Source organism: Salvelinus namaycush, chromosome 27, assembly GCF_016432855.1.
Source record: "Salvelinus namaycush isolate Seneca chromosome 27, SaNama_1.0, whole genome shotgun sequence".
NCBI classification, from domain to species: domain Eukaryota; kingdom Metazoa; phylum Chordata; class Actinopteri; order Salmoniformes; family Salmonidae; genus Salvelinus; species Salvelinus namaycush.
This window is the reverse complement of record NC_052333.1, coordinates 23479144-23623322: the sequence shown is the minus strand read 5'-3', so window position 1 is coordinate 23623322 and position 144179 is coordinate 23479144. Positions and strand designations below refer to the sequence as shown.

Genomic DNA, 144179 nt, shown 5'->3' with positions numbered 1-144179 from the left:
ATGAATGTGTAACTCAGTAACCTATTCATTGACATCAGCACCGGATACACAAATGTCTGCTTGGCAGCACTTCATTTTATGATAAAGAAATTACCTGGTATTTTTTTTATTCACGGAAATAACCAGGTACTGTAGTTACTAGTGCAGACTTTAAAAAATTAAATAGTACCCTTCGTTACCACATTTTTCTAGCAAAAATCAGTACAGTTAAATAAAATTGTATTGTGTGTTTGTGTTGAGTTGTGAATTTCATGCCAGTGTACCACCAGCATTCAGCCAGTTGCGCTCTAGCATCTTAAACAGGTCTCCCTCTGTTTTTTCTCTTACCGTCTCTCTGTCTTGTGCTATCTTTAGAATACTTTATAAGTGCCCATAAACTTTGTTGTGGCTCAGAAACGGTCCAAAGCAGAGAGCAACCTAGGCCCAAATTGGCTACCCATTTTTCTGAGGAGATAAACATGAACATCATTTTATTATGCTGAAAGAGTATGACAGAGGAAAACATGCAAAACATTGCTGGTTACTAGTTTTGATTGAATATAGGGACCCTAATTTATGCTCTGCAGCTTGCGTTGATCTTGTCTCTCTGACACGTATATAATAATAATAATAATAATAACAACAATTGATTAACCTTATATCTCAAAGTGCTTCAAGAGCAAAAATCAAACAAGCAATATGCAGTATCATGACAAGTCAACCAATAGAGGCCAAGTCTTTGCTGCATCCTCTGAAGATAGAGAGGGTCAGTTCATGGGTTGAGTGTAGGGAGCTGGTCAGAGGAAGGTAAATGATGGCGATGGAGTCTGCTGATGATCTTGTAGAGGGCAAGTCTGGAGTCTTATAGCCACTGGACTTCTCTTCCACTCTGTGATGCCGCAGCAGTGATGCCTCGGCAGCTCTGGGCGCCAAAAAGCTCACCACACAAAGTTCAGAATAGAAGCCAGTCGTCCTCACTACAAGCTCTCTGCTTTAGCACTGCTGTATTCCTCTACGTAATACTGGCACCCAGATGGAACAAAAAGCTGGTAATGTGTCCAGGTGCATTTTTCAAACAAAAACATTAGCCGGGTAGCCATAGCTAGCTACCTATGTCTACGCTGACAAAGAGAGTTCATTCTTACATAAAGGGGAAAACCATCTATGATTAGCCTCCTCCATCCCACACCTCCCGCTTCACTACCCTTGAGCTTTGTGTGTGTAGGTGTGTACGTGTGTGTGTGTGACTTTTGGAAGAGATTACAGCCTCGAGTCTTCTTGTGTATGACGCTACAAGCTTGGCACACCTGTATTTGGGGAGTTTCTCCCATTGTTCTTTGCAGATCATCCCAAGCTTTGTCAGGTTGGATGGGGAGCATTGCTGCACAGCTATTTTCAGGTCTCTCCAGAGATGTTTGATCGGGTTCAAGTCCAAACTCTGGCTGGGTCACTCAAGGACATTCAGAGACTTATCCGGAAGCCACTCCTGCATTGTCTTGGCTGTGTGCTTAGGGATTGTTGTCCTGTTGGAAGGTGAACCTTTCCCCAGTCTGAGGTCCTAAGTGCTCTGGAGCAGGTTTTCATCAATTATCTCTCTGTACTTTGTTCCGTTCATCTTTCCCTCGATCCTGACTAGTCTCCCAGTCCCTGAAAAACATCCCCACAGCATGATGCTGCCACCACCATGCTTCACCATAGGGATGGTGCCAGGTTCCTCCAGACATGACACTTGGAATTCAGGCCAAATAGTTCAATTTTGGTTTCATCAGAGTATCTTGTTTCTCATGGTCTGAGAGTCTTTAGGTGCCTTTTGGCAAACTCCAAGCGGGCTGTCATGTCCCTTCACTGAGGAGTGGCTTCCGTCTGGCCACTCCACCATAAAGGCTCCAGAGATGGTAGTCCTTCTGGAAGGTTCTCCCATCTCCACAGAGGAATTCTGGTGCTCTGTCAGAGTGACCATCAGGTTCTTGGTGGTCCAAACCTCTTCCATTTAATAATGATGGAGGCGACTGTGTTATTGGGGACCTTCAATGCTGCAGAAATGTTTTGGTACCCATCCCCAGATCTGTGCTTCGACACAATCCTGTCTCGGAGCTATACAGACAATTCCTTCAACCTCATCGCTTGGTTTTTGCTCTGACATGCACTGTCAACTATGAGACCTTATATAGACAGGTGTGTGCCTTTCCAAATCTTGTCCAATCATTTGAATTGACTAAAGGTGCACTCCAATGAAGTTGTAGAAACATCTCAAGGATGATCAATGGGAAACAGGATGCACCTGAGCTCAATTTCAAGTCTCATAGCAATCGGTCTGAATACTTATGTAAACAAGTTTTTTTTGTTTTTGTTTATTGTAAGAAACCAATAAGATTAGCATTCCTGGCATGTTATTTTGTGGAAATATACAGTAATTCCATCTCTGATTGCACCCAAATTGGCCATTGTAATTTATAGGATTCATATAATATAAAGTTTTGACAATTTCTTTGGATTCCTCATGTCTAACTTTTTTTTAAAGTTTGGTTCAAATGAATGTTAGGTATTATATTTATTAAATGTTATATGAATCCTATAAATCCTATAAATGGCCAGTCCTATAAATTAAAATGGTCAATATTTAAAAACATAAACTATTTCAGAACGATCTGAGATGGTGGGTGTCGAAATCATCTTTCTTGTGCCACATGTTGTGCCGAAGGGTAACAAATAAAGCAGCAATATGTACAGGTATGAAACATGTAACTCTCTCATTTTCTCTTTCTGTCCTCTGCAGGTCTGATAGTTTATCTGGGAATGATGGTCGGTGCATTCGTGTGGGGTGGGCTCGCTGATCGGATAGGCCGACGGCAGTCCCTTCTCATCTGTCTCTCCATCAACAGCGTCTTCTCCTTCTTCTCCTCCTTTGTCCAGGGTTACAGCACCTTTCTCTTCTGCCGACTACTTTCTGGTGTTGGGTAAGATTCTGAAAACCGATGGATGGTGAATGATAGATAGAGACAGAGTTACACGCAGACGCAGGTGGGCTTAATAGCTTTTTTATAGTTATATAGCAGAGATATATATGTTTTTTTGCTTTAATGCTATGAAGGACATGTCATCCAAAGAGCACCCTCACAGAAGCTAAGTAACACCCCTACCACCAAGTATTCTCCCCAAGTTTGATTTCATTTACAGATTCTCCAAAAAGACTAAACATGAACAGGATTAGAAAGTCCAGCTCAACTTCCAGTGGTTTGTTTCTCTGTGCTAATCCTTACAGGATCGGTGGTTCCATCCCCATTGTGTTCTCCTACTACTCAGAGTTTCTGGCCCAGGAGAAACGTGGGGAGCACCTCAGTTGGCTCTGCATGTTCTGGATGATTGGTGGCATCTATGCCTCAGCTATGGCATGGGCCATCATCCCACACTATGGTGAGTAGCCTATGGCGGGTAGGCTACTCACGGATATTGTCCCAAAAGCGCACAAAATGCCTTACCACAAAGTTGTATCTAGGGATTACGCAGGTTTACAGTTTGTGCTTCGTCCCATTTCTCTCTCTTTGCTCCTCTCCTCCCAGGCTGGAGTTTCCAGATGGGGTCAGCGTACCAGTTCCACAGCTGGCGTGTGTTCGTCCTGGTGTGTGCATTTCCCTCTGTTGCGGCTATTGCTTCTCTCACCACCATGCCAGAAAGCCCGCGCTTCTTCTTAGAGGTAAGCAGGGATCACTTTCTCAAGTCCATATAGTCCATATAAGTCCATATAGAAGCAGTTTACCCAATTCCAATTCTAACCTCAATCACTTGAAGCCATATACAGTTGAAGTTGGAAGTTTACATACACCTTAGCCAAATACATTTAAACTCAGTTTTTCACAATTCCTGACGTTTAATCCTAGTACAAATTCCCTGTTTTAGGTCACTTAGGATCACCACTTTATTTTAAGAATGTGAAATGTCAGAATAATAGTAGAGAGAATGATTTATCTCAACTTTTATGTCTTTCATCACATTCCCAGTGGGTCAGAAGTTTACATACACTCAATTAGTATTTGGTAGCATTGCCTTTAAATTGTTTAACTTGGATCAAACGTGTCGGGTAGCCTTCCACAAGCTTCCCACAATAATTTGGGTGAATTTTGGCCCATTCCTCCTGACACAGCTGGTGTAACTGAGTCAAGTTTGTAGGCCTCCTTGCTCGCACACACCATTCAGTTCTGCCCACAGATTGTCTATAGGATTGAAGTCAGGGCTTTGTGATGGCCACTCCAATACCTTGACTTTGTTGTCCTTAAGCCATTTTGCCACAACTTTGGAAGTATGCTTGGGGTCATTGTCCATTTGGAAGACCCATTTGCGACCAACTTTAACTTCCTGACTGATGTCTTGAGATGTTGCTTCAATATATCCACATAATTGTCCTTCCTCATGATGCCATCTATTTTGTGAAGTGCACCAGTCTCTTCTGCAGCAAAGCACCCCCACAACATGATGCTGCCACCCCCGTGCTTCACGGTTGGGATGGTGTTCTTCGGCTTGCAAGCCTCCCCCTTTTTCCTCCAAACATAACGATGGTCATTATGGCCAAACAGTTCTATTTTTGTTTCATCAGATCAGAGGACATTTCTCCAAAAAGTACGATCTTCGTCCCCATGTGCAGTTGCAAACCGTAGTCTGGCTTTTTTTATGGCAGTTTTGGAGCAGTGGTTTCTTCCTTGCTGAGCGGCCTTTCAGGTTATGTCGACATAGGACTCGTTTTACTGTGCATATAGATAGTTTTGTACCTGTTTCCTCCAGCATTCACAAGGTCCTTTGCTGTTGTTCTGGGATTGATTTGCACTTTTCCTACAAAGTACATTCATCTCTAGGAGACAGAATGCCTCTCCTTCCTGAGCAGTATGACGGCTGCGGGGTCCCATGGTGTTTATACTTGCGTACTATTGTTTGTACAGGTGAACGTGGTACTTTCAGGCGTTTGGAAATTGCTCCCAAGGATGAACCAGATTTTGTTTCTGAGGTCTTGGCTGATTTCTTTTGATTTTCCCATAGTGTCAAGCAAAGAGGCACTGAGTTTGAAGGTGTTAAAGGAATTTAATTCCTATGTTTATCAACCAATTCAATTAAAACACTCTGTCCATACATAAGAATTTGTAAGATACTTATCAGCATAAAATGGACAGAAACCAGTCTCAAAATCAATCAATCAATAGCGTTTATTCTCGAGAGTACTGATCATAATACATTTTACATCAGGTTATATAATAAAGATGATGTCATAGGTTTTAATGTCCATCCTCCTCTCGGATACAATGGCAGTATAGTTCACAGCTTCATTACGTTGTCTGCCACCTGTTAAACAATCTACAACCAGCCCAAGGTCTCTCCCCTCCCTGGGTAGAGACAGAATGTCCTGTAAGGAACACAGCATTCCAGCCTGTCTGAAGATAACTCCATTCTTTCTAATAAGGAACACATTATATTCAGCATTATGATTATAATAAGTTTCATTCATACAGTAACATCTAAGTCAAATGTATACATATTTTAGTCATTAAACACAAAAATCCCGTAACAGAAGGTAGGCCTTGAAATACATCCACAGGTACATCTCCAATTGACTCAAATTATGTCAATTAGCCTATCAGAAGCTTCTAAAGCCATGACATCATTTTCTGGAATTTTCCACGCTGTTTAAAGGTACAGTCAACTTAGTGTATGTAAACTTCTGACCCACTGGAATTGTAATACAGTTAATTATAAGTGAAATAATCTGTCTATAAACAATTGTTGGAAAAATTACTTAGATGTCCTAACCGACTTGCCAAAACTATAGTTTCTTAACAAGAAATTTGTGGTGTGGTTGAAAAACAAGTTTTAATGACTCCAACCTAAGTGTATGTAAACTTCCGACTTCAACTGTAAAGTGCCTTCAGAATGTATTCACAGCCCCTTGACTTTATTTTGTTGTGTTACAAGGTGGGATTAAAATGGATTTAATTGTAATTTTTTGTAAATGAGCTACACAAAATATTCTGTAATGTCAGTGGAAGAAAAATACTAACATTTATAAAAACTTAATGAAAATGAAAACGATAATATATCTTGATTACATAAGTATTCAACCCCCTAAGGCAATACATTTAGCAGCAATACCTTTGGCAGAGATTACAGGTGCAAATATTTCTGGGTAAGTCTCTAAGAGCTTTGCACACCTGGATTGTACAATATTTGCACATTTATCTTTAAAAAAAATTTGGTTGTTGATTTGTCAAGTTGGTTGTTGATCACTGCTAGACGGCCATTTTCAAGTCTTGCCATAGATGCCGGGGCGGCAGGTAGCGTAGTGGTTAGGGCGTTGGGCTAGTAACCGAAAGGTTGCAAGATCGAATCTCCAAGCTGACAAGGTAAAAATCTGTCATTCTGCCCATGAATAAGGCCGTCATTGAAAATAAGAATTTGTTCTTAAGGGACTTCCCTAGTAAAATTAAATATATTTTCAAGACGATTTAAGTCAAAACTGTAACTAGGCCACTCAGGAACAATGTAATCTTGGTAAGGAACTACAGTGTATATTTGGCCGTTTGTTTTAGGTTATTGTCCTGTTGAAAGGTGAATTTGTCTCCCAGTGTTTGTTGGAAAGCAGACTGAAAACAGGTCTTCCTCTAGGATTTTGCCTGTTTCTGTTTATTCTAATAAAAAAAAACTCCCTAGTCCTTGCCAATGACAAGCATACCTGTAACATGATGCAGCCACCACAATGCTTGAAAAATATGACGCTTTGTATTCAGGACAAGAAGTTAATTGCTTTGCCACATTTTTTTGCAATATTATTTTAGTGCCTTGTTACAAACATTCTGTACAGGCTTCCTTCTTTTCACTCTGTCAATTAGGTTAGTATTGTGGAGTAACTACAATTGTAAGGATCTATGTGTAGCTGGTGCAGAGGAGTCAGGCGCAGGACAGCAGAGATGAGTAAATAAAAGTAACTTTACTCAAAGTCATCAAAATACAAGAGAATTACCAAGCCCACAAATACGGACCACAATACAACAAACAATCACTCACAACCAAACATGGGGAACAGAGGGTTAAATAATAAACAGGTAATTGGGTGAGTGAAACCAGGTGTGTAAGACATAGACAAAACAAATGGAAAATGAAAAGTGGATCGGCGGTGGCTAGAAGGCCGGTGACGTCGACCGCCGAACACCGCCCGAACAAGGAGAGTGACCGACTTCGGTGGAAGTCGTGACAGTACCGTTCCGGGTCGAGAGCCAGACCCGATACCGGGGCCTCACTGCGGTGACGGTCGGCGCTCGCCTTCTGCCGCCTCACGGCCCGTTGCAGGTGCACATGGGCGGCCCAGGTCCCAGGTCTCCTCCGAGCCTTTAAACTATTCGTCCATCGCAAGAGCTTCGATCTGGCTCTGATGCCACGGTGCCAGAACCGGCTGATACCCCAGTACGCACTGGAAAGGAGAGAGGTTAGTGGAGGAGTGGCGGAGTGAGTTTTGGGCCATCTCTGCCCAGGGGATGAACGCCGCCCACTCCCCCGGCCGGTCCTGGCAATAAGACCGCAGAAACCTAGACACATCCTGGTTTACTCTCTCCACCTGCCCGTTACTCCATAACAATGGAGTTGAATACTTATTGACTCAAGACATTTCAGCTTTACATTTTTTATTAATTTGTAAAAATTTCGAAAAATATAATTCCACCTCGACATTATGAGGTATTGTGTGTAGGCCAGTGAACAGAAATCTCAATATAATCCATTTTAAATTCAGGCTGTAACTAGGGATGCGATATGAAATATTTGGCCGAAACCAATATCAAATATTTTCCTTGACAAAAAAAACCCGATACCGATAACCGATATTTAAAATTTTAGCTGCCTGTTAATCATTCTAGTACAGTTAAATAGTTGAAACACACACACACACACACACACACACACACACACACACACACACACACTGACCAAAAAGTAATTTTGTTGGCTTTTACGAATGTTTCCATTACCAATAAAACTTAATCAAAACCTATTTCTTTAACTAACTGGCTATGCTGTTTCGTTGTTCATTTGTTCAGTCTCAATCAGGATTTCATCATACATGTCAAGCAGTGAAGTTTCAGCTCTGTCTGTCCGTGACCTCTCTTCCTCGGTCACTGGGTCCGTTTCCATCTTGTCCAGCTGTGTCTGTAACATTTCACATAAACCCTGTTTCTTGTCTGCATTGAGGTAGCGGTCCTTGTACATAGCATCGAGCATGGTGGCGACACAGTAGAGGCTCAGAGAGAATTCCACCGAATCGCTTGTTCACAGCCTCTAGTAGAGTACTTTTCCAAGTTAACCCGACGGTCTTTGTTGGCATTTTTGTTGAGCAGGCATTTCAATGCCATGACAGGGTATCACGTCTGCTGCATGTTCTCAAATGCCATTGAAATGGCAGCAGTGGTATGAGAACCAGCACATTCTTGAGCATGCAATACGGCTTTCCTCAGTACGAAATCGTCGTCGACCCACTGTGCTGTCAGATGCTCATGGGGCTGACATCGCTGGTCCAAATATCTTGAAGCTAATAGCAGTTACGCCTATAACAAGTAGCTTGTGGATGCGAGTTTCAACAAGATTGTGTAACTTTGGTAGGGCAACATCTAAACAATAGTGCCTACTTGGTAGTGTGTACCGGTGCTCGACCAGTCGGCGAAAGCCAACATCATCCACGACTGAGAACGGTTGATTGTCAAGGGCAATGAATTTTTAGTTAATATCGTTCGATTCCGATATCCTTACCGATATATCGTGTGTCACTAGCTGTAGCACAACAAAATATGGAAAAAGTCAAGGGGTGTTAATACTTTCTGAAGGCGCTGTATGTCATTACCTTGACTGAACAGCAGTAAATATTGCAGATTATACCTTTAAAGGTACAATCTGGGATCTTGTGAATTTAGTCTTTTCAATTCTTCAGATTCTTCAGATTGATTGTTGAGTTTAGCACAACTGTCTTACTCTAGTAGCATAAACCTAAATATAAGGCTTTATTACAAATTCATGGAAATTAAGGCACATTACAGTATACCCTTAGACACTTACTTCACACAGACATAATGTTTCGCAATACTCGTAATGTGTTTCAACTGTAAGTATTTTTTATGAAGTATGCAATCATTTCCCAACAGAACGGCAAACACGACGAAGGCTGGATGATTCTGAAACAAGTTCACGACACCAACATGAGAGCAAAGGGACACCCAGAGAAGGTGTTTTCCGTGAGTATTTCTGAGACAAACGTGTAAAGTTTTTGAATCAAAGGGTTCTTCTGCAAAAAGTGTTTATGAAGTTGTATTCTCCTGTCCTAGCTGTTTGTTATTGTGTAACCACGTCCCCAGGCTGGAAGAGTCTGATGTTGTCTACTGCGTAGCCTAGACCCGCTATTTTTTTGTTTTTTACCACTCCAAACAAGAAGTTCCCTCACAGGAAAATCTCATTTCATCTAATCTAATCTAATGTATACATGTACTGCACACAAATGAGTTGAAAATGGAAGGTCTTATTTTTCCCAGGTCACCACCATCAAGACTGTAAAGCAGATGGACGAGCTGGTGGACATGGGAGGAGACATATCAACTTTGCGATGCTATAAATTGAAGCTGACCAGCCTATTCCACCAGGTAAGAGTCATGTTAAGATCCCTATAAAGGTATGAGGTTATGATTATTTTCTGTGTATATCTTTTATATTTCATACAGAATATGTTAATTTGCGACTGCATACACCGTTTAGCAGACGCTTTTATACAAAATGACCAAAGCCCAATTTATGCTTAGGTAAAAAAAAAGTTTTGTGCAATGTGTTTTATAGTGGGTTTTTATGTTTTTAAACCGTGTCAGCAGTAAAACCTAGATGCATATTTGAGTTCTTTTCTGTGGGTTGCTATAGGTGCGGAGTAACTTCTTGGCCATCTTCAATCCAGAATACAGAAGGACCACCTTCATGATGATGGCTGTCTGGTTTACCATGTCGTTCAGGTAGCAGGACCAGGGCCGTGACCATAGTGGTTATCAGCGGCCTGTGCACAAACTGGTTATTTTTTTGATCAATCAAAAAGCTCAAGAAATGTTTTGTCATATCAAATCTAAAAAGATTCCCCAAAGAAATGGTGGCTCCTGCCGTCTTAACTTACTGGGCATTGATATTATTAAGGTTCATGCTTATCTCAACTGATTTCAACATAGTGAAAAATGAAGAAACATAATCATGTTTGTTTGGTTGAACCACATTTGTCTTTTGCTTCTCCCCCAGCTACTATGGGCTGACAGTGTGGTTCCCTGACATGATCAAGTACATCCAGAAGCAGGAATATGCCTCGCGCACCAAGTTCTTCACCAAGGAGCGAGTGGAGCATGTGACTTTCAACTTCACCTTGGAGAACCAGGTGCACCACCAAGGACAGTACTTCAACGACAAGTCAGTCCTCATGATATTACACAGAACTTTCTGAATTTGCAACATTTTCTTCTTAATCGGGAGTGGTAAACTGTGCTAGTCTTAATTTTGCAACTATGCAATGGACACTAATTGTTAGTCGACTCTAATGCAACTGGGCCGCTAAATACGTATTTCTTACTTTTACATTGTCCACAAGGTTCATCAACCTTAAGATGAAGTCCATGGTGTTTGAGGACTCATTGTTTGAGGAGTGCTACTTTGAGGACATCACCTCTAGCAGAAGCTTCTTCAGAAACTGCACGTTCATCTCAACCCTCTTTTACAATACAGGTAAAGTGTCTCCCAAAACAAGAAGCATAAACAATATAAAGTGGAGCTTACAATAGTTATGAGCTCAGTCCATGCCTAGATGTTCTGTATTATGTAATTCTGTATTATGTTTCATGTTTCGTGTGGACCCCAGGAAGAGTAGCTGCTGCTTTTGTAACAGCTAATGGGGATCCTAATAAAATACCTAATACCATTGAACTGGGCAGTATCCTACTCTTGGACCCTTCTTGACACCTCTCTTACTTTCTTTTCTCTTGACAGACTTGTTCCAGAACAGAATCATCAACAGCAAACTGGTAAACAGCACCTTCCTCCACAACAAGGAAGGCTGTCTGCTGGACTTCACTGATGACAACAACGCCTACATGATCTACTTTGTCAGCTTCCTGGGCACATTGGCCGTGTTACCCGGCAACATTGTCTCAGCCCTGCTGATGGACAAAATTGGACGTCTGAGGATGTTGGGTATGTCACGCCTTCATTCATGTGTTTTTAATGCTTTATACAACATTTAAAGAATATGTGCATATTTTGAGATTATACATCTGATGATACATTAATCATGCACCCCTTCCTATACCACAGTATTTCATGATTAGCCTACTACAGAAAGATCCCTTATCTTTGTCTGATCTTTTTCACCCTCTTTCTCTTGCCCCTCAACCTCTTTTCCTACACAGCGGGATCAAGTGTCATATCTTGTGTCAGCTGTTTCTTCCTGTCATTCGGCAGTACCGAGTCGGGAATGATCGCCCTTTTATGTCTCTTTGGCGGCATCAGCATAGCTTCCTGGAATGCCCTGGATGTGTTGACTGTAGAACTGTACCCCTCGGATAAAAGGCAAGTGCAGCTACCTCACATTTTGCAAGTGTTACAGCTCCTTAATTCTTGCACAGTGAATAAAGGTGTATTTGATGCAAACATATTTATTGAAAAGATTTTTAAGTTTTCATGTTAAGTTTTAAGAAGTGACCTTGTCAGAAGTGCTGACAATTTCCATTCTTTTCTCTTTTTTAGGACCACTGCATTTGGCTTCTTAAATGCCCTTTGCAAGTTGGCTGCTGTCCTGGGCATAAGCATCTTCCAGTCCTTCGTAGGCATCACCAAGGCTGTGCCCATCTTGTTCGCTGCGGGAGCACTCGCTGCCGGCAGTTTCCTAGCACTAAAGCTGCCTGAAACACGGGGCCAGGTGCTGCAGTAGCACAATTCACCACCAGAAGGCAGCGGAGTGTAGCTCCCGACCAACCGTACAATCTCAGCCTTTAGCAATCCAACGTTGCTCATTAAACACTAAAAAACAGACTGTTATCAACAGTGTCACAACAGTCCCAGATTACTGAGAAAATATGAAGATAGCATCATACTTAAAATGCAGATGTGACCCATATAGCCAGCACAGACTAGCTGGCATCTTCACCACAGCATAAAATAGCACATTGGGTTTGCTTCTCAGAGACCCTACAGATTAGACAGAATGAAATCCTGCCAACAAAGATATAAGCTTATAAACCACTACCAAAGGATACAAAGATACTGCTTGATAGCTACAATGCCTAATGGGGATACTTCCCAACAAAAGAGATCAAACATCTATACACCCTCAATTCATCCTAGCACCCATATCTGACCCTAATACCAAATAATATGAGGTTAAAGATGCCCTCCAACAGATTTCCACCTGAAAATAGCTTTCACTGTAACTTAGCTTTCCACTGAATTTACATATCTTATTGGCTTCCTCTGAAAGAGAATATTGCAGACAATATTTCCCTTACCAGGTGACATGCACCAAGCTCCCTGCATCAAAATAATTATATAGATTATGTGTTCAAACTTGGCATTGATACTAGTTATTTTATCATATATAAAATGGACTGTACATGTGTGTTGAAGATACATTGCAAAGAAAATAAATAATGACAGGACAAATAACAGTTTATTTATTGATGGTAATTCGAAGGGATCGGTTTTGTTGATATGCACACAAAAAAATTACTTTGTATGTTTGTCCACATCAAATTTACATCAAGCAGTGAAATATATGTCTAAATAGTTATATGTTGTGTGCGTATTAGGGAGAAAGATGGAGAAAGTGTTGCATCCTTCTGTATGTTTTTGTAATTGGTTCAATGAGACTTCTGATGAACTTATTCATGTACATTGATCTACATTGATAAAGTGCATCATTATGGTTCTGTAAAGATATTGGAAAAACAGACAAAGATGAGTAAATAAGATGAGAACCTATTTAACACATCAGTGGAGATATCCTTTCATTTTGAAAGGCTAGAATATTGTTACTTTAGAATAACTTTTAATGCATCAATGAGTCCAGCATTACAGCTCATGTTTCCTGCGTCTCACATCGTGGTCTTATGCTCACTCTTCATCAGCATGTTTAACATTCCAGTTAGCTAAGGCCAACATGTGCCCTCTGCTGTCTATTAAGACCTAAAGAACATTATACCTAGGAGGACCAAAGTCAGTCGGTTCAGTCGTTAAACGATGCAGTATTAATGAAGCACAAATTATTCCATATACACTGTTACTAAGCACATTGTCCTTCAGTCATGCAGCTCATGGGAAAAGAACCATAGCAACTAGTCGCTCACAGATTCATTTGAAGCGCTCAATTAAATCCAAACTGTGTTGTGTTTTTCCACAGTAGTATAAAACACAATTTTCTCTGTGATAAGAAATGTTCAAGTTATTGTGTTCCCCGTCCCTCCCCCTCCCTCTCGAAAAATCCCCTCAAAGGTAGATGCCTACAGTTATCAGAATAACATGTGTACAAGGGTATGTACATTGGCAAGGCAGGCTTGGTTGAATCTAGCCCTATGTCTTTATTGATTACTATGTGCTTACCTGTCACCGTGTCCACGCCATCCCTTCTAATATTTGTGTCACAAGTGTGGTGACAATCAGTGAGAGAGCTGATCTCGCCCTTGCTCAACTGTAGTGTGAGTGTGATATCTGACTGCAGGGCAATTGGGCTTGTTGAATGTGTAGCCTGCGGAATTTCTCTGTTGCTGTGTGCTTGGTACAAGTGAGTGTCTGATGTGGTGCTGGATTTATTTATTAGAATCAGATCTCTTTAGTGTTGCATATGTCTGTATATGACATCTATTGTTATTTGTGTTTGCACATAACTGACAGATTTGTGTGTTTGAGTGAGTTTGCAAAAGATAATTGTAAAATAATGTGTTCATGTTTGAGAGTGTAGATTGAATTTGTAATCTCTGTTGTGCTCTCTCTCTCTCTCTCTCTCTCTCTCTCTCTCTCTCTCTCTCTCTCTCTCTCTCTCTCTCTCTCTCTCTCTCTCTCTCTCTCTCTCTCTCTCTCTCTCTCTCTCTCTCTCTCTCTCTCTCTCTCTCTCTCTCTCTCTCTCTCTCTCTCTCTCTCTCTCTCTCTCTCTCTCTCTCTCTCTCTGTGTGTGTGAGTGTGAGTGTGAGTGAGTGTATGTGTGTGTGCGAGTGCCAAATATTTTTTTACTTCTGTTCTGGTGTTTTAATCCCAAGAACGAGCACAGATCAATAGGGGCCAATATAACATATCTATGAACTAAAAGACTAATACAATAGATATCTAGATCAATGTGATGTTCTTTATAGTGTCAGCCTTGCTGATTAGGTCTCCACCAAACAAATGTTTGCCCCTGAAAACATTTTGTCTCTGTGATTGCCTGACAGGTTGCATGGTAATCATAACATTTGTTCAAAGTAAATTCAAATTAAATGTGTTAGCAATTGTAGCGTGGTTTTGGGGAGTGTCAAAATCCCAGGCATTCTCCCTTTAGATAGATGCTTGTTGTTTCCAGCATAAGAATCTGGACCCAAGTTTTAGACCCATCAACCTTTAAACTTTTCTCTGTTCATATCTCTCTAAGATCAAAGGTCCGTGTGGCAGGCTGGTGAAAGTAGCCCTCACAGTAAACAGGATGCTAAGCATGCTTGTGGTGTCTCTCTGGCTGCCCTGTATCCCTGGTCTGTTTGTCCAAAGCAGGAGCTGCTTTTGTATTGCTGTCTTATGGTGACACTTTGGGTCTTTGTGTAACAGTGTCAGCTCTATGATTGCTTTTTGATCAGAGTGGGATGACTTGGTGCAAGTTTAGTCTGTGTTTTTTTTAAGTAAAACATTTTTGGTGATCCTATTACTTTCGTTGGAATTGTTGTACTTCTCTCTGCTTTCAGTGGGGGGGGTTAAAGTTCCAAGGAGAAAAGAAATCAAAGCAATAAAAGGGACATATTTCTTAGGGAATAGGCACAAGTAAGTAGGAATTTCAAAAGGACCACCATGTTTACGTCAAAAGAGCGTCTTTAGTCTATTAAAGCTCATGTCCACTTGAGATGAAACTGCCGTTATTGAAATGTGACTTAAACATCAACGCGCTATCATTGTACTGTGTGTAGAAACTGTAGATGTTTGTACGTATGAGTATAAAATATGTGGACAAAAAAAGATCAAGGAAAACACTTTGACAATACTATCAACATGACAGAACACTATTGTATGTTGTTTTTGTTTTGTAAATTACATATATTGAAAAAATATGTGAATATATTCTTCAGTAATCACTCCCATGGGATGTTGAGAATATTTTACAATGATGCTGACCAGGTGCTGTATGTATTTATTTTATGTGAGAATTGTTACTTATGCTGGGATTCACACTTGTGGGCCATTTGTCTATCCAGTTCTATGAAGAAAATAAATAACTACTATGGATATAAAACAAAGTCCTTTCCCCGTATTGTATGGTTTTTGATAAGGATGTATTTTGTGTGTGTGTGCGCGTGACCATAGGAATCAACCATGTTGAATGCTGCTCTAAGATTTGTAACAAACACAAGGCCTCATACACATCACTGTACCTTCTATCAGTTAGCAGGAAGGACATCCTTAACCGTAAGGCAACAGAGTCACTATTACATGCTTGTCTCTAAGGCCATTTTAGGGCAGCTACCAATATATTGAAGTGCTTTACCTTCCCCCATGGTCATTACCGTCTGAGATCACAGAACTGTATTTTATATAACGTTCCCAACACAAGAACTGAGTTTGGTAAGAGTGCTTTTTGATTTGCTGCTCCATCATCTTGGAACACTTTGCAGAAGGGCTTATAACTAGATCATTTTATCCTGATTGGTGATTTTAGATCCTGTTTGGATGGCTGCTGACCACAGATTGCACATGTTTATAATCTCTTATGCACTTTGTACTGTTTTATCTTCCATTCATTATTGTGTTTATGTTGTGTTGTGTCTCATGTGTAACTAACTATATGCATGTTGCATTCCTGGCCAGGGTTCAGTTGAAAAAGAGATGTAAATCTCAATGTGACTAAATAAAAGAGGTTGGCATGGGTCCCATCAAAGAGGTCGAAGAGGTGGGCTTGGGTCCCATCAAAGAGGTCGAAGAGGTGGGCATGGGTCCCATCAAAGAGGTCGAAGAGGTGGGCATGGGCCCCATCAAAGAGGTCGAAGAGGTGGGCATGGGTCCCATCAAAGAGGTCGAAGAGGTGGGCATGGGTCCCATCAAAGAGGTCAAAGAGGTGGGCATGGGCCCCATCATAGAGGTCGAAGAGGTGGGCATGGGCCCCATCAAAGGGGTGGGCATGGGCCCCATCATAGAGGTCGAAGAGGTGGGCATGGGCCCCATCAAAGAGGTCGAAGAGGTGGGCATGGGCCCCATCATAGAGGTCGAAGAGGTGGGCATGGGCCCCATCAAAGAGGTCGAAGAGGTGGGCATGGGCCCCGTCAAAGATGTGGACATCAGAGAGCGGGAGGCAGACGGCAGGGAACTGTTATGTCTAATAAAGTCCTGGCCATCGTCGTTGACCATGTGGTAAACAGCGGCTTTACCATGGTAGAGGCGGACACATTAGTTCACCCCAATCTGAAAAGATCAACTGTCAATTCCATCATGAGAACATTTCGCCAAGTAAAATGGTAAGTCTGCAGGATATGCGCTGTGCTTTACCATTACATTTACAATAAATGACATATTGTAATGCAAGTAAATTCACAAAACATGTTACAGTATACTGATACTCTGTTCTACCATCAGAATTGACAGAAGACCAACAACAATCGCCCACCTTTTGAAGGGGCACCAGGTGTCTATGAAAAGTATTTACCTGGTGCCTTTTGAGAGAAACAACGACCGGGTGAAACAACTGCGGGCCGAGTATGTTCCGGTACAGCACTATATACTGTATTACTGTTACTATTTGATACACATGCTACTTCACAATATCATATTGGAACTGTACTGTAAAAAAGAACTAACCAAAATATATTTTTAAAGGGTGATGTTGCTTGATGCTGCTGTGAACCATAACAAGTATATCTTTTTAGATGAAGCGGGCTTCAACCTGGCCAAAACTTGGCACCGTAGGCGGAACCTCATCGGCTAATGGGCGACCATCCAAGTGCCTGGAAAACGTGGGGGAAACATCTCCATGTGCACAGCTATCTCTGAAGATGGGGTGGTAGGACGTAGGCCATTACTTGGATCATACAACGCTGCACACATTGTGTTTCTCATTTAACTTGAGCAGGCTTGTCAAGGTAAAGGGGTCACCTATGTCATTGTGTGGGACAATGTCAGGTTCCACCATGCAAAGGTGGTTCAGGCATGGTTTCGGGCCCATCACTGATTCGTGACCCTGTACCTGCCCCCATACTCTCCTTTCCTCAACCCTATTGAGGAAAGGAGGGAAAGGGAAAGGACCCTTTTTTTCAGCATGGAGGTGTACAATCACCATCCCCATGAGCATGACACTCTCCTTTTGGCCATGGATGAGGCATGCAACAACATCAATGCAGACCAATGTCAAGCTTGGATTCGCCAGGCCGAAAGGTTTTTCCCACGGTGCATGAAAAATGAGGACATTCACTGTGATGTGGATGAGAATTTATGGGCAAATGCTCAAGACAGGCTTGATGCAAATTAATGCGTGCTAAACGTTGTTTTATTTTCACTCTGTAATGCCCGGGGTGTCGTGGATGAAAGGAGTCAAACGCAGGAGACAGAGAGTTCAGAGTAGCGTTCCAAATTTAATTCCCCACACGGGTGAAAACACGACGCTACTCTAAAACAAATGCTTCACCACAAACAAAGTGAGAAACACGAATAAACACAAACCAACGAACACGTACCCTGACACACAAGAATGTACAGACTGTACACACAACAATCCCGCACACCCAGCAGGCCGGGCTGCTGGGTAATAAAGCCCCACAAATCACCCTAACCACAAACAGGTGTCCATAATCAACAAAAAGGGAGGGGGAGGAAAAGTCAGTAGCAGCTAGTAGGCCGGTGACGACGACCGCCGAGCGCCACCCGAACAGGAAGGGGAGCCACCTTCGGTGGGAGTCGTTACAGTACCCCCCCCTGACGCGCGGCTCCCGCAGTGCGCCGACACCGGCCTCGAGGACGACCCGGAGGGCGAGGCGCAGGGCGATCCGGATGGAGGCGATGGAAATCCCTCAACATCGATGGATCCAGAATGTCCCCCACCGGTACCCAGCACCTCTCCTCCGGACCGTACCCCTCCCAGTCCACGAGGTACTGCAGGCCCCTCACCCGGCGTCTTGAGTCCAGAATGGCTCGTATCCTATACGCCGGGGACCCCTCGATGTCGAGAGGGGGAGGAGGGACCTCCGGTACCTCACCGTCCTGCAGGGGACCAGCTACCACCGGCCTGAGGAGAGACACATGAAACGAGGGGTTAATATGATAATAGGAAGGGAGTTGTAATCGATAACACACCTCGTTTATTCTCCTCAGGACTTTGAAGGGCCCTACACACTGCGGACCCAGCTTCCGGCAGGGCAAGCGGAGGGGCAGGTTTCGGGTCGAGAGCCAGACCCTGTCCCCCGGTACAAACACGGGGGCCTCACTGCGGTGGCGGTCAGCACTCCTCTTCTGCCGTCCACTAGCTTGTTGAAGTGATTCCTGGACGGCCCTCCATGTCTCCTTGGAGCGCTGCACCCATTCCTCCACTGCAGGAGCCTCGGTCTGGCTCGGATGCCATGGTGCCAGGACCGGCTGGTACCCCAATACACACTGAAAGGGGGACATGTTAGTAGAGGAGTGGCGTAGAGAGTTCTGGGCCATTTCGGCCCAAGGGATGTATCTCGCCCACTCCCCTGGCCGGTCCTGGCAATACGACCGCAGAAACCTACCCACCTCCTGGTTCACTCTCTCCACCTGCCCATTACTCTCAGGGTGATAACGGGAGGTAAGGCTGACCGAGACCCCCAAACGCTCCATAAACGCCCTCCATACTCTGGACGTGAACTGGGGGCCCCGATCAGAAACGATGTCCTCCGGCACCCCGTAGTGCCGGAAGACGTGGGTGAATAATGCCTCCGCAGTCTGCAGGGCTGTAGGGATACCGGGCAACGGGAGGAGACGGCAGGACTTAGAAAACCGATCCACAATCACCAGCACCGTAGTATTCCCTTGAGACGGGGGAAGGTCGGTCAGGAAATCTACGGATAGATGTGACCAAGGCCGTTGTGGAACGGGGAGGGGTTGTAACTTCCCTCTAGGAAGGTGCCTAGGAGTCTTACTCTGAGCGCATACCGAACAGGAGGAGACGGAAAACCCAACGTCCTTAGCCAAAGTAGGCCACCAATACCTCCCCCGAAGGCTCCCCACTGTCCTCTTCACCCCAGGGTGACCCGAGGAGGGTAGGACGTGAGCCCACCGAATCAATTTGTCCCGAACACCAAGCGGCACGTACTTCCGCCCCGCCGGACACTGAGGAGGAGCGGGTTCCGCCCTTAATGCCCGCTCGATGTCCGAGTCCACTTCCCACACCACTGGTGCTATAAGCCTTGAGGCGGGAAGGATGTGGGTAGGTTCGGTGGGCCGATCCTCCGTGTCAAAACAACGGGACAGTGCATCCGCCTTTATGTTTTGGGAGCCCGGTCTGTACGATAGAGTAAACTGGAATCGGGTGAAGAACATGGCCCACCTTGCCTGACGTGGGTTCAGTCTCCTAGCTGCCCGAATATACTTCAGATTCTGGTGGTCGGTCCAGATGAGAAAAGGGTGCTTAGCCCCCTCAAGCCAGTGTCTCCACACCTTCAGAGCACTGACCACCGCTAACAACTCCCGGTCCCCCACATCATAGTTACGCTCCGCTGGGCTGAGCTTCTTAGAGAAAAAAGCGCAGGGGTGGAGTTTTGGTGGCGTACCCGAGCGCTGTGATAGCACGGCACCTACCCCAGCCTCGGACGCGTCCACCTCCACTATGAATGCTAGAGAGGGATCCGGATGCGCCAGCACGGGCGCATCCGTGAACAGCGCCTTCAACCTGTTGAAAGCTCCGTCCGCTTTTGCTGACCACTGCAAACGCACCGGACCCCCCTTCAGCAGTGAGGTAATGGGAGCTGCTACCTGGCCAAAACCCCGGATAAACCTCCGGTAGTAGTTGGCAAAACCCAAAAACCGCTGCACCTCTTTTACCGTGGTCGGAGTCGGCCAATTACGCACGGCCTTAATGCGTTCATCCTCCATCACCACCCCCGAGGTGGAAATGCGATAACCCAGAAAGGAGACGGCTCGTTTGGAGAACACACACTTCTCAGCCTTGACATATAGGTCATGCTCCAGCAGTCTACCAAGCACTTTGCGTACTAGAGACACATGCGCGGCGTGAGTGGCTGAGTAGATCAGAATGTCATCGATATAAACAACCACTCCCTGCCCGTGCAGGTCCCTGAGAATATCGTCTACAAAGGATTGGAAAACGGCGGGAGCATTCTTTAACCCATATGGCATGACGCAGTACTCATAATGGCCCGATGTGGTACTAAATGCGGTTTTCCACTCGTCTCCCTTCCGAATACGCACCAGACTGTACGCGCTCCTGAGATCCAGTTTTGTGAAGAACTGCGCTCCGTGAAATGATTCCATTGCCGTAGCAATTAGAGGTAGTGGGTAACTAAACCCCACTGTGATGGCATTTAGACCTCTATAATCAATACACGGACGCAAACCTCCCTCCTTTTTCTTCACAAAAAAGAAACTCGAGGAGACGGGTGAGATGGAGGACCGAATGTACCCCTGTCCCAGAGACTCAGTGACATATGTCTCCATAGCCACCGTTTCCTCTTGGGACAAAGGGTACACGTGACTCTTGGGAAGCGCAGCGTTTACCTGGAGATCTATCGCACAATCCCTACCCGGTCGATAAGGTGGTAATTTAGTCGCTTTCTTTTTACTAAAAGCGATTGCCAAATCGGCATACTCGGGGGGAATGCGAACCGTGGACACCTGGTCTGGACTCTCCACCGACGTGGCACCGATGGAAACTCCCAGACACCTTCCAGAACACTCCTCTGACCACCCCTGGAGAACCCCCTGTTTCCACGAAATAGTAGGATTGTGACTAGCCAGCCAGGGAATCCCCAGTACCACTGGAAACGCAGGCGAATCGATAATGTAAAAACTTATACGTTCCTTATGATCTCCCTGCGTCACCATGTCCAGTGGAACCGTGGCCTCCCGGACCAAACCTGACCCTAATGGCCGGCTATCTAGGGAGTGCACGGGAAAAGGAGAATCTATCGGCACAAGCGGAACACCTAGCTTGATGGCGAGTCCGCGATCCATAAAGTTCCCAGCTGCACCTGAATCGACTAGTGCCTTATGCTGGGAAGAGGGAAAAAACGTAAGAAAAAAAATTAAGACAAACATATGACAAACAGGGGGTTCTGGGTGAGTCTGGTGCTTACTCACCTGAGGTGACCGAGAAATGTTCCGCCTGCCATCTCGACCCCCAGATGGACCCCCCCAGCACCGATCGGCCGTGTGTCCTCTCCGACCACAGCTGGTGCAGGGGGAGCCTCCTCCTCCGGTACCCCTCGGCACGGCTCCTCCCAACTCCATGGGAATGGGTGCAGGGGTGCTGGGTGGTGGAACGCACAGGACCCTCTCCGAACGGCCGCGGGAAGCCAGCAGATTGTCCAGCCGGATGGACATATCAATAAGCTCATCCAGGGAGAGAGCTTCGTCCCGGCACGCTAGCTCCCTGCGGACATCCTCCCGGAGACTACATCTGTAGTGATCTATAAGGGCCCTGTCGTTCCACCCAGACCCCGCGGCCAAGGTCCGAACCTCCAACGCGTAATCCTGGGCGCTCCTCTTCTCCTGCCTGAGATGAACCAGTCGCTCTCCCGCCGCTCGGCCCTCAGGTGGATGGTCGAACACCGCACGAAAGCGGCGGGAAAATTCGGGGTAGTGCTCCTTCGCTGAATCTGGGCCATTCCAGACAGCGTTAGCCCACTCCAGAGCACGACCCATTAGGCAGGAGATGAGGACACTCACCCTCTCCGCTCCCGAGGGAGTGGGTCTCACGGTTGCCAGGTACAGTTCTAGTTGTAACAAGAACCCCTGACATCCCACTGCCGCTCCATCATACTCCCTCGGGAGCGCAAGACGGAGAGCGCTGGAGCCGGAGGATGGTGAGAGAGGAGAGGAGGAATCCTGAGCTGGAGAGACTGCAGGTGGAGAGAGGAGACCACTCCTCTCCCATCGGTCCATTCTCTCCATCATTTGATCCATGGCGGAACCGATGCGATGGAGTACGGTAGTGTGATGTAGCACCCGTTCCTCCATAGATGGGAGTGGGTTTGCCGCTGCTCCTGCTGACTCCATTCCGATAACAGGTGCGGGATTCTGTAATGCCCGGGGTGTCGTGGATGAAAGGAGTCAAACGCAGGAGACAGAGAGTTCAGAGTAGCGTTCCAAATTTAATTCCCCACACGGGTGAAAACACGACGCTACTCTAAAACAAATGCTTCACCACAAACAAAGTGAGAAACACGAATAAACACAAACCAACGAACACGTACCCTGACACACAAGAATGTACAGACTGTACACACAACAATCCCGCACACCCAGCAGGCCGGGCTGCTGGGTAATAAAGCCCCACAAATCACCCTAACCACAAACAGGTGTCCATAATCAACAAAAAGGGAGGGGGAGGAAAAGTCAGTAGCAGCTAGTAGGCCGGTGACGACGACCGCCGAGCGCCACCCGAACAGGAAGGGGAGCCACCTTCGGTGGGAGTCGTTACACACTCATTTAATTTGTTTCATTTAATTTCTTACATTTGATTACAGACAGTACACCTATGTTGCAATTATATCTGAAAAATAAAATGTTTTTTGGGGCATTAAAGATTGTCTAGGATGTCTTCATTGATCACACCTTTTTAATTTCACATTGGATAAATATTATGTTAATGATAGATTTTCCGTTAATTTTGTTGGGTAATGTAAGTATATTGCCTAATGTGAAAACTGTGTAATCTACTGTAATTTACAGTACTCTAGCATATTACTTTCAGCACTTCTAAGGGCTATTTGAAACATTTAGCTTGCATTGTTTGCTATTGGATTGGCAGTTAAAAATACTCAATTGAAAAGATATCATTATTTAGTTTTTTGTTGATTAAACCAATGTTCTCATTACATTTCACAATAAACTTCTATTTTTAATCAATAATTGTGTGGTGAGAGATGTTTACAATCCAAAGTAATGCATAATGACAGGTTTTGAAGGAAAGACAGGCTGCGTTACAAGTGTGACCAGTTTGAAGTTTTATACTAAGAGTTGTGAAAATGTATCACATACTTGTGAAAATAGTAACAAAGCAATTTTAAAAACTATATGCCCTGACTTTTCACTGTAGTTTTTACATTTTGTATCATGTTAAATATTAGCCACTATTGGTAGCCACCGTCAGTTATACCCACATACTATACATTTATAACTGTCACTTTAATGTTAGTTTCCTTACATTTTGCATCATTCCATTACATCTTTAGTTTACATTTCTTTCCTCTGTCATGTTCATGTGGTTGTTCCTGAGGATTGCTAGCAATAGTCAGGGTCGGATTACCGAACCAGGGGGCCCCCAATCCAAAAACATATTTGGAAATTGGGGTGCCCCCAGATAGAATATGATTACAAAATGTGTAGAATTGCAGGAAATTAGCTTTAAAACTGCATAAATGTCCCTCGGCCTCATGGCAAAATGTGAACAAAAGCATGAGATGAGCTATAACCCCCCTCCTCTCTCTCCCGAGCTTTCGCTCGCCTCCAGCACACATGCACTGTTGGGGTGAGTGACTCTGAACTTACAATGGCTAGCCCCAAGTCATTATATATATTTTTTTAGATATTGTGCATTTTGCTATTTTGCTATTTGCATCATGACACCTGCATGCTTTGTTGACCACAAACTTTCTTTACCCAACCGTGGGACAAACTATGTTTGTTCCCACACTCGGGACTCTGACTCTCTATTGGTTACACAGACTCCCATCCCATTCTAAGCACCTCTAGCCGGCTTTGTATTCATGTTACCTGATGAAATTGCTGTATAATATGATCTTGTTGCCATCTGATGCACATTCAGATGTCATACATCAGCACTGCAGAGCTCTCCCTGTACTATGCCGTGCCTTGATTGTATTACTGTTGATGATATCTGGAAATGTGCATGTGCACCCTGGCACATCTACTGTTGCTAGCCCAAATTCTGACTTGTGCTCTGATATCTGCTGCACTGATTTCTGCTCCCGTAAAAGCCTGGGTTTTCTGCACGTTAACACTAGAAGCTTTACCTAAAATGGAGCAATTGAAAGTGTGGGTTCACAGCTCCAATCCAGATGTGTTGGTCATTACTGAGACGTGGTTAAGGAAGAGTGTTTTGAATACTGATGTTAACCTTTCTGGTTATAACCTTTTTCGGCAAGACAGATCTTCCAAAGGTGGGGGAGTGGCAATCTTTACCAAGGATCACCTTCAGTGCTCGGTTGTCTCCACCAAGTCCGTGCCCAAACAATTTGATTTGCTGGTTTTAAGTATTAAAATTTCAAATAGCTCTTTGTTGACCGTTGCTGGGTGCTATCGTCCTCTATCAGCACCGGCCTGTACCCTACCTGCCCTAAGCTCTCTCCTGGCCCTTTACACCAAGTCTGAATTTGTCCTGCTAGGTGACCTAAACTGGGACATGCTTAAACCACCTGACCAAGTCCTAAAACAATGGGACTCCCTTAATCTTTCTCAGATTATTACCAATCCCACAAGGTATGACTCCCAACACCCAGAAAAGGCTACTCTTCTTGATGTTATCCTCACAAATAATCCTGATAGGTATCAGTCTGGTGTTTTCTGTAATGACCTTAGTGATCACTGTTTTACAGCCTGTGTTCGTAATGGCTGCTCAGTGAAACGACCTGTCCTGATTTGTCATAGATGCTTGCTAAAAAACTTTAATTAGCAAGCCTTCCGTCATGAACTGTCCTCTTTAAAATGGTATAGAATCAGCTTGATCCCCTCTGTCGAAAGGCGCTTGGACCTTCTTTTTTGATATTTTCCGTGGTATTGTTAACAAACACTCCCCACTAAGAAAATTAGAATTAAAAACAGGTTCAGCCCTTGGTTCGACCATGATCTTGCAGAGTTACTCCACCTCAAGAATTGCATTTGGCGAAAGGCTAGGCACACGCATACTCAGGCTAACTGGCTCTCGTTCAGGCAAATAAGAAACAAGTGCACTCAGGCTATCCGGAAGGCCAAAGTTAATTACTTTAAGAAGCAGTTCTCTCAATGTGGGTCTAACGCCAAGAAGTTCTGGAAAATGGTTAAAGACCTGGAGAATAAACCCTCGTCCTCACAGCTGCCAATGTCCCTTCAAGTTGATGATGTGGTTGTTACTGACAAGAAGCACATGGCTGAGCTCTTTAATCACCACTTCATTAAGTCAGGATTCCTGTTTGACTCAGCCATGCCTTCTTGCCCGTCCAACATTTCCTCATCTCCCACCCCTTCTAATGTGACTATCCCCGATGCTTCTCCCTCTTTTTCCCCTGCCCCGCTACAAAGTTTCTCCCTGCAGGCAGTCACTGAGTTCGAAGTGCTAGAAGAAATCCTGAAACTTGACCCCAAAAATACGAAGAGAGACGAAGCAGGTACGGGGAGAAAAACATTTAATAAAGACGGACATAGAACGAGACAGGAACAGCGTCAGCAAACTAATACTAAAGACAAAAACAATATAATGCAGCAGCAGGGAACAGAGCTGGGGAACTGACAAATATAGGGGAGGAAATTAACAGGTGATAAGTGAGTCCAGGTGAGTCCAATAACGCTGATGCGCGTGACGAGGGAAGGCAGGTGTGCGTGATGGATGCCAGGAGTGCGTGACGCCCTCAAGCGCCAGGGGGAGGGAAGAGCGGGAGCAGACGTGACAGATGGTTTAGACCCTTTCTTCTTTAAAGTTGCTGCCCCTATCATCGCCAAGCCTATCTCCGACCTTTTTAACCTGTCTCTCCTTTCTGGGGAGGTTCCCATTGCTTGGACGGTAGCCACGGTTCGTCCTTTATTTAAAGGGGAGATCAAGCTGATCCTAAATGTTATAGGCCTATTTCTATTTTGCCCTGTTTATCAAAAGTGTTGGAAAAACTTGTCAATAATCAACTGATTGGCTTTCTTGATGTCTATAGTATTCTCTCTGGTATGCAATCTGGTTTCCGCTCAGGTTATGGATGTGTCACTGCAACCTTAAAGGTTCTCAATGATGTCATCATTGCCCTTGATTCTAAGCAATGTTGTGCTGCTATTTTTATTGACTTGGCCAAAGCTTTTGATACGGTAGACCGTTCCATTCTTGTGGGCCGGCTAAGGAGTATTGGTGTCTCTGAGGGGTCTTTGGCCCGGTTTGCTAACTACCTCTCTCAAAGAGTGCAGTGTATAAAGTCAGAAAATCTGCTGTCTCAGCTATTGCCTGTACCCCAAGGCTCAATCCTAGGCCCCACCTCTCAATTTACATCCACAACATAGCTCAGGCAGTAGGTAGCTCAGGCTCTCTCATCCATTTATATGCAGATGATACAGTCTTATACTCAGCTGGCCCCTCCCCGGATGTTGTGTTAAATGCTCTACAATAAAGCTTTCTTTGTGTCCAACAAGCTTTCACTACCCTTAACCTTGTTCTGAACACCTCCAAAACAAAGGTCATGTGGTTTGGTAAGAAGAATGCACCTCCCCCCACAGGTGTTATTACTACCTCTGAGGGTTTAGAGCTTGAGGTAGTCACCTCATACAAGTACTTGGGAGTATGGCTAGACAGTACACTGTCTTTCTCTCAGCACATATCAAAGCTGCAGGCTAAAGTTAAATCTAGACTTGGCTCGAGCGGTTCAATGTTCTTTACCATTCGGCCATCAGATTTGCCACCAATGCTCCTTATAGGACACATCATTGCACTCTATACTCCTCTGTAAACTGGTCATCTCTGTATACCCGCCGCAAGACCCCCTGGTTGATGCTTATTTATAAAACCCTCTTAGGCCTCACTCCCCCCTATCTGAGATATCTACTGCAGCCCTCATCCTCCACATACAACACCCGTTCTGCCAGTCACATTCTGTTAAAAGTCCCCAAAGCACACACATCCCTGGGTCGCTCGTCTTTTCAGTTCGCTGCAGCTAGCGACTGGAACGAGCTGCAACAAACACTCAAACTGGACAGCTTTATCTCAATCTCTTCATTCAAAGACTCAATCATGGACACTCTTACTGACAGTTGTGGCTGCTTAGCGTGATGTACTGTTGTCTCTACCTTCTTGCCCTTTGTGCTGTTGTCTGTGCCCAATAATGTTTGTACCATGTTTTGTGTTGCTACCATGTTGTGTTTCTACCATGTTGTTGTCATGTTGTGTTGCTACCATGCTGTGTTGTCATGTGTTGCTGCCTTGCTATGTTGTTGTCTTAGGTCTCTCTTTATGTAGTGTTGTGTTGCTTCTCTTGTCGTGATGTGTGTTTTGTCTTATATTTCTATGTTATTTTAATTTTTTATTATAATTTTTAATCCCTTTTGGTAGGCCGTCATTGTAAATAACAATTTGTTCTTAAAACCTTTTCTCAATAGGGGATGCTGTTGGCACTTTGTAATAATTTCGTTCCCAAATTAAACTGCCTCGTACTCAATTCTTGCTCGTACAATATGCATATTATTATTACTATTGGATAGAAAACACTCTCTAGTTTCTCAAACTGTTTGAATTATATCTGTGAGTAAAACAGAACTGGAGCTAGAGCAATTTTCCTATGAGGATGTGAGAATGCTGAATTCTGCTGGCTGTTCTGAGATCCGTTTATAAATCTGCCTGTCTTCTATTGGTTGAGATGCACTGCATACGCCTTCCCCTGGATGTCAGCGAATAGTGAGAATTGAAATGGTGTTTCTAGGCAGATCTGAGAGCTTATAAATGGGCTGGCAACGTGGGGTCCTTCCTTTCTTCTCTTCGCTCTGACGCAGAAAGGACCTCTGGCTGTCGTGATAGAAAGCTCCCTTTATAGCCCTTAGATATATCCGGCTCTGTTTTTATTCGATATAGGTGTTAAAGACATCATAATGTTGTTATATTAAACCGAGTTATATCAGTTTATATCATTATATTGCGATTTTCGGATATTTATTTATGCTGCGTTTTACTGAGTTGGGCACGTCTTTGCCACATGGCTAATGTTTACTGCTAATTCCAACGTTGAAGGCGACAATCTACAACCGAGCAACGATTCTTTTGGACAAAGGACACCTTGCCCAAGATTCTGATGGGAGCTCATCAAAAAGTAAGAACTATATATGATGTTAATTCGTTGTTCTGTTGAAAAATGTCAAACTCATATTCCGCCATGAATCTCAGTGCGGTCTCGCTTTAACGCACGCTGTATGTCGTAGTAACGTTAATTTAAAAAATCTAACACAGCGATTGCATTAAGAACTAATGTATCTTTCATTTGCTGTCCAACCTGTATTTTTTAGTCAAGTTTAGGATTAGTTACTGATTAGACTAGGTGCCTCTCCCAAGATTTCTCCCGACATATTTTTGGCAGTTTGGCTACTTTTCTCATTGTATAACCACGATTTGTGCCGCTAAATATGCACATTTTCGAACAAACTCTATATGTATTGTGTAATATGATGTTATAGGACCTTCATCTGAAGAAGTTTTGAGAAGGTTAGTGAAAAAATTAATATCTTCTGCTGGTTTATTCGTTATCGCTATTGTTGGCTTGAATCAATGCTGTTGTGTGGTTGGCTATTGTAGTAAGCTAATATAATGCTATATTGTGTTTTCGCTGTAAAACACTTAAAAAATCTGAAATATTGGCTGGATTCACAAGATCTTTGTCTTTCATTTGCTGTACGCTGTGTATTTTTCAGAAATGTTTTATGATGAGTATTTAGGTAATACACGATGGTCTCTGTAGTTATTCTAGTTGCTTTGGTGAGAGTTGTGATGGTGGCTGCAATGGTAAACTATGATTTATACCTGAAATATGCACATTTTTCTAACAAAACATATCCTATACAATAAATGTTATCAGACTGTCATCTGATTAAGTTGTTTCTTGGTTAGTGGCTATTTATATCTTTATTTGGTCGAAATTGTGATAGCTACCTATGCAGGAAAAAAATGGTGGGGAAAAAAAGTTGTGTCTTTTGCTATCGTGGTTAGCTAATAGATTTACATATTGTGTCTTCCCTGTAAAACATTTTAAAAATCAGAAATGATGGCTGGATTCACAAGATGTGTATCTTTCATCTGGTGTCTTGGACTTGTGATTTAATGATATTTAGATGCTAGTATTTACTTGTGACGCTATGCTAGGCTATGCTAGTCAGCTTTTTTACTGATGGGGGTGCTCCCGGATCCGGGATTGTGATGAAGTAGAAGTTAACTGACTTGCCTAGTTAAATAAAGGTTAAATAATTTAAAAAAATTAAGAATCAATAAATCATCAACAACAACATAAAATCTCTGCACCATGGCAAAATTTGTTGAAATGCAGGAAGTTGGCTGATCACGCTTGCAGAGCCCGTTATGCACCTGCATAAGGTACAGTACCAATCAAAAGTTTGGACACACCTTCACCTACATTCCAGGTTTTTAATTAAAAAAAAACTATTTTCTATAATGTAGAATAATAGCGAATACATCAAAACTATGAAATAATACATATGGAATCATGTAGTAACCAAAAAAGTGTTAAACAAATCAAAATATATTTGATATTTGATATTTTTCAAAGTAGCCACCCTTTGCCTTGATGAAAGCTTTGCACACTCTTAGCATTCTCTCAACCAGCTTCATGAAGTAGTCACCTGGAATGCATTTCAATTAACAGGTGCGCCTTGTTAAAAGTTAATTTGTCGAATTTCTTTCCTTCTTAATGCATTTGAGCCAATCAGTTGTTTTGTGACAAGATATGGGTGGTATACAGAAGATAGCCCTACTTGGTAAAAGACAAAGTCCATATTATGGCAAGAACAGCTCAAATAAGCAAAGAGAAACGACAGTCCATTATTACTTTAAGACATGAATGTCAGTCAATCTGGAAAATCTGTTTCTTCAAGTGCAGTCGCAAAAACCATCAAGCGCTATGATGAAACTGGCTCTCATGAGGACCACCACAGGAAAGGAAGACCCAGAGTTACCTCTGCTGCAGAGGATAAGTTCATTAGAGTTACCAGCCTCAGAAATTGCAGCCCAAATAAATGCTTCACAGAGTTCAAGAAACAGACACATCTCAACATCAACTGTTCAGAGGAGACTGCATGAATTAGGCCTTCATGGTCGAATTGTAGCAAAGAAACCACTACTAAAGGACACCAATAAGAAGAAGAGACTTGCTTGGGCAAAAGAAACAGAAGCAATGGACATTAGACCGGTGGAAATCTGCCCTATGGCCTGATGAGTCAAAATCTGAGATCTTTGGTTCCAACCGCTGTGTCTTCGTGAGACACAGAGTAGGTGAACGGATGATCTCTGCATGTGTAGTTCGCACCATGAAGCATGGAGGAGGAGGTGTGATGGTGTGTGGGTGCTTTGCTGGTGACACTGTCAGGGATTTATTTAGAATTCAAAGCACTTTTAACCAGCATGACTACCACAGCATTCTGCAGCGATACGCCATCCCTTCTGGTTTGCGCTTAGTGGGACTATCATTTGTTATTCAACAGGACAACGACCAAGAAGGGGAGTGATGGAGTGCTGCATCAGATGACCTGGCCTCCACAATCACCCGATCTCAACCCAATTGAGATGGTTTCGGAGTGAAGCAGCCAACATGTGCTCAGCATATGTGGGAACTCCTTTAAGACTGTTGAAAGCATTCCAGGTGAAGCTGGTTGAGAGCATGCCAAGAATGTGCAAAGCTGTCATCAAGGAAAAGGGTGGCAACTTTGAAGAATCTAATATCTAAAATATATTTTTTGGGTTACTACATGATTCCATATGTGTTATTTCATTGTTTTAATAGCTTCACTATTATTCTACAACGTAGAATATAGTAACAATAAAGAAAAACCCTTGAATGAGTAGGTGTGTCCAAACGTTTGACTGGTACTGTAAGTCTGAATACCAACTACTGAGAAGTGAGTAGGAAATGCGTGCACAGGAAAGGCGTATGTTTCCTAAATCTGAATTGGGCCCTAATAGAAGAGGGAGGAGTGAAGAAGAAGGGCTGATTTTTGTTATGATGTTCAGCCTTATTGAATTTGGATTATTGTCCAGCCAGATGTAAATGATAACAACACATCATATTAGAGGTTATCTTACTCCTCCTCTCTCTGTTTTACACATGCACAAACGCACACACTCACACTTTTTGCCTCTCTTTGCTTCTCCCGGCTCCTATCGGAGCTCTATGACTGTGGCTAATGGTACATTCCCAGCTCTTAGCCATGTGATTGGTACATTCCTAGCTCTTAGCCATGCGATTGGTACATTCCCAGCTCTTAGCCATGTGATTGGTACATTCCCAGCTATTAGCCGTGTGATTGGTACATTCCCAGCTCTTAGCCATGTAGTTGGTACATTCCCAGCTCTTAGACATGTAGTTGGTACATTCTCAGCTCTTAGCTGTGTGATTGGTACATTCACAGCTCTTAGCTGAGTGACTGGTACATTCCCAGCTCCTAGCCGTGTGATTGGTCCACTCCCAACTCCTAGCCGTGTGATTGGTCCATTCCCAACTCCTAGCCGTGAGATTGGTCCATCCCCAGCTCCTAGCCGTGCTCTGTCTCCACAGCCAGATCATTCAGCCTGCCAGCAGCAGCTCGACACTTTCAGACAGCCAGTGTGGGGGAGAACGTTGCTGCCGTACTTCTGTGTGTGAGAGTGTGTGTGTATAATACTGTATATGTGCATGACTGTGTGTGTGAGATAGTGGTTTAAGCAGCCTCTTAGGATGAGCGGCAGAGGGAGACAGACGGTGCTGTGATTGAGAGTTGGTAACATCGCCTCTCTTTGCCGCCTCACCCTGTCCTCAGCCCATCCTACCCTTCTCTCCCTTTCCTCTGGCTCTGATCTACAACACCGCTGGGATGTCTTCTTCTCCAGGATCCATGGATGGAAGACAGAGGAATAACTGTAGGTACCCACCATAGATATACGTACAGTATCTATGTATATAATACAGCGCTCTAATTATATGTCTATGGTACTGACACCCGCTTGCATTGGTTTATTTCTTTATTGTTTTTTGTTTGTGTCATAATGTCTACATGCTAATGTATGGTGGACTAGCAGATGTTGATCCATGCATGATTATTAGATAGTTGTAATATTTGTAGGAATGCTTCTTCTTTTTCCTGGTAGCCTTTTTTAAAATCTGGTTTTCTTTTCAATTTTTTTATCTGAACTTTGATAATGGTCACAGTTGTCACAAAAATGTAGTAATTTTTTGGTGGAGGTAGATCTCTAAATGGGTTGGATTTCGTTTCAAACGTGTATGGAATTCATATCAACATTATTTGATGTCAAACATTTTGAGTGAAGTGGATAAGATGCAAGCCTTCAACCACAACTGAACACATACAGTAATACTAAGATACGTATGTTATTAATGAATAACAAAACGTCTGGGATGGAAATTATTGGTGCTGTAGCTACCAGTGATTGATGGGTGATGTGACTTATTGTGACAGCTCAGTGTGGGCTCGCTCACTCACTCACACACACACACACACACACACACACACACACACACACACACACACAAACACACACACACACACACACACACACACACACACACACACACACACACACACACACACACACACACACACACACACACACACACACACACACACGATGAGAGAATGAAAGCTTTTTATTGCTTTCATTATTATTGAACCCCCCACTTCCCTTCTCCTTCTGCCCTTCCATCTATCCATCCATCCATCCATCCATCCCCCTCCTCCACCGCATCTCCTTCCATACATCCACCCCCCTCCTCCACCACTCCCTCCTCCACCGTGTTCAACTCCCTCCTCCCTATCCCCTTCAATCCATCCATCCACGACCCATCGATCCATCCCCTTTGTATGTCTCAGGACATTCATGTTCCATGGTCTGTTAACACAGCCACACATCTTGAAAGCAGAATATTGGATGGTTTCGATGGGATGGTTTGACAGTGTTTAGGAAAGAGATGTGACAAGACAAGAAAGAGATGGGACAGGACAGAGTTAAGAAAGGACAGGACAGGAAAAAGATGGGACAGGACGGAGGTAGGACAGGACAGGAAAAATATGGGACAGGACAGAGATAGGACTGGGCAGTATAGAACAGGACAGGAAGAAAGGACAGGACATTGAACATTGGTCTCTGTAATCTATTGAAAAGCTTCACAATAACAGTGCTGTAGAGGAGAGGGAACATTAGCTGGTGGCTCTGAATAGCCCTCTATAATGAAAGCCAGAGGGAAGCAACAACATTAGCAAAGCCAAAGAGAGAAAATGAAAGAAGAAGCAACTGTATATTGAAGTAATTAAAGGTTGCCCCCAAAGCATTGTTTACAGTGTGGTTGTGTGTGCGTGTTGCATGCGCTCTTGTGTGTATGTGTGTGTGTGTGGTTTGGTTTTTACTATCCTTGTTGGTATCGGAAGTCCTAACAAGGCTAGTAAAACGAGGAAATGTTATGTAATGAGTTACTGCAGTCTGGAGTATTTTAGCCTATTTGACAGATGTTGGCACACCTGGCGAATAGCATGATGTCTATACTGGGTTGGCACGATGTCTACACTGGGTTAGGGTTAGAGATGTATACTGTACACTGGGTTAGTCTTGGTTAACCCAGAAATAAAGTCCCACGTAATTGGTCAGCTGCTTGATTAAGTTCTGGGTCCATACGTGTGAAGAGAAGAGATGAAAAGATGCTAGAATGAGGAGCGGAACCAGAAAACAAGCAGCTCCACCCTCTCTCTTTGCAAGTTAATGTCCCCTCCCCTTACGAAATTCGAAAGATACCAACACCTGCAAAATCGTGATTTTTCCAAATAACCAGTGACAACCAAAAAAAGGACAAAACTACTGCTTCTCGTTATCTCACGCATCCCATTTCTTCCCAATAGATTCTATGGTACCAGTTATGCACACATACAGTTGAAGTCAGAAGTTTACATACACTTAGGATGGAGTCATTAAAACTCGTTTTTCAACCACTCCACAAATTTCTTGTTAACAAACTATAGTATTGGCAAGTCAGTTAGGACATCTACTTTGTGCATGACACAAGTAATGATGGGTGATGTGACAATTGTTTACAGACAGATTATTTCACTTAATCACAATTCCAGTGGGTCAGAAGTTTACATACACTAAGTTGACTGTGCCTTTAAACAGCTTGGAAAATTCCAGAAAATGATGTCATGGCTTTAGAAGCTTCTGATAGGCTAATTGACATCATTTGAGTCAATTGGAGGTGTACCTGTGGATGTATTTAAAGGCCTACCTTCAAACTCAGTGCCTCTTTGCTTGACATCATGGGAAAATCAAAAGAAATCAGCCAAGACCTCGAAAAAAATAATTGTAGACCTCCACAAGTCTGCTTCATCCTTGAGAGCAATTTCCAAACGCCTGAAGGTACCACGTTCATCTGTGCAAACAATAGTATGCAAGTATAGACACCATGGGACCACGCAGCCGTCATACCACTCAGGAAGGAGACGTGTTCTGTCTCCTAGAGATGAACATACTTTGGTGCGAAAAGTGCAAATCAATCCCAGAACAACAGTAAAGGTCCTTGTGAAGATGCTGGAGGAAACCGGTACAAAACTATCTATACCCACAGTAAAACGAGTCCTATATCGACATAACCTGAAAGGCCGCTCAGCAAGGAAGAAGCCACTGCTCCAAAACCGCCATAAAAAAGCCAGACTACGGTTTACAACTGCACATGGGGACAAAGATCGTACTTTTTGTAGAAATCTCCTCTGGTCTGATGAACAAAATTAGAACTGTTTGACCATAATGACCATTGTTATGTTTGGAGGAAAAAGGGGGAGGCTTGCAAGCCGAAGAACACCATCTCAACCTTGAAGCACGGGGGTGGCAGCATCATGTTTTGGGGGTTCTTTGCTGCAGGAGGGACTGGTGCACTTCACAAAATAGATGGCATCATGAGGTAGGAACATGATGTGGATATAATGAAGCAACATCTCAAGACATCAGTCAGGACGTTAAAGCTTGGTCGCAAATGGGTCTTCCAAATAGACAATGACCCCAAGCATTCTTCCAAAGTTGTGGCAAAATTCTTAAGGACAACAAAGTCAAGGTATTGGAGTGGCCATCACAAAGCCCTGACCTCAATCCCATAGAAAATCTGTGGGCAGAACTGAAAAATCGTGTGCGAGCAAGGAGGCCTACAAACCTGACTCAGTTACACCAGCTCTGTCAGGAGGAATGGGCCAAAATTCACCCAACTTATTGTGGGAAGCTTGTGGAAGGCTACCCGACACGTTTGACCCAAGTTAAACAATTTAAAGGCAATGCTACCAAATACTAATTGAGTGTATGTAAACTTCTGACCCACTGGAAATGTGATGAAAGAAATAAAAGCTGAAATAAATCATTCTCTCTACTATTATTCTGACATCTCACATTCTTAAAATTAAGTGCTGATCCTAACTGACCAAAAATAAGGAATTTTTACTCTGATTAAATGTCAGGAATTGTGAAAAACAGAGTTTAAATGTATTTGGCTAAGGTGTATGTAAACTTCCGACTTCAACTGTATATCTGTACACGAGAGACATGACATCATCTGATCTATCATTGATAATCTTCTAAAAGACTGTTGTAGAACCATATTGCCTCTTGCTTCAACAGGGCTCTCCAGAGATGATATAGCATAACTTGTGAGCTTTTCCCCCAGTGAAACTAAGTAAAGTACCATCTGAAAAACCATGTGCAAGGTTTTGGAATATTCATACACAGAGAAGCTCTAATCTACTGTCTGCTTGGTTAGGGAGGAGACTCACACAGAGGCTGAGGCTTGACACACTGCTCGCTTAACCAGCCGCGGCAATGAAAACTGGTGACCGTGTCAGCATGCATGCACCCAGCCTGCCACAGGAGTCGCTAGAGCAAGGACATCACGGCCGGCCAAACCCTCCCCTAACCTGGACAATTGTGCACTGCCACATGGGTCTCCTGGTCACAGCCGGCAGCAACACAGCCCAGGATCGAACCCGGGTCTGTAGTGACACCTCAAGCACTGTGATGCAGTGCCTTAGGCCGCTGCGCCACTAGGGAGGCCCTTCCAAGCAGCCCAATTCTGATATTTTTTCACTAATTGGTCTTTTGACCAATCAGTTTAGCTTTGGAAAAGATCTGATGTAAAATGTTCTTACTGGGCAAAAATATCAGAATTGGGCTGCCTGTGTAAACGCAGCCAGAGAGGTATTGGGTCAGTAAGGAAAGATCAAGTCAAATCAAATTTGTCACATGCTTCGTAAACAACAGGCATAAACTAACAGTGAAATGCTTACTTAGGAGAAGGTGACACATTGGAATGTGTTGCAGTGCAAGGAGTTTTAACAGGCTAAGAAGTTGGAAACAGTGGAATATTACCAGTGGTGTACTGTGTGGTACTACTTTGTACTGGTTGCTTGGTTACTTGCTGATTTGGCAGTGATGTTCCCTACTCATGGTTCTCTCTCCCACTCAGGGTTAGTGCTGATTGTCCATCGGACTTGAGAATGCTGCAAGAAGGAGGAGGAGGAGAAGAAGGAGGAGGAAGAGGTCCATCTTGCACAATCTGTTCATGTCCATAAATGTGTTTAAAATAGGAGTTACTATGAGATAAACCATCACTGGAGGCTATGAAAATACATGTGTTGGTCACAGGAATAAGCCACAATTGGTTAACAGTTGCCTCATTGGTTTAAATTAGTGTGCTGACATAGAACACTGACAGTTCCAGCATTGAAGTGAGTAAGCGGTTCAAAATGAACATTAGATAGTTTAATGGCAGTGAATGCTTAGTGCTCTAATAGGTATAGTGCTTGGTAGATATAATGCTTAGTGCTCTAATAGATATAGTTATTGGTAGATATAATGCTTAGTGCTCTAATAGATATAGTTCTTGGTAGATATAATGGTTAGTGCTCTAATAGATATAGTTATTGGTAGATATAATGCTTAGTGCTCTAATAGATATAGTTCTTGGTAGATATAATGCTTAGTGCTCTAATAGATATAGTTCTTGGTAGATATAATGCTTAGTGCTCTAATAGATATAGTGCTTGGTAGATATAATGCTTAGTGCTCTAATAGGTATAGTTCTTGGTAGATATAATGCTTAGTGCTCTAATAGGTATAGTTCTTGGTAGATATAATGCTTAGTGCTCTAATAGATATAGTTCTTGGTAGATATAATGCTTAGTGCTCTAATAGATATAGTGCTTGGTAGATATAATGCTTAGTGCTCTAATAGGTATAGTTCTTGGTAGATATAATGCTTAGTGCTCTAATAGGTATAGTTCTTGGTAGATATAATGCTTAGTGCTCTAATAGATATAGTGCTTGGTAGATATAATGCTTAGTGCTCTAATAGATATAGTTCTTGGTAGATATAATGGTTAGTGCTCTAATAGATATAGTTCTTGGTAGATATAACGGTTAGTGCTCTAATAGATATAGTTATTGGTAGATATAATGGTTAGTGCTCTAATAGATATAGTTATTGGTAGATATAACGGTTAGTGCTCTAATATATATAGTGTTTGGTAGATATAATGCTTAATGCTCTAATATAGTGTTGTTGTTTGACTCTGCCAGCTCTCTCTCTAGGATGTTGAGTGGGCCTGACAGCAGTAGAGTGACTCAGTTTGCCCCCAGGTTCCCACTCCTACGCTTTTCTTGTCTGCACAAACCAAAGTAGAATGCAGATAGCCTGGGCACTGTGTTCCCGTGAGTACTGTAATGGAAACTCCTCTGTGTATGTGTGTGTGTGTGTGTGTTTGCTTTGCCATAATCATTATAGCACATGTTCGCTGGATGCAAATGAAGCTATTAAACAAAGAAAACAAAGACAGAGTGGTCTTGTCGTTCTGGCGCCCCCCTCACTGTCATTAATCAGTTCACTTTGTCATGAGGCGCTCGATACATGAATGTAATTAATCCTGTGTGCCTGTGTGCTTAATCCTAATTAACCCTAGCTTCATGTCCACATCCCCGTTCAACCCTAACCCTTGTCTCAACCACAACCCTTACCCTAGCTTCATGTCCACATCCCCGTTCAACCCTAACCCTAGTCTCAACCACAACCCTTAACCCTAGCTTCATGTCCACATCCCCGTTCAACCCTAACCCTTGTCTCAACCACAACCCTTACCCTAGCTTCATGTCCACATCCCCGTTCAACCCTAACCCTTGTCTCAACCACAACCCTTAACCCTAGCTTCATGTCCACATCCCGGTTCAACCCTAACCCTTGTCTCAACCACAACCCTTAACCCTAGCTTCATGTCCACATCCCCGTTCAACCCTAACCCTTGTCTCAACCACAACCCTTAACCCTAGCTTCATGTCCACATCCCCGTTCAACCCTAACCCTTGTCTCAACCACAACCCTTAACCCTAGCTTCATGTCCACATCCCCGTTCAACCCTAACCCTTGTCTCAACCACAACCCTTACCCTAGCTTCATGTCCACATCCCCGTTCAACCCTAACTCTAGTCTCAACCACAACCCTTAACCCTAGCTTCATGTCCACATCCCGGTTCAACCCTAACCCTTGTCTCAACCACAACCCTTAACCCTAGCTTCATGTCCACATCCCCGTTCAACCCTAACCCTAGTCTCAACCACAACCCTTAACCCTAGCTTCATGCCCACATCCCAGTTTAACCCTAACGCTTGTCTCAACCACAACCCTAACCCTAGTTTCATGCCCACATCCCCGTTCAACCCTAACCCTTGTCTCAACCACAACCCTTAACCCTAGCTTCATGTCCACATCCCGGTTCAACCCTAACCCTTGTCTCAACCACAACCCTTAACCCTAGCTTCATGTCCACATCCCCGTTCAATCCTAACCCTTGTCTCAACCACAACCCTTAACCCTAGCTTCATGTCCACATCCCCGTTCAACCCTAACTCTAGTCTCAACCACAACCCTTAACCCTAGCTTCATGCCCACATCCCGGTTCAACCCTAACCCTTGTCTCAACCACAACCCTTAACCCTAGCTTCATGTCCACATCCCCGTTCAACCCTAACCCTAGTCTCAACCACAACCCTTAACCCTAGCTTCATGCCCACATCCCAGTTTAACCCTAACGCTTGTCTCAACCACAACCCTAACCCTAGTTTCATGCCCACATCCCAGTTTAACTCTAACGCTTGTCTCAACCACAACCCTAACCCTAGTTTCATGTCCACATCCCAGTTCAACTCTAGCCTCAATCACTAACCCTAACCCATACGAACTCTCCACTACTACTTACTGATCTTTTACTTCTAACTCTCCACTACTGCTTACTGATCCTTTACTTCTAACTCTCCACTACTGCTTACTGATCCTTTACTTCTAACTCTCCACTACTGCTTACTGATCTTTTACTTCTAACTCTCCACTACTGCTTACTGATCCTTTACTTCTAACTCTCCACTACTACTTACTGATCTTTTACTTCTAACTCTCCACTACTGCTTACTGATCCTTTACTTCTAACTCTCCACTACTGCTTACTGATCCTTTACTTCTAACTCTCCACTACTGCTTACTGATCCTTTACTATTAACAGCGTAAGTTATTTTCATGTTGGCTACTGCCTTGCTGGAAATCTGAACACTTGTGAGAAAGATACCTGCAATCTAAAAGTAACATTGCATAAATGCACTGCTACAACTGTCAAGAATGTGAGGTTCATCAGGCCGCTAGTACATCTTATTTTTAACCATGCATAAACAAATTCATTTCAGAGTAGACAATCCTTTAAGATGATGAGTTTACAAGAACCAAATTATATGCATTATTTATATGCATTTTTAAAACTCTAATAATAGACAATAATTTGAGCTGATGCGTTTCAGATGAATAAGGGAGGGAAATTGACAGCATTGTTCTGTATTGTGAGTAATGTGTCCTCGTGAATGGTGTTTATTGCTAATCTGTTGTCTCTGTGGTGGGATGTGCTTGCATTAGCCTACTTTCCACTATTGGGCTGGACGAGACAGCTCGATTGTGTAGTCTGGCAACACTCTAAATGGAGACCTGCAATCAGATAATGATGTCCAGTTTCATAGAGGCCCAGCCAAAACCTTCTCACAGAATACTAATATAATTTTACTGCCTATACAGTGCCTTCGGAAAGTATTCAGACCCATTGGCTTTTCCATATTTTGTTACATTACAGCCTTATTCTAAAATTGATTAAATCAAGGTTTTCACTCAATCTACACACAATACCCCATCATGACAAAGCGAAAACAGGTTTTTAGAGATGTTTGCAAATGTATCATTGATCATCCTTGTTTCTACAATTACATTTAATTGATTGGACATGATTTGGAAAAGCACACACCTGTCTATATAAGGTCCCACAGTTGACAGTGCAAGTCAGAGCAAAAACCAAGCCATGAGGTCAAAGGAATTTCCTGTAGAGCTCTGAGACCGGATTGTGTTGAGGCACAGATCTGGGGAAGGGTACTCAAAAATGTCTGCTGCATTGAAGGTCCCCAAGAACACAGTGGCCTCCATCATTCTTAAATTGAAGAAATTTGGAACCACCAAGACTCTTCCTAGAGTTAGCCTCCCGGCCAAACTGAGCAATTGGGAAGAAAGGCCTTGGTCAGGGAAGTGACCAAGAACCCGATGGTCACTCTGACAGAGCTCCAGAGTTCCTCTGTGGAGATGGAAGAACCCAGAAGTACAAACATCTCCGCAGCACTCCACCAATCAGGTCTTTATGTTCGAGTGGCTAGACGGAAGCCAGTCCTCAGTAAAAGGCACATGACAGCCCGCTTGGAGTTTTCCAAAAGGTACCTAAAGACTCTCAGACCATGAGAAACAAAATTATCTGGTCTGATGAAACCAAAATTTAACTCATTGGCCAGAATGCCAAGCGTCACATCTGGGGGAAACCTGGCACCATCCCTACGGTGAAGCATGGTGGTGGCAGCATCATGCTGTGGGATGTTTTTCAGCGGCAGGGACTGGGAGACTAGTCAGGATCAAAGGAAAGATAAATGACGCAAAGTACAATGAGATCATTGATGAAAATCTGCTCCAGAGCCCCCAGGACCTCAGACTGGGGCGAAGGTTCACCTTCCAACAGGACAGCGACCCTAAGCACACAGCCAAGACAACGCAGGAGTGGCTTCGGGACAAGTCTCTGACTGTCTTTGAGTGGCCCAGCCAGAGCCCGGACATGAACCTGATCGAACATCTCTGGAGAGACCTGAAAATAGCTGTGCTGCGGCGCTCCCCATCCAACCTGACAGAGCTTGAGAAGATCTGCAGAGAAGAATGGAAGAAACTCTCCAAATAAAGGTGTGCCAAGCTTGTAGCGTCACACCTAAGACTCGAGGCTGTAATCTCTGCCAAAGGTGCCTCAACAAAGTACTGAGTAATATTCCCATTTCTTTTTTCTTTATTTGCAAACCTTTCTAAAAACCTGTTTTTTCTGTGTCATTATGGGGTATTGTGTGTAGACTGATGAGGGGAAAAAACAATTTAATAAATTTTAGAATAAGGCTTTAACGTAACAAAATGTGTAAAAATTCAAGGGGTCTAAATACTTTCCGAATGCACTGTGTGCTTTGTAAGTGAACCTTGGTCATCCATTCTGATTACAACCCATTAAGAGTTGTTATGTAGTAACAACTAATGTCTATAAATACAGATTTCTTCATCAGTTAACATACAAATATTTTATTTGATAGCACATACATGAGCAATCAATCAAAAGTATTTATTAAGCCCTTTTTTCATCAGCAGATTCTCACAAAGTGCTTATACAGAAACTCAGGCGAAAACCCCAAAACAGCAAGCAAGCAATGCAGATATAGAAGAAAGGAACCTAGAAAAAAACCTAAAGAGGAGCCAGGCTCTGAAGGGTGGCCAATCCTGTTCTGGCTGTGCCGGGGGGAGATTATAAGAGTACATGGCCATTAAGGCCAGATCGTTCTTCAAGATGTTCAAATGTTCATAGATAATAATCACAGTGGTTGTAGAGGGTGCAACAGGTCACTACCTCAGGAGTAAATATCAGTTGGCTTTCATAGTCGAGCATTCAGAGGTCGAGAGAGGTCGGGAGAGGTCGAGAGGTCGAGAGGTCGAGAGGTCGAGAGAGAGAGAGAGAGAGAGAGAGAGAGAGAGAGAGAGAGAGAGAGAGAGAGAGAGAGAGAGAGAGAGAGAGAGAGAGAGAGTCGAAAACAGCAGGTCCGGGACATGATTCAATCATCTTGGCACAGTATATATGACTCATTTCATTTTTACAACATGCGCAATTTTACTATGTCAAGTCGAGTGGAGACACATTCTACAAGGGCAGAATATCTTTATTTCTCAGGGTTAACAAAGTCGAAGCCAACTAACCACAGCAATGAAACACACTGGAGTCCCTTAGGAACCCCATTACCTTTAATTCATCCTCAAACAAAGCACAACACACACACACATATGCACGTACACAGGCACACAAACACACTCGCAAATAAAAAAAATCACAGACACTCAAATACTGTACACACACACACCAACCACACTCAGCAGCACACATACAAAGATAAAGAGTGGAAGGGCAACAGTGAGTGATGGAGATAAAGAGTGGAAGGGCAACAGTGAGTGATGGAGATAAAGAGTGGAAGGGCAACAGTGAGTGATGGAGATAAAGAGTGGAAGGGCAACAGTGAGTGATGGAGAGAAAGAGTGGAAGGGCAACAGTGAGTGATGGAGATAAAGAGTGGAAGGGCAACAGTGAGTGATGGAGATAAAGAGTGGAAGGGCAACAGTGAGTGATGGAGATAAAGAGTGGAAGGGCAACAGTGAGTGATGGAGATAAAGAGTGGAAGGGCAACAGTGAGTGATGGAGATAAAGAGTGGAAGGGCAACAGTGAGTGATGGAGATAAAGAGTGGAAGGGCAACAGTGAGTGATGGAGATAAAGAGTGGAAGGGAAACAGTGAGTGATGGAGATAAAGAGTGGAAGGGCAACAGTGAGTGATGGAGATAAAGAGTGGAAGGGCAACAGTGAGTGATGGAGAGAAAGAGTGGAAGGGCAACAGTGAGTGATGGAGAGAAAGAGTGGAAGGGCAACAGTGAGTGATGGAGATAAAGAGTGGAAGGGCAACAGTGAGTGATGGAGAGAAAGAGTGGAAGGGCAACAGTGAGTGATGGAGATAAAGAGAGGAAGGGCAACAGTGAGTGATGGAGATAAAGAGTGGAAGGGCAACAGTGAGTGATGGAGATAAAGAGTGGAAGGGCAACAGTGAGTGATGGAGAGAAAGAGTGGAAGGGCAACAGTGAGTGATGGAGATAAAGAGTGGAAGGGCAACAGTGAGTGATGGAGAGAAAGAGTGGAAGGGCAACAGTGAGTGATGGAGATAAAGAGTGGAAGGGCAACAGTGAGTGATGGAGAGAAAGAGTGGAAGGGCAACAGTGAGTGATGGAGATAAAGAGTGGAAGGGCAACAGTGAGTGATGGAGAGAAAGAGTGGAAGGGCAACAGTGAGTGATGGAGAGAAAGAGTGGAAGGGCAACAGTGAGTGATGGAGAGAAAGAGTGGAAGGGCAACAGTGAGTGATGGAGAGAAAGAGGGGAAGCTAAAGAAAGAAAGGGGGAGAGACTGGGGACAGCTGCTGATATTGGGGACGTCAACTGTACCTGCTCTCTTTCTTTCTCTTTCTCCCACTCTATCTATCCCAGTCTCTCTCCCTTTCGTGACTTAGATCGTTCTTATATAACGGACTCTCCCCGTCTGAGAGAAACAGTTAGCTGAAGTGACACTGTGTCGTCTAAATCTCCAGGCTCTGTCATCATCCAGACAGACAGAGATGGTCAGTAGGCTCTGTCATCATCCAGACAGACAGAGATGGTCAGTAGGCTCTGTCATCATCCAGACAGACAGAGATGGTCAGTAGGCTCTGTCATCATCCAGACAGACAGAGATGGTCAGTAGGCTCTGTCATCATCCAGACAGACAGAGATGGTCAGTAGGCTCTGTCATCATCCAGACAGACAGAGATGGTCAGTAGGCTCTGACATCATCCAGACAGACAGAGATGGTCAGTAGGCTCTGACATCATCCAGACAGACAGAGATGGTCAGTAGGCTCTGTCATCATCCAGACACAGTCAGTTGGTTTTCAAAGGCTCAAGCTCTAGGGCAACTGATATCACAGCATTTTGTATCATGCAACAGAGCTACAATAATGTATATGGGATGCTGTACACACCTGTAATCCACGCTAGTAACCACCTGTAATCAATGCCGGTAATCATTCATTGTTATTTGAGTTTAGCTGTTAAAAGCTCAGTGCAGGCAAAAACTTGATTTTCTTGTGTTTTATATATATATTTCCATAATATGAGGTTGGAATAACACTGTGAAATTGAGAAAATTATGATAATGCCCTTTCAATGTATGAGCTGTTTGAAAAGACCGCCTGAAATGTTTGCCTGTTTTGGTGGGATGGAGTTTTGGCCTGCCTGGTGACTAGACCAATACAAATCAGTTCCAAACCTCTCTGCCAATAACAGCTAGCTTTCAGTTTTCCCCTCCCCACTCAGACCACTCCTGGAAAGTCCTAGCAAAATTCTTGTTTGAGAAATTGTTCGAGAAATTGTTTTTTGCTAAGAAGCTATTTTTGTTTATTTTTGACAATTTTTATTGAAAATAAAATCACAGAAGGGTACTTCATTTTTACCCAGAAATGATTTGCTAGTGAGATAAAAAATGGCTGCATTGGACATTTAAATGAAAAATGTAAATATCTCGGCCCTGTGTAGCGGATAAGGTGCCACCCCAGGTGAACGAGGCGGAGCCTCCTCAGGTGAAGCCAAAGGAGGTGGAGCCTGCCCTGGTGAATCTGAAGGAGAGGCAGAAGTTCTTTGAAGAGGCATTCCAGCAAGACATGGATCAGTACCTGTCCACCGGCTACCTGCAGATCGCTGAGAGGAGAGGTGAGAGACCCACCTTAACGCCTTATCATCTTCAATGGAGAAGTATGGTCACAGTGACAGATGGTGTGTGTGTGTGTGTGTGTACTGGTACATTTCCAATAAGGATTTACCCCAGTGTTTTACCCAAAAGGTTCAGATTTTTTTGTTTCGATCTACATGGGCCGGAATCTGTTTTACACTGGGCCATGGCTCCGGAGGACCTGCACCTTCTCACAAAACAACAGATTTGAATGATGCAGACATTGTTGATTTTGCTCACCACAAGTCTTTAGTGTCACACTTGATGGAAAAACAACAGCTTACATTAAGATAAAACACTGGCGACCCACTGGTGTGGGAGTAAGTCTCATTGGAAAAACACCATGTGTGTGCGTGCATGTGTGTGCGTGGCTGGCTAATAACAGTTCCCTCTCTCTTTACTCTGCCCCAACCTGCTGTCCTGCCCTGCTCTCCTCGTATCCTTGAGGTATGCCGCCTCAGCTGTCAATCATCCTTCACAGTGCACTGTGTGTTTGTAATGCATGCACCACGTGATCTTAACACAGTTATTACAACAGGTACTGTTCCTGCAAGGTGATGAATCCAGGACATTGATTGAACAGACACCACCTGGAATAATTTAAAACAGGATAGAACCATAGACACCTCCTGGAATAATTTAAAACAGGATTGAACCACAGACACCAGGCTGGAATCAATTTAGACATGATAGAACCCTACAGACATCAACCTAGAACAATTTCAGGGTTTCTGGTAAGTCAGTGAGGATTGATTAAAACAATTATTCAGATGAAGATCAGCTCTTTTGATGGAACATGATTTCTTGAAGGTTGTGTTTGAATAATCTGAAGGTTTGGGTGGGGGGGGGGGTTGTGGTGAGTAGGCGCTGAATCTGCGGTTTCTGTTCATTCAGATTTAGCCACTTTCACACCCAGAAGAATAGTCAGTTAGCTAGCATGCAAGATTTTGTGGGTTCAAATATAAATATATTTGCCAAAAGCAGTAAATGATTTTGGCTTTTTATTTCTTTGAGTTTTAAAACAAAAAGGCTTTAAGGCTCTTCCTGGACTCAGCCCCTTGCCGTTGCATTCTTGGTGAAGTTCTGTATGCGTTGGTGACTAACACCTGTGTCTTGCTGATCAGGGCCAATAGGCAGCTTTTCATCCATGGAGGTGAACGTAGACATGCTGGAGCAGATGGACCTGATGAACATGGCCGACCATGAGAGCCTTGACGTCTTCCTCCACTCTGGGGGAGAGGACAACAGCGTTGCCTCGCCCATGCTGGGTATGACACAGACACACATACATTTGTAAACAAACATGCACAGTAAACAGCAACTTCATACTTTGATTAGTTCTTGGGCACTGCACAAAACTTCCCTCTGTCTCTCAGGTCCAGACGTGGAGTCAATAACCACAGAGATCACACTGCAGGTTCCCACCCAGGCTGAGCTAAGACACAAGCTGTCCTCCCTCTCCTCCACTGACAGCCAGGACACTAAGGCCAGGGAGGATGAAGGGGGTAGGGAGGACCGCATCCACTGTCCTGTCGGGGTGCAATCATACGAGATAGAGGTTCCCCCCAACACAGGCCTAGCAGGGAGGCCACTGCTCCAGCCACTGCCCCCACCCAGAAACCAGACACTTAAACACTGAGGACAGCAGCTCACAGGCCACGTAAGGGCCAGGGTAGAAGTGAAGACACTGAACAGCCCAAACCCCTGCGAGGACTGGTTGCTATGCACTGGATGCATGGAAGAGATGCATCATTTATGTTCACTGTATTTTCATCCGTTTTGTAAAGAAATAATTCCACGTTGGACATTGTGTGGTTACAGTATTATTCCCCCCCAAATCTCTTGAATTGGTAATAAACATTTCACCCCCTTGTACTGCCATTTCTCATACTGATCCCTTAGTGCTATTTCAGAATGAAATGAAACTGGAATAGAACAACCGTTTCATAGTACCGCTCCACTAGTCTGTTGATTTATAACCCAGCCTGAACCCTTTGAACACAGGGACAGCCGACCGGCGCCACCGCAGACGAGCGCTACGTACATTCACGGTTTATTTTCTTTACTAGAGGCCATTGCACACACCTGCATATGTTTTCATAACATGGTTATATAGAATCATATCATACAGTTGCTTGACGCGCCAGCACGGCCTGCTAATGGAGTAATCGCTCACAGGTGTGGGTGATTGGCAGGTTATTGCAGAGTGAGAGGTAAACTAAGTAGCCTCTCGGTCTGGTGGGGTCTTACAGTGTTGGTTTGACACCTTTTTGTTATTACACCTTTGAGATATTTCCATTTTTGTTTTGTTTTGACCATTTGAACTTAAATGGTCTGGTAGGGCTGGCCGTCTAGAGAGTCAGGACAGAACTCGCCCTGGACAGTACGTCGTTTCCTGGGTACATTACAGACATCTGTCCACTTACCCTTGTTTCACACATTTATATCAGGTTATGGACCAGTTAGTCAGGCTTGGACCCCTAGACATGGAGAGTATACTTATTTGTAATGGCTAGTTAGTTTTTTTAACATCACATCTTCAGAACACCACAACGACAGACACGCAGGTTCAAAAGAAAAGACAGTGAATTGTCTGTACGTTTTTATTAAACCTTTAGTACAAACTGCAAAAGTAAAAAACTGGCAATATAACCAACATGAACTCTTTCCAAGTGGAAGGAAAGATGGAGATGCAGTGCTAATAAATTAACTTGCCAGACCGTGAGCAATAGTTTATACTGTAGAAAAAGAAAATTGCAAAGAAATCTGAATAAAATACATTGCAAGCCATGACAACCACTTTTTTGTTGAAAACGACCGACTTGGTTTTCATTAAATATTCCTAAAACAGTTCAGTCTTCTGTAAAGGACAACAACAACCAACAAACTGGATAATAGGATCACCTTGTCAGCCACCACTGGCAAGCTCAGTGCAACATGAGGAGCTACTACATTGTTGAATTTTCAGTACATTTTTGTGAACATATTTTCCCTTTTCTTTAAAAAAGTAAAGCTGAAAAAAAAAAAAAAATACAAATAGGGGGCCATAGCTACTCCATATCTTTGTCTTAGTGATGTAAGCAGCACTTAAAATGTATACACGTAACCAGAGCAACCCTGTAAGCATCAAACTCACACAGATGAAGAAACTGAAACGTAAGGCTTTTCTTCATCAAGCACTTCCTCCCTTGCTTCCTGTAATACCTTTAGAGGTATCATTTTCCTTCCTTCACCCCAGAAAAGGCTTGAGTATTTAAAGACATTTACAGGATTATGTACAAAAATGTATGTTGTGTTGGACCTTCTGCTAAAATAATTCATAATACATCTGAAAAAGGGAGAAACCTAAAATACACACCAAAAAACAAACAAACTTGGATTTCCATATTTCACATTTCACACCCTTTGACTAGTGACTCTACTCGCACATCAGAACAAAAACACAATCAAAATAGAAAATAAAATTATTAATGTTTACTGGTACAGATGAAACAGTAGGACTGGAAGAATGGAATGTTAACATGATTGCACATCGAGAAGAGGAGAGCCTAGAACCCTAACCCTATGGGAGAGGAGAGCCTAGAACCCTAACCCTATGGGAGAGGAGAGCCTAGAACCCTAACCCTATGGGAGAGGAAGGGGGCTAGCAGTTAGCCAGCACCCCACCTTTCTTTTGTATTGTTATACAGTAATAATAACCAACAGCACCAAAAACAATGTATCTCTTTGTTGAGTATCAGGCACAGTTTTCACTTGCTAGCGAAGGAGGCCTCCCTCCTACTACAGAGACAGAGACCAGCGGCACCTAGGTCTGTATTTCTGACATACAGCCATGGCACCGTGGTCCGTTTGACATACAGCCACGGCACCCCAGGCTGTGTTTCTGACATACAGCCATGGCACCACTAGTTCCACAAGTAACAAAGAAAAAGGAAACAACGACGACAAAATAAACACAGAAGACTTTCTCAAAATCTAAAATCAAAGCTAAAATCCCAAATAAAACAAGCCAGCCAAAACACATCTGCCTTTCAAGTTTTACCTGGTGTGGGTTAGGGAGCAACAGGCCCTGAACAACAGGAGCTTCTGCAGGCAGAGGAGGAGAATAAAAACAACTCATCTTCAAAAACTAAAGATGAGAGAAAACTTTGGGTTCTACTTGTGTCATTTCAATAAAATGAAAAAAGGAGCACCTTCTCCATTCGTCCCTTTGTTCACAGTTGAGTGACAGATGGCGATGGGTCTGACTGCACACATGGGGTGGGGGGGCAGTGAAAGGGGCACAACATTTACCTGTGAACGTTTCAATTAATGCTAACACCCCGCCCCCAAAGAAGAAACTGAAAAAACATTTTCCGTGCTAGTGCAAAAAAAGACTGCTTGTTTTCACAAGTTTGCCATACTAAGGGGGTGGGTGGGGTAGTTCGTCATAGTAAGGTTGCGTGGGAGATTTGGGGCATTATATTTTTTCTTTCTTTAAAAAAAGGACAACAGTGATTCTCCAAACTAAGATGGAGGGGCAGTGGGCGGTGTTAACTTCCTCATGTGACGGCTGCGGGAGACAGGTGGGAGGAGGAGAGGCGGGACAGGGACACCTCCACGGTCTCTCTCTTCCGGGGTCCGCGTTTAGGTGGTGGTTTGATGGGGCTTGCACCGTTACATTTCTCAGTCGTCTTCCCCAGGACCTTGCCACACACCTGCTTCACCAAGCTGTTGATCTGCTCCTGGGGGGGCGAAGGCACGAGGGATCAGACAGAACATATGCGTTATAATGAACACTACACTAGAAATTAACAAATATCATATGTATCCAAACATTGCATGTTACACCACTCCGCTGTTGAAGGTTCTGATCAATTCTACTCAGATAAGAGCGGGTCATCCCAGCAAACCAAAATTGTTCCAAAAAAGTTCGAATAACACAAAAACAGTCCAGTTGTGCTGATGATGATACAATTTTTGTATAAAACATTCACCTGATTGCAAGACCATTCCCAGAACACATGTAGTTATTACATTACCTGAAAACGTAAGAAACTTAGGGGATTGTTCTGTGCGGGTTGTTACAGATGTTGTGCACAACATTTTTGTGAATGTTAGGAAGACATTCCAAGCATATTTCATTTAAAACATTAAAAACATTTTATCTAAAACATTAAGAATGTTTTCATCATAATGTTCGATAGAAACCGAATCAGAACTTAAGCCTCTATTCAATCCGTATCCTGGAAGTTCAGCCTTAAAGCCCAATTTAAAGGCAATGTTCCCACGGTGGCAGAGACAGTATTCACGTTAAATGCTGCATACGATGGCTCAATCAGAAATGTTATGATCATTTTCCATCGCGCAATCTGTAACGCTTCAGCGATAAATTGAATAGAGCCCTTAATGGGAATTTTAGCTAATGTCCTGGGAATGTTCCAGGTTTGCTGGGATGGAATCTTACCTCATCGTAACGATACATCATCTTGAGGCCTCTGCAGGACTTGTGATTCTCCACGTATCTCAAAGCACACTCCAAACAGAAGACTACGTTTTCATTCTCCTGGACCACCTGGGATGGACATCATAACTCAGAATTCAACACATCTTTTCATGGAATGGTAAACTAAATTCATCTTTACATTTAAACCATTTAGCTGACGCTCTTATCCAGAGCGACGCACAGGAGCAATTAGGGTTAAGTGCCTTGCTCAAGAGCACATGGACAGATTTGTCACCTAGTCAGCTTATGGATTCGAACCAGCAACCTTTTGGTTACTGGCCCAACGCTCTTATCCGCTAGGTTACTTGCCGCCCCGTACATGGAGTGGTTAACTACATTCACCCTTGCCCAGCACCAGCTCTAGTCCCAACCCAAATTAACACTATTCTCCATAACCCAGCCCTAACCCTAGCACTATTCCCCATGGGCCAGCTCTCACCATGGACAGGTAGCAGAGGTGTTGGCAAGTCTGGCAGCGTCTCTCTGACGACTCCAGCGCCAGCCACTTCCTGGGTTTCTTGCGTCCATCACCGGGCACCAGGCTGTTATCATGTGTTCCGTAGCGGGCAGAGGACAGAAGCCCTGCCTCGTACAGTTCCTGCCGTTGTCTCATCTCTATGTTCCTATTAGAGCGGAGCAACACAACTCAGTGATTCAGAACACGACAATTCACAACGTTGTGATTAAAGCTCAGTATTAACGGTTTGCTGTATTATCTAAAGGTCTTTCCGCCCTGATGTAGACACTAAGCCCATCCATTAAATCATGGAGTGTATTTGAAACAGAAGATTTTGGGGTATTTTCAACATGGCTTTGACCACAGTTAGACTGAGCTATGTCTTTGATCATACTGGCAGGCAACAGAGGATGAAGAATGAGGCCGTAACAGCATCCATGTTTTGATGTGCCCGGTTTCCATGGCTACCGACCTGAGGTCTTTGAGAAGAGCGGAGATCGTAGTCAGAATGTGCCCGTTCTCGCGTTTGGATTCGGCCGTGGCGATCTGATAGAGTAACTTCTCCATGGAGAAGGGTTTGGCTATGTGCCGGCATTTCAGGTCCTACAGTGGGAAGGCAGAGAGACACTGCGTTAACACAGAACTTTGACAGAATATCCTACAGCCTTTTGTATCAACCAGATTACATATGACACTACACTAATCAACAGGGGAAAAAACCTGCATAGACTGTAGCGCAGTGCTGCCCAACCCTGTTCCTGGAAAGCTACAATAACCTCCTGTAGGTTTCCGCTCCAACCCCAGTTGTAACTAACCGGATTAATCTTATTAACCACCTATTAGAATCAGGTGTGCTAAATTACATTTGAAGCCAAAACCTACAGGACGCAGTAGCTCTCCAGGAACAGGGTTAGGCTAGTGCTCCCGAGTGGCGCAGCGGTCTAAGGCACTGCATCTCAAGTGCTAGAGGCGTTAATACAGACCCTGGTTCGATCCCGGGCTATATCACAACCGGCTGTGATCTGGAGTCCCATAGGGCGGCACACAATTGGCCCAGCGTTGTCTGGGTTAGGCCGTGGTAGGCCGTCATTGTAAAATAAGAATTTGTTCTTAACTGACTTGCCTGGTTAACTTCTCTAGGGTAGGGGGCAGCATTCGGAATTTTGGATTAAAAGCATGTCCAAATTAAACTGCCAGCTACTCATCCCCAGAAGATAAGATATGCATAGTATAAGTAGATTTGGATAGAAAACACTCGGAAGTTTCTAAAACTGTTTGAATCATGTCTGTGAGTATAACAGAACTTATTTAGCAGGCGAAACCCCGAGGACAAACCATTCAGATTTTTTTTTTTTAGGTCACTCTTTTCAATGCGTTTTCATTGGGAAAACAGATTTCTAAGGGACCTGCTTGCAGTTCCTACCGCTTCCACTGGATGTCAACAGTCTTGAGAAATTGGTTGAGGTTATTCCTTTGTGTAATGAAGAAGTACGGCCATCTTGAACGAGAGTCACTTGAAGTGTCCTGTTAGATAGAAGCGCGTGACCAGAAAGCTAGCTATAGTTGGTTTTAATCCTGTATTGAACACAGATCATCCTGTCTTCAATTTGATCGATTATTACCGTTAAAAAAATACCTAAAGTTGTATTACAAAAGTAGTTTGAATTTTTTTTGCAAAGTTTACAGGTAACCTTTGAGATATTTTGTAGTCACGTTTGAGCAAGTTGGAACCGGTGTTTTTCTGGATCAAACGCGCCAAATAAATGGACATTTTGGATATATATCGACGGAATTAATCGAACAAAAGGACCATTTGTGATGTTTATGGGACATATTGGAGTGCCAACAGAAGCTCGTCAAAGGTAAGGCATGAATTATATTTTTATTTTATTTCTGCGTTTTGTGTCGCGCCTGCAGGGTTGAAATATGCTTCTCTGTCTTTGTTTACTATTATGCTATCCTCAGATAATAGCATCGTTTGCTTTCGCCGAAAAGCCTATTTGAATTCTGACATGTTGGCTGGATTCACAACCAGTGTAGCTTTAATTTGGTATCTTTCATGTGTGATTTAATGAAAGTTCGATTTTTATAGTAATTTTCATAGTAATTAATTTGAATTTGGCGCTCTGCATTTTATCTGGCTTTTTGCCAAGTGAGACAGTAGCGTCCCGCCTAAACTCAGATTTTTCGATATAAATATGAACTTTACCGAACAAAACATACATGTATTGTGTAACATGAAGTCCTATGAGTGTCATCTGATGAAGATCATCAAAGGTTAGTGATTCATTTTATCTCTATTTCTGCTTTTTGTTACTCCTCTCTTTGGCTGGAAAAATGGCTGTCTTTTTCTGTGACTTGGCTCATACCTAACATAATCGTTTGGTGTGCTTTCGTCGTAAAACCTTTTTGAAATCGGACACTGTGGCTGGATTTACAACAAGTGTATCTTTAAAATGATGTAAAATACTTGTATGTTTGAGGAATTTAAATTATGGGCTTTCTGTTGTTTTGAATTTGGCGCCCTGCAGTTTCACTGGCTGTTGACGAGGTGGGACGCTACCATCCCACATACCCTAGAGAGGTTAAATCTAAATAAATAGATATACTGTGGTAGACAATGAGCTATGTCTCTAAATGGCCACAGGGTGGCAGCTCCGGCTTCAGACTCACCTTAGCAGCCTCATATCCCAGGTTCATCCACTGGGGGGTGGCAAAATGCACGGTTTCCGACACACTGTAGCCACAGCAGACCTTGGACACAAAGGTCCCGGGGAAGCAGACCACAAACTGACCGCTCTGCTGGACGGTGCGGTGGACCTTGATACCCTCTCGACAAAGCACCTCTGGAGAGATCATGATGTTCTTCTCCAGCATCTCCAGCCCGGGGGTCCCGTTGGCCTGCAGCAGTGTGTGAACCACCTTGTCAAGCTTCACCTTCTCCTCAGCAGGAACAGAATACCTGGTAGGGCGAGAAAGAACCAATCAAGCTCATGCAAGAGTGTGTGTGTGTTATGCTGGACATCAGCTGTGCTGTGTAACCCCTCAGCTTTGAACAGTCAGAGTTAAGTCTGTGCTTATGCTCTGCCTCAAAAGGTTAGAGAGAAGATTGAGAACGAGAATGAGATCCTAAAGAGGTGGCTTTCCTGTGGAGATCATAGCCTGTAGAGTTCTGTCCGTCTGTGGTTTCATCTGTCAAATGGAGGACCTTGAATGCATAATAGAATGAGACCTCTTTTTAAACAGACTCACTGGACAACTAAGTCCAATAGTGTAACAGACTTATGCTTGTCCTAGTGCATCCCAAATTAGCACTTCCTGTATCTTTAGGACATGCCGTTAGACTGTCTAGCCCTTCCTGTAACTCTAGGACATGCAAACACAATGAAAAGATGAGTGGAACATTCATACTTCAAGATAGCAGGCAGTCAATTATGATGATTATGACTTGCCTTCATCTCAGGAACCTCCTAGCACATTTCTACTCACCTGTGTCACCACCAATGGGCAGGTAGCACACATGGGGAGGGAGGGTTGGGCTGGTGGATGTCTACAGCCACTGCCCTTTCTCAAACCCTTCATTACCATTACATTCAAGTTGGGCTAATGCAAAGAGATTAAACATTGCCTTCATAACAGGTCAATACACAACACAGCCTGTGGCTCTACATATTTTCAAAAGACTGGCGTGTGTTCAATGAAGGTGGAATTTGATCAGCTAATTACAAGTCTGATCCGAGTTATCAATGGCATTATGCTTTATATCACATATTCCATGTCACCTTAGGAAAAACCACACATCTTTGTAATGTCCTTGTACAGTACACATGTACCTGTGAGGAGAAAGAGAAACCCAGAGGTGGTCATGTTGGGATACTTACCAAATGCAGTCAGCACCAGTGTGTAAGTAATCAATGTATGGAAGGCGGTTTTGGTCTCGAGACCAGCATGAGGTAGAAAAGACCATGCCAATGTTCAGCCAAGGAATGGTGACCCCTACGGGGAGAGAGAGAAAAGTCCATTTTAACATAGCAGACACCACAACAGGCATCACATTGTCTCAGAAAGACGTGTGCCTCAGGGGTGAGGATGACGGGTTAGAAATCTCACCGGGCACAGCTCCAAGATGCCGCAGAATGGATCCAGAATTATTAGGGAGGACAGTGAGGTTCCATCCATGTCTGAAACAGAGAGAACAGTCATTAACACAGTGGCCAGTCAAGAGATATATTTTTAACTCTATGGTTATTACGCCACGTATTACTGTGTTTAGGGTGTGATGACATTGGGTTTTCTTACTTAGAAAATGGCTCTGACTTTCCCACGGGGAAGCCACTTCCGTGTGTGTTGGTGTCCACTTTCCCATAATGCACTGCCACATGGCAGTGCCTCTGCTCCACTATCCTCCAGTATTCCTGCTGTAAAGGAAGACAAATAGGAGAAGTGATAGATACATCTGCGTACTGAACAAAACAAAATGTACAGTGACTAATAAATGGAGGTCAATGGCATGCTACAGTAGTGAGCTGACCTCTACATGAAGCCAGTAGGGATTGAGACTAGTTCCATTCTTACCTCGACCTCAGCAGCCCCAGGCTCTTTGTTAAAGCACATGATCATGGTGTTCCTGGCTATCCTGAAGAAGTTGGTGAGAGATACAGATTTCCCCTGCAACAAGAGAAGCCACATCAGGATAGTACAGCTAGCATCAAACAAAGTCAGGTACCCAGTAAACGCAAACGCCATCCTATAGACGAGCCTTGAAGAGAAACATATACATACCACCAGGGCATAATTCTGCAATGAAAAATGAAAGGAAAGACTAGATGACCTCAGTGTACTGTATTGCAAGTCTCTGCAGCTGCATGTCTGTCCTGAAAGTTTCCGAGCTTGACTGTAGTTAATATGAACCTTCACCGGGACACCTCCTCAGAATGGAGGGGTGTTGAGTCTATAAATCTGCCTGTACCGTCCCTGGATTTAATACCCCGCTGAAAGACACCCTCTCCTCACCCCTCTTCTATGTGAGAGCTAGGTTACTGTACTGAACTCACATCTCATGGGTCTGCTTGTGTTGGGGATTTGGTTACAAGAAAAAGAGGGAAAAGATTGAAATGGAATCCAGAGTAGAACAGTGTTTGAGATGTCATGATCAGACATGCAGCAGGTTCAGAGGAAGGAGACAGTTAGAAACAACATGCACAACATCACACTCAGGCTCTTCCATGAGAAGAGCAGCAGGGGCAACATCTGGTTCACGAAGCTGTGGTGTGTGTGTGTGTGTGTGTGTGTGTGTGTGTGTGTGTGTGTGTGTGTGTGTGTGTGTGTGTGTGTGTGTGTGTGTGTGTGTGTGTGTGTGTGTGTGTCTCTCTCTCAATGTTTGGGCAGGGGTAACAGAGGCAGAGCAGAACGATGTTGAGTAGAGAGGCAGTGGCCTGCTGTCTGTGGGTCCATTTCACCCAGCTCAGCACTGACCTACATTCCATCAGCTAGAACAACAGAGCTGGCAGACAAACAGGAAGACTGGAGCTACACTACCAGGTTTCCCTTCCTCTTGTAGCATGAGCAGAGCATGAGAGTAATGAACAAAAACACTCATTTAAAAAGGATGTGCAAAGTTGTTGCCCTTGCATCACCTTGTAAATACACTTGTGCTGGTCACTGAGAACCCCCTTCTCCTCATCCTCATCTTCCTCCTGCTGTGTCATTTCCCCATTCCTCTTTTCCTGAGAGAACAGCCTCCGGCGTCCCACCTTGAGCTGCTGACTGTCCAGCTCCTTCAGCCGGCTGCACAGCTGACCGTTGCTGTGCTGCACCAGACTGCCGGCCAGCCCGTTCTTGGGCTCGTAGCGTGGCAGGGTCAGGCTCCTGTCTGTGTGGCCCTCCAGGGGCCCCCTGCGACGCTCCAGGCCCTCCTTCTCCTGCAGCACCTCCCTCTCCAGGCGTCGGTGCTCCTCTAGGGACAGAGAGTCATAGGACAGCAGGTACTGGAGGTAGGACTCCTGCAGCTTGGCTAGACGGTCCTGCGCTGACTTGGGGATCCGCAGCAGATCAGCCAGTTTACTCCACTTCTTCAGGTCCATAACCTGCTGCATGCCGCCCATGTCATTAATCAGCTGGAAGAACCGAGCCAGGTCCACCTCGCAGCCACCTGGGGGGAAAGAGACAGATCTATGGGGTCAGATAGAGTTAACCCTAAACCCACAGCCGACTGGGGAGAGAGAGATGGGTTAGGGTCTATGGCCGTGAGTTTAACACTCCTACAGTAATGATCTAATCAAATTGGTCACATACAAATATTTAGCAGATGTTATTGCGGGTGTAGCGAAATTCTTGTGTTCCTAGCTCCAACAGTGCAGTAGTATGATAGCACTACATCGGCCGTATTCTCAAACCGATTCAGTAAACATTTATTTCAGCCATATAGACTGACTGGGCTAGAGGCTGTTTAAAACACATCAAGCTGCTGAGTGAGAGATCTAAAGTGACAGACAAGCTGCTGGGTATAGTTTTATTGTCTCAGACATACAGGCCACATCTGAACATTCATATTGACCTCACAGTATAAATACCAGATACGGTTGGTGGAATGCAACAAACATTTTATTGGATTGTCAATACTGTTGATACCCAATTTTTGTGATGTTTGCTAAAGAGGTCCGTTTTGCGACAGTCGTCCAGCCTACGTGAGTGTGTCTGACTAACTGATGACCAGTGTTAGGGTTGTGTTGCTGGTAAAGTAGGGACAGTCTGAGTTAGACTCACCGATGAGTGGTGGGTCTTCCATGGTGATGCCCTGAGATTTGAGGTGCTTCTTGATGCAGGCTAGCCTCTGTACGTTAGGGCCCCAGCGACGGCCTAGCTTGTGGATGCGCTGCACCTGGGTCACAAAGCGCATCTCATCGTTCAGTTTGCACTCTGGGCGCCAGTCAGCCGGGGGAACCACCCGACACAGTCCGCAGGGCTCCGCCCCCTCCCGCACAGAGTCCAGGTACACCAGGGGGTCCTGGAACTCCCGCTGGGTGGGACTGAACTCTGGTGCCTCACCCAACGCTGCCCAGCTCGCCCTGCTCCTCTCCGCCCTCTCCTTCTCCCTTTCCCACTCCCTGTCAGGTCGGGGCTCTGCTGGTTTGTGAGGGGTATGCCCGGGGGTGTGGCCAGGGGACTCTGAGGTAGTTGAGCGGTTAAGGGTGTGGTTAGGGTTAGAGGCAGCCTGCGCCCGGTGCTGTGCTTGTCTGATGAACATCAACTTGCCGGCTGACGCTCGCTTGGGCCGCTGACGCCCTGGCTCTGGATTGGCTAGTGGTGTGGAGGGAGGGGGTGGGGCTAGCAGGGAGGGGGGAGGGGTGGTTTCCATGACGATGTGTCCGTTAGGGACCGAGGCCTTGCCCTGACATGCTTTCTTACTGCGTGTCTCCAGAGGGCTGCTATGGTTCTGTTTGGTCTTCTTACGGTTGCGGTTAGTCTCCAGGACGACCAACTTACCCTGGGAGTCAGCCACCGCCCCGATGGCAGCCACCGCCACCTCCAGCCTCCGCTTGGAGTTCCTCAGTCCCTCACGCCCCTGCCTGCCCACCTCCTGCTTGGCACAGAGGTGCCCGTTGAGGCGCACTCCGCCCCCGTTGGTCACCTTGTGCACCCCATTGGATAATAGCACCTGTTTGCTTGTTTTTGCTTTGCTATTCTGGGCTTTTCCTGAGTTGGAGAGGGGGAGTCGCTGGTGGCGCTGGAGGTGGTTGTGGTGGCGATTGTTGCTATGGGCTCTATGGGTAGCAGCAGTGCTGTGTTTGCGCTTGTTCAGTTTGGTTTTCTTCACCAGTTCTCGTTTTCCTTTGGTGTATGTGACGAGGCCATTCACAGTTTTGGACGGCAGTCTGAAGTCTTTCGTTTTTTTGGCACCGGCCGTGTGCATGCCTGTCTGGGACGCCCGTGTGACTCCGTTCACTTTAGAGACCTGAGAGTGGGAGGCAAGAGAGAGAGACCAGAAACATGGAGTTGTTTATTCACATACTGTAGTGCAGCAACATAGAACACAGAATCCCTGCACTAACACACACTCTCAGGAGCTGGAGCTTCACATTGAAGTAAAAACTCCAAGCAAACATTAACACGCTGAAACATCTATAAAAAAGTAAAGAGTTAGGGTTAGAACTAAATGCTATGCAGAAATTGCTGCCATTCATTAAAGCCTATACAGGGTTGCTGTACTTTCAAATCAGCTAGTTATAAACAAACACTCTTCTCACAGGGCAAAAAACAGATCAATCAGCTTCAACAACAGATGAAAAAGCCATCCCGGCCCTAACATGAAGAGTGAGGTTCACTTCAGAGCCAACTGCTGTATGTACAAAACACTACATAAAATGGGTTACTACTTGAAACCCCATCCCAGCAGAAAGACAGTTTTATTTGGTATGGTTTCTTTAAGCTCTTTAAAATGGCGAAAATACGTTTTTTTTTGTTGCAGATCTGAGAACCCCTGCTGAACATGTGAGCTCTAATGTAGGTAGTTTGGGTTACGCCGGGGACCTCACTGGCCAATGGCCGCTGGGGGAATGAAGCCACCCAGACCCACCAGCGGAAGAAGCAGAGTCGACTCCTTCTCTCAGTTCCCTCTCTCCCGTCATGTTGTTTACTTGCCCTAGTTTTAGTGCTGCCCCTAAACCACCCTCCCCAGAACATGATACAGACTAGCATCAACATGAACAGGAACAAACTTCATTCATGTTAATATACATGTGTGTGTGTAGTAAAATGGAAACGGTGTGTGTAGTCAAAACAGAGGGGATGTCTGGACTGAGACTCTGGGACGGATACATTGGGGTTTCTGGCAGCTGGACACCAGCTTTCTGCTTAGACCCCACTAGCTGCTCTGCTGTTCTTCCCACTGCATCCCTCAGTTTAAGTAGCACCCTGTTGTAAGTGAACCTAGTAGCCCTACTGAAGCATCCTGCTGTAAGCGAACTATGCAGAGGAGATGAGAGGATGGCGTTATCGAACCAGCGAGGTGCCAGAGGGAGGTGACAGCAGGCTTGACGGCTGCGTTTGAAGCAGGGCCGCAGCTGTATTGTATTCCTATCAGGTGCAGCCAACACAAAGAGAGGCTATTAAAAGATAAGGGGAGTGAAATGTGACCCCCTTCATCAATCCTGTCCACTTCCACTCCAACAGTGGAAAAATACAGAGAAGGAAGGATGGAGAGCGAGAGGGGGGAGAAGGGAGGGGAGAGAGAGAGGGGAGTTGACAGCGAGAGAGGCAACAGAGAGAGACACACAGAATGCCTACACATTCCAACACAAAGCCCTCACCTACAGAGAGATCCACCTAGAAAAGAGGCCCCTCAGCCAGCTGGTTCTGGGGCTGTTCACAAAGACCCCACAGAGCCCCAGGACAGCAACACAATTTGACCCAACCAAATGATGAAAAGGCAAAAATATAACTAATTGACACTGGAAAGAATCAACCAACAAAAACAGAGCATATTTGAGCACAGTGACTGACCCAAAATTAAGAAAATCCATTGCTATTGAGAGAGGCCGCCATAGGCAGACCTGGCTCTCAAGAGAAGACAGGCTTCGTGCACACTGCCCACAAAATGAGGTGGAAACTGAGCTGCACTTCCTAGCCGCCTGCCAAATGTATGACCACCTTAGGAGGTACACATTTCCCACAGATCCTATGGACCCACAACGAATATATATATATAAAAAAAAAAAATCTAACATTGATCAACTCCCATATCTGTTAGGCGAAATACCGTAGTGTGCAATCACAGCAGCAAGATGTGTCCCGTTGCCATGAGAAAAAGGGCAACCAGTGAAGCAAACAAACAAACATTGTAACTATCACCAATTATTGATTTGTTTATTTATCTTCGCCTACTATTCGTACTACAACTATTTGCACATTGCTAACACACTGTACATAGCGGATAATATAACACTTGAAATGTCTATCATTTTCAAACCTTAGAGAGTGCAATGTTACTGATCGGTTTTGAGTTATAACTTTTATTTATTTCACTTGCTTAGGCAATGTAAACACGTTTCGCATGCCAATAAAGCCCCTTTGTATTTTAGAGAGAGAACGGCGTCGCCCCGGCAGGCCTGAGTGATGATGTCTAAACGTAGCGTGACGTCTGCCAGGGGCTCCAAACGTAACGCCAAGAACCAACGAACACATCAGATTCTAGAACTCTAGAAGGTTAGGGTCATAACCAAAGATTAAATAAGATTCTTAAGACTTCTGTCTGCAGAATTTAAACAACACCTTCCTTTAGGGTCAAACTCATCCGTTTGGCTTCGAAGACCAAAGTAATAGAAACAGAAAGCCAGTCAGCCAACTGTGACTGAACAGATATGCTGACAAAAAGGCACAGCGGGCTGGGTGGCGGTCTACTTTAGTTTCACCACTAGAGAGCTCACTGGCACTGCGCTGCTGCACAAGCCTTGAGGGTTGGTGTGCACGTGAGCCCTGGCCTTGCACTGTAATAGTCTGGTCTGAGACAGAGGAGAGGGAGAGAGAAGACAGGCTACATCCCAGCCCCATGGAGCAGGAGAAGGATCCATGCTACTGTAGAAAGCACCAAAAGACTGGTGAGAACGAAGGAGAAAAATCAGTGCCGGAAACAGAGGTGAGAGGTGGAGAGAGAGAACGAGAACAGAACCACAGCCAACCCTCTGAAGTGGATTTTGGTCACACGTGAGTGGGAAGAGGGGGGTGGCGGGGGATGGGCCAGGATGACATCATGTGTTGCTATAGCCAATCTGCAGGATGGCAAGAAGATTCACATGGAACATCTGCAACTCAGCTGTTTATAGGAACAGACTGGATCCATCTCAACAAAACAATAGAAACAGACTGGATCAGGAAGCGGCGCTGGAAACGTAACCCTTCCAGTGCTTAGAGAAACACACACACAAACAAACCAACCAATGTGATAGCTGAAAAGATGTGGCCTTAGTCTTCATGAATAGCCTTCAGAATATTGACTTTTAAACTGAGACAGAAAGGTCAACAGGAGACCGGAGCAGCAGCCCAATATTCCTGCGCCATTAACATTCCTCAGTTCGGATCTCATAGAACATCATGACTCTGGCTTACTCTAACTGCTGTACAACAGGGCCATTGGGTTCTTGTATGATAACCTTTAACCTATGGCTGATTCCCTTCCACAGATAAGGATCCTGATCGCGATGCTTTCGGCCATGGGATTGGACATCAGCCTACTGCTGCACTCACAGTTAATATCAGAAAACACAAAATGCTAATCCCTCAAAATGATTGGAGCTCTGTTGCCAAGGATGGTAAATCTGCCAGCATAACATATGAACAGAGGTAAAGAGTGAGAGGAGAAGAGAGGGGGGGGGATTAATCAGAAGGAGAGAGCGAAAGGAGAGAGAAAGCAGAGAGAGAGGAGGACAGAGGGAGGGGGGATAGAACAAAGGCCAATAACTTGAGCGTAGTTTGTCTTGGCTCTCCCCTGCTCATTGAGATTCATTGTTCCTTAATTAGTCAGTTGGCAGCACTTAAAACCGACAGGCCCGGCATCAACATGAGACAGCATGGCTCGGCCCCGTCTGCTGGCCGTCTGGGAGAGCTGCTCGTCTTGATGCTACCCTCTCTACGAGGCAAAGCCCCCAGCACTCCATTCTGATTAGTTCACGCAATTGTCAGAAGCACAATGTGCTTTTTGAGCCGAGTCAAAGTTACTCTCCATCCTCCTCCCGACCTCTCCTCCTTAGTAGAGCTATTTTAAACCAACGGAACGTCTTGGACAGGAAGGCAGCTTTCACAACCCAGCCTCAGTACTAAATATAGTAGCAGACTGAAATACAATCATTACACAGAGACAAAGGGAGGAGAGGAGCTCAGGGATTTCACACAACACTGAGCATGCTGCTATTATGTTACTATTAATGTATAATCTTTTTTTATCATAACACATTACTGCTCTTCTAATGACAATAATGTCTGCTCTTTAATCACGTGCCTGGTGGCTACTGAGCCATGCTGGTCAGCCATCTTTATGACCATTATAGAGAGTTACATATTAGCCAAATCAACGAAGCTTACTGTTCAGGTATAAATGAAGTATGATACAGTACCTGCTTGCAGAGCTCCTCCGCGGCCCTCCTGTGGGGCAGTCCGTTGGTAGTGTGGCCCCTGGGTAGGGTGTGGCCCCTGGCTGTAGCCTCTAGCTGGCTGAGGGCATGCTCCCTCCGGGCCTCGGCCCTCTCACTGCGCTCTCTCACCTGCACCCACTCCTTCCCTCTGGGCTTGGGGCTGTCTCGGGGCGCCTTGCTGGGGCCGTTCAACACTGAACCAACAGGAAAGAAAGATGATCTTAGATCAGCTTAGGAGATTGAACACCGGACCAACAGAGAAAATATGATTTCAGGGCAGTGTAGAAGGGCTGCTGCTGGCTTACAGTGCCTTCAGAAAGTATTCATATCCCGTGACTTATTCCACATTCTGTTGTGTTAGACAGAATTCAAAATTGATTAAATACAAACCATTTACACACAATACCCCATAATGACAAAGTGAAAACATGTTTATCAAAATGTATTGAAAATGAAATATATACATCTAATTTACATAAGTAAATAGAAGCACCTTTGGCAGAGAATACAGCTGTGAGTCTTTCTGGGTAAGTCTAAGAGCTTTCCACACCTGGATTGTGCAACATTTGCCCATTATTGTTTTCAAAATGCTTTAAGTCCTGTCAAATTGGTTGTTTATCATTGCTAGGCAACCATTTTCAGGTCATGCCATAGATTTTCAAGCATATTTATAGTCAGAACTTTAACTCTGCCACTCAGGAGCATTCAATGTCTTCTTGGTAAACAACTCCAGTGTAGATTTGGCCTTGTGTTTTAGGTTATTGTCCTGCTGAAAGGTGAATTCATCTCCCAGTTGTCACGATCATCGTAAGAAGCGGACCAAAACGCAGCGTGGTTTGAATACATTCTTCTATATTTAATGGAGAACACTTAAACAAAAACAACAAAACGAATAAGACGAACGTGACCGCTATATAAACACTGTGCTAACATGCAACATAACATAGACAATCACCCACAACGACAAAACAGGCTACCTAAATATGGTTCCCAATCAGAGACAACGACTAACACCTGCCTCTGATTGAGAACCATATCAGGCCAAACACAGAAACAGACAAACTACACATACAACATAGAATGCCCACTCAGATCACACCCTGACCAAACAAAACATAGAAACATACAAAGCAAACTATGGTCAGGGCGTGACACCAGTGTCTGGTGGAAAGCAGACAACCAGGTTTTCCTCTAGGATTTTACCTGTGCTGAGCTCCATTCCGTTTCTTTTATATCCTGAAAAACTCCCGTCTTTAATGATTACAAGCATACCCATAACATGATGCAGCCACCACTATGCTTGAAAATATGGAGAATGATACTCTGTAATGTGTTGTATTCAGGACAAAAAAGTGAATTGCTTTGCCACAATTTTTTGCAGTATTATTTTAGTGCCTTGTTGCAAACAGGATGCATGTTTTGGAATGTTTTTATTCTGTACAGGCCTCCTCCTTTTCACTCTGTCAATTAGGTTAGTGTTGTGGAGTAACTACAATGTTGTTCATCCATCCTCAGTTTTCCTCCATCACAGCCATTCAACTCTAAATTGTTTTTAAAGTTACCATTGGCCTCAGTGAATTCCTAAGCGGTTCCTTCCTCTCTGGCAACAGAGTTTGGAAGGACACCTGTATCTTTGTAGTGACTGGGTGTATTGATACACCATCTAAAGTGTAATTAATAACTTCAACATGCTCAAAGGTATATTCAGTGTCTGCTTTTATATGTTTACCCTACCAATAGGTGCCCATCTTTATGAGGCATTGGAAAACCTCCCTGGTCTTTGTGGTAGAATCTGTTTGAAATTCACTGCTCGACTGAGGGACCTTAGAGACAATTATATGTGTGGGGTACAGAGATGAGGAAGTTATTCAAAAATCATGTTAAACACTATTATTGCACACAATGCGAGTACATGCAACTTATGGGACTTAAGCAATGTTTTACTCCTGAAAGTGTTTAGGCTTGCCATAAAGGGGTTGAATACTTATTGACTTAAGACATTTCATCTTTTCTTTAGTAATTCATTTGTAAAAAAATAAATAAACAATTCCACTGACATTAGTGTATTGTGTGTAGGCCAGTGAGCAAAAAAAAATACATTTAATCCATTCCAAATTCAGGCTGTAACAAAATGTGGAAAAAGTCAAGGGTTGTGAATACTTTCTGAAAGCATCTGTATATTAAAACTTTAAGAATTGATCATTTCAATGAAATATTTCCTCCAGTCTTGTACAGTGACTTGTGGTGAACATTATATTGGTCAAACACCAGACTCCAGCCCTGCTAACCTCAGACGAGAGCAGAAGCATTGACATCAGCCGGCTGAACCATTCCAATTAACACATTCAATAGCTCTCTTTATATTTTATGGAGGTTCACTATTTTAATATCAACAGTCGCTGGCGTTTATAAAACGACACGGTTCGTTCTCTCCCCCCGTCTGTCTAAGTCCCTTCAGCGTTTTGAAAAGCTACTGGAAAACTGAACTCAATAAAAAGGTGTTTAATTTAGAAAATGTAAACATGGTTGGGGTTAGCAAGGTGCAGGGTAATGAAAGCAGAGCTCTATGATTTCTCGCTCTGTGCATAGCAGCTCAAATAAACTACTGAAGTCCTGCCCACGCTACATGTTAAAAGTGTCACATCTGACACACGGCCTTATAGTGTACTGTACTGGCCAGGTATAATACTGTACTGGGATACAGGCTTCTATGGTACTTACAGACCAGGCCTAACACTGTACTGGGAGCAGTGGCGACCAGTCTTTTTTGTGTGCCTGTTTTGCATGTTAATTTGGCATTAATACGTCACATATCAGTTTGCAAACAATGTAAAAGTAATAACCATTGAGTTAATAAAGCTGCATACAAACTTGGTCTCTTTTTTACTTTGAAGAAAGGCAGCTCGAAAATGCAGGTGTTTCAGCCTAACTCAGTGCCTTCCGTGGTGGGGCAGCCAGAGTAAAATACGTAGCGTTGGGGTTGGTAATGTTCTTTAGTTGCACCGTGATTGGCTCAGTGTTCAGTCATTCATGTGGAAACTACGTCACTGCGACATCTACGGGTAATGCTCAAAAATTCAAGCCCCTTGGGTGCTGCCATAGAGTTACATTAGAAGAACCCAACCAAAGCGGCTCAAGGTCATTGGCCACAAATAAAATGATGTCAAATCACATATGTACAGTAGCTTTGATTGGACTGATACTTTCAGAATCTTAGCTAGCAAACAAGCAGTCATTAATCAAGTCGACAATCTACTGGCAAATCCTTTTCAATCCTTGTCATATGAAGAGAAATTATAGATAAAATGTATCGGTGCTCATCGGCCATTGAACATACACATTACAACAAGTTGGAAATCGCAAATTCAACAATCAGTGGCTAACTGCAAGCATTGCAAAGCAATCATTAGCCTGCTATACAGTGGAGTGGCTGTGTGGTTCAAGTCTGGGTTTAAGGGTCTCTTTTCCAAGCTTAAAATGATAAACATTCAACATTGGCCATGCTGTCAATCCAGCATGACTTCTGCCCCACTCAGAACAACTGGAAACCTGGAAATCACCAACTTCAGTGAATTCAAGACAACTGGGAACTCGGAAGAAAACAAGCTCAGACTAGGAAAATACATTTTGAACATTAATCCAAATCGGAATTGCAAGGGCCTCTTTCTAGAGCTCCAAGCTGAAGATCACTTGCGTCATCATGATTCGACCTTAATCGAAATTACGGATTGCCTCTTACACGCTCGTTGTCCCTTATGCCATAGTTTGTACATCTCAATTGTCAGTAGAAACCACATTTGTTTAAGTCCACCTTATGAGCTATGTTTTTTTTGAAAGGCAGTAAAATGAGGCTGAATTAACTGTTTCTCTGCCAGACAAGGCTCCGCTGATAGCCGGGTGTAGCGGTGGTATGGTGTTGGGACTGCTGTTGGTGCTCTGCTGTTGGTTCAGCTTCATGTAGGCCATAACAGTTTGTCACCATTATAGTGCAATTCATGTACTGTCTAGTGGCTTTGCTGGCATGCATGTAAAAGAAAAAAAAAGTGTTTTCCCAACCCAGATTTACATTACACTGACTGGGAGACAGGCTTCTCAGGTACTTACGGTCTAGGCCTAACACTACTGGCAGACAGGCTTCTCAGGTACTTACGGTCTAGGCCTAACACTACTGGCAGACATGCGTTTAAGATACTTGGAACTAAGAACACTGGCCTTGTTTCCATGGGGATTGCCTGGGCTGGTGGATCTGGTGTCACAGGGAGGAGGACTACAAAGTCAGGAACATAGCACTATACTTACAAGTGTGTGTGTGTGTGTGTGTGTGTGTGTGTGTTTCTATAATAACCACTGAAAGTTGCTGAGCAACACCAAGCATACGCCACTGATAACATGTAGCTATTTATTGCGTGGCTTTGCCTGCTTGTAGCCTTCATCACCACTGACACATTGTGTTTTAACATGACGTGTTTCATTAAGACAAGCTCCCCTCAGAACCACACACAGTGTGTGTGTGTGTGTGTGTGTGTGTGTGTGTGTGTGTGTGTGTGTGTGTGTGTGTGTGTGTGAGAGCGGTGGAGCTTTGGGGTGTGTGCTCCTTGTTTTCCATCCCTGTTCCCCTCCTCCCTGGCCAGCTGTGAGCTGAATGCATAAACACCTTGTTACCGCTGTTCCCTCCTAGTGTTAATTGGAGTGGAAAGATGGAATGCTCCCTGCCACACTCCCATGTGAGTTCCTCAGTCTCCATGCTCTCCCTACCTCCCTCCATCCATCCCTAACTCAGCCATGCTCGGTTGCAGACAGCTCTAACCGTGTGGGCCTCTTGTGCACATTAGGTCCATTGGAACCAATCCACCTGTTTCCCTTCAGCCCTCAACCATGATTGGTCAGTGTTAAATGTCTGTTGTGATTGGTCAGAGTGTGGTGTGGTACTGTGCTGTACTGCATGTACAGCGTTCTATAGAGACTAAGGGAGCTTGCAGTATGACGGCTGAAGCGTCGCACCGTGGCCGTTGACAGCGTGTTTCCCGGGCGGTTCAGGGTTGGGTGGGTGAGAAGGAGAGAGAGAGAGGATAGTTTCGTAGGGTTAGCATTGAGGTTAGGTAAGTAAACGGACATTGTCGTACCGTGGCCATTGACGGTGTGTTTCCCTTGGGGTTTGCCCTTCCTGGGCGTGGACTGACAGGAAGTAGATGCCACGCTGACATCTGGCTTCACATCCTCGTACTCCTCTTCATCATCCAGCGCATCTTCATCCTGAGAGCTCCCAAAGTACGCCATGTTACTGGGCAACGCTGACGACCCTAGGAGAGAGAGAACAGAGAGAGAGAACAGTGTTAAAACTAGTGAGAACCTACCAAGCAGTTATGAGGAGAGCTACTGCAGCCTTCTGACAGAGTGTAATGTGCTGGCAAACACCAGTACTGTAAAATCACAGCATCCCAGAAAATGTAAAAAAATTAATAAACAGGTGATATTAAATCTCCTCTCCCTCCTTTTCCTTGCGCTCCTGTGTTAACATGCATAACAAGTCCCATTGTCTGCACCATGTTCCAGTGTCTCTCAAATTATATAGGAGTGCGACCGGTGCATTATGGGACACTGGGAACACACACTAGATAATTGAATAAATACAGGTGAGTCATAGGTATGTTGATATGAACGATTTAACACTGCAATAGAAGGTTCATAGGGTGTGGAATACTAATAGTGTTGACAGTGTATAGGTCCTTATGTGGTCCCACACCCGTAGTTCACCTATAACCCCTAGAGCAGGGATCATCAAGTAGATTGAGCCGCGGGCAGATTTTTTCTTGAGCGGATGGTCAGGGGGGCGAAACATAATTAGAAATAGTTTCAGACTGCAAGAAGCACAAACATATATAATTTGACTAAAACATCCTTTCAAACCTTGCACACACACACAGTTCAAAAGATTGGGGTCACTTAGAAATGTCCTTGTTTTTGAAAGAAAAGCAAATTTTTTGTCCATTAAAATAACATCAAATTGATCAGAAATACCGTGTAGACATTGTTAATGTTGTAAATGACTATTGTAGCTGGAAATGGCAGATTTTTAATGGAATATTTACATTGGCGTACAGAGGCCCATTATCAGCAACCATCACTCCTGTGTTCCAATGGTAAGTTGTGTTAGCTAATCCAAGTTTATCATTTTAAAGAGCTAATTGATCATTAGAAAACCCTTTTGCAATTATATTAGTACAGCTGAAAACTGTTGTTCTGAAAAAAGAAGCAATAAAACTGGCCTGCTTTAGACTAGTTGAGTATCTGGAGCATCAGCATTTGTGGGTTTGATTACAGGCTCAAAATGGCCAGAAACAAAGACCTTTCTTCTGAAACCCACCAGTCTATTCTTGTTCTGAGAAATGAAGGCTATTCCATGCGAGAAATTGCCAAGAAACTGAAGATCTCGTACAACACTGTACTACTCCCTTCACAGAAGAGGGCAAACTGGCTCTAACCAGAATAGAGAGAGTGGGAGGCCCCAGTGCACAACGGAGCAAGAGGACAAGTTCATTTGAGTGTCTAGTTTGAGAAACAGACAAACTGGCAGCTTCATTAAATAGTACCCACAAAACACCAGTCTCAACGTCAACAGTAGAGGCAACTAAGGGATGTTGGTCTTCTAGGCAGAGTTCCTCTGTCCAGTGTGTGTGTTCTTTTGCCCATATTAAATATTTTATTTTTATTGGCCAGACTGAGATATGGCTTTTTCTTTGCAACTCTGCCAAGAAGGCCAGCATCCCGTAGTCGCCTCTTCACTATTGACGTTGAGACTGGTGTTTTGCGTGTACTATTTAATGAAGCTGCCAGTTGAGGACGTAAGGTGTCTGTTTCTCAAACTAGACACTAATGTACTTGTCCTATTGCTCAGTTGTGCACCAGGGCCTTCCACTCGTCTTTCTATTCTAGTTAGAGCCAGTTTGCCCTGTTCTGAGAAACATCTTAGCCGCGAAGTCGTAGGCCACACAAGCTCACAGAACAGGACCGACGAGTGCTGAAGCTCGTAAAAATCGTCCGTCCTCGGTTGCAACACTCACTAACGAGTTCCAAACTGCCTCTGGAAGCAACGTCAGCGCAATAACTGCTAGTCGGGAGAATCATGAATTGGCTTTCCATGGCTGAGCAGCCACACACAAGCGTAATATCTCCATGTGCATGCCAAGCGTCAGCTGGAGTGGTGTAAAGCTCGCTGCCATTGGACTCGGGAGCAGTAGAAACACATTCTCTGGAGTGATGAATCACGCTTCACCATCTGGCAGTCCGACGGACGAATCTGGGTTTGGCGGACGCCACAAGAACGCTACCTGCCTCAATACATAGTGCTAACTGTAAAGTTTGGTGGAGCAGGAATAATGGTCTGGGGCTGTTTTTCATGGTTTGGGCTAGGCCCTTTAGTTCCAGTGAAGAGAAATCTTAATGCTACAGCATACAATGTCATTCTAGACGATTCTGTGCTTCCAACTTTGTGGCAACAGTTCGGGGAAGGACCTTTCCTATTTCAGCATGACAACGCCCCTGTGCACAAAGCGAGGTCCATACAGAAATGGTTTGTTGAGCTCGGTGTGGAAGAACTTGACTGGCCTGCACAGAACCCTGACCTCAACCCCATCGAACACCTTTGGGATGAATTGGAACGCCGACTGCGAGCCAGGCCTAATCGACCAACATCAGTGCCCGACCTCACTAATCCTTGTGGCTGAATGGAAGCAAGTCCCCACAGCAATGTTCCAACATCTAGTGGAAAGCCATCCTAGAAGAGTGGAGGCTGTTATAGCAGCAAAGGGGAGACCAACTCCATATTAATGCCCATGACTTTGGAATGAGATTTAACAAGCACGTGTCCACATACACTACTAAAAGTATTTGTACACGATCAAATACACTGAGTATATCAAACATTAGGAACCCTTTCCTAACACAAATGTTTTACAGTGTTTTATGTCCAACAATAAAATATTTGCGCAGAAAATTTGGGTGGCCAAATTCTGCCCGTCGGCCGCAAGTTGCAGAACCCTGACCCGGAGCACAGAGAAAGCAGTTCTATGGCCAGCTGGCGGAGGTCCCAGTCCTTCGTAGGACTAGGAACCGCTTTAGGACTAGGGCCTGGCCTCTTGCAGCCATTAGAGACACCAGAGGAAAAGAAAGCTGGTTTGTATGCATCAGCGGTCTCCATTGTGGTTTATCGGTTTAAACCGTTGTAATGGTCTCCAACGAGCTTTGATTAGACCTAAGTTAAGATGTTTGAATTAAGTTTGTGTTGTCAACCATTACATTTTCATGTCACAGTATATATAATAAAAATGCTCATTCCTAATGACAGTGGGAAATACAGTGCCTTCGGAAAGTATTCAGACCCATTGACTTTTTCCACATTTTGTTACGTTACAGCAATCTACACACAATACCACATCATGACAAAGCAAAAACAGGTTCGGACATTTTGGCACATTACAAATAAAAAAAACTGAAATAAGTTATTTACATAAGTATTCAGACCCGTTGCTATGAGACTCTAAATTGAGCTCATGTGCACCCCGTTTCCATTAATCCTCCTTGAGATGTTTCTACAACTTGATAGGAGTCCACCTGTGGTAAATTCAATTGATTGGACATGATTTGGAAAGGCACACACCTGTCTATATAAGGTCCCACAGTTGACAGTGCATTTCAGAAAACCAAGCCATGAGGTCGAAGGAATTGTCCGTAGAGTTCTGAGACGGGATTGTGTTGAGGCACAGATCTGGGGAAGGGTACCAAAATAATTCTGCAGCATTTAAGGTCCCCAAGAACACAGTGGCTTTCATCATTCTTAAATGGAAGAAGTTTGGAACCACCAAGACTCTTCCTAGAGTTAGCCTCCCGGCCATACTGAGCAATTGGGGGAGAAGGGCCTTGGTCAGGGAGGTGACCAAGAACCAAATGGTCACTGACAGAGCTCTCGAGTTCCTCTGTCGAGACGGGAGAACCTTCCAGAAGGACAACCATCTCTGCAGCACTCCACCAATCAGGCCTTTATGGTAGAGTGGCCAGACAGAAACCACTCCTCAGTAAAAGGCACGACAGCCCACTTGGAGCTTGCCAAAAGGCACCTAAAGGACTCTCAGACCATGAGAAACAAGATTCTCTGATCTGATAAAACCAAGATTTAACTCTTTGGCCTGAATGCCAAGTCTGGAGGAAACTTGGTAACATCCCTACGGTGAAGCATGGTGGTGGAAGCATCATGCTGTGGGGATGTTTTTCAGTGGCAGGGACTGGGAGACTAGTCGGGATCGAGGGAAAGATGAAAGGAGCGAAATACAGAGAGATCCTTGATGAAAACCTGCTCCAGAGCACTCAGGACCTCACTCTGGCGAAAGTTCACCTTCCAACAGGACAACGACCTTAAGCACATAGGCAAGACAATGCAGGAGTGGCTTCGGGACAAGTGTCTGAATGTCCTTGAGTGGCCCAGCCAGAGCCCGGACTGAAACCCAATCAAACATCTCTGGAGAGACCTGAAAATAACTGTGCAGCGACACTCGCCATCGAGCTTCAGAGGATCTGCAGAGAAAAATGGGAGAAACTCCAAATACAGGTGTGCCATGCTTGTAGCATCATACCCAAGAACACTCAAGGCTGTAATCACTGCCAAAGGTACTTAGAAAAGTACTGCGTAAAGGGTGTGAAAATACTTGTAAATGTAATAGTTATTTTTTTTAATAAATGAGCAAAAATGTCTAAAAACCTGTTTTTGCTTTGTCATTATGTGTAGATTGATGAGGGGGGGGGGGGGGGGGGGGGGGGACAATTTCATCCATTTTAGAATAAGGCTATAACAAAATGAATACTTTCCGAAGGTACTGTACATGATTGTGTATTAACATTTGTCTAGATAAGTACTTTTTAAAAAAGGTAGAAATTTAACTAACCTTCATTTGGCCACGAGGAGTAACCTGAAATTAGATGTGGTGAAGCTAGAATTAGTCAGACATCAAAACCAAAACTTCATAATCAAATTGGATGCAAATCCATACAAATCAACAGCATGATAGGAACTGGTCTATTGCAGAAAAGTGTGCTTTATACTGAGCATCATTAATAAGCGACTTATTGCTATGGTTACAATAGGGGAGCCAATGGGGTTAGGGTTACTTTGAATGCAGTAATGAATTACAGTGATATCGGAGCCTTCTGACTGACACGCACATCAGAATAGTTAGTAGGCCTACAAAAAAAAAGCACAATAAAGTCAGTACCCACAATACAACACAGCTTTTGGAGCAGCAGGTAGCCTAGTGGTTAGAGCGTTGGGCCAGTAACGAATCCCAGAGCTGACAAGGTAAAAATCTGTCGTTCTTCCCCTGAACAAGGCAGTTAACCCACTGTTCCCCGGTAGGCCATCACTGTAATCGGTAGGCCATCACTGTAATCGGTAGGCCATCACTGTTCCCTGGTAGGCCATCACTGACTTGCCTAGTTAAATAAAGGTTACATAATAAAAAATAAAAAGCTTATCGCAACAGGACTAAAATGCCAGTGTGACTCGATACTTTGACTATCCCTGCATGTAGAGAGAGCAGAGATGCCAGTCCATTGTTATTAGGGGTCATTGTGTAAGGTTTAGGAGAAGAGTATAATGTGTAACGTGAGAAGAAGTCATGTCTGGACTAGGTTTGAGGTGCTGGTTTCAGTCACGGCTCCAGGTCAGGCTAAGACCAGGCTGTAGAGAACTGGGTTAACTTGGTTCTGTATAAGCACTTTGTGATGTAAAAAGGCTTTAAAAATAAATGTGATTGATTGACTGACTGCAGAGGAGTGTGATAGTAGCACATGTGTCAGCTCTCCAAACTAGTCCTTTCTCCTGGTGACAGAGGCCAGGGGGACTTATAAAGTCAACAAACTCCCAATCAGCTCCAAGTGACCTCCTTCATTAACAACATGGCTTCAATTTCTGTGTTCTCTGGGGTCACAGGGCCAATGGCTAGCAGGCCCAGATGGGCACGGGGAGTTGAAAGGGGACAGGGGGTTGGCGAGGTGGTGTGGCACATGGGGGTGAGGTCTCATCTAATGGGTGAGGGATCTCTTTGTGGGGAAGTGAGAAAGAGAGGAGAGGATGAGACTGGACAATGTTATCCTGTAATCTTTTCCAGTGGCCCAAAATAAGCCTGTTACTCCCATGTATTTACAGTAACCCCTAGAGTCAGAGGGAGGGAGAGAAGAAGCCTGTTGGGCTGGCTCATCTGGTCACTGGTGTCTGGTCTATGGTTAGGCTGTGTTTTCAGCGGGTGGTTCTCAGACAGGGGAGCAGGGTGGTGCTGGGCTTAACAGCCGCTCTCTCTGGTGCGGAGACTCCATCTGTCAGCTCCCAGACACAGAGAAATATAACCCGGGCCTCCCTCCAGGCCTGTTCCCCTCCCTCCTCCCAATCCTCAATTATGGGCCTTTCATGTGCCTCAGAACCACAGTCAAATCATAATTAAGGCTGAAAGAGTCCATTATGACTGTCATTTTTCACTAGACAGGCGTAATTACAACCAAAATGGTCGACTTAAAAAACATTGTCCTTTAATAGAGTTTAAACAATGAGGAGTTTAAACAGCCAATCGAGAGCTTTAACGGAGAAAAAAATGACACAAATGTATAATCTGACTAACATCCATGTTAAGGAAAATTAGCACTTCTCCTGGTTCTCGGGTATAGCCTAAAGATCCTCCGGAATCTCTAGAGCCTCTCAGAAAAGCAGTTCCAAGATGTGTATAAAAAGAGCAGACGCTATTGAGTCAAGTGTATGACCTTCCTCGTCGATGGAAGTAGAGGGCCAATCCCTGGTTGAATCCCCCGTCATAGACAGAGACAGTGTGTGGAGAGACCATGTCAGACACTCTGCCCCCTCTTCAACCCCTCATACTTCACCACTTGCCTCGTCAGGAAGAAGATGGGTGGAGAGGAGGGGAGGGAATGGAAGAGAGTGGACTGGGACTTTTTCAATAACATTGTTTTACAGGCCGCTGCAGCAGAGTGAATCTGAGAGGATTGGGGATTATAATCACCTCTGATTTACATTCCTGAATGTCTGCAAATCCATTAACCCATGCTGCCCTCGGGTCCAGTCAGCTCTAGGAGTCGCTGGCTTATTTAAAAAAAAATCGTAAACACAACCACGGCCGCAGCCTCCGACATATTCAATGCTCAGCCAGCCATGGCACACACGCACACACACATAGTAGTAGCTGTTATGTAACATTGGACAAGCATATTAGTGGGGGTTACTCATCTACTATATCTGGCACTCTCAGCCATGAGTGTTTGTGTACACAGAGAGAGGCTCAACTGCGATGAGGAATCGTGGATATTGTCACAGCCACTACCAACAATTATCCTCTCTACCCATCACTACAGGCAAGGCTCTGTGCTGCCTGTATCCAAGGCTACAGACTCAGAGTTACAGCATACTACGACAGCCTACACAAGCTGACAGGCTGGCTGGACTACTACCCCAGCCTCAGAGACAAGCTGGCTGGCCAGCCTCCAAATGGATTCTGCCACCGCCGCAATAAGAAGGGATGCGAGAAGGCACGTAGCACAAACACGACCGATTCACTCCGTTTTGTGACCGTCGCACATTGCATCAGAACAGCCAGCAGTTCCCCAAGAGGGATTAAAAATATATCGTTCCTGTTTAAAAATCAGGAGAAAGAAAACAGCTCATTATGATGCCGAGTCCCAGATGAATAAGCAGGGGAGATTACAAGCTGCTGCTGCGGTAGAGAACAGAGGAAAACTTCTCCCCATGAAATCATGGTGGAAATGGCCTGCTTTCATAACCAGCGCATTATTATCAGACGCTTTTCTAAAGCGGTCAGACTGGGGGCTTGCTGGGTAAATGTGGCATGTTTGTCAGATAAGATAAACATTTGAGAGGAGCGGAGCCGTTTGAACAGAATGACCGTTTGACCTCTAATGTCGACCAGGAACGTCATTGATCTGTTCCAGAGCGAGAAGAACAGACCGTGTCCCGACTGCTTGCCTCCCTAACCCCTCCGTCAGCTCTGGGGAAAATAGAAATAAATTGATACAAAGTGTTGCTGCCTGGTCTTGGGCCACTACAGTGGAATCAGTGTAACACCAAGCTAGCGTGGGCCACCAAAGTGGATTCAGATGTACAAAGTCCTTTGAATGAAATCAAAAGGCCAAAAGCACCTTTGAAAATTAAAATGTTAAAAACGTTGCTGCCTTATGGTCTATATCTATCTGTCCCTAGGACACCGACCGTGCTTGTGCGCATGCACACCCCTGCGCTGCCCTGACATTCTTGCACGTCTCCTCGATGTATTGGTCTCTTCCACACGGGCCATTAAAGTGAAGGAAGAGAGAGCACAACCCTGTGTATGAAAATGCCATTAAGGCAGCATGAGCTCTGCAGAGGAATCAGTCCGCCTCTCGGCCGGGTAACAGAGCTATAAATAAGGCTGCCGCAGACGGGGTGCAGCGGTCAACCAGGCGCGGCACAGGGGGGGGGGGGAGAAAAAAAAAAACACTAGGAAACTGGTCAGGAGTTAGCATAGCATCCAGGAGTTGTCCAAAACCTGAACAATAGAAGACATTTACTGGAAAATTCTGAGAACAGATATGTTCCATTGAGAATAAGGCTGCCAACCCTGTCAGTTTGACTGATCGCTAATTACGTTACATTGAAGTGACATTGGCTTTTAAACACGAGTCTTCATCTCTTCTTCTCCTCTGGGCCTCTTAGCTCCCAGCTGATTCCAGTTCGTTTTAACCTACTTCATCTTGCCAGCCGAGGTTAATGGCAATACCAAATGAATCTAATCAAGGCATGACTCTTCCTAAAGGGCTATTTCTGGTTGTGATGAGTCGGGGAGGGTTCTGCTGGATGGGAGGAGATACTGTTCAGAGTTAAACACTCTCTGGGATTGAAGACATCAGTAAAAGCCAAGGCCAAGGTTGTTCATAAAAATAAAAAAAACATCCAAGAATCCTCTTTGTTCCTGAGGTGAGGCTATACTCCACTCAGTTTCTCCATTTCTTTTTTCGTGTTTCAATTCATCATTGAGGTAAAGAGTAAAGGGAAACATGTCCATGATAGTGAGGTGGGATTGGGAGGTGGGATTTCAGCTGAACCCTGTAGCTGAAATGCTGCCCTGTTCTCCCTAGCTTGGCCGTGTTTGTGTTGGTGGGCGGCAGAGAGCAACCCAGGCCTCTCTGTGCTCTGAGGTACAGGAGCAGGGTTATCTGGCTCTACCAGGATGTCTGTGTGGGTGTGTGCGTAGGGGGAGGGGGGGTGCTCAAAGCTGACTGTGTGCAGATAACAATATTCAATATTCATTGTTGAAACATTATCTGTAGCCAATGTGTAACCTGTGAGGACAGAATGGGTTTGGTGTTTGCCTTATCAGGGTCAATGAACCTGGTCCTCTGACTGAACTATTCCTTCTGCACAGCTAGGCCTGGATCTAGGTCAAAGGCAGGCAGGCCGGGAGGAAGGCCTGGAACTCTCCTGAGATGTGTGGCTGCTGAACTGAAGCCCAGGTCCTAACGGAGGTCAGAGAAGCAGGGCCCTGGTGTTGGCCTGGTGACGAGACGCATGGTGCTAGGGGGACTGGGCAAGTGAGTGGCCGACTGAATGAGTAAATTAGTGAGGTGGGAGGATGAAGGACAGTGTGTGTGGGGGTGGATGAAGGGGTGTGGGGATGAAAAGGTGAGATGTGAGGCATGGACCACAGGGTTACTGTACCTCTCAGGCAGAGGAAGGTGAGGAAATCTTCGGTCTTGGGTTTTCGTCTGGAGATGTCTCTGATGTGAGCGGAGGGTGCGGGCAGGGCGGTATCAGACACCTTGACCGGGGTGGTGCTGGGAGAGTTGGGCTGAGACTGGGCAAACTTCCTCTGTGCTTGCAGTCTGGGCCTGGGAAGAGACAGGAGAAAACAGGATTATTCCATACATCCTTACACAGACCTACGATAGGAACTGACATACAGCTCGCCCTGTTTTGTGTATGCATTTCATTTACACTGAACAAAAATAAACACTACATGTAAAGTGTTGGTCCCACGTTTCATGGGCTGAAATAAAAGATCCCAGAAATGTTCTATACGCATAAAAAGCTGATTTCTCTCAGATTGTGCACAAATTTGTTTACATCCCTGTTAGTGAGCATTTCTCCTTTGCCAAGCTAATCCATCCACCTGATAGGTGTGGTATATTAACAAGCTGATCATGATCATTACACAGGAGCACCTTGTGCTAGGGACAATTAAATAGACTACTTTAAAATGTGCAGTTTTATCACACCACACTGCAGATATCAAGTTGAGGGAGCGTGCAATTGGCATGCTGACTACAGGAACGTCCACCAGAGCTGTTGCCAGAGAATTGAATGTTCATTTCTCTACAATACGCTGCATCCAATGTAGTCTCAGATTATTTGGCAGTACGTCCGGCCTCACTACCGCAGACCACGTGTAACCACGCCAGCCCAGGACCTGGAATGGGCATAGTCTAATTGACTCAAACAACCAAAAACACAGAAAATCTCTTTGGGGGGGGGGGGGGGGGGGGGGGTTTATCAAAAGTTAGCTGGCTAACTCATTAATCCTTGTTTGTAGTATACCCCTCTGTTAAGCGGTTTAACACAACGCTGGCCTCAGTTGTTAGTATGCCTAATTTAATCAGTCTGGACATTGGACATGATTTAATTATCTTTAATAACACTGCAGTGGCCATTGACTGAAGTGTCCACGGAGGCTAAAACAGTGATAATCCTCCCTCAGAATAACCCCCAGCAGCACCTGCAAGCAGCCGTCCACCTCATAAAAGACTTGATTCATGTTGACTCTTTGAATTGTAATTAAGTTCTCCATTAAAGCCAAGACATCTGCAGCAGCTGACAACTGATAACAAGTACAAAGGAGGTGTCAAATTGCAGACAGACTTTCAAGGCCAGATTTAGTTTTTTCCCTTCCGTCTCTCCAGGTCAGATCTTTCTGCGTCCGTTCTTTCTTCTGATTCCACAGAGGGAGCAGGCTGACAGGATGGAATACTAAGAGCAGCTTGTCTGGAGATGGACCTGGTCACACCTCTTCATCTTTTATCACACACACAGCACCCTGCTTTTAAGAGAAGTGTGCCATTTCATTTCCCCATCTCCTTGTTTCAGGGACGTTTGATGCCAGATACAGGCCGGTCTCACGGTAAACCGAAAAAGACAATGCCACGCTCATACTGCCTCCCTGTATTCCACCGTCCTGTTTGAAACAATCTCCCATTCAATCTGATGCTTGTTTAGAGGGGAACGTTCAGGCCTTCCAGGCAGGTTGACAGACACAGACAGCATCACTAATCAATTGAGACCACAGCCACTTGCTCCAGACAGATTGTGACTACTCGGCTGATTGTCTCATTGCGCTACATGTAGGGAGGGAAATGCTTCATGATATCCTACAGTGAGCCCCCCCCCCCCCAAAAAAAATGACATTCCGCAAATTATGCCCTGAAACACCCAATGTATTTTGTTTCCATCAAACCCCCGGAACCTACAGCTCTCCAATTGCACTTCAATCACAAAGCAATACACAGCCTATTTAACACCAACCCTGACTAAATACCTTGAACAAGAAACTGTGAAGAGATTGCGTCGATACACACATATACTGGGTTCAGTGACGGAACAATCTGTTCAGTTCCTGAGAGAAGCCATTGTTCAAGAAGGATTCTGTATTTGATGAGCAGGTGCATCAGTATGATAACCATGTTCTCATGCTTTAGTTCAGCCAGTGAAGAGAACAAAAAACAGGTTCTGTTCCCTCTGGAAAGACCAATGGCTGTTGCAGGTCGCATGGTTCAAACACCTGAACATGACAGGTGTCACCAGCCCGTCATTATGTTGTGAATGGAGCTATTAGTTTCCCTGCCAGACTGGTAAAACATGAGCTGTTTAAACAGCCTGACTCATGGCCCTATAGCTGGCAGGGCCTCAGGATGGAGAGCGAGATATTGTGAGTCATGGAGACTGGTGCAGATTAGAGATGCAGAATGCATTAGTTACAGTGGCTCCCTGACACCACGTCTCCCAGAGGGCAGAACCGACACTACAACTTACTTGGGGGAGAACCAGCACTACAGCTCCATGAAGGTAGAACCAACATTGCAGACAGCAGTGGACCATTAGATTGTGGACGAGGGTATTTAATGACTGCCTCCCAGACAGTAACAGGAGAAAAACATGGCTTTCAATAAACCCCTTCAGAAATATGATCTTGCTCATGGGAATAGAGCCAGCGATAAATAGGAGCAATTTAACTGGACGTGGTTGTTAAAGGTAGGATCAGTTAGAGACATAAGATAGACTATTAAACTATTAGAAGTGCCATGGCTCTAGACAGACCTGAGCACCAATGAGCACAGTGGCTTTTATTGGAGGGGCTCTTCCTATCGGTATTAAAGACATTCAACAGTGAACTGAACCACAAGACTAAAATCTGGACCCTTTCCCCCAGGAGGATGGAGTACAGACCATCTAGTCAGGATATCATGGCGCCATGATGTACCCACAATGCCCAGCAGGACTTAAGAGACAAATAGACACCAAGCCTCTCGAACTAGGGGCCTCCCTGTAGAAAGCGCTCACTGACACAAACTTCTCAACACCGTCACATCCATGTGATAGAAAATATTTTCTAACACTGGCCCTATGTCAGAAGTGGGGTAAAACTGGTGTTGCTTGATGAGGTGCTATCCTTCTATATGGGTCTAAAGACATGCTATGTCTGCCGTTTATTACCACCACCAAACCCAGACTTATACTCGCTGCCAGGGCACTGCTCTATACACGCCTAATAGAGAGATTGGGAGCGAGAGAGAGGGAGGGAGAGCAGAGCACCTGCAGTAGAGGCACAGGCTTACAGGGGAGGAGGGATTACTGCAGGATGTCCCCTTCATCCCAAACTAATCTTCCTCCTCCCCCTCTTCCTCCCCCGCTCTTCAAAGCTGCCGTTCCTCTGATGTTACAAGTGCTTCCGCTCTGTATCATTGATTAGCTCTCAGACAGAGGGTTACCCAGCGCCGGAACAGAAACAATGCCTGGATTCCCCCGGCTAAATGAAGGGAGAAATGAGGTTCTAAACCGCTCCAGATGGTCCACATGGTCCTAATAAACTCTACCAGCAGACACTGCAGCGCTCAGCAGCTGGAGAGGAGACAGGAGACCGTCAGACGCAGATGCAGGAGAAGAGACCGAGAGACAGACACCGAGAGTGTAAAGACAAGGTAGCCAGACTAGCAATATTCAGTTAAGGATGCAATAACCATTACTGCAGCTTGTTTAAAAGTATTGATTGACATCAAACTAACAACACAGCCACAAGGGGAGTATGTAGCGGATACACCTGCATTGCTTGCCGTTTGGGGTTTTAGGCTGGGTTTCTGTATAGCACTTTGTGACATCCGCTGATGTAGAAAGGGCTTTAAAAATACATTTGATTGATTAAACCCATGGGTTTAGTATCCAGGTGAAACTACAGCCAAACTTTGTGTCCAACATCTCTCCTCACAGCAGCACCATTCTCCTAGAACATCAACACCATCACCACGGCTGTCAATACAAACATTAAGACTGGATGAATCAAATGACTGGGATTCTAAAGTAGGGGGTTAGGGTCAGGGTTAGTGTAAACAGCGCTCACGGAGAGAGCCACTCCGGCTAATGTGGTATTGCTTTTCTGTCTGAGTGTTGAGCGCTTGGAGGAGAGATGGCCTTGCTTGAGCCGACTGTGTGACCTGGTGACCCTGTAACCCCCCCAGGGTTCAACACTCCCCATGCCATAACAGGTCATCAGAGAAGCAGAAAGACAAGGCTACGGGGGTGAGAGACAAACAAGACCCTTGAAGTCTGGATCTCGTGAATTTCATCTAAGAGTTCATTACAACCATTTCACCTTGAAACATTCTAACTATACCATTGTGTGGAATCTGCTGATGCATAACAACCCTGATAGTACTGCTTGATGCAGATCCATGCAGGCTGGCACTTTCTAGTCTATTCAAAACCAAGACTTCTGCCGCGATCAAAACAACTGGGAACTCTGAAATCTCAGACTTCCGACTTCAGTGCATTCTAGAAAACTGGGAACTCTGAGGGGAAAAAAACGAGTTCCAACCGGGACTAAATCATTTTGAACGGTCATCCAACTCGCCACTCTTTCTAGAGCTCCAACTTTCCAACCTGAAGATCATTGCCGTCATGATTTCACCTCGTATTTTTCAGAGTTGCTAGTTAAAAAAAGAAAAAGCACACCAGTGAACACAATTCTCTTTTAAATGTGAAACAGGGAGTGTTGGCGAGCATTCCAATGCGAGATACCACAGACTAACAAATATATCGGCGCAGTGTTGGTGTGTGATGTGTACATAAGGCTTAAATGAGTCCTACACGATGACCTTCACACAATCTACTTTGCACATAATTTAATTAAAGCAACCTAAGCCTACGTGTTGCATAATGCATTACCACACTACCATGTTACTGTGTCCACTATTTCTCATTATTATAGAACCAGTGGTGGAAAAAGTACTTTAAATGTTATACTTGAGTTAAGATACCTTAATAGAAAATGACTCAAGTAAAAGTGAATGTCGGCCAGTAAATTACTACTTGAGTGAATATCTAAAAGTATCTGGTTTTAATGTACTTATGTACAGTGGTGGAAAAAGTACACAATTGTCATCCTTGAGTAAAAGTAACAGTAAATGCTATACATCCAATTACGTATATTAAGCAAACCTGACAGCACTATTTTCTAGGTTTAAAAATAAATAAATAAATGTACAGACAGGGGCAAACTCCAACAAATCAGACATCGTTTACAAACGTACTATTTGTATTTAGTTAGTTCGCCAGGTCAGAGGTAGCCAAGTAGCCAAAAACATAAAATAGCAAAGTACAGTTCAAATACCCCCAAAAAACAACTTTAAAGTATTTACACCACGATGTTACGGTGTCCACTATTGCTCTTTAGTATACTACCACCATTGGTGCCAGTACATTCTCTATGCTTAGAGCAGTGAGCTGATGAACTGTGTATTAAGTCGGCGCTGGACAACATCGCCTTCTCCTCAGCTCAGTGGGTCGACCACTTTACTGGAGTGACCCTGGTCTCTGACCTCTAACCCATGATCTTGGCGGCCATCTTAAAAATCACGCTAAGCCAGATCAATAACGAGCAGGCTCAGAGAAAAGCTGTGTTATTGCTGACATCACTTTAAAATCAGGACATTATCCATGACATCACAGGCTCTGAATTCTTCTGGCCACAGCAGTGGAACATGGGATATGCCACCCAGTCCACATCCGATTACGATAGAACAAAACTACTTCTCTTCAGAAGTGCTGTATAGTTTGTTGTGATGTTGCCGTTTTATTCCTTTGATGTGCCTATTGTCTTCAGTGAATACAAACAGCCTGCAGAGAATAGAGAAACTGGAACAAACACTGCTAATGACAATGCCCTCTCTGATCTCACCTACTGTCTTCACTGCTTGGTAACAGGTTATACAATATCACAATGTATGATAATACACAACTCCTCCGCTCAGCAGACAGTATTGTGAGAGTTTATTCAGAATGATGTGTGACAGTATGTAATGCAGGGATCATCAACTAGATTGAGCTGCGGACCGATTCTTTCTTGAGCCTATGGTCAGGGGATCGGAACATATTTACAAATCATTTGTAGACTGCAAATTGACAGCAAGACACCCAAGCAGATAGAATAATTTCAAACCTTGCTTACATTTGTATACAATCACATCGCTCTATTACACGTGGGAATACTTTGGAACACATTCCCACAATTAAAAAGTATTTGATCTCCACTTATGCTCAGAAAATGGGGGGGGGGGGGGCAACAGAACAGCAGACAAAGGCAGTGCTTACTAACTTGGCATTCATTAAAACAAACGACAAGCAGCTCAATGAGCGTTACTTGGCTCTTACTACTAAGGAGAATTGGCCTCAATCTCCCTAAAATGTGGAGCTTTCCAACTATGGTCACCATGGCTGAACCCTGTGTTTCCTATTCCAGCTTCGTGGTGTGGCTGGGAATGGGAGGAGGAGGGAAGAACCTCTCCAGTACTTGGCAGGGTTCTAAGATGCTGGGGCCCGATTTCCAATCTCGGTGTCCTAGGAAGACAAACATCTAATGTCCCCGAACGCCTCCCTGGGACCGCCCATCCCCTCCCGAGACACACTGGGAACCTCCCCTGCGCCCCAGGATGACGCAGCCAAAACCGCGCACCTGCACCTCCCCTATCCGCTAGTTCTTGCGTTGCCAGGTGTGAAAAGTCCTGGCACCTCCTCATTCAGCCACCCTGTTATAGAGTGGCTTGGGCTGCAGATGCCAGGGCCAAGAAGTCATCCTCCACACACACACACACACACTCTCCCCACACCAAAAGGCCTGAGCTATTGCCAAGCACTGAGCCGGCTGCTCATTAAGAGAGGGAGAGAGCGTACTTTTATTCCAGCATGAGAACTAATGAAAACCATCAAACCACTGTAGTGAACACAGGCCTGTTGTTGCCGCAACGTCTTTCTGCTTCTCTCCCTGTCCATCTTGCTCTCCTTTTCAGGTTTGCCAGGCCTCTTAATGACCAGTTCTGCTGGACTATTAAATAACAGGTACTGCACACACACGGAGGGTGAAAAGAGGAGGTGGAGAGCTGAGGAATCATACGATGGCTGGCTACACAGAGGGTCTCACGGTGAGAGATTACAGAGCAGATCTCTGTGCTATGGCCGCTGCAGTACAGCATGTGTATATATGATTTAAATGTAGCTGTGAGTGTGTGTGTGTGTGTGTGCCAAGCAGTGCATTTCATCCACAGTGGCTGGTCTGTTATGGAACCAGGACCTGCTAGTTGAGAGGGAATCCCTCCCAGTCTGAACCCACCAGTGTTCCGCACCACTCCTGCGCCCCAGTCTCCTCCAGTCCCTCATAGCCCCCCAGCCCAGTCTCCTCACACCCCCCAGCCCAGTCCATCATAAACCCCCCCCCCCCAGCCCAGTCTCGTCCAGTCCCTCACGCCCCCCAGCCCAGTATCCTCACACCTTCCCAGCCCAGTCTCCTCACACCCCCCCAGCCCAGTCTCCTCCAGTCAAGCCTAGTCCCTCATAAACCCCTCATAAACGTTCCACAGGTGACAGCCAGCCAAGAGGTACAGAACACCATGTCAGAGTGGAACCCTACAGGGAACAACCAGGCCATCACACTGCCCCATGTTCAACCTAGGCACAATATTTCACTCATACTATAGACAGTTTTCAGAGTCTTCAACCTATCTTCCTCATTATGCTAGATCTGAAGAAAATAACCCATTAGAGATCAACCACTTGAATCTCAAAGGGATAATGTTATAAGAAGCACAAGTACCAATCTTCAATTTCTAATTTCAAAATTAAAATACTTCCCTGCATACTATCCAAATAATAGTCTTATTCTATTTTCCATGAGAATGAACCCGAGGGGAGAAACTGAGTGAGAGAAGCTCTTGTGAAGCAGTTTCCCCCAAGGCCTTTATAGATTACAAATCACTAGTGGGAATGACATGGAAACAAGGTCATTGTTGTATTTGAATGCATTAACTTTGTCCTAAATTATGATTTGAAAATGCTCAACACATCTCTTAAATCACTCATTTAGGGCTCCTGAATGGCGCAGCGGTCTAAGGCACTGCATCTCAGTGCTAGAGGCGTCACTACAGACCCTGGTTTGATTCCAGCCGTGATTGGGAGTCGTGATTGGGAGTCCCATAGGGCGGCGCACAATTGGCCTAGCGTCGTACGGGTTATGGTTTGGCCAGGGTAGGCCGTCATTGTAAATAAGGATTTGTTCTCAACTGACTTGCCTAGTTAAATTAAAATAAATAAAAACAACTTTCCGCCTTTTAAGAACGAACGCTGGTTAAAGAGCTCCCATTCTTCACTGTTGATGCTGTCATGTCCCATTACTGTAATTCCCTGACTTAACCAAACACATTACTGGAGAACAGGAGAAGAGAATACAGCAAGAAGGAAGTGAATTAATAAAAAGACAGCAGAGGCCTTTATACATTTACTACCACAATTGTATATTTTGGCTTTGATAATTCACACATACGGATCTGAGAGCGCTGAATAAACCAATGCTGACATCACCTGGATCAAAACACCTCTATGATATTGTACCTCGGCTGTACTGTGTATATATATATATATATAATATTTGTTTTTAATTTAATTTTTATTTTTTTAAATCAGGGCCCAGATTCACAAAACACTACTTATGAAAAAACATTAGCTTCTTAAAGTTCATAAGAAAGTTCATAAGTGCAAATCCTCAACAATATCTTAAGATGGAATTATTTTCTTACGAATTTCTCAAATATCTTCTTAAAATGGTTGTTGCTAGGCAACCATTTTAGCTATCTAGCTAGCAATGGCAATCATGTTAGCATATTTCTTACTAAGAACACTGTTCTAAAACATGTTCTTGGGTTTAAAAAATCAATACTGAAACTATCAGATGACGTGTGTGAGTGAATTAAATATGTTCAATTGCTTTCATGAACTTTCATTGCCTTGAGTTTAAGACAAGGGTTTAGCTATCTTGGAAAAAAGGAACATTTCCAATAATTTTATTTTCAATAATCTAATTTCTTAACTTTTAGTTTAAGGAGAAACATGAAGAAATGGCACAAGAAAAATGTTTAATAACTTTGAGGAATATCAACTTTGCTTACATTTTCTTAAGTCTATAATTAAGGAAAAAATGCCAGTTAAGACATTTCTTCTTAAGGTTTTGTGAATCTGGGCCCAGGTATTGTCGAGCTCCCCCTGACTATCACTACCTTCACTCAAGCACTCTCTGGTTCAAAGCTGCTGCCGATCAGAGAGAGCAGAGCGAGAGAGCCATCGCTCCAGAGTACAGGTTAACACACTCACCTCTTCTTGGCAGGGCCATCCTCAGAGTACTCGCTGCTGCCGTCGGTGCTCTGGAACCGTGACCCGTCAGCATTGTGGCCCTTCTGCCCTGAGCCATTGAGCTGCCCGCGGGCATGGGAACCTACAGAGACAAGGCGACATGGTTTAGAGACCATGCAGTGTACTGCTAGGACATGTTGACTGGAGAGAAACACAGTGACCAAAGTAAGAGGGCTGATGTGTGTTTGGAGCCCGTTAGCTGAACAAAGTGAACAAGTCAGGACTTGAGCAGATCTCAAAAAGACATTCCAGTCAAATGAAGACAGCATTGATGAGTAACCAAGACATGAAAATGAAGTGAAACCCTCTTGATCAAACGAAACCGCATTCACTGCAATTACACAAACAGGGTGGAAGTATTAATGATGGTTAAGAAAAACAGATCAATTATGATCCACTAAATCTTTGTAGGTTGTAAAAGTCTACCTGGTACTGGCATTTCTAGTTGACGCATGACCCTCCCATCACATTCCTTAGGACTGAGGCCTTAAATCATGTGCCAACCCAAAACCACAACCCTTAACTGCAGGTGTCAAAGGAACATAAATTAGAATGGTAATAATGACAGTGGCTAATGGTTGAGTTGAGTGGCAGCTTCCTCTGAAAACTTGTTTGAAGAACCCAGAACAAACCCAGGCAGCTGGTAGTTGAAGTTTGTGTACCGAGTGCAGGTCACTACCTGATCGCAGGAGACCAGCCATAGAGCTTAACATGTCTGTAGACCTCTTAACATGCTCTGGCAGTATGAGTCACACCACAGTGGTGCTCAGGGAACTGACTGGGTTATGTTTAGTTTGAGTGTGTTCTGTGCTCAGGGTGAAGCTTATAACACCAAGAACTCAAAGAAACCATTCTGATTCAGCTATAATAATATTTGTCTAATCTGTAGTAGTAGGTGACTGTAATAATATTCATACTGAACATAAACAGCCTGGCGAGGGGCCATCTTGTCTCCTCTACTCCCTCCCCTCGCCGCCCTTCCGAGATGTTTTACATATGTTGGTTTCACATCAGTGCCTTTGTGAGGGGCCTGGCAAGGAGGGCGAGACAGGGATGCAAACTGGCAGTCACGAAAAGGAGCCAGACTGGGCTGGGGCCTAAATTCTTTCCCCTGGTCCCAGTGAGGCCTAGCTGGGAAGGAGGATGCCGGCTGATCCGTAAGGGACTCTAATCAGATGTATGCGTGGTTCAATAAGCCCATCACCTTGCTATGTTCCTCGCTATGTTCCTACTGCTCTCCAGAGAAAGACAGAGAGCAAGAGAATGAAGGAGATAGAGAGAGGAGCGAGGTTGGGGTGCGTACCATAGCAAGTCAGAGTGTAGCCCATTAGTGGGAGGTGGAGTAATGCGGACAGGAAGCCCAGATGCAGACAGAACATTTTAACAGCCAGGAGAGTGGCATTACTTCAGCTTTACAAACAGAGTGATTACAACTGAATAATAATGTTTCTAATGGAGCAAGCTTAGGGTCCATCAGCAGCCTGTAGCAGTAACCCTCTCACTGGTCCACTTTACTGTGGATAGTAACAAAATACTTATTTCTCTCAAAGCTTTTAATGACACAGTATGATTGGGACTGTAGTGGGTATAAAAATAAACAATGCGTTTGTTGTGTGGGATTTTAACCCATTTGAATGTATTTTCAACCACTTCTGACAATAGAATGGGATACTAAATAGGGAACTCTAGGAGACAACCCTACAAGAGGACAACAAAAAGTATTGTTTTTAAAATTGCTGTCTCAACCACACAGTTCTGACCACAAATCAACCCTAGACCGAAATAGACAGATCCTATTTAGTAACTATTGTCTATGTGGCCTAGGGTGGTCTAGCAGTCTAAACCGCAGCCTCCTCTGGCACATACTGTATGTCTACAGTGTTGGCAAAGGTTGGACTCTGGCCTACTGCCCTTTGACACCACCTCTATATTTCCCCACTGTCATCTTCATAAAATGCCTTAAATATACTTTAAAATAAAAATAATTTGAGTAGGTGTGTTATGTGAGAATGACATGCTGCAGATTGTCAGTCTAACACTCGCCCTATCCGAGAGGAAGCCAGCTCCACCACCAAGGCTCTGTGCCATCTTCCACTATGTTCTGGTCAAAACTTCCAGTGTCGTCCCCATGAGACAGGACAGGGTCAGTGCTAAGGGACAGACAGAACAACACCGGTGGTGCCATTGGGCAGACACTCACTACACCATCCCCAATGGTTTGGAACACAGCCAGTAGTTTCATCAATGGGGGGGGTATGGAGAGGAGTGCAGGGGAGCGGGAAGAAAGCTTCCTGAGCAGCAGTAACCAGAGGCCTATTGATGTAATGATGCCTTCCATCTAAGGAGGGATAACAGGGAGGGGAGAGACAGGGATGGGAGAGGATGCAGAAGGGGCATCATGTAATTAGTTGAATAATGCAGAGAGGGGGAGCGAGGGCTAAGAGATGGAGAGATGGACGCCTGCCAACAGTGAGAGGTAAAGTGGTCAGGGAGATGGCATGATTGCCGGTTATGAGATATAGACGGGGGGGGGGGGGGGGGGGGGGGGGGAGACACGCTTAGGGCCTTGCAGGGTCGGTCCCTTCACTCTGCTGTTGTATCCATGCTGTTGGTCATGTAGTGTATTTCAGTAGAGATCCAGCTTGTTGTTTGGTCATCTTGTTCTAATCTAATTTGCACCTTCCTCACATCCCACTGCAGGTAGCTGGCTCCAGACAGCCAGCCAGACACACTCCTCTAAGAGACTGACAACACTGCCGGGGGGTGAAGATGGATGAGAAAACCGCCATCACAAAAGTTGCTGTTTGACTGATTCTCCTAAATGGATGACAGTTTCAGCCGGTACAGGGCAGTCTGTGTGCGACTGAGTCTGTGACCTAGATCTGAACTGAGGCTTATCCATGCCTGTTTGGCACGGTGTAAACTTCCAGAGGCCTTTATCTCTCTCTCGGTCTCTGGGTTGTGTCGGTGACAGCTGAGAATAGGTTCAGAGGCCCGTGTGAAGTTCAAATCTCCTAGTTGGCTGGTGTTTGAAGCAGAGAAGAGACAGAGCAGAGTGGATTGACGCACAGCGAAGGTGTCAAACAAAGCAGCAGCAGATAATTCAGACCAGCCTTTATACCACAGATGGACACAAACAGGCAGCCTGAGCTCCCTGGATGTTATTGCACCTGCTTAAAAAAAAACCTGCAACATCCTCGGTTTCATTGTGCATACCAAAGCACCTTCATTCTGAAATAACGCCATATTAAATGTGTCACTATTCTATCACTCCTATCATTATTAGCTGGTCCACTGCAAACAACTAAAGACAGAGCAGCCTATCGCAGGTCTGTGAGCATCCAGACAAAAGCCTGACTGGGTCAGTGCTGCAGAGAAAAGGGTCCCAGGGGAAACTCACCATTAGTGTATTTGGTTCCATCTCCGATGCCGTCTCCGAGCTGCCTTTTCTGAGCAGTCTTGAACTCCTTCAGGGAGAGATAGAGCACCTTCCTCACATCCCTCTCCTCTGACCAGGGGATCCCATCGATATCATCCTAAAAACACAGGACAGAGGACTACTGATTATCATAACACAGCATCTTAACATAACACAGCATAGTAGATAGACGTTAGTATAAGAACAACATGATACATTAGCATAACCTAGCAAATCATTACGAGTAGCATCACGTTTCTCACAACATAACCATAAACCACAAAAGACAGAAGGGTGATTGCTTACGAAACTAGAACAAAACCATGGTTTGGGGGATTTTCACAAAATGTAATCCATAGAAGGGTCCTTTGGAGTTGGCATTTGACATATATTTAATATTTATGTGTGAGCCATCACCCAGAACCAATAAAGCCTAATAATGAATTAAATTGGGAGACTACGGCTGCCTAGTATGACCGTTTCTCTTGGCTGACAAAGTCAGACACAGGATGTTATTGTAACAAGGGTGACAGACGTCTTAATCACACCGCTTCCTTTTCCTTCATCACTTTTCATCTTTGACAATAACCCTCTTTCCATCTCAGTACTATTGGGAATTTTAAACAATGGAGGGACAGTCCATGAGGTCAATGTGGCACAGATACTCACAGCAGTACACCACTAGGAAAGACAGAAGAATAGGATCGCGTCAGACTTCCGTTACATTACACTAACTTTCCAACATGCTTCATTAAGGTCTCCAGTGTCTGAATACAGAAATAACATACTTCCTACACAGAGCAGATTTAATGTATAACACTGTTATAACCCTACTTCCCCTCACAGTACAGCACTGCTTCGTACACAGTGTAGCTGTACTAGGCTACTGTTTGATGTGTAACACTAAATTATCTTAAGAAATTAGATTAGAACGAGATGACCAAACAAGCTGGACCTCTACTGAAACCAAAAGTATGTGGAAATCTACTTGTCAAACATCTAATTCCAAAATTATGGGCATTAAGATGGAGTTGGTCCCCTCTTTGCTGCTATAACAGCCTCATTCTTCTGGGAAGGCTTTCCATTAGACGTTGGGACTTGCTTCCATTCAGCCACGAGGATTAGTAAGGTTGGGCAATTAGGCCTGGCTCGCAGTCGGCATTCCAATTCATCCAAAAGGTGCTCGATGGGTTTGAGGTCAGGGCTCTGTGCAGTCAAGTTCTTCCACACCAATCTTGACAAACCATTTCTGTATGGACCTCGCTTTGTGCACAGAGGCTTTGTCATGCTGAAACAGGAAAGGGCCTTCCCTGAACTGGTGCCACAAAGTTGGAAGCACAGAATTGTCTAGAATGTCATTGTATGCTGTAGCATTATGACTTCCCTTCACTGGAACTAAGGAGCCTGAACCATGCAAAAACAACCCCAGACCATTATTCCCCCTGCACCAAACTTTACAATGTACTATGCATTGGGGCAGGTAGCGTTCTCCTGCCATCCGCCAAAGCGTGATTCATCACTCCAGAGAAGGCGTTTCCACTGCTCCAGAGTTCAATAGTGGCGAGCTTTACACTGCTCAAGCCGACGCCTGGCATTGTGCATGGTGATCTTAGGTTTGTGTGCGGCTGCGCGGCCACAGAACCCCAGTTCATGAAGCTCGAGTTCTTGGGCTGACGTTGCTTCCAGAGGCAGTTTGGAACTAGTGTGTTGCAAACGAGGACGGACGATTTTCAGCAGTCGCTGGCCCCGTTCTGTGAGTGTGTGTGGCCTACCATTTCGCAGCTGAGCCGTTGTTTCTCCTAGATGTTTCCACTTCACAAGGGCCTCCTTCACAACAGCACTTAGTTGACCAAGGCAGCTCTAGCAGGGTAGAAATTTGATGAACTGACTTGTTGGAAAGATCACATCCTATGACAGTGCCACGTTGAAAGTTACTGAGCTCTTCAGTACGGGCCATTCTACTGCCAAAGTTTATCTATGGAGATTCCATGGCTGTGTGCTACATTTCGTACACCCATCAGCAACAGGTGTGGCTGAAATAGCCAAATCAACTAATTTAAAGGGTTGTCCACATACTTCTGTATATGTGGTGTAGCTGTAGGGTAATTCCATGGTGACGAAATTACACATTTCAAAGTTTAACAAACCACAAAACTGTATGAACAAGGCCTACTTTCAACAATTCCACTGAACATTTTATAAAAACGCATTTTACAGGAAAAACTGCACATGCAAAGTTTGATACGTTTTTCCAGCAAAAGTATATATTTTTTTTACTGTGTAAATTGTTCGAAGTAGTCATTGAGCATAGAGTTGTATGTTTTGTTAAATGTTGAAAAATCTGTGGTTTTTGTTTGGCATACATGTTAAATAAAAAATAAGACACTGAACGTAATACCATTAACGTGGAATTGCCCTGTAGTGATCATCAGTAGCGGACATCACTGAGATATTCCATGAGAATCAACGTGATTAAGTTAGACAATCGGGTGTCTCCTTGTGATGAAGCGGAGGGGTGACTGCAGGGAAACATGGCTGACACACTCAACTGTGTCGCCAATGCTGAAAACCAAAGCTCCTCGTTACACTTAGCTTTGACTGACACAAACACACGCAAGCTAGCACCTCTGGCTTTGAACTCTGGGAGCAGACCAAAAATGTGCTTGCAAGTGTGTGTTTTTCCTTCTCTTCCTCTTGGAGGCTGGCAGGCCGCCAGAGTGATTTCCTCATCTCCCTACACGTAGTGACGCAGAGTTGTAAACTGCGAAGTGCTGGCTCGTCAGCCGAGAGTCATCGTCAGCCGAGCCCCGCAAAGAGATGTAAAAAAAATAATTTGCTACATTTTGTTGCAACACAAGGTAAAAACATCAACAGAAAAAGGAGAAAAAAAATGAAAGGAGTCAAAAAGGTTTCCAACATTCTACCGAAACTCAACACTTAAATCTTTAAAATAGGACTTTATTCTGCAGATCGCTCGTCTTAACAGAAAGCAGCCCTGTCCATCTGCTTAGTAAGGGCTAAACCCTCTCTAAACACTCAAACCTCATGTGTCATACATCACAACATGTTCAAACTCAATGCTTTCAGAAAAGACCAAAAACGGTATAAAAACCCAACATTGCTATCGTGCCTTTGCTGTAAGTAAATGCGTTTTTCCTGGCACGACCGACAGACAGACGTAGGTAGGCAGAGAGACTAGCAGAGGCAGGAGTGGGTAGTTAGGCAGGTAAGCAGGCCGTTGAGAGGGCTGACTGACGGAGGGTTGCCAGGCCTCTTCAGAGGGAGAGTCGGGCTGCTGGCAGAGCAGGGCCTGGGCTCAGATGAGAGCTGAGGAGCTGGCACCACCAGAGACAACACGCAGCACTGAGCTGACAACCCCCCCCCCCCCGCCCCCACTGGGAACGCACAGCCTGCTAATGAACGCTGGGGCCTTTGTGTGTCTACTGTTGCGGGACGACCGGCACACGTTTTAGGGGCCCCAAAGGAACTCAACAGAAAGACACACGGAGGCTCTTCTAAATGACATCAAGAGCCTCTACTCCTTTAACAATCCCACTGAGACGAGCCAGGATGGGGAAGGTGGATATCCGCAGACCGAGACTAAAGGTGGGTAGTCCCAGTCAGACGTCTGTCACAGCAGACGGAGGAGACTCTACATCAGACGACACGCTGGCTCCCTCACACTGTAAACACACGCCAGTAGAGACTTAGATGCCAGAAAGAAACCATGTCAACTTGTAAACGCTTTACAGTCTGGAACCTCCCCAATAGGCTTCAGGAAAATAAGTAGTCTACACCTGATTGTTCTGAGGCTGCCGTTTACACTAGAAGCCCAGTGGAATGGTTATTTATAGAGTTGGTACCCGAGTCTAAAGCAGGGGCTAGTCTTAAAGGGAAACTTCAAAAATGTTTCAACTTCATATTCATCATCTCCAGCACCACCCCAACATATGTGAAAATGGAGCGTTTATGTTTTGTGGTAAAAAAGAGTGGAAAATAAGTGTTTCCAATAACATCGGTGTGCATCGTGTGATTTTGACCAATTGGGAGTCGGGGTTGGAAACGCTGATCTTGCTCTTGTTTTTACGACAAAACATAGAAACCTGCCATTTTCACATATGTTAATGTTGGGGTGGAACTAGATTTGTATAATGTTTTTGAAATGTCCTTTTAACAGCAACATCAGTAGTAGTGGGAGACGGTTGTGGTTCCTGTGCATCTTATTGAGCAGTGATGTAGTGAGATGTCCCATGTTAACACATCACTGGGCTGTAAACCTCTAAACATTCCTGTCCAAAGCCACCTGATCCATTAAGACCAAGACTAATATAATAACCAGGACAGAGACAACTTAGTTTCATCTGTCAACTCGAACATTGCATGATAGATGGAATAAAGCTTGAATGTAGTTGTAGAAAGCGAGAGCTTGTGTCAGCAATGTATTATTTTGAACTTGACATGAATGGGGGTATTTAGAGTACTATATTAGGTAAAGAACATTGAACAGAACAGGGCTGTCAACTCAATTTTGACAAAAATGCTGATAAATACTAAGTTTATATCTGTGTGTATATATATATATATATATATATATATATTTTTTTTTACTGCTCTAAGGATATAATAACAATAAAGGTAATTTATTTATTTATTTTTCCTCCTTTATGCAGTGCATAATGCACAGATCAACAGAATAATTATCACAGAATTATTGTAATGTTTGTTTGTGTTAATTAATCTCATACGCGATGGGTTGCCAACTGGCGATTTGACACGAACATAAATGTAATTCATCCATTCATTAATTAATTCCCAAGCTCTTGAGATGTCTGTAGCGCTGATGCATGACTAAATACAAAGTGTCTTGTGAGGTGAACAATAATGGAAACAAGGTCACTGCAATGAGGAATAAAAGAACACTGGTTCTTCAAACCTACTGTGTACTGTACAAGGATTGGATGAACATACTGTGCATTTGGGGCGGCAAGTAGCCTAGTGGTTAGAGCGTTGGGCCAGTAACCGAAATGTTGCTGGATCGAATCCCCGAGCTGACAAGGTAAAGATAAAAATCTGTCGTTCTGCCCCTGAATAAGGCAGTTCACCCACTGTTCCCCGGTAGGCCGTCATTGTAAATAAGAAATTGTTCTTTAACTGACTTGCCCAGTTAAATAAAGGTTACATTTTTAAAAACGAAGAAGACTGGCTGAAAGATGTGATGCCGAGAGGAAGTCCATCTAACCAAGCAGGAAGTTCACACACCCCCGTCTGCAGATTTTGTCATAACCACCATGGATTAATTTTATAGGAACAGAACCCCCTCCCCCCCACCCACACACAGGAGGGGTTGTCCCAATTTCAAAACAAAAAAAGGAACACGAGTTGGTTCACATGGCAGACTAATAATAACAGTGCTGATGGTCTGGATCTCATCAACTGGAGAATGTGGGCCACGCGCCAACTGAGATCCGGCTGAAATGTGTTTTAGTACTGTATAACACATTCTCCTGGTCGGTGGGGGGGGGGGGGGGGGGGGGGGGGGGGAAGAGGGCTTAGTGTTTGTGTAGCTAGGAAGGGTCTCCCTCGCGCTTCCCCTCTCCTGAGGGTCTCCACCTCTCTAGACTCCACGTGTCCCAGCGCTAACAGGAGAGGTTCTCACACAGATCAATATCACTTTTTCACAGCTTTCCTCCCAAACCGTTACTTAGCTTGCAGATAGTGACAAAGCCGACAGGATTTCACCAAGTCACAAGCAGAAGTCCATTCCAGAGTGCAGGGCTGAGTCAGTCACTCAGGCACTCTTACTAGGAGCAGACTAACTCACTGGGAGTTAACAGATGCGTGAGGAACTTAATGTCATCACCTCATTACACCTCTAGCTCAGCGCATCGGAATGCCCGGGCCGTATCCACCATTAAACACCCTCATGCTGGGATCGACCACATTCCTGTTCTCCGTCTCAGACCCAGACCACTTCCATCTGCACCATTGCTAAACACTGTCCCGTTTTGGGAACTTTTGAAATGTTAGGGGCTGGCGACCCGGAGGGGGAAGAGTTGTCTCGCTTCATCACTGTGTGTCTCCTGCCCTCCTCCTCCTCCCCATCTCCAGTACCCAGGGGTCCACCGTGAACACCCTGAGAGAAAACACTGCGTTGATCTGAGACACACTGCCAGGCGCAGTGAGCTTTATCATGGTGTGGTTTCTCTTCCATGACAGTGACAGACTGCCACTGTCATTCAGCCCTGTCAAGCACATTGTCAGACTCATTAAACGGGAGTAGAAAGGAGCAGAATAATGTAGGACTGGACGATATATCATATTCATTTGATTGCATGTTTTAGCGCGATGTTCCAAATGCCTGCATCACAAGAATCGAGTTGATTTGCCACGGCACGTGGCATTGTGGTACCATGTACCGCTAGCAGCATTGTAGCCACAAACGTGTGCTAGCTGTCTAGTCTCTCATAAATGTGCAATGAGCATAAAAATATGCATTTGTATAAGGGATTGGCAACTCAGTCTGAGAAATAAGAATCTTACCACGGCAGGATTTCAACATAAACAAAGAGAAGAAGCTGTTGGTCAAACAGTTGGGAGACGGACAGGAAGGTATATTCATAACAGCAAATAGATCCAAGTCGGTTAGACTTTAAACAAAAGATTTGCTGGCTACTCACTAGCAGTTGGACATTTTTATAAAACCTGGGTTCATTTTCTATAATTCCTGCTACCAGAAGTTTGTCATTATTAGTGGATGTGCATGGTTCTGGTTACATTGTAACAAAAAAGGGCATTTTCATAGACTTGAAAGCCAGGTCAGTGATTATTGCAAAAAAGCCGGGTAAACTATTTTGATCAAATAATTGAATTATTAGTGGGTCTTATGGTTGAAGGCTTATATTTAGCCTAGGTATAATTTTACAGGCCCCGAATTCATTCGATTATTCCTGACAGTTTGAAATGCAGTGTATTGGCCTTGAAATGTGCAACAGCGCTGAGAGAAAAAGTATTAAAAACGTTTTTTTTTATGTATAAATGTAGATGTGAATCATCTATAAAAGTTTGAGAAAAATGTAGATATGAGTTTTAGACCATATCGCCCAGCCCTATGATAACATAACGATTTAAAGGAGCAGGATAAATGTAATGTTTTATATTATATTGACATAAATAAATCTGAGTGGATTCCAGGTTATAGGAGCTAGAGAGAGGTTCCAGGGCACAAGTTGGACCAATAAAGAGGCTTTATCAACTAGGCTTACTGCCCCTGACCAGTCACATGACTGAAGAAAAAACCCAACGAGAAACAGAGTCCACCTGGTCATAATAACTGTGTGTGTGTGTGTGTGTGTGTGTGTGTGTGTGTGTGTGTACTGGGCCCCTCAGTGGCTGCAGACAGATTTAGGAAGTGACCCGGGGGAAGGGGGGGTGGACGGGAAGTCCAAAGTCTCATTACTCCGCTGGGCTCTGATTCTGATTGAGGTGAAACGGTCTGGACCCCACAGGCAGAGATGGCATGAACACGCTCATACAGCCCAGGCAGGCTAACACACTAATACAGCCCAGACACAGGTTAACCTTTTGTCAATAGGGGGTGCTGTTTGCACTTTGTAATAATTTCGTTCCCAAATTAAACTGCCTCGTACTCAATTCTTGCTCGTACAATATGCATATTATTATTACTATTGGATAGAAAACACTCTCTAGTTTCTAAAACCGTTTGAATTATATCTGTGAGTAAAACAGAACTCGAGTTGGAGCCTTTTTCCTATGAGGATGTGAGAATGCTGAATTCTGCAAGCTGTTCCCAGGTCAGTTTATTAATTTGCCTGTCTTCTATTGGTTGAGATTCACTGCATACGCCTTCCCCTGGATGTCAGCGAATAGTGAGAATTGAAATGGAGTCTCTAGGCAGATCTGAAGGCCTATAAATAGGCTGGCAACGTGGTGTACCCTCTTTCCCCTTTTCGCCATGACGCAGGAAGGACCTTGGCATGTCGTACTAGAAAGCTCCGGTTATAGCTCTTAGATATATCCGGCTCTGTTTTTATTCGATATAGCTGTTAAAGACATCATAATGTTGTTATTTTAAACCGAGTTACATCAGTTTATGTCAGTATATTGCGATTTTCGGGTATTTATTTGTGTTGCGTTCTAGGGACTTGGGCACGTCTGGCCCACATAGCTAATGTTTACTGCTAATTCCAACGTTGAAGACTACATTCTACAACCGAGCAACGATTCTTTTGGACAAAGGACAACTTGCCCAAGATTCTGATGGAAGCACATCAAAAAGTAAGAACTATTTATGCTGTTAATTCGTTGTTCTGTTGAAAAATGTAAAATGCATAATCCGCCATTAATTTCGGTGCGGTCTCGCTTTAACGCACGCTGTATGTCGTAGTAACGTTCATTTTAAAAATGTAACACAGCGATTGCATTAAGAACTAATGTATCTTTCATTTGCTGTCCAACCTGTATTTTTTAGTCAAGTTTATGATTAGTTATCGATTAGAATAGGTGCCTCTCCCAAGATTTCTCCCGACATTTTGTTTGCATTTTGGCTACTATTCATATTGTATAACCACGATTTGTGCCGCTAAATATGCACATTTTCGAACAAACTCTATATGTATTGTGTAATATGATGTTATAGGACTGTCATCTGAAGAATTCTGAGCAGGTCAGTGAAAAAAAATTATATATTTTGCTGGTTTATACGTTATCGCTATTTTTGGCTTGAATCAATGCTGTTGTGTGGTTGGCTATTGTAGTAAGCTAATATAATGCTATATTGTGTTTTCGCTGTAAAACACTTAAAAAATCTGAAATATTGGCTGGATTCACAAGATCTTTGTCTTTCATTTGCTGTACGCTGTGTATTTTTCAGAAATGTTTTATGATGAGTATTTAGGTAATTCACGTTGCTCTCTGTAGTTATTCTAGTCGCTTTGGTGAGAGTTGTGATGGTGGCTGCAATGGTAAACTATGATTTATACCTGAAATATGCACATTTTTCTAACAAAACATATGCTATACAATAAATATGTTATCAGACTGTCATCTGATGAAGTTGTTTCTTGGTTAGTGGCTATTTATATCTTTATTTGGTCGAATTTGTGATAGCTACTGATGCAGTAAAAAAATGGTGGAGTAAAAAAAGTGGTGTCTTTTGCTAACGTGGTTAGCTAATAGATTTACATATTGTGTCTTCCCTGTAAAACATTTTAAAAATCTCATCCCTCCATGCCGCTCTGCCTTCATGTGTCAATACTACTCAAGATCTATATCTCTTCCCATTAATCCCACTACTTTTTCCACAGGATGCCCCCCTCCCGCCATACCTCTGTGGAGAACAGTCAATCAAAACAGCCAATCAGGATCCTGAACAGCTTCTACCCCCAAGCCATTGGACAGCTAAATAGTCCGGGTAACTATTGGTTAACTATCTGCATTGACCCTTTTTGCACCAACTCTATTGACTCATCACAAAGGCTGCTGTTACTGTTTATTATCTATCCTGTTGACGAGTCACTACCTACAGTTCATTCTGAAAGTATTCAGACCCCTTGACCTTTCCCACATTTTTTACAGGCTATTAAGCTAAAATTGAATAAATAAATACAATCCTCAATCTACACACAATACCCCATAATGACAAAGCAAAAACAGGCATAGACATTTTTGCTAAGGTCTTAAAAAAACAAACACCTTATTTACACTAACTATTCAGACCCTTTGCTAGGAGACTAGAAATTGAGCTCAGGTGCATCCTGTTTCCATTGATCTGCCTTGAGATGTTTTAACAACTTGATTGGAGTCCACCTGTGGTAAATTCAATTGATTTGTAAAGGCACACACACACACAGTAAAAAGTTTGGAAGCACTTATTCAAGGGTGTGCAAAGCTGTCAAGGCGAAGGGTGGCTACTTTGAAGTACCTAAAATATACATTTTGATTAATTTAATACTTTTTCGGTTACTACATGATTCCATGTGTTATTTTATAGTTTTGGATGTCTTCACTATTATTCTACAACGTAGAAAATAGTAAAAACAAGAAAACCTGGCCTGAGTAGGTGTCCAAACTTTTGACTCCTGCTGTAAGCTCCCACAGCTGACCGTGCATGTCAGAGCAAAAACCAAGCCACGAGGTCAAAGGAATAATCCGTAGAGCTCCGAGACAGGATTGTGTCGAGGCACAGATCTGGGGAAGGGTACCAAAAAATGACTGCAGCATTTAAGGGCCCCAAGAACAGTGGCTCCCATCATTATTAAATGGAAGAAGTTCAGAACCACCAAGACTCTTCCTAGAGCTGGCCGCCCGGCCAAACTGAGCAATCAGGGGAGAAGGGTTTTGGTCAGGGAGGTGACCAAGAACCTGATGGTCACTGACAGAGCTCTAGAGTTCCCCTGTAGAGATGGGAGAACCTTCCAGAAGGACAACCGTTTCTGCAGCTCTCTACCAAATCAGGCCTTTATGGTAGTGTCCAGACGGAAGACACTCCTCAGTAAAAAGGCACATGACAGCCCACTTGGAGTTGGCCAAAAGGCACCTAGACTCTCAGACCATGAGAAACAAGATTATCTGGTCTGATGAAACCAAGATTGAACTCTTTGGCCTGAATGCCAAACGTCACATCTGGAGGAAACCCATTACCATCCCTACGGTGAAGCATGGTGGTGGAAGCATCATGCTGTGGGGATGTTTTTCAGTGGCAGGGACTGAGAGACTAGTCAGGATCGAGGGAAAGGTGAACAGAGCAAATTACAGAGCGAGAGATCCTTGATGAAAACCTGTTCCAGAGCGCTCAGGACATCATAAAGTTAACCTTCCAACAGGACAACGCCCCTAAGCACACAGCCAAGACAACGCAGGAGTGGCTTCGGGACAAGTCTCTGAATGTCCTCTGGCCGAGCCAGAGCCCGATCGAACATCTCTGGACCTGAAAGTAGTTGTGCAGCGACACTCCCCATCCAACCTGACAGAGCTTGAGAGGATCTGCAGAGAGGAATAGGAGAAACTCCCCAAATACAGGTGTGCCAAGCTTGTAGCGTCATACCCAAGACTCAAGGCTGTAAATCGCTGCCAAAGGTGCTTCAGCAAAGTACTGAATATAGGGTTTGAAACCTTATGAAAATGCAATATTTCAGTGTTTTATTTTTAATAAATTTGCTAAAATTTCTAAAAACCGTCTTCACATTTTAATACATTTTTGAATAAGGCTGTAACATAACAAAACGTGGAAAAACCAAAGGGTCTGAATACTTTCCGAATGCACTGTATACCTACCTAAACTCTCGTACCCCTGCACATCAACTCGGTACTGGTACCCCATGTATATAACCAAGTTATTGTTACTCATTGTGTATTTGTTCCTTGTGTTATTATTTTTCTATTTAACTTTTTCCCCCCCCTCTCTACATTGTTGGGAATAACCCTTAAGCAAGCACTTCACTGTTGTATTTGATTAGTCATAGGACTAGCACACTGCATTCAGGGTTTCCCCCATTGGAGATCTCATTGGATGTGTTGAACAGGGATTTTCTCATCTGGCTGCGAGGGTTGGAGGTCACTGCAGTGTTTACAGAACACACAAACTTCCACACAGAAAGCTAAAGGCTGTATTCAAGCGCTGGCTATCTGAATACTACGGACATTGGTCTACCAACCACAAATAGTAAACATGCATTGCTTTCTATACACACACACACACACACCACACACACCCTCTCTGCCCCATATTTTAAATAATCTTGGAGGATTAAAATAATCTGTTTCTGTATTTAGAAAGAGGATGTACTGTGGGTAAGAGAAAGCAGCATTACACCTCATAGTTCTGAATCAATCATTGATCACTAAATCAATAGGATGTTCATTACAGCGTAGCTAATGCAGAACCAAACCCTAAGAGTTCAGGTTTAGCAACGCTTCCTGAAGTCAGCACTGGGTCTCTCGCCGTGGCCATTGTCACTGAGTAGCTCACTGAGTCACCGAGGGAGTTCACCACAACCCTTACAATCTGAAGGAGAGTCGACTCAAACATACACACAGGATACTTGTGCCCCTGCACTCAGCTCGTATGGTACTCATATGAGGTCAGAGCTTGAAATGGCATCTGAATCAGCATCAGACTGAGCTCTTTTCCACACAAACCCACACATATAATCAGCACTGTGCTGGAGATGGAATCCAGCGGTGCACAGTGAAAGCCAGCCAGCCAGCCAGCCCCCACACCTGCATGTTTTTGCGAAGCAGGCAACATCATTTCAGGGAAACATGTCAATTCAGCAACGTCACTGCTTTTATCCACCCAGTCAAACCTGACTTGTATTTTACTGTCCCTGACCTTTTGTGTGTACACCCCCCCACACAACAATCAGGGGGGGGGGGCGTTCAGACCACCACAGCATGTGATTACTCACACCCTCCAATTTGGGAGATTATTTTATTACCAAACAAAAGCAGACAGCTGTGGGTTCACACAGAGGAATGGATTGAGAGAGAGACAGAGACTGTAGGTCAGGAGAGAGAACAGTCACTGCTCCACTAACAGTGTCAGCCTGGCTCAACCTAGGAGAGACAGTGATGCTGAAGCATGACTCCACCACCCACTCCCTAGCCCCCATTCCTCTAATTCCCCCCTCTTTTTCTGTCTGTCTCATGGGGTGAATCAATCTTCCTGTTCTTTCATAGAAATAAAATGTGCCCTGAACACTGTGGCTGCTCCCATGTCCCCCTGCCTGTCCTGGTCTTATTATTCAGCCCTGTCCCTTGGGACACAGCTCCTAGCACTACACTATCCCACCTTGTTGACCACCATGTGACCCACTAACTGCACCGCATGATGTTGAGTAGATGTAGTTCCGTGGTAGTGTATGAATACGGAGGTGGTAAGGACAGAAGAGAAGAAAGCCGAGCGAGAGGAGAAGAATAGCAGTAGGGGAGAACAGCAAGGCAGCTCCTGTGTGTCAGCCCTGGGAGCTTTAGCGCCTCTTCTCACAGCTGGTGGAAATACTTTCCAAACTGTTGGCGGCATCGTAGGGCTGGAGCCTGGATGTGTTGCAGCGAGTGGCACAGAGCAGAGTACTGAGGGTGCCAGGACACAGGGCAGGATGGCACAGAGCAGCACGCAGTGCCGGGGTAAACAATGCAGTGTTCTGGGATGCCCTCTGCAACCCTGGCACTCACTGGCCCTGTGGCACGCTACTGGGCCTGAGCTCTTAGCTCTGATCGAGCGTGCGTGCGTATGCACACTGAAAACAGGATGAACAGCTGTTTTCAGATGACATCACAGTTTTAATAGACGGAGCAGAGGCAAAGTGGTGAGGATCAGGTCGAGTCAGACATCAGGAAATCAAATTAGAGTGAATGTGTAATTGGATAAAAACGCTGCCCTATCGTAACAAGAGCAGAACTAGTTGTAGTTGTAATGTGTGCACGAGGTCAAGCCGGTCTCCCTCTAGCCAAACCAACAAGCACCGCTCAGCGCCATAATATCCATCAGAGCACCACATTCAGGCAAAACATTCAGCCATCCAGTGTTTCACAGCACAGGGGCCTGGTGTCTTTGATAAACCTTTGCAGTGAGTAGATAGTTAAGAGGCTGTTATTATTTTATTACTCCCAGTCAGTGTGTGATGCAGGGTGAAGCAGAGTGGGGGTAGACGCTAGGGGTCCTGGTAGACTGAGTCACCTGTTTCTATTTGCTTAACCTGTCTCAGCGATGTTAAATTCAACACACATTTCAGTGATGTAATTCAATTTTCACCCGCTCCTGCCTCCAACTCACTGACTCGCTCTTCTTCCTCTCCTCCGGCAGGCTCAGTGAGCCAGCCAGATTCTGTGGCGTTCCTCTGCCCTGTAAAACCACAGATGTGTGCTGCATCCGCATTCACACACACTCCAGCAAAGTCCTGCATTCTCCTCTAGCTCCATATGGGCAGTGACGGGTCAGCTTGAACATATGTCGACCCTGACACACTTCACTTCCTAGAGGGATTCTGCTGCATAACAGAGACCATGGAAACTGACCAACCAAACGGCTGCTGATTCCCCTCTACAGAGAGCCAGTGTACTGGGAGCTTCATTTCATTTTGAGACTTCAAAACAGTGCATTTAGACTAGCAGCATTACTGAAAGTGTCGACACCTCATGGTATTTCAGATAAGAAGGACAAAGCAATAGAAGGTTCCGCTGAGATATCCAGCCGTAAGCCAGCACCAGTCTGTCAAACCAGTCAGCACTAGCTTGTCAAAAGCAGATTCACAGTAGAGAGATGACCATCTCAGTTTAAATCACAAGGTTAGCAGCAGTATGGTTGTAACCAGTAGCTTTACAGAGAAGTCAACAGAAATGTTACAACCATCTGGCAGCAACCACTAGGACCTCACACTTTCCTTTTTTGACACGGATGGGAGAGAAGTCTACACGTACCATATATCAACACAAGTGCGGGGCACACGATGGACCTTTGATCATCATCATTGCGGTCCACTGTTCTGTTTATTCAGTCTGACACACTGACCCAATTTAGACAGAAAGGGAAATTAAGTCTACCTTGAGAATTTGCACTTCCCTGTTCACCAGCATCCATTAACTTGTCATTGTTAGTGGCTGTTTGCAAGACAATATGAAACTAACGCCTAGCGCTGGTGGGAAGACTGCAACACGGTGCAATTTCTAAGGCAACAAAATGAAATAATTATTTTGTGAAATGTTTAATAACATAAATCACACACTAAACAGAAGCCAGCCAGGTTTAACAACAAAAGCGGAGCTGGCTGGCCTTCTGGGGGTTTACAGAGGTCAGAACACACTGGAACCTGGAAGAGGAATGGTTGGGACACTTTAAAATGTCCACAGCAATTCAGAAGCTATAAAAAAAACACTTCCTAACGTTGATATTGACTGGTGGATGTTTGGGAACAGAAGAGACAGAATAGATATGCGGGAGCAGGCAGGGGGAGGGATAACAGAACAGAGATACAGGATCACATGTCCAGGGAGCTGCACCAGAAGAGTGTGGGGTTGGGGGTCAGGGAGGCCGGTGGCCTCTGGGGTTAAAGGGGACTCCCAGCAGACACCTCTAGGTTGTTCTGCTCAAAGAGCCCGTCAATCAATATTGATTATTTACCATCCTGCATCTCGCTCAGCCTAACCTCAGGGTCTCTCTTAGATAAAGCCCTTTACATGACAAAGTGGTACGAGGGAAGGCAAAGAACAGGGAGAGAGGGAAAAAAAATACAATAGCAGGATGGATGAAACGCCCATGGCACCAGGTCCATCGTCAGTACCCTGCTTTTAAACTGAAGAATCAACGGGACAGGAAGGGTCATGACATACGCTACAACATCAATCTGTGCAAGTAAAGATTCTGTTGGAGTTTAGATTCCTCAGAGATGGAACCGTTTGGTCTGTGACGCATGCGGACGCCTTAACACCTTCAGACACGTCAGTCTCTCCATCAATCACTGACAGCAGCTAAATAAACAAATCAAACCTTCCATCCATCAATCACTGTCTATTTTTTTTTTAAGACAGTCAGGCAGTCTCAATCGCTGCAGGGTTGTGTACATGCGGCGTGTGCCTTTGTGTCCGAGACCGTGTGTGAAATTATACATTTTAAAGAGAGAATGTAGTTTAAGGAAGTCAATATGGAATATGATTTACAAAGCGAATACACTGGATCCACTGATGGCAGCATGTTGTTTTAGGACCTGGAATGAGGAGGCTGGTTTAGGGGCCCCGAGACAGTTGGTACCTTCCAGCTCTGTTTAATGGCAATGGTGTGTGTGGCACTAGTCACTGGGACATAATGTCATCACAGCCCTGCTACTAAGAAACTAAATGACACTGCATATTGGGAGCAAACACCAGTTTTGTCATTTCGCAGTCAGAGGTCAAACAAGGTCACATTACCTGGTGATCCTGGTATGAGTCTGTAGTGACGTAGACCTACTGGGAACCTGACCGGCTACACCAGTGCCGTTACCAGACAGGTACCCAACGCCTCACTGTGCACATCATGACATGTCTGACTCAGCCCTGCCTAGACTGGTCCTGCGTGGATATAGCCTCATCCCAACCGGCAACATTCCTATCGTGTTCATCCCCCGAGCTGAAGGAGAGTGATAGTACTGCCGTTCAAAGGAGAGGAGCAGCACGGCCTCTCAACGACCCTGGAGTCGACTTTAAAAAAAAATGTATACAAAAATAAAACTACCTTGTAGGAATCCACTGCTACCAGGAATCAAAATGAATAGGGCAGTGAATAAAACACAGCAAAGGCCAGACAGAAGAATCAGACAGACCCTAGTATGTAGCCTGCTGACAACAGCACACATACAGGCCCACTCACTGTAGGAGGAGACCATCTACCTTTAACTAACTGCAGAGTCAGACAGAGAAGACAAATCGACACTAAGATGCAAATAAGGAGAGTATTGGCTTAGGACATTCGTCTTTCTCCCCCCCCCCCCCATCTGTCTACAGACCAGAGGACTGGGTTGTTATATTAAACCCTACTAGGCATTTAAACCAGTCCTGGCGTTTTAATGTACGTTTGTGACTCTTATACATGTTATGGGATTTATAGGGCATCATAAAATGTGTCGTTGAATTTAACCTATTTTTCTGTTAGCGAACCGCACAATAACTCCACTGTATTAGCTCACTGAGGGTCTTAATCTCAGTTTTACTGTGCCTCGGAAAAAGAGAGGGCAGAAAAAAAACTAAGAAATACAGGACATAATTGCATGCCACTTGCAATCAGCCTGAATGCAGCTCCAAAATACACACACACACGCGTCTGAAATATGGAATCGAATCAAGTGGTGTTCAATTTCCTAGTGAATGGCAGTGGGGTTTTGCGCTGGTAAATTGTCCTCTTCAATTAGTGGGAGATTTTAAGCTGAAGGCTCCTCCTGGAAAAGAAAGAACACTGACTGGAGAAAAAAAAAATGGATCAGAAAAAAAAAAAAACTTGTTCTGTCGCAGCCAAAAAGAGTACAGGACTATAGTGTGAGAATGTCTAATGACAGTGCCAGGGCATTGAAATACTCAGACTTGACACAAATGTAATGACAAAAGTGGATCTCAAAAGGAGCAGCAGCTACTACGTGTAGAAAACGCATGATTATGGTCCAAACATTTAGCAAAGTAAAGCTGTGTCTGATCACAGCCTAACTTGCTTTGTAATGACACTAGCTGATGCTGGCTAGCTCAGACCTGTGTCAGGCTCATTTTAAATAACAAATGCTTGTTCAATTACTCTCCCAGCTACACCTAGAACCATTAAATCAAGCTGCCAGAGAGCAACCATATTTATCCAAGCTGCCTGCCTTACAGAGGACTGAGCCCAGCCAGAAAGGGTTCTGGCCTCCTTCCCTCCTGACACTACCCCCCCGTAGCACCCCGGGGCATGCTTGACTTCCAGATTTCCTGTCCACAATTAAGCGGGCAATAATGTGGCTGCCGCCTGGCGGGCAGAGCTATGGCAGAAGGCTTCCCCGGCCCGGTTTAGCAGTTCAGGGAGGGAGGGTTTCTGCTGATGCGTTGAGGAGCAGAGCGTGGGGCGGGAGCGGAGTGGGGAGCAGAGAGGGAGGGTAGAATAACAGCCATCCATTGAGTGTCTGAAGGAGACATGCTCTAGTGACTTTACGGAGAGCAAGAACACCACACAACTAAAGCATCAAATACTCAGACAACGGGTAGAGTAGGAGAGGACGGTCTTGTTGTTCCCAAATCATTGGCACAATGAGCTGGTTTCTTTAAATGACAAAGTTCCTCTTTGAGGGCTTGGCAGTGCTCTGATCTCTGTTTCAGCTCATGTAGGCAGAGAGACGTTTCATATAAAAATCACTCCACTACACCCACCCACACGAGAAGAATCAACACATGGAAAATGGACAGGGAGAAAGAGAGCGAGAAGGGTGGCGCCATATGAGAGGGTTTTCAGACTCAGATCAGGTAAAGGGGGATGAGAGGAGAGCTGGGGCAGACTGGGACCAGAACTCAGCCCTGGCATTTATAACACACCGGACCATTTTTTCTTTCAGGCACGCACAGGCCCATTTTGTTCCCAGTGGCCCCCATTATTATTACTTTTTTTTAACTTTTATTTTACTAGGCAAGTCAGTTGAGAACAAATTCTTATTTACAATGACTGCCTACTGGGGAACAGTGGGTAAACTGCCTTGTTCGGGGACAGAACGACAGATTTTTAACTTGTCAGCGCGGGGATTCGATCGAGCAACCTTTCAGTTACTCGCCCAACGCTCTAACCACTAGGCTACCTGCCACCCCAGTCAGTTATTAGTAAAATAACTATAATTTTGCGCCAATAACCCAAGTTACAGGGCCACTGGGCTAAAAATAGACCAGTCCATCTGGCATTTGCCCGGAATGCCAGATGGCCAGTCGGCCCCTGGAGGAGAGGGCGAGTGCAGCCAGTGCATTTCACTGGGTGAGGTCATATTTTTCCTATGGGTGTCATTCGAGCCATATCTCAGGCAATTATGCTGCCTTTAATGCTATTTTATCTCGTGAGCCAACTGCACATCTAGATAATGCTGTCTAAATATACCCAGTCTGGGTAAGGGATCTTCCTGAAATAAAACACACTTATCCCCTTAAATCTGAAAATACTCAGAGCTTACTTTACACATGCCCCATTCAAGAAATTTAGAAACAGGAACAGATATAGCCCTTGGTTCTCTCCAGACCTGACTGCCCTTAACCAACACAAAAACATCCTGTGGCGGTCTGCATTAGCATCGAACAGCCCCCGTGATATGCAACTTTTCAGGGAAGTTAGAAACCAGTAAATACAGGCAGTTAGAAAAGCCAAGGCTAGCTTTTTCAAGCAGAAATTTACTTCCTGCAACACAAACTCAAAAAAGTTCTGGGACACTGTAAAGTCCATGGAGAATAAGAACACCTCCTCCCAGCTGCCCACTACACTGAAGATAGGAAACACTGTCACCACTGATAAATCCACTATAATTGAGAATTTCAATAAGCATTTTTCTACAGCTGGCCATGCTTTCCACCTGGCTACCCCTACCCCGATCAACAGCACTGCACCCCCCACAGCAACTCACCTGAGCCTTCCCGATTTCTCCTTCTCCCAAATCCAGTCAGCTGATGTTCTGAAAGAGCTGCAAAATCTGGACCCCTTCAAATCAGCCGGGCTAGACAATCTGGACCCTTTCTTTCCAAAATTATCTCCCGAAATTGTTGCAACCCCCATTACTAGCCTGTTCAACTTCTCTTTCGTGCCGTCTGAGATTCAAAGATTGGAAAGCAGCTGCGGTCATCCCCCTCTCAAAAGGGGGGGGGGGGGAGAGACACTCTTGACCCAAACTGCTACAGACCTATATCTATCCTACCCTGCCTTTCTAAGGTCTACGAAAGCCAAGTCAACAAACAGATTACCGACCATTTCGAATCCCACCGCACCTTCTCCGCTACGCAATCTGGTTTCAGAGCTGGTCATGGGTGCACCTCGGCCACGCTCAAGGTCCTAAATGATATCATAACCGCCATCTATAAGAGACATTACTGTGCAGCCATCTTCATCGACCTGGCCAAGGCTTTCAACTCTGTCAATCACCACATCCTCATCGGCAGACTCGATAGGCTTGGTTTCTCAAATGATTGCCTCGCCCGGTTCACCAACTACTTCTCTGATAGAGTTCAGTGTGTCAAATCAGAGGGCCTGTTGTCCGGGCCTCTGGCAGTCTATGGGTTCAATTCTTGGGCCGACTCTCTCTGTATACATCAATGATGTCGCTCTTGCTGCTGGTGAGTCTCTGATCCACCTCTACGCAGACGACACCATTCTGTATACGTCTGGCCCTTCTTTGGACACTGTTAACAACCCTCCAGACGAGCTTCAATGCCATACAACTCTCCTGCCGTGGCCTCCAACTGCTCTTAAATACAAGTTAAACTAAATGCATGCTCTTCAACCGATCGCTGCCTGCACCTGCTCGCCCGTCCAGCATCACTACTCTGGACGGTTCTGACTTAGAATATGTGAACTACAAATACCTAGGTGTCTGGTTACACTGTAAACTCTCCTACCAGACTCACATCAAACATATCCAATCCAAAGTTAAATTGAGAATTGGCATCCTATTTCGCAACAAAGCATCCTTCACTCATGCTGCCAAACATACCCTCGTAAAACTGACCATCCTACCGATCCTCGACTTCGGCGATGTCATTTACAAAATAGCCTCCAATACCCTACTCAATAAATTGGATGCAGGCTATCACAGTGCCATCCGTTTTGTCACCAAAGCCCCATATACTACCCACCACTGCGACCTGTACACTCTCGTTGGCTGGCCCTCGCTACATATTCGTTCCCAAACCCACTGGCTCCAGGTCATCTAGAAGTCTTTGCTAGGTAAAGCTCTGCCTTATCTCAGCTCGCTGGTCACCATAGCAGCACCCACCTGTAGCACGCGCTCCAGCAGGTGTATCCATCTGGTCACCCCCAAAGCCAAATACTCCTTTGGCCGCCTCTCCTTCCAGTTCTCTGCTGCCAATGACTGGAACAAACTACAAAAATCTCTGAAACTGGAAACACTTCCCTCACTAGCTTTAAGCACCAGCTCAAAGATTACTGCACCTGTACATTAGAGGTCGACCGAATATGATTTTTCAACGCCGATACCGATTGTTGGAGGCCCAAAAAAAGCCGATACCGATTAATAATGACAATTACAACAATACTGAATGAACACTTATTTTAACTTAATATAATACATCAATAAAATCCATTTAGCCTCAAATAAATAATGAAACATGTTCAATTTGGTTTAAATAATGCAAAACATAGTGTTCGAGAAGAAAGTAAAAGTGCAATATGTGCCATGTAAGAAAGCTAACGTTTAAGTTCCTTGCTCAGAACATATGAAAGCTGGTGGTTCCTTTTAACATGAGTCTTCAATATTCCCAGGTAAGAAGTTTTAGGTTGTAGTTATTATAGGAATTATAGGACTATTTCTTTCTATATCATTTGTATTTCATTAACCTTTGACTATTGGATGTTCTTATAGGCACTTTAGTATTGCTAGTGTAACAGTATAGCTTTCCGTCCCTCTCCTCGCCCCTACCTGGGCTCGAACCAGGAACACATCGACAACAGCCACCCTCGAAGCAGCGTTACCCATGCAGAGCAAGGGGAACAACTACTCCAAGTCTCAGAGCGAGTGAAGTTTGAAACGCTATTAGCGCGCACCCCGCTAACTAGCTAGCCATTTCACATCGGTTACACCAGCCTAATCTCGGGAGTTGATATGCTTGAAGTCATAAACAGCTCAATGCTTGAAGCACAGTGAAGAGCTGCTGGCAAAACGCACAAAAGTGCTGTTTGAATGAATGCTTACGAGCCTACTGGTGCCTACCACCGCTCAGTCAGACTACTCTATCAAATCATAGACTTAATTATAACATAATAACACACAGAAATACGAGCCTTTGGTCATTAATATGGTCGAATCCGGAAACTATCATCTCGAAAACAAGACGTTTATTCTTTCAGTGAAATATGAAAGAACCGTTCCGTATTTTATCTAACGGGTGGCATCCCTAAGTCTAAATATTCCTGTTACATTGCACAACCTTCAATGTTATGTCATAATTACGTAAAATTCTGGCAAATTAGGCAGCCCAAACTGTTGTATATACACCGACTCTGCGTGCAATGAACGCAAGAGAAGTGACACAATTTCACCTGGTTAATATTGCCTGCTAACCTGGATTTCTTTTAGCTAAATATGCAGGTTTAAAAATATATACTTCTGTGTATTGATTTTAAGAAATGCATTGATGTTTATGGTTAGGTACAGTCGTGCAACGATTGTGCTTTTTTTGCAAATGCGCTTTTGTTAAATCATCCCCGTTTGGCTAAGTTGGCTGTCTTTGTTAGGAAGAAATAGTCTTCACAGTTCGCAACGAGTCATGTTAGCAGGCAATAAACTAAATATGCAGGTTTAAAAAAATATATACTTGTGTATTGATTTTAAGAAAGGCATTGATGTTTATGGTTAGGTACACATTGGAGCAACGACAGTCCTTTTTCGCGAATACGCATCGCATCGATTATATGCAATGCAGGACACGCTAGATAAACTAGTAATATCATCAACATTGTGTAGTTAACTAGTGATTATGATTGATTGTTTTTTTATAAGATAAGTTTAATGCTAGCTAGCAACTTACCTTGGCTTCTTACTGCATTTGCGTAAAAGGCAGTGTCCTCGTGGAGTGCAATGTAATCAGGTTGTTAGAGCGTTGGACTAGTTAACTGTAAGGTTGCAAGATTGAATCCCCGAGCTGACAAGGTAAAAATCTGTCGTTCTGCCCCTGAACAAGGCAGTTAACGTTCCTAGGCCGTCATTGAAAATAAGAATGTGTTCTTAACTGACTTGCCTAGTTAAATAAAGGTGTAAAAAAATAATAATACAGATTTCCGATTGTTATGAAAACTTGAAATCGGCCCCAATTTAAAAAAAATCGGCCATTCCGATTAAAATCGGTCGACCTCTACTGTACATAGCCCATCTATAATTTAGCCCAAACAACTACCTCTTCCCCTACTTTGCACCCCATTATTTCTACTTCTACTTTGCACATTCTTCCACTGCAAATCTACCATGCCAGTGTTTTACTTGCTATATTGTATTTACTTCGCAACCATGGCCTTTTTTTGCCTTTACCTCCCTTATCTCACCTCATTTGCTCACATTGTATATAGACTTATTTTTCTACTGTATTATTGGCTGTATGTTTGTTTTACTCCATGTGTAACTCTGTGTTGTTGTATGTGTGGAACTGCTTTGCTTGATCTTGGCCAGGTTGCAATTGTAAATGAGAACTTGTCTACATGGTTAAATAAAATAAATAAATAAACATGACATTCACACCTGTAGATAAATGAGTTAGGGCAGGTTAAGGAGTCATTTTAGGAAGCATGAACCAGGCAGCATGTTAACCAGGCAGTTAATGCCAGGCAGACCCAGAGAGCCTAAACCAGGCTGCAGCAGTAGAAAAAGTACCCAATTGTCATACTTGAGTAAAAGTAAACATAACTGAATAGAAATTGACTCAGTAAAAGTCCCCCAGCAAAATACTACTTGAGTAAAAGTACTTGGTTTTACATATACTTAAGTATCAAAATTAAATATATAAATATAGTCCTTATATTAAGCAAACCAGACGGCACCATTTTTTTGTTTTCTGAATTTACCGAGCCAGGGGCATAGTCCAACATCATTTATAAACAAAGAATGCTTATTTAGTGAGGCCACCAGATCTGAGGCAGTCAAGATGACCAGGGATAAGTGTGTGAATTGGACCACTTTCCTGTCCTGTTAAGCAATCAAAATGCAAAGAGTACTTTTGGGAAAATGTATGGAGTAGAAAGTACATATTTTCTTTAGGAATGTAGTGAAGTGAAAGCTGTCAAAAATATAAATAGTAAAGTACAGCTACCACAAAAATGACTTAGGTAGTACTTCGAAGTATTTTTACGTAAGTGCTTTACACCACTGCCAGGCAGCCCATTAACCGGCAGGTAAAGGTTTATCCAGGCAGCATGTTCAGCAGGTAGAGACCAGGCAGACTGATAACCAAGCAGCCAACAGGTACAGCTTTACCCAGGCATCCTTCAGGCAGAACCTCAACTGGGCGGAGCGTTAACCGGCAGGTAAAGTGGGCGTTCCGCTTCATTAAGGCTGTGGTGACTGAGCCAGAGCAGATTTACCCAATTTAGGCAGGAAATGACATGATGTCAATGAGCTGAAGAGAGAGGGAGGGAGAAGAGGCGGATGCTGCCAGAGAGTGAGCCTGGTGATGGCCGTCAGAAAGCCTCAAGCAGAGCAAACTGAATTACCCTGCTCCTCAAGGACGGGAAGACAGGACAGTCTAATTACATTACTACTGGGTGAGGAAGAAGGGTTACTGTTGGATATGGCCATCTTGGAAATCAAGTCTGCTTCTGAGAGGATAAAGGTCAACTGGTTCAGCAGGGAGATGGAGGGACAAGGTGGAGCAGGGAGTTGACATAACAGGACAAGGCCACGGGAGAGCAGGAGGAGGTCGATAGTGCATTAAGGAGAGAGAGGAGAGAGGGAGCACGTGCAAACGAGAGCGGAGAAAGATTGAGAGAGAGGGATGAGAGAGAGTGCACGAGCGAGCAGAGAAAGAGATTGAGAGGAGAAGACACACAGGGCTGAAGTCAGCCAGGCGGTCTGTAACATGTGCAAGGGCCTCTGCACTAATCAAAAGGTGCTTAAAATAGCAACAGCAGCAGGAGGAGCAGGCCAGGCTAACAGCCTCGGTCTGTAATCATGTCCCCGAAACCTCCAGAGGAAGGGCTAAATAGTAGCAACACACAGGACAGACCAGGATGGCAATATAACATAGGAAAAGATTCATCTGAAAAGGCCTGGAATATCATGAAACAATAGTGATAATCAGTTTGGATTCCAGGCTAGGAAAAGATAGGACACAAATCAATGGCATTAGAAAGGGGGCAGATCAGATCAGCAGGTTCCCTAAAGCCTAGGAGGTGACATTATATAATGTGTTATTGATTATTCCACACAGCAGTCCATGAGCCCAGGGAAAACACCCTGTAAAGCCCTGGCTGCGGTGCAGCCACTTAGGAAGGCAGTGTCAGAAGGACATGCATGCAGGAACTCACATTTTGGCAGAACTAGAGAAACAGATGAGGTTTGGCTAAACAAACACTAGGCCCATCCCCACGGCAACTAGAACTGCTAACAGCCATTTGAAGTGAGGGGGAGGGGTTAAATATTTATAGGAGATTCGACTAACAAATCACATCCTTTTTCTCATGGGCAGGATAGAAATACAATATAGGATGGCGTCTGCTGAGGCAGCCTGCCATCAGACAGACAGAGACATTTCACCCCAACAAGACAGCAGCACTCTGATGTGGCTCCAGCCTCTCAGAAAAACACAACAGTCCCACCATCCACTGTGCTAAACATCCTACCAGACAAGATACATTTTTAATGTAGTCATAGTATGATCAACAACCCTCTAATTAAAGACTAGTCTTTCTGCTACTTCCTCGTCTACTCAGATTCTACTAGAGAAACATAAGAGGGAGTGCTGTCACATTCTGACTGACTGGCAGTCATGCTGGGCTGGGATAAGAGGACACAGGGCTGGTCGGCGCGCATATATGACTCAGGCAGCAGACTCGAAGACGAACAGACTGAGCGAACAGAAAGATGATCTTGATGTGCAGCCAACAAAAATGTGTATATCGAGAACTGAGATCTTGTCTGACTGTCCCTCACCTCCTACTCAAATACACAGAACGAGACAGATGCACACCCACAAACACTTTTCTGTGAGAAAAGCTAGAATTTGGACAGGAAGCAAGGCCACTTTAGAGCAGCAGCTGAGGCAGTCAGTAACTGGGGCATCAAAGATCATGGACAAGTATGATGAGACCCTAATGCCCCCTAACCCTTCACTACCCCCCCTCCCCCCCCCTAACCATAACCCTATTACATATTAATGATGACAGGTTTAGCCTGGAGGGTCTAGTGGGGGCGGCCACTGGAGCAAACACGCATCCAGACGCATCCAGATCCAGCTAAAACCACAGCAGCATCTGCTAGTTAACCTCTTATGCACTGAGCGCAGAGACCTAAGAGTACGCTTGACTTGGTCTGAGGCTCCATACTGTAGCTTTAAGCAGTTCTTGGTGATGAACTAAAAGGCAGAAGGCCTCCATGCTGGCTGGTTGGCTGAGAGCGCGGCATGCAGGGCTCGACATCAATGCTCGTCCACTTGTCAGGTGCACAAAAAAAACATTTTTTTTTTTTTAATTCAGTTGTTACTTTGATCAGAATTGGATGAGGAGGGCAGTGCGTGGTTGACATTGGGTAAATGACCTATGTCAATAAATATATTATATTTACAACGGGATCTAGTCTCCCCATAGTAGCGGAAAAATATCTGGTCAGAAAATGTTTGTTTTTTCCTCGCTCTCGAATGATCTGGGCCAATAGCCAAAGACAATTTTTTTATAGAGGACACTCCGTGTCTTATTGTTATAGAAGCCCAAATGTTCTATTTCCTCCATTTGATAGAAATAGGACTTGGCCTATTAAGCCACTCAGTGCAATGCATGCTAGATTTTTTAATAGAACAATGAATGAATCTAGTTCTAGGCCATCTCAGAAAGTTAAGTTGTTTATGAATAACACAAAAACCAAGGTAATAAAAGAGACAGAAGAAACATTTGCAAGATATAAAAATCTAATGAGAAATTGGAACAAACCTAAGGCAAACCATAAGACAATTGATGCATGAGGCAGAAATAAAATATCCATCCTTGCGAACCAAATGACCAAAAGCCTAATCCTACTAACTGAAAGATCACAAAAGCATTATGACAAATTTGAGTATTCACCAACCTATTCTAACAAAGTTTGTCCTATAGTTGCAGCTTTTAAATGAGAATCAGTATGAAAGTCCATGCTATTCTCATTCACAGATTCATTTTGAATGACAACATTTTTTAGGCCACAACAAGAGAAATTGAGCAAACAATACCAAGATGGAAATCTCTAATGGAATTTATTTATTTATTTAAAAGGAGGAAAGCTTATGAAATCCATTATACATAGTTGGTCTAGAACTAGTTCCATATGACTCTAGCAATGCGCAACCTACCCACAACGCATGTACAGTGCTCTCAGAAACTATTCACATCCCTTGACTTTTTCCACATTTTGTGTTACAGCCTGAACTGAAAATGGATTCAAATTGAGAATTTTAGGTCACTGGCCTACTACACACATCAGTGGAATTGTTTATTTTCACAAATTAATAAATAATGAGAAGTATTCAACCCCTGAGCCTAAATAAGTTCAGGTGTATAAATGTGTTTAACAAGTCACATAAGTTGCATGGATTCCCTCTATGTGCAATAGTCATAAAAAAATTACTTTATACACTAACTCATATCAGTACTACACACATAAAGATAATTGTAAGGTCCCTCAGTCAAGCAGTGAATTTCAGAACACCAGTTTCAACCACAAGACCAGGGGCGTGTTCCAATGACTCGCAAAGGGCACCTATAGGTCGATAAAAAAATACCGACACTGACTATCCATTTGAGCATGGTGAAGTTATTACACTTTGGATGGTGTATCAATACAACCAATCACTACAAAGATAGTCATCCTTCCTAACTCAGTTGCTGAGTTAAAACAGTTAAATTTAATGGCTGTGATAGGAGAAAACTGAGGATGGATCAACATTGTAGTTATTCCACAATACTAACCTAATTGAGAGTGAAAAGGAGGAAGCCTGTACAGAATAAAAATATTCCAAACCATGCGTCCTGTTTGCAACAAGGCACTAAAGTAATACTGAACAAAAATGTGACAAAACAATTCACTTTTTGTACTGAATACAAAGTGTTATTGGATTTGCCTCAAACATGCAACACATTACCACGCACCATCTTTTCAAGCATAGTGGTGGCTGCATCACGTTATGGGTATGCTTGTAATCGTTAGACTGGGGAGTTGTTCAGGTTAAAAAAATAAAATAGAATGGAGCTAAGCACAGGCATAATCCTAGAGAAAAACATGGTTGTCTGCTTTCCACCGAACACTGGGAGATTAATTCACCTTTCAGCAGGACAATAAACCTAAAACACAAGGCAATAAACCTGAAAATACATGGCAAGACCTGAAAATAGTGGTCTAGCAATGATCAACAACCAATTTGACAGAGCATGAAGAATTTTGAAAACAATAAAATGGACAAACATTGTACAATCCAGGTGTGCAAAGCTCAGAGACTTACCCAGAAAGACTCACAGCTGTAGGTCACTGCCAAAGGTGATTCTAACATGTATTGACTCAGGGATGTGAATACTTATGCAAATTATATATTGCATTTAATTTCAATCCATTTACTCAAATGTGTCATTATGGGGTATTGTGTGTAGATGGATAAAAAAAAACATTGATTCTCATCCATTTTGTATTCCGGCTGTAACAAAATGTGGAATAAGTGAAGGGGTATGAATACTTTCTAAAGGCACTGTAGTGGCCTATGCCTAATAAGAGAATGAGGCAAAAATGCTAATCAGTTTATAATTATCCAGTTCTGAGGACAGCAGAGTTGCTCTGCAGCCCATGATGATTTTCAACCCATCACAAGACGCATAGCCAGCGAGGCTTGTTGACCGTCACTCGCTTCATCAGCATTTTTCAGAACACACAGCCAGATGTGTAGAAGCCTAGGCCTCTTTTGTGCCACAGCTCCACCAGAGTGGAATAGGCTATTCGAAAAGATTTGGATCCTATATTTTGTCCATGTCATGATTCCTCTCGTCCCTCAATTAGCATTAGAGCCAAAATGCATAGTAGTGTGTTTTTTACTTTTTGGTATAACTGCTAGGGGGCAATAACATAGTATATCGACAAGCACAGAAAATTATTTATTTCCTTCTATGTACTTCACTAATTTTTTCAGTAACCCTTTTGGCGTTGCAGACCTTTTTGGGATCGGGATAAGTGACTTCAGCTTGTATAAAAATGTATCTGTCCTAGTGGCAAAAAAAGTTAAACGTCAACTCCTAGTCATGTAGGACTGTGAATCGCTTCACATCTGAGGACCTGAAAAAAGTCAAGAGTGCTCGCTGCAGAGTTTGTTTCAAGTATTATTGTCCCATAAACAAGTACAGTAAAATGTCTTTCTTGCTTGCTCTTTCCCAACAATGCAGTAATCGATATAGGTAGAACAAAAACAAACAAGAAAATGAGAGCAGTCCAGTGGAGACTACTGCATTAGAAGCAGCTCTGCTCTCCGTGCATGGCATGCCGTTCAGCTGCAGTAGCAGTGCACGCTCACCCGACCACAACACACAAACCCAGAGCTGTGGGTGGAGAGCAGCAGAGTGGGTGGGGAAGTAGGACATGTCAAAGGTCCACATTCTACAAACCTTACCAGGCAGGCACAAAATGGATGTTAACATAGTGTGAGAGAGAGGAGTTTGGACGAGGCTGGGACCTTAGGAACTTTTTCAACCCACACAGAGAAGCAAGAATATCCCCTAGCCCAGACTTCCTGGAGCTACAGTAATACCAAATAGATTAACATTCATAAACACTGTTTACGAGTGCTGTTGCAGATTTGATAGTGTTAAGTGCTTCCAACATAAACACTTGGCACATTTTCAGTTGCAATTTGTCCCTCCAGTAAAATCTATATAACACAATGCAGAAATGCAACAAACAGTATGAACATTCCAGGGTTAACAAATAGGTTTTAAATGATCTGTTCTAGCACCTCTATACTCTCAGGTTGGTCATGAATCTAAGTGCATCAGTACTTCTGCACTAGTGTAAACTACATTCCACTGCGTCTTTGAGCGTCCAATTTAAAAAAACGCAGGACTCAGAGCCACCAGCCATGCTTTGCTATGACTTGGCTATATTTGAATACCCAAAATTCTGTCTGTGCATTACAGGCGTGTGCTGCAACAGACCCTGTTCATCTCTTTAGTAGATGACATATTTCGGTCTGCTGCTGAAACAGTTCAGTTCTATTAGAACAAGTAATCAGCTAAGCCCCCAGAGCCACCCCTCCCGGGCCAAACTCCATGACCCTTCATCTAATCATCAGCCTGGTGCTGCCTGAGAGAGAGAGGACAGATCAAGGCTGTGCTACAGAGAGAGGCAGCCCTGAGAGAGACCATGGTAGGGTGAGCCATACCAGACGAGTCAGGAGAACCCACTACTACTGCAGTGCTGTGACATTCAGACAAATCACGTTTATATTAAAAACAGCCCATTTATACAGTCTGTATGGGTGTTTAATAGGTCTACAGTGATCTTGTCTGACAGATTAATGGAGGAGCCCCTCTGTGCCTTAACACAAAACCATTCCCATACCCAGCAACCATATGACTCAGTAGAGCCTGTTTAATATGGTGGTGGGGGAACAAACCACTGGAGGTTGTCAGTTAGGTGCATCATGTGACTGAGTTAAAGCAACACAGACCATTCAAGCCTTGCCAATGCTGTGTGTTAGATTACTTAGCCTGACCATCTGATCAAGTTCCACAAGCTTCTGAAGCCCCTGAGTACCACCCCGCTGCTCACCCCACCCAGGTCCCATCTTTAGGGTCTAGATGCTTGGGTGACTGAATGCCTCCCCACTCCAGAAACCACTGGAGGTAATTTGTCTGATGGTTAACGGTTAGTCACTGAGTCTCCCCTCCCTCCCCTCCTTGATAAGTCGTCTCTGCTTAGAGTAATGTTGTTAGCCAGAGGGCAGTAGCCCCCAGAGACATGAAGGCAGGCAGGGGTCTTCAACCTAAAACCAAGGACACATGGAGAAACAACCACACCACAAAAACAGTCCTAATGCCCACCGGGTCACAGAATCAATGGCTGAAACACTACCGACTGAAGTGGAGAAACTCAAACACTCTTATCTCCGAAGACCTCGCTCTACCTCAACTACTGCACATTGCCTCGGTACTGGTACTCAGTGTATATAGCCTTGTTATTTTATTGTGTTACCATTTCATATAGAGCATATTGTAATTTATTTATGTATTACTTTAACTCTGCATGGTTTGGAAAGGGCTATTAAGGAAGCATTTCACAGTAAAGTCTACAACTGTTGTATTTCGGTGCACGTGACAAATACATTTGATTTGAGCTGAACATTTCACAGCTTCTGACATCACCACAAGGCACCGACAGCGAGAGGAATGACTGAGAAAGAGTTTCCCTTTGGTGACAACACTAGTTTCCTTCAGCTCAGTCTCATGACCGAGGAGGATCTCAAACATTCATCAACAAAGCAAGGAGCTTCTGGTAGGCGATACACTGAGATGAGTAAAAACCACTTCAGATATTGATGTCATCTTCCTAACAACCCACTCAGGTTAAAACCAACATAATGATTGGATGTGATGCAGGGAGGAAGCTCTGAGGAAACTACTGTGACTCAGCCATCCTGAATCATTCTTTCATGTCTTTATCATTATTCTACAGACAGAGGTTCTCATGAACACATTTCTGCTGGGTGGGAAAGTTTGCCAGACAGCTACAAAATAAGCTTGATTTCAGCACACAGGAGCAGAGGAGGCTGCAGAGAATTAAAAGTCCATTTTGAAAGCACAATAAACTCTAACTGGAGGTCCTCGCCTCACCTGGATGGCTCCTAATTGTAAACTTCCTTATCAGGCAACTCCTTCCTCCATCCCCCCCATATCTTCTTCCTTTAAAAAAAATCAGTCTTCACTTCCACCTGGCTGTTGAGGCTGGCTGGGTACCAGTGGCTACCAGAAGAGAAGTCTACTGAACTACCAGTCTAGGAACTAAAACACCATGGAAGTGGTTCAGTTATCTCCTACCCGCAGGAGGGACAGATTCAGGTCGTGAGTTGTGATCAGTGACAAGTTTATCCTGTTCTGTTCTAGTCAGGCCACTTTAACTTGAACAATAAAATACCCAACTCATTCAAATCACAGTATTTGTCTAGATTAGAATAATCAGTATAGTTAGTTAAATTTAGCATTGACCTAGGGCAGACAGAAAATACATTAGAGGGATGACGACAACCCTAGAGCCACGTCTGTGTGCAGACTGTACCCACCTCCAGCTGATCCGAGCTACCTCAGTCTGCATTCACATGTTACTCATCCTCTGGGCCAGATGCTCTACGTGTATGACAGGAGTGGGAGGAATGAGGAATAGCTCCAAATTTTAAAAAGGGAGAGGGGAAAGCTCAAGAAAGCAACTTGAATTGAGCTCAGTGGTGCTGTGCGATCAGAGGCTGCCAAGCAGACAAAGCATCAGCCAAAAGAGAAACCATGAGAGGAGAGATCAGTCTCAGGGAGACCTAATTACACAGTCACACCCTTGCGCCGTCACTTCCTCACACACAGGTCCGTATTGACAGTCACAGGGGCCCTCTGCATGAATGCTTAAAAGGGTTCTCCTGCTTAAGATGAGCTGTATTGTGGCAGGGAGGGCGTGGGGAAACTAGGGAGCCACCAGGACTGTAACCCCACTGTTCCCAGTAGACAGACAGATCGTACAGAAGTAGCTGGCCGAAACATCTGTTACTCAGAGAGCAGCCATTGATATCGCTCCCAGTCCTCCTCCCACCTTCTCACACTACCGTCGCTGCCAGAGGACATTGCCAGTCAAAGTGTGACATGTCAGTGCACCACTAGTCTCTTGTTCATCTGCTCAGTTGAAAACGTGCAAGTCTTTTTCCTCTGGTTCCTCCAAAACTCCACTACAGCCAGTTCACTGCAGTCCAGCCAAGTCAGTGGTGGGTGGGGATTTTGATTTGAACCAGACTAACCAACTACGTATCCTCAATAGCAATGTTAACCACACACACGCCATAAAATGGCATTCCTATTTTCTCATTATTTTGCACACATTTATTCCCTGACCTCTAGAACCTCCTTTTCTATAAAAGCTACTTTGGAACACTTGGAAGATACTGTATTGGAATAGGCAGTTCTGTGGGAATACCTTTGACAGAGGAAGTTCCCCTTGTTCTAGCCAATGTGATTCCATTGTTGTTCCTCAGGTTCACACACGCATCTCCAACTTAACACGTGTAACTGTATCACCTTATGTCACTTCAATGAAGTTATGAATAAAGGCTTCCATGATATGGTATGAAACTCCTCCCCCATCTTCCTGCGTTTCGCCTCGTAGAATAAAGCTAAGGCTACGGAACAACCATAGAACACAGAAAGCTTTGTTTCCATACCATCACTTTCCCTCAGCTCCCCCACACACACAGAGTCTGCTCCCTGGGATCTCCATCCACATGATGTAATGCTTTGCTACAGACTCACACTACGGTCTGTTCTCTCAGTTTTTAGTGGCCAACAGACCAGGCTACCAGACAAAAACTGTGGCATCATCTTGGGTCAAAGATTAAGCGCTAATGAGACCAGACTTTTTCCTGCAAATCAGCGATGTCCGTTTTCCATTTCCCCTTCATCCGAACTTCTGACAATCTTTTCTAGGTGGTTCTCTCATAGTGAAACTCCTCTGACACCAGTCGTCCTGTCAGATGGCAGTGGGGATACCCTTATCAGGTATCAGATTTCTGAATGGACACTGGCCGATGACCCACAATGCCAGACTAGTGATGTAACCATCTGAACAGGAAGCGCAACCAGAAGGATCCTGTCTGGTCGCCATGGGAAAAACTGGACATTTCCCTGCAATGCTGCCATCTAGCTAACCCATAGGAATAAATAATGAAACCCTCCCTTTCTTCAGGCCAGGACTGCTGGGAAGCTTCTCACCCACGCCTCAGTGGAACCTGGAGAATTCACCCAACAGACTAGGGTTGGTTGGTCGGTCACCCACTTACAGGAGGCTACGGTGACTTTCACTTGTGTGTGTGTGTGTGTGTGTGTGTGTGTGGGGGACGGGGTGTAGTGCCAGTCATCTGAAGAGAAAAAAATACTTCTGCTCCAAAGGTGTTGTTAAGTCAAACTGTTCTCTGGTTTTAGGCCTGGCTGCCAATCCCAGCTTATACAGTACCAGTCAAAAGTTTGGACAGGCCTACTCATTCAAGGGTTTTTCTTTATTTGTACTATTTTCCACATTGTATTATATTAGTGAAGACATTACAAATATGAAATAACACATATGGAATCATGTAGTAACCAAAGACAAATCAAAATATGTTTTATATTTGAGATTCTTCAAAGTAGCCACCCTTTGCCTTGGCAGCTTTGGACTCTTAGCATTCTCTCAACCAGCTTCATGAGGTAGTCACCTGGAATCCTTTTCAATTATCAGGTGTGTCTTGTTAAAAGTTCATTTGTGGAATTTCTTTCCTGCAATAGTAAAAATAAAAGAACCCCTGGAATGAGTAGGTGTCTAAACTTTTAAACTGGTACTGTAAATCAAATACAGGAGAATTTCTGCCAGTTATCTTTGCATGAGTGTGCATGTTCGTGTGTGCCAGTCTGTGAATGTTGGTAAATGTGATCGTCTAAATTATGAAAGGAGGAGAAAAGAAGAGCAGAGACCGGTGGGATAGCTTAGTGACCAGGGTCTGTGGAACGCTCTAGTGAGTGAGAAAGAGGGGAGGAGCAGGAAGAGAGAGAGCCCTTACTGACAGATTAGATTATTTCGAAGCCTGGTGTGGTGGAAACACAAACAGACCGGCTCCATGCTTCCTGAGTTGATGTTGCCATGCATGAGAGTTAAAAAGACAGGAGTGTTGGCCACTTGTAGACTAAAGGGTGATAGAAGCTTCAAATAATCTTGAGCCAACATTACACAGAAGGGGTGGGATCTCAGTGAAACTGCTGTGGTCTTAATATTTTATTGATACAGTTCATTGATCTCTATTCAGCTTTACGTTCTGGATGTTTTACGTCAGCAGCAGCTCAGGGCTGGATGGAACTGAGGGCCGTGGCAGTGCCAACCAACCTGAGCTCGTTTCAGCTCCTATTAGCCATTTAAACACATGACAAAACCCAGGGGAAGGAGACTACCTACCCACCCCGGAGTCCCTCAACCCCCAGAGTCTGGTTACACTGCTGCTCGCCTATCAAAAGCACTTTGTTCTGCCATGGAGACCTCAGCCAACTACACTGGAGAGTGAGCAGGGAGCTTGGCAGGGATTGGCCAAGGCATATGGGTGGCTCCACCCATTCTCCCCCCATGCCCTAACAACAGCAGCATGCTGGTCTCTCCCTCTTCGCTTCCTTTCTCTCCTCAGCAGACTAACTGCACTCAATCTCTCTCCATCCAGTTCTGTCACACTCCCTCTGTTCATAACCCCTTTCCGGTCCCGTTTTGCCGGTCTGTCTGTGGAGAAGCCGTCATTATTCTCCACCACCCATCTCCATTTCCCCCTCAACCCTATCGCTCGTCAGTCCATTTCATGTCTGCAGCACGACACTGAACAGACCCCTCCAAGCACAGGGGTTCAGCGGTCACACACACACCTCCTGGGCCTCTTGCCTAGGGGCTCAGAAGCAGTGGGAAGTCAAGCTGGTTGCTGGCGGAAGGAAACAGAAACACTGAACAGAAACACAGTAGAGAGGCTGAGACAGCAGAGGCATATTGCTCTACGCAGGTCTGCTTGACGCAGCACAGTGCAGGGTTGGCGAGGCCTCTGATCTGACCTACTTTTCAATCGTCACTACAGGAAGGTAACGGCGTAAAAATGGCGGCCGGTCAGTTCCTCTATGACTGCTCAGGTCCACAGTTCCACATAAGACCAGGTGAAGCTCTGTTTCATCTGGTGAAGAGAAGGGTGGTCTGTCATTGTGGCTCTCCCTCCTTCCCCTCGTTGTACTCCCTCGTTCCACTCTGAGCAGAGCAGCAACAAAGAAAGAGAGGCCCTTCCCTTCAGCTCAGAAAGGTGTTAGCAGCAGCCTGTGTGTGTGTGTGTGTGTGTGTGTGTGTGTGTGTGTGTTCACACGTGCGTTACTATATCCAGCAATTTGTCCAGGCTGTACCATGGATGGCCCAGGTGGAGGCGGACAGCCCACGTCTTTGGGAGTGTGAGCAGAACAGACACATTGCCCTCGAACACAGCTAGCACCTGTCTGAGCAGGAGCAAAGCTGCCTGGTCCACATAAAAAGGAAGGTGAGGAATATGCTTCTTTTGCAAAGAGACAGTGAGACAGAATCATACAGCAAGGTGTGAGAGGAGTGACGAGCAGTGGTTCTTTTGAGGAGATGGAGAAACTGGCTCTTTTGAGGAGATGGAGAAACTGGCTCTGACAGCCTTCCTCTACTGTGAATGGGCAGTTTAATTACTATTGATTTATTTTGTAGAAGTAGTACAGATAAGGTCTCATAAAATAACATTTGATTGTATGATGAATACATTGAATAAAGAATTAATTATAATTTCACAAAATCATGGTGGTGTGTGTTCTTATGGGGATACTTGCCTTGTGTACCTGTCCTTAGAAAATCTGTTTCTATTCCAACTTTCTTCCTGTCTGTCGTGGCTTTAGAGAGGAAACGTTATTTTCAGCAGAGCACAGCTGTGCATATATCTCACACATCCCTATTCAGACAACTGCCTTTGTCCAAACAGCCTTGAAGAATAAAAGCCAGTTAGATGTAGACAATACATTGATACTGGGCTTGGCAATCCGCTTCAGTCCCATCCTCCTTTGTAAATACATAAAACTACATTAAAAATCACAGCACATAAGACCTTTAACATTGCACGTTTAACGCATTTCTCCATTGTTCGTCATAAGAAATACACAACAATTAAATAGGGCCAGCTGTCAATCAGCCATTGTAAGAGAAACTGAATGAGTGAAGGTCCGGGTGCTTCCCAGATCCATGTTGTTGCTCAGAGTAGAATCACTGCTGTACAATCACTGGTCTCATATTACCATACAGTTGGCCTCCACTACGCATGGCTGACCACACCGTTAAACAAACACCTGCAGACATCAGGTTAGTGGAACAGAAGGAACAGGTTCACACACACAAACGAAGGGGGGCATGTGGCATTGTCACAGAGTCGCTTTCAGAACGGACAATGGCAGCATGGATGGAGAAGACAGGCAATGAACAGAGTGTAGGGGTGAGGAGAAACAGAGGAAAAGTTTAGAGTAGGAAAAATAGTAGTTCTACACATCACAAAATGACCCTTGCACAATCACTTTATTTGGTAAATATTTTCTTAACTTTTCTTGAACTGCACTGTTGGTTAACTTCTTATGGCTGGGGGCAGTATTGAGTAGCTTGGATGAATAAGTTGCCCAAAGTAAACGGCCTGCTCCTCAGTCTCAGTTGCTAATATGTGCGTATTATTATTAGTATTGGATAGAAAACACTCTGAAGTTTCTAAAACTGTTTGAATGATGTCTGTGAGTATAACAGAACTCATCAGGCAGGCAAAAACCTGAGAAACAAATCCAACTAGGAAGTGGGAAGTCTGAGGTTGGTTGATTTTCAACTCAGCTCCTATTGAAGATAGTGGGATATTGGTAATGTTGCACTTCCTAAGGCTTCCACTAGATGTCAACAGTCGTTAGAACCTTGTCTGATGCCTCTACTGTGAAGTGGGGCCGAAGGAGAGAGGAATGAGTAAGGTCTATCATGACCTGAACATGCCCTGACCATGCGCGTTCACGTGAGAGCGAGCTCTGTTCCATCACACTTCTGAATACACAGGAACACTCCGGTTGGAACATTGACGAATTATGTTAAAAACATCCTAAAGATTGATTCAATACTTCGTTTGTCATGTTTTTACAGACTGTAATATAACTTTAACTTTTCGTCCGTACTTTCCGCTGGACCTGACCTCGCGTCGTGAGTTTGGAAAGTGTACTGAACGCTAGAACAACAAGGAGGAATTTGGACATAATCGAACATTTGTGTAACTGGGATTCCTGGGAGTGCATTCTGATGAAGATCAAAGGTAAGTGAATGTTTATAATTTTACTTCTGACTTCTGTTGACTGCATAATATGGCGGCTATATTTGTGTCTTGATTGGGCTCTGAGCGCCGACTCAGATTATTGCATGGGTTGCATTTTTCGTAAAGCTTGTTTGAAATCTGACACAGCGGTTGCATTAAGGAGAAGTGCATCTAAAATTGCATGCATAACAGTTGTATCTTTTAGCAATGTTTATTATGAGTATTCCTGTAAATTGATGTGGCTCTCTGCAAAATCAAAGGATGTTTTGTGACTTCTGAACATAAGGCGCCAATGTAAACTCAAATTTTTGGATATAAATATGAACTTAACCGAACAAAACATACATGTATCGTGTAACATGAAGTCCTAGGAGTGTCATCTGATGAAGATCATCAAAGGTTAGTGATTCATTTTCTCTATTTCTGCTTTTTGTGACTCCTCTCTTTGGCTGGAAAAATGGCTGTGTTATTCTGTGAATAGGCACTCACCTAACATAATCGTTTGGTTTGCTTTCGTCGTGAAGCTTTTTTGAAATCGGACACTGTGGCTGGATTTACAACAAGTGTATCTTTAAAATGGTGTAAAATACATGTATGTTTGAGGAATTTTAAATTATGGGATTTCTGTTGCTTCGAATTTGGCGCCCTGCAGTTTCAATGGCTGTTGAAGAGGTGGGACGCTCACGTCTCACGTACCCTAGAGAGGTTAAGGGCTTGTAGTAAGCATTTCACGGTAAGGTCTACACATGTATTCGGCTCAGGTGACACAAAGTTGGATTTGATTTGTATTGGAGTTATTTTCTCAGAGAGCAAAAGGAAACGTTGTATTAAAGCTGTTCATCAAATCCTGTGAGACAGAAAGAAACACTTGGCCCTGAACACAAAACTGAAGCCGAGAGAGGTAGAGGTATAGACGCCAAGACGCCCTACTGACTGATATAAGGTGATAATCTAAATTTGGCTGTCAATCTGTGGGCTCACTGGGAACAGTCGTGTGTTTGAGGAAGAGATGGCTGCTTTTGGAATCAATTCCTCTGACAGGTTCTTCATACATCAATGCCCTCATTTGGGGAGAGAATATGCACACTGCAGAGTCAGACACTCAGCTTTTCCATGAATTAATTTCACAGGACTGAAATAAAACAGTATGGTTTAGACTAGCTTCTCGCTGGTGAGGGAGAACATTAAACCAAACTAGCATGAAGCACTACTGTCTACCTTTATCAATGAATGAAAAGCATTTAGACCTTTATAAATGAATGGCAAATAACCAGCTCCAAAACATCAGAACTGAGTTTAGTCAAACTCAAATATGTTTCAGTGGCATGGAATGAAGAGAATTTAGTATAAATAGCCAACACAGCTGAGAATTAGTGTAGCCTACATCTCACTGCTGAGAAGGCTGTGCACAGACCACATTTACACAAACATCATAGTGGTTCAATTAAACCTCATGGGATCCCCAAGACACAGCGGGCCATGTCTAGACTTGACAGTTCATGCCGCTTTGGTATTCTGATCATCGAGTTCTGATCATGGAATTCCGAAAGCGTCAGGAGTCTACACCTACATGTAAATGAGTCTACAGTGTCCAGTGTGTCCGGACTCTCTTTTCCCGCCAATATTCAAATGCCAGTATGCATTCTACAAACGGTGGAATAGGCTAAATTATAATAAAATCACAACTGATGGCAGTAGCTAACCTCTGTAGTTAGCCAGCAAGCAATGCTAAAGGGATTGCAAATGAATGAGCATATCTCTAGTCAAACAAATGAGTTTTTCTTCTAAATATGAACTAGCTGGCTAGCATTGATGAGGCCTGCAAACATGTTCCTCGGTGCTTGGAATGCATTTCTGGAGACTGGTGGGAGGAGTGCTGGACGTCACCCACTGTATGCGCGTTCGGTAGCCTGACTGCATTCAGACGAAGGAGAAATTCCCACACAATGCATCCCTGACCACCTGATGTGGTCAGCCATATTTGAACACAATTAGACCACAAAGCGACTTTTGTACATCTAGACCAGTCTTTTCAATGCGATCTTTGTATTCTGATAGTAGGAGTCGCATGGAAGTGTCAAGTGTAGACACGACCTGAGAAACTACAAGTCAAAGGCATTGTGAGTTTCTCTGGAGTGGGGAAAGAAAAGGGGGAAGGGAGGCAGACTGACAGTTTCACGGTACTGTGGTTTGAGGACAGACAGAACAGGGCACACATCTGTAGCTGTCGCTCACAACCAAGCAGAGCGATTGACAGCCAGGGGGATCCATGCAGCACCGTGCTCCCAGAGCCATGTTCACAGTCAATTAGTAGTGGGGAGAAGAAAAAAAATATATATATATATATATATATTTTTTTTTAAACTTGGCTCATGGGAGAGCACAGGGGTAGCAGGAGGGTTACTCTTACCCCAAAACATAGGAGTATTCTGCACTCTGCAGCTCCCATCATGCACCATCACTGCGGTTGGGGAGCTGTGTTGATGCAAGCGTGAGGCCGGGCCCCAGCACAGCCAGTAGAGCGCTGACTGAGCTGAGAGACGCAAAGCTGCTTTGTCCCGTTTGTAAACGTCCAGGGTCAGAGGGTTCACAGCATACAAACGCTGTGCTTAACCCCCTAACCGACCTACCAGCCATGTTCCAGGAATCAAAACAATAGCAGCAGAAAATGTCATTTGTTTTTCCTCAGCACTACGGTTACTCAATATAGTCCAGGCGTTTGACCATCATATTTCAACCGTATTAATTTTATTCACACGCTATTCTCCTTTGACGTTCAAACAAAGTAGGCCTGAAAATGACCCATAACAATGGACTCCATTTCTCTGATGGAGAGAGAAGTTATTTACAACAGGAGAAAAAAAGCCAGACAGCCAGCAGCAGCCGTGGCTTCAACAGATTCATGCCCCATAAAAATAGCAGTGGATGGATTTCAGAGAGTAGAGTCGCCTGCCAGATGCTGGGAGACTAAATGATTATGTTAGGTTATAGTCGCACTACACGGCTCTGTTAGCTGGAGGAAAACAACTATCAGGGCCAACAGAAATTAAGTGGAGGATTTCATGTGGTTTAATGAAGCTGTGAGCTCTGCTCTCCTGCAGCAGGCCCAGTGTCACCAACAGGACACACTGTGGATGACAGATACAAGCAGCTAGTGATTAGCTGGCCTGGACTTCACAGGCCAGTTTGACTGGGAGGGAGAAACCTCAACTGTCACCAAAACGCTCTCTTTCTGCAGAGACAATGAGTGGACTGGTAGAGTGAAGCTCAAAAGAGATGGCTGCAGGAGAGAAGGCTGAGTGTAATGCTAACTGTCAGGGAGATAAGATTAGCCGTTACTTTGCTGGTAATGGAGGAGACCGCAGCAGAACAGACAGTTGACAGGAAGCTGACCACAGAGGGGCCCCAGCCTGGCTCTACACCATGCTACTGCTCTGGGCTCACAAACGCTCACTGATATGGACATGCATCCAACACAGTGTTGGCTTCTTACACCACAGCCTTTAAATCTAATAGCCAACAGAAACTAATAGAGAAAAAGGTCCATGCCAGTATAGCCCAAACACATATTTTTTGCATCTCTTGTTCTGGCAATTATCACATACTGTAGAAACGTCGTTGGGAGGAAAGATGTTTGATACGCTTTTTACACAACCCACTGCTGAGAAAATCATGATGAAAGTGGCCATTCAGAGTGCAGGGCTATATGACTGTAGATTACAGTGGGCCAGCCTGCTCCCAGACACAAAGCCAGGTGTTTAGTGGAGCTGCTCAGGTTGTTTGGGGCTCACAACACTAAAGCCCCTCGCTTGCACAGAGCTACAGAAAACAGGCAATTAAGAAGTGATTTTCACCTCATAGCTTGGCCCGTTTCCTCACAAAGAACCACGCTGCAGCCTGGGGAGGAGAGGAGATGCCCAGGGAAGGAGCTGCAGGGGTAGGACAGGGTGGTGTTACTGGGAGGCAGCGTACTGTGGGGCCGTGCGCAAAATATTATGATGTATGAGAAACGATTAGATCAGATACAGAAGGGAGGGAGGGAAGGGTCCCCAGCAGGCTAGAGAGAGAGGAGCAGCAGGGTTGATTCATACTATCCCTTTCTCACTCCTTCCTTCCTTCTCATTCTCTCCCTCTAGTTGGTAATTGAGCTCAAAGGGATCCTGTGGAGGTGAAATGTACTTTGTCTCAGGCACACAGACAAACCTGGTTGCCACGGAGACAGAGACACCTAGTTACCACGGTGTCACCGCTTACAGGATCCTCTGCCAACGTCACAGTAAACAGGAGAACCAGTCACACACCTACTGTCCTGTCAGGCCAAGTCACAGACACAAAGCCACACACCAAACCATGGCTGCTGCCTCAGTCTGTGGGTCTGGCAGATTGTCCAGTGATAAAGGTACTCAGACACTCCTCCTTCAAGGTTGGCAAATGGTTCCACTTAACTATGTCTGAGCACCAAGCCAAGTAAGACCATTCAATACTCAGAGGAAACTAAATGGCTGCCTCTCCTCCACTTGCTCTCCATTCGGGTAGTAAAGTAAATGTGGCAACAATGACTGATAGGAGTAATAATGCCTCAGTTGATTTCAGTGGAACTGTCATTTACAGTACCAGGTAATGGTTTTCTGGTTTCATTCAAAATACAATAGTGTGATATTAAAGGGAACAGGCCTCAAACAGCTAGTTCTGTCAGGAAATGCCTTAGTTGTGAAATACCTAAAATAACACAAGAGTGTAAATTGCCACACATTTCATACCAAAGTAAGTCATGCCTCTCAGCCTGTTACCTACAAACACCCCTCAGTACAGTCTGTGCAAAGCTACTTTACAGTCTAACTTCATCTCTCCACTATGTTCAGACACTGGAGTGTCGTGTCTGAAAACAGACCGATGGACGCTCCATTCTGCCCAGACTCCAGCAGTTGCTATAGTAACGGAGTGGCTAGGCCCCCTCCGATGGCATGAATAAAAAATAAATAAAAAAAACACTAGGTGACTCCCAGATTCAGTTTACATTACATGGCAGAGTTGGTTTGGATTGAACTTCTATGATTACCAACTGAAGCCTTACTAAATCGCATACTCTGTCCTCAGTCACACAGTATACTATAGACCTAGATAGACATCTATAGGCCTAAATGGCTGTAGTGTAAATCTGCTGAAATTTACCAATGTAATGAGATTTAAGCAAGGCTGTACAGTATATGGATCTGACGTGATCAACATTAAGATCAGTATCTAGACCCGGCTCTGTCATTAGCAACGGTAAAGATTGAAATTCTACCCACAACAGACCCCAATTTAATTATTTCTATCCTCTTTAGTTCTCAGACTAAAAACCACAACCTGTGACAGTGCTTCCTTTGGGAGGGTTATTTGATCCAGGGCCAGGGCCAGCCTTTCAGCCTGGGCTTTGGCTCCCTTCCCTGGGTGTACCAAACACTACAGTCCCCTGCTGTGAGGCCTAGTGAAAACTTAGCAGCTAGAAGTGTCATTAAAATTCTGCCATTATACAGAGAGATCAGAGGCATTACTTTTGACTGAATCAGATTTCTGACAATTCTTCTATTTTAAATATTAATCCCACTGTTGGGTCATAATGAACATCTGTCAACGTTCTTTATGAAACCACATATTGTGAATAATCTTTATACGTTTCAGGCCGCCAAGACAACAGCAGCTATCTAATGGCATGTGAGGGACAGAATGTGTGGCTAACCAAACTCCTGGCCTCATGTGTTTAGCTGACCCACAGGGACAAAGCACAGGGTGCCTGTTTATGGTGAGAGAGGGAGAGGCGAGGTGAGGTATTCCAACAGTTTACACTCCATCTATCTGGGGAAGCTTCCAATGTTTCCTTTGGCAGTTTGAAGCCAAACAACAAAATGTGGGACGAATGCAGCGAGGAGGGAGTGGAGAGAAGAAACCACCAAGGAGACGGATCTCCCGCCAAACAGATGAATACAAACACACTACAGACAAATATACACGAGTGTTGTAAGCAGCAAGATATCCCACCGCCAACCCCTCCACAGCAGTTTAGAGGAGATTCTCTGGCTCAGCGGGAGAGAACTGCCGTAGCTTCTGCTCTCATACTGATCCCACTGGAAACGGTGCCGCTCTGCTCTTTGCACCTGGCTGAGTAATGACACTGAGGGAATAAAAATATATATATAAAAAAAACAACAGTATTCTATTACCAGACAAGATGGCGCAGGAGACTAATGTGTTTCTCATGGTGCTGGAGCACAGAGCGGTAACTAACTCGCCTCCATTCACCAAAAAAAAAAAAAAAGCTTCAGTTTCTTGCCTCCCCACCTTTGAGCTGTGCAAGTCCCCCCCCCCCGCCACTCGGTCCCCACAAAGCCAATGCAGCCCACCCAACTACTCCAGCAGATTATAGTGAGAAGAGTACACACTGCAGCCACTTACTGCACAAGCTCATTACTGTAGTAAATCGAGAGGCGAGCTGCCACCCAGAGTTAGGCCTGTCCTCAGAAGGGGGGGGCGACGCTTGTTGAAAAGGCTGCATTAACATGCACTGAGGGAGAGGACATCTTTCAGAAAACGACACCGGCTTGTTCAAGGGCCTCAAATGACTGCAATAAAAATGTAAATAAAGAAATACCTTCATCACCACAGTAAATATGACATCTGACTAATGCTTTGACTCCAACTTAACCCGTGGATAAGTCAGTGTGCCAATCTAACACAGCAGTGGACAAAGGTCCATGTGGGGGTCTCTGGCAGGAAACAGATATTATACAGCTACACATGAAATATAACCATTATATACACCACTACAAACATCATTGCATCACCGATTTATATAGAATAAATTGGTGGAAACCTAGAACCCCAAACTACATAATGAGAGTTTTGTAATGAGTGCACTATGATTCAAAACTAAGACATGAGTAAATACGAGTCCTATAAACCAGGTATAACACAGCTGTGTAATCTGATGGTCAACTATATTTAGACATTGAGTATAATGATTTATAAATAATGTTGAATAACAATATATGGCTAAAATAGCCTCCTCGCTGCCCATTCAGCAGCTCATCACGCATCAAGGCATTAGGAGTCTGTAACGTGGATCAATATAGTCAGAATGGAACCTCTATTGCTTTATCCCTGGAGGCTTACTGCTGCCTGATGAAGGTAAGTCAGTGGTAGAAAGGGATCTAGAGATAATACCGGATTGACCGAGAGTGTATAACTGATGTGTCCAGCCCCAGCTCAACCATAGAAGCAGTCCATGCACTCTCTCCGCAGGGTCGGTACAACACAGATGTTTCGGGTTTTCAACCTAACTTCCGTTTGCCCTAAAGAACAGATGTAGGGACACCGCTGAGGCGTCTTTTTACGCCTGCTATGTTAGGTTAGTGGTTGGATGGCAGGACACTGCAGTACTAATGGTTCCATTAGGCTTTACAGTCAGTAGAGACTCCGTAGAAGTCTACCGCACTCTGAACACAACCCTCACCAGCTGAATGGGTTCAGCTAAGGTGTCTTGTTCATAATGCCCTCCATGCTCCCCTGTTCTGCCCTCCAGTCACACCCATGCAGCCTACCTACTGCCGTCAAGTGTCCTCCCACCTCAGGGTTGAAGCATGTTGAGGCAAAACCAAAGACATCTAAAAATGCTGATTCAGCTCCTCAGGGATTCAGAACAGATAAGCTTTGGCTGCCACATACACACACATACTGTGTAGTGCAGCTTGTGTCCCTCTCAGGGCAGTCCAGCCAAACCCACAGGAGTAGGAAGACATAAATCATGTAGCAAAATGAAGCAGTGCATTCAGTGAGAATGTGGTGTACATGAGTCTCATACATACATATATTCTGAATAGTCCTCCAATACAGCAATGTCAGACAGTCTCATCTCAGAATAATCACACATATGATAGAGTATATTTCAGCACATGATTACAATATCAAACAGTACATAGGAACACATCCTCCTCAGCACAGATATGGAGTCATTATCCATGGTATCAACACAGTCACCCCCCATTTGTATGATATTACAGCAGTTCATCTGCCTGGTACAGTACGTATGGCACTACCCTGGTAGTTTAATAAAATAGTGAGCCTGGCTGGTAGTTTGCCCATAAAGAGGTTGGTCTAATGAACAGAAAAGGAACTGTGGCCCTGTGCAGAGATAGTGCCGAGATGGTAACAGCTGATAAGAGATAGGTCACATTACATAACAGGGTAACAGGGGCAGGGTGCGTGAAGTAAAGCTGTCATAAAATCAGGGATAGACAGAATGGAGAATAGGAGGCGATGGGCTGGCTGCAGCTGATCACTGGCGGCCCAAATTAAATTCGGCAGTTTGGGGAGCTCCCGTAACGACGCAGTAAAGTGGAACATTGTCTGTTGGCAGACAGCAAAACACTGAGAACTGAATAAATCCATCAATAAATGCAACAGCATCAAAAGGCTGTGTCTGCCAGTTCCCTCTCTCCACGTACTGTGGAGATCCAGCTCTCCACGTACTGTGGAGTCAGTGGTCCCGCCGATATAAAGGAGGATAAAACTATGATTAATACTAAGAATGCTTGAGCAAGAAGGTGGAGGGTAGTGGTGTAGAATGAGGTGTCTGAAACCTTCCTGTTGAAACCTACCTCACAGCATCTCACTGGCCCAGTTACAGTGCCAAGGTTCCTCAGGGCGGAACTGTGAACTCTGCTGTGTTACACACGGGAAGAAAACGAGGATTTTAAAAAGACCAACTGCATTAAAACAGAAGGTTAAATGAAGCACATTCAGGCTCAGACCCACAAACTCTCATGGGTGGATATGAGGCACAAATTTAAATAGTAAAGCTGAAGGACTGGGGAGGGAGAGAGGGGAGGGAACGTTTACAGGCCTCGACCCCGGCCCCCTCTATTTGTGTTTCCTCTTTTTGTGCTCAACACACTGCAGTGGATTTTTCAACTTGGCCCTCATCAGTTGTGTGCCCGATGAAACAAACACTGACAGCTTCTTTACATTTGTAAAGACCCCTGCAGCAGCTGTGCTTATCCCACCACACAGCCAAGCTCTATCCCAGCACACAGAGGCCAGCCCAGCGCCACAAAGCCTGAATCAGAGGCAGCTCTATCCCACCACACATCCTGAGAACAGCCTAGTCAGGACAAAATGGCCCTGGCTGCACGTCTCCTCTCAGTGGTATGTTCAGATAAACACCACAAATCTAGCAAACGCTGCTACCCAAATGAGTTATTACACCCCCGCCAAATTCACTGAATATACAGATATATCATTTCAGAGAGTGAGAGTGTTTGTGCCTCTAAAAAATGGTTTTTTGGGGGGGTTAACTTGTGTCTTATCTAAGGAGCAGCAACTGCCTTGTCTGCTTTATAAGAAGTGTTTTTCCCCCCTGATGTATGTATTTAATAACATGGATGGAGCACATGGGGGAGAATCACAACTCACTCTTTTCCAGTGTTCCTGAGGAGCCAAGCATGGCTAATTGTCTAACGCTAATTAAGGGGACGTTAAATCAGAGGGGCCAAGAGTTGTTCTGAGGGGGAGGGTGTTGCGTTCTGAGTGGGGGGCCCTGAGGAGAGGGGGGCACCCCCAGGTTGTTTTGTCGTTCGCATGGTTTGGTCCGACCAGATTTTTACCCCAGCTGCTGCAGCTCAGCAGATGTGACAGCCATGTTCCGTGCAGTCCAATTCCACACACAAACATAGCCATATAAGCATACATCTATAATTACATAAGTTATGAATAAAATATCAGACATAATTTTCAGTCTTGAGATTTCCCCAGTGTCCTTTTCGCTGTCAAATTATCTCACCTGTCCCAAAGAAAGTTGGAAATGTAGTGCATTGATTACTTTAGCATTGCAGTGAGAGTTGAGTATGTTAGGGAGAAATAGTATCACACTCTGGGGAAAGTATAGAGTATATGGACTGTAACTATATGCTTAACACTTCGGGAAATGAGTATTATTTCACCTCATAATATATAAAAAGTATAACGTTTCAATCACGTTAGAGTGGAATGTGTGGGCAAGGCCACAATCACACCTTATGAGGATCCAACTGTGCTTTCATAACTCAAGTGTTGTGGGCCATAAACAGCAGGCCCACACGTGGCCAAAATGTTTTGAGATTAAATATATGGAAATAAAAACGTGCATCATCTGAAGTTATGTTATTATTCAAAGTAGTTCATAATGACTTCACATTGTTTCCACACGAGGAAAATTCACACGAGGACACGCAGTAACGTGAGGGTTAAACTCAGCCAAGGGATGTGCCAGTGTCTCAGTTTGAGAGAGTACGTCATTGGTTAGTTTACGCCTGTTTTAAAACTCAATTTAAAAATATTTTAAATCTTTTGGGTTACACAGAGGGTAAATATCTTTAAATTACCTAAATTGGTATAGCCCCTTTGACAAATTCACCGGTATTAGGTAGTTGCAGATAGAAAATGGTCGCTTCTTGCCTCCCCTTCACACGAACCTCTGCAATGCGACTGAAATACCACCTCTTTAAAATTACACAAAAAACAAGTTCGCGTTTAATATTTAACACATCGTTTAGCGGCATCCAGGGTCTCTCGTCTGCTTAAACTTAAATGCGGATTTAGAAAAAAAAATGTCCGAGAAGCTATAACATTCCTGACTCAGCAAGCTCAGGCTGCAATATATTCCATTCACTGAGATAACACAGACGTGCAACACAAAATTAAAAATGATGAGACCCTTTATCGCATATCAATGTTAGTAAACCATCAGACAAGCAACTCCTCCTGAACGTTCCACTACGATTGTATACTGATAAATTCTTCGCAAATGTTAAATTGCCTAACCCCTGCGTCCTCTTCCTACCGAGAAAATTAAAGAGCCACAGTCCACTCATGGTCGGACTGTGCTTTTCAGTTACAGTCAAGTCACGTCAACATAACTAAAGTGAATGTTGTTATGATATCCAACAGCAAAACAAATGTTAATTTATAAATGCCACAGTGTATAGAGGGCTGCTCAGGATGGGGGTATGCAACCCGGAATCAGCCATGGGAGATATGGCGGTCTCTCTTCATGGCTCTGAAAGGAACTAAAGGAGAAAAATATATTCTGAAAACAAGTAGCCAGCTCCAGTGTAAAATTCTGACTTAAATTGTTGTGTGAGGTTTATTCATTTCTCGTACAGTGATGATTCCTCAATGCGCATTGCCCTTCCATGGCGAGTTAATAATCAAATAAATAGCCTTGTCTGATGTTTAAGAACTGAAGCAACATAGACACTGTATACATATAACAGACTCTTTAAAATCAAAGACGTCTAATTGATAACACATTCTACAACTTCAATATCTGAAAGGCAATTCGACTCCAATAGGCCACAGCTGTGTAATGGTAACCTTTCTACTCCGTGATCGAAGTGGATGCATTTTCTTCGAAACAGGCGAACTGAACGTGCAAACTTGTAAAGGTCAAATTATGTTATGCACATAGGACAATAATAGGAAAGTAGCTACTCACGTATTTCTTTTGGATGATATTCCTCTTGGGTCTTTCCTTGCTCATTCTGCAATCCAAAATATTTTGCTAAAGAGAGAATGGCCACATGAATTTCTTTCTTTGACTCTCGCTTCTCCCGGAGCACACCAAACACAATTTAAATCCCCGGTCTGTTGGGAGCTCTCTGGCTTCGTAGAATCCCCACTCAGGGTTTCCCTCGACGATCTGGTTTTCGTCGTTAGATTCCAAATTAAAGGTCCACGACGAACAGAGACAACCCAAAAACAAACTCACGTCGGCATAACATACTCAAAACAATTCACAACAAATAACTTCCATTCGCAAAAACCCCTCGGCGTTCTCTGTCCCGGCTATCCTGACATGAATATTCTAAAGGTATTAGTCTTGTTTTAAAAGTCAGATCTTGTTTGAGAAGAGGATATCAATCGAACCAAATAAATAAATAAAATAAAAAAGGTTCGATGTCCCGTTTTGGCTGGAGCTATCAGACGACGACTGTTGGCTACTCCAGCGCCGCTGCTATTCTGAACGAGGCGTGCTTCTTTCTTTCCCAGGTTCAGCCTATCACATCCGTTACCATGGACAGCGGCAACTTTAAAAGACCGTTTTTCGGGCACCGGGTAAAAATTATTTTACAAAACGGGAGATGAATAATATATCACGGATAAAGTAGCCTACTTTGTTCGAAGGAATCGGATCCCCACACGTAGGCTAGTTGGTTCTTTGAAAATTGCAAGTTACCACGTGTTTCCTATTTCTCCTCAGTGGCTTGAGCTATCAAGTGAAAAGCGGATCTGGATTCCATTCATATTTAGTGTGCAAATTAGCAACCTTGTTTCAAGCCCTCAATCTATGTAATGGCAATGCTACAAATTAATCAATAATATTCTGTTGCCAAAGTAAATACTGTTTTTAGCCCACAGGCCTACATTCACCTTCAGAATGGCATTGTGCATTGAGGTAAGGAAGGTGAAGTCAAGTAAACCTTACATCACAGCTACCATATTATTTTGGGGAATCTTATCAAATGTAAATGTGATTTTTTTCTTCTAAGATTTAAGATTTTCAAAACTAGCTTCCTTGTTAAATTCACTCCAGCTGTGCACAACTTTTGGCAGACTCACTAAACACCGTTGAGAAATGGTCACCAGAATCCGAGATTATGCTACAGGACTGCTTTTGAGACTAACATTGACAAGCTAACCACCTCCATCACTGGAAAATGCATTGGCTACATTGTCCCCACATGAGGGTTTGTTGCTTCCCCAATCAAAAGCCCTGGATTAGCACTGAGAGTGGCACTAAATTGAAGGACTACACAACCCTGAGGCGACTTCCAAGGATATGAATAAGTACAAGACGTCCTGCTATGACCTCCACAGAGTCATCAAATGAGAAAATTGACAATATAGCAATAAGGTGGAATCATACTACACAGGCTCCGACGCCCGTCGCTTGTGGCAGGGGCTACAGCCCAATACGGATTCAAAAGGAAAAAGCAACCGTGATCTGCCCAACGATGCCTCTCTACCAGACGAACTCAATGCATTTTATGCACGCTTTGACAACAACATCGAGCCGGGTGTGAGGGCCGTCACCAACCCAGAGGATTGGGTGATCTTGCTCTCCGAGGCCGACATGAGAAAAGTCTTTAAGCAGGTCAACACCCGCAAGGCCGCGGGCCCAGACGGTATTCTAGGGCGCGTTCTCAGAGCATGCGCAGAACAGCTGGCAGGCATATTCATGGTAATTTTCAACTTCTCCTTGTCCCAGTCTGTAATCCACACATGTTTTAAGATGACCACCATTATTCCTGGCCCCAAGAACTGTAAGGCTTCACGCCACAATGACTACCACCCTGTAGCACTCACTTCTGTAATCATGAAGTGCTTTGAGAGGCTGGTTATGGCACACATTAACTCCACCATCCCAGACACCCTAAACCCAATTTGCATACCGCCTCAACTGATCCATAAATGACACAATCTCAATTGCTCACCACAATGCCCTCACCCACCTAGATTGCAGGAATACCTATCTGAGAATGCTGTTCATTGACTACAGCTTAACGTTCAACGCCATTGTCCCCTCTAAACTCGTCACCAAGCTTAGGACACTGGGTCTGAACACCTCCCTCTACAACTGGATCCTGAACTTCCTGACAGGCAACCCCGGGTGGTGAGGGTAGGCAACATCCCCTCTGCCACACAGACCCTCAACACAGGTGCCCCACAGGGATGTGTGCTTACTCCCCTCCTGTACCCCTGTTCACCCATGACTGCGGGGCCACGCACGACTTCAACACTATCATCAAGTTGGCTGACGACACGACGGTGGTAGGCCTGATCACCGGCGATGATGAGTCAGCCTACAGAGAGGAGGTCAGTGACCTGCCGGTGTGGTGCCAGAGCAACAACCTCTCTCTCAATGTCAGTAAGACCACGGAGCTGATCGTGGCCTACAGGAAACAGGGGGATGAGCACACCCCCATCCACATGCCCCGATCCACCCACATTGGCTGCAGTGGAGCAGGTCGAGAGCTTCAAGTTCCTCTGTGTCCAAAGCACTAAAGACGTAAAATGGTCGAAATAAGCACGCACAGTCGTGAAGAAGGCACGACAGCACCTCGTTCCCCTCAGGAGGTTGAAATGGTTTGACATGGGCCCTTAAATCCACAAAAAGTTCTATAGCTGTACCACTGAGAGCATCTTGACTAGCTGCATCACTGCCTGGTATGGCAGTACCACCACCATCGATCCAATGGCGCTACAAAGGGTAGTGCGAACAGCCCAGTACATCACTGGGGCCGAGCTCCCTGCCATCCAAGACAGCTATATCAGGTGGTGTGGAAGGAAGGCCTGGAAAATCGTTAAAGACTCCAACTACCCAAGCCATAGTCTATTCTCTCTGCTTCACATTGTCAAGCGGTACCAGTTTATCAAGTCTGACACTAACAGGCTCTTGAACAGCTTCTATCCCCAAGCAATAAGACTGATACATAGACTATCTGAGTTAACATTGTATCTTTATAGACCTTATTTACATTTTTGCACTGTTTCTATGCACACTCACAGGCCCTACACACTCACTCTATCATCTGCTCACTCACACATAATACACATGCACTTATACTGACTCTACACACATCCACACCCACTCACATACAAGCTGCTGCTACTCTGTTTATCTTATAACCTGCTACCTAGTTCCCTTACCCCTATACTGTACATATCTACCTCCACCACTCCAGTATCCCTGCACATTGTAAATATGGTATTTGAACTGACCCTGTCAGTTCAGCCTTCGGGAAGTATTCAGAGGGGACAGTGGTGCAACATCTCAAGACATCGTTCAGGAAGTTAAAGCTTGGTTGCAAATTGGTCTTCCAAATGGACAATGACCCCAAGCATACTTCCAAAATTGTGGCAAAATGGCTTAAGGACAACAAAGTCAAGGTATTGGAGTGGCCATCACAAAGCCCTGACCTCAATCCTATAGAAAATGTGTGGTCAGAACTGAAAAAGCGTGTGCGAGCGAGGAGTCCTACAAACCTGATACAGTTACACCAGCTCTGTCAATAGCAATGGGCCAAAATTCACCCAATTTATTGTGGGAAGGTGGTGGAAGGCTACCCAAAACATTTGACCCAAGTAAAAAAATTTAAAGGCAATGCTACCAAATACTAATTGAGTATATGTAAACTTTTGACCCACTGGGATTGTGATGAAAAAATTAAAAGCAGAAATAAAAAATTATCTCTACTATTATTCTGACATTTCACATTCTTAAAATAAAGTGGTGATCCTAATTGACCTAAGACAGGGAATTTTTACTCTGATTAAATGTCAGGAATTGGGAAAAATGTGTTTGGCTAAGGTGTATGTAAACTTCCGACTTGAACTGTATGTAGTTTTACTTGTGCATGTTACATTAAAACTTGAAACACTCGTGCTTCTTTTCTTAAATGATGTCTGAGTGTTGGAGCGTGCCCTTGGCTATCCGTCAATAAAAAATACATCAAGAAAATTGGGCCGTCTTGTTTGCTTAATATAAGGAATTAGAAACTATGTATACTTTTACTTTTAATACCTAAAGTACAGTATATTTGAGCAATTACATTTTTTTGGTATTTTAAAACCAAATACTTTTTGACTTTTACTCAAGTAGTATTTTACTGTGTGACTTTCACTTTTACTTTAGGCATTTTCTATTAAGGTATCTTTACTTTTACTCAAGTATGACATTTGAATACTTTTTCCACCACTGCCAATCAGTTCGGTTCAACGTTTGCTACATTGTGTGACGGTTTGTACGCTGCTGAACAACATGTTTCCCTAAAACAGTGCGTTATTCGACATCCTTTGAGGTATG

General features: G+C 44.3%; 2 protein-coding genes across 3 annotated transcripts in view; one reads left to right on the top strand and one right to left on the bottom strand.

The window, feature by feature from the left end:
* The window catches only part of LOC120022793 (synaptic vesicle glycoprotein 2A-like), a 12878-nt gene extending 934 nt beyond the window's left edge, over positions 1–11944 (top strand). Inside the window, exons 2-12 of the mRNA XM_038966791.1 lie at positions 2756–2936; positions 3242–3393; positions 3540–3673; positions 9144–9233; positions 9528–9635; positions 9904–9992; positions 10267–10431; positions 10610–10743; positions 11005–11208; positions 11424–11583; positions 11761–11944. Of these exons, the coding sequence (XP_038822719.1) occupies positions 2756–2936; positions 3242–3393; positions 3540–3673; positions 9144–9233; positions 9528–9635; positions 9904–9992; positions 10267–10431; positions 10610–10743; positions 11005–11208; positions 11424–11583; positions 11761–11944 (1601 nt within the window). The remainder of the gene's footprint in view (positions 1–2755; positions 2937–3241; positions 3394–3539; positions 3674–9143; positions 9234–9527; positions 9636–9903; positions 9993–10266; positions 10432–10609; positions 10744–11004; positions 11209–11423; positions 11584–11760) is intronic.
* A 35928-nt stretch (positions 11945–47872) lies between these two features.
* Positions 47873–140305, bottom strand: LOC120022477 (protein Jumonji-like). Of its 2 annotated transcripts, XM_038966395.1 has the most exons (18): positions 139809–140305; positions 90791–90926; positions 87352–87472; positions 78112–78281; positions 73286–73309; positions 68474–68650; positions 63333–63544; positions 57991–59179; positions 56862–57376; positions 55801–55893; positions 55525–55643; positions 55336–55406; positions 55107–55221; positions 53899–54187; positions 51698–51828; positions 51208–51391; positions 50730–50837; positions 47873–50007 (listed from the first exon to the last, which is right to left on the bottom strand). In XM_038966395.1, the coding sequence occupies exons 1-18, from the start codon at positions 139851–139853 to the stop codon at positions 49825–49827; spliced, it is 3882 nt and encodes a 1293-aa protein (XP_038822323.1). In that variant the 5' UTR covers positions 139854–140305; the 3' UTR covers positions 47873–49824. The 2 variants fall into 2 exon arrangements, with proteins under 2 accessions (XP_038822323.1, XP_038822325.1); XM_038966397.1 differs by lacking the exon at positions 73286–73309.
* Positions 140306–144179: the final 3874 nt, after the last annotated feature.

Bases quoted from the DNA above. Each gene is read 5' to 3' on its own strand.
- LOC120022477 (XM_038966395.1), bottom strand. From the start codon at position 139,853: ATGAGCAAGGAAAGACCCAAGAGGAATATCATCCAAAAGAAATAC. The intron at 55,644-55,800 runs GTAAGAATGGAA...CTTCCTTTACAG, and splicing joins CTGGGGCTGCTGAGGTCGAG to CAGGAATACTGGAGGATAGT. The intron at 50,838-51,207 runs GTGAGAGCTGGC...TGTCCATCCCAG, and splicing joins ACCTCTGCTACCTGTCCATG to GTGGTCCAGGAGAATGAAAA.